Source organism: Mobula birostris, chromosome 7 (genome assembly GCF_030028105.1).
Source record: "Mobula birostris isolate sMobBir1 chromosome 7, sMobBir1.hap1, whole genome shotgun sequence".
NCBI lineage: Eukaryota > Metazoa > Chordata > Chondrichthyes > Myliobatiformes > Myliobatidae > Mobula > Mobula birostris.
This window is the reverse complement of record NC_092376.1, coordinates 181,397,531-181,541,709: the sequence shown is the minus strand read 5'-3', so window position 1 is coordinate 181,541,709 and position 144,179 is coordinate 181,397,531.

Genomic DNA, 144,179 nt, shown 5'->3' with positions numbered 1-144,179 from the left:
TCCTTTAGAATACTTCTTCCTCTTTAGGATGTGTATATCCTGTGCCTTCCAAACTGCTTCCAGAAGTTGAAGCCATTGCTGATCTGCCATCGTAACTGACAGTGTCTTTTTCCAATCAATTCTGACCAACTCTTCTCTCATGCCTCTGTAATTCCCTTAAATTCATTGTAATACTAATACCTCTAACTTCGGCTTTTATTTCTCAAATTTCAGGGTGAATTTGATCATATGATGATCACTTGCCCCTAAGGGTTCTTTTATCTTAAGCTCTCTAATCATTTCTGGTTCATTGCACAAAAACCAGTCCAGAGTAGCTGATCTCCTAGTAGTCTCAAGCATGAGCTGCTCTGAAAATCCATCTGGTAGGCATTCTAGAAATTTCCCCTCTTGGGATCCAGCACCAACCTAATTTTCCCAATCTACGTACATTTTTAAATCCCCCATGTCCATTGTAACATTGCTTTTTTGGCATGCATTTTCTATCTCCCATTGTAACTTGTACACCACATCCTTACAACCATTGTTGCTAGAATCTCAGGTGTTGACGAGAAGGCGTACAGGAGTGAGATATGCCAACTAGTGGAATGGTGCCACAGCAACAACCTGGCACTCAACGTCAGTAAGACGAAAGAGCTGATTGTGGGCTTCAGGAAGGGTAAGATGAAGGAACACGTACCAATCCTCATAGAGGGACCAGAAGTGGAGAGAATGAACAGTTTCAAGTTCCTGGGTGTCAAGATCTCTGAGGACCTAACCTGGTCCCAACATATCGATGCAGTTATAAAGAAGGCAAGACAATGGCTATACTTCATTAGGAGTTAGAGGAGATTTAGTATGTCAACAATTACACTGGAGAACTTCTATAGATCTATCGTGGAGGGCATTCTGACAGGCTGCATCACTGTCTGGTATGGGAGGTGGGGGGGGGGGGGGGGGGGAGGCAACTGCACTGGACCGAAAGAGGCTGCAGAGGATTGTAAATTTAGTCAGCTCCATCTTGGGTACTAGCCTACAAAGTACCCAGGACATCTTCAAGGAACAGTGTCTCAGGAAGGCAGCGTCCATTAATAAGGACTTACAGCACCAAGGTCATGCCCTTCTCCACTGTAACCATCAGGTAGGAGGTACAGACCCTTGGACACTACCTCATTTTTTAAAATATATAGTAGCTCTGTTTTTTTTGCACAATTTTTAATCTACTCAATATACGAATACTCTAATTGATTTATTTATTTATTAAATTCTATATTATGTATTATATTGAACTGCTGCTGCTGTTAACAAATTTCTCATCATATACTGGTGATAATAAACTGATTCTGATTCTGTTTAGTGGTCTGTATATAGATCCATCAGAGTTTTTTTAAGCATTGCAGTTTCTTAGCTCTGTCAACAACAATTCAACATCTTCCAACCCCATGTCATCTCTTTCTAATAATTTGATTTTATTTTTTTATTATCAAAGCAATTCCACCCCCTCTGCTTACCTGTCTGTCCTTCTGATAAAATGTGTATCCTTGGACACTAAGCCCCCGGCTATAATCTTCTTTCAGCCATGATTCAGTGATGCCTATATCATACATGCCAATCTATAACTGTGCTGAAAGTTCATCCACCCTATTCCATATACTGTGCACATTCAAATGTAACACCTTTGCTCCTGTTTTCACCCTTTGCAATCTCTTTCTGCCTTTTACATTGCAACTCATCCTGTTGACTGCAATTTTGCCCCTTCGTAGGCCTCTCCTTGCCTGCAGTCTCACTACACATTGCCTCTGTTTGTAAACCTTCTACCTCATCTTCAGCACTATCACTCCAGTCCCCATCCCCTGTTCTGTGTTGTTCAGCTGAGACTCATGGGCATGCAATGTTGGTGTCGAGATTTGTGGCAGCCCTTCCCCCGGCATACCCTTAGGTTGTGTTGGTTATTAATGAAACGACACATTTCACTGTGTGTTTCGATGCACGTGTAGCAAAGAAAAATGAATCTGAATTTGACTCATCATATGCCTATTCTTTAAAGTGTATCTTTTCCATCTAAAGGAAGTAAAAACTGCTCTCATTTAAAATGTTAACATGAGCTTACTGGTTCTTCCAATTCTTGGTTTCTCCGTCTAACTGATAATTTCAAATTTGCATGAACCTGTTAGTAACCTGTGTTATACAAAATTATGAGGGGTATAGATAGCGTTATGGGTGGTGGTGTGGAGATACGTCTCTACCAAAGGAGGTGTAAGGCACTCCATTCCTCCGCTAGCCTGCAGGTCACCCTTGGCCAAGGTGTAGCACCTGCTTAGCCCCTTGATCAGGGTCACATGAAGCCATGGGAGCCAGCAGTGGGTGGTCATATTAGCAGCTGGTAGATACCACAAATCCTGGTTATATGACCACTGATGCCAATCAGACAATCTCTGAAGAGTATTGATAATGGCTGGGGTCGCTCGTCTTTAAAGTCATTGTCCAGAAGAAAGGAATGGCAGACTCCTTCTGCAGACAAATTTGCCAAGATCAATAATGGTCATGGAAAGACCGTGAATACCTATGTTAAACGACACAGAATGAACAAACAAATTATTAAGCTGATTCTTCAGAGAAGCCATCAGTTTGCACCAGAAGAATGCACAAAGACAGGAATTTGAAAGTGCTGAGGAACTCAACAATTCAGGCAGTTTCTATGGATGGGAATAAACAGTTGATGTTTCAGGCTGTTTATATAAATGTTAATATAATAGTGTAAGCCTAAGGAAAGTTCAAGTTTAATTATCATTATTCAACCATACATGAATGTAGCCAAACAAAATAATGGTTCTCTGCGGCCAAGGTGGAAAACACATAATGATAGAACACAGCAAACTGTAAATTTCACAAAGCACAAACAACGCATATGGTTCTGATTCCTGATAAACATACAGTCAGAAAACAAAGAAATAATGTAGCCCAAGTCCCTGAGTGGCATGGCTGTAGATTGCCCTGGTCCAGCTCACTCTTCCACTGAGAGAACAATGCAGAGCTCTGATTGGTGAACTACTTCTTTATTCCATTCAGATTTTATAGTTCAAAATATTCAAAGATTGGCATCAATCCAAGATATCCATTAAAATTTTAATAACTCTTAAGTGTACTGAATAAGAACATTAGCCAAATTATATTAGGGGTAAGCAGTCATCAACGGGTGCATAAAATTGTAGCTTGGTTATTTTTATTATTTACTTTTCTGAATCTGTTTATTACTGGATATACAGTGCTAGTGTTATATAGAATCAGAGAGTCATACAGCAGGGGAACTAGCCAATGTAGATTCAAAGTTCAAAGTAAATTTATTATCAAAGTCCATATATATTGCCATATACAGCTCTGAAATTCATTTTCTTGTTGGCATTCACAGTAAATACAAAGAAACAAAAAAGAAACATTTAGAGCATGAGATGAAGAGTCCTTGAAAATTAGTCCATTAGGTTGTGAGACAGTTCAGTGATGGAGCGAATGAAATTGAGTGAAATTATCTCTACTGGTTCAAGAGCCTAATTGTTGAAGGGTAATAACTGTTCTGGAACCTGGTGGTTTGGGACTTGAAGCTCCTGGACATCATGTCACAATGTGTACTGGCAATATTGGAACCCAAGTGCAGAGAAAAGACAGACTCTGGTGCAGTGATGGTGCCAAGAGTTTATTCCTAATAATACCAAAAGAACATTGTCGGCTCAGCCAAGCGCCCCTTGAGAGGCGACATTCTTAAAACCAGGACCCTGTGATTAGCGCTAATTGGGCAGCTGCTAAAATAATGCAAGTAACATGGAATTCTTGAGCCTTTCAAAATAAAGGAGACCGCATTATGAAGACCCATTCGCTCGAGAAAAAACACGGGACACTCTAAACGATTAATGACTCACATTAAACAACAATAAAGCAATTCAGGTGCGTTAAAAACATCTGAGCCCAATGCACAGGCCTAAAGAGCTTATTACACCTTCTTCCTGGTGACAACAGTGAACTGAGAACCGGCCCTGCACTTGTGAGCCAATTCCATTTGTATGCATTTAGTCCATCAGAGGTAAACCTCTCCCCTCCACGTATGTGCGGAAATGTCTTTAAATTCCAACTGTACCTGCTTCTACAACTTTTGTTAGTAGACACGCACCTACTCGGTGTGGAAAACATGCCTCTCCGTCTGTTCTTGTTAAGACCATAAGACATAGGAGCAGAATTAGGCCATTCAACCCAACGAGTCTGCTCCACCACTCCATCACAGCTGATCCTAGATCTCACTCAATTCCATACACTTGTCTTCTTGCCATATCCTTTGACACCCCGACCAATAAGGAAACAATCCACTTCCAGCTTAAATATACCCATAGACTTGGCCTCCACTGCAGTCTGTGGCAGAGCATTCCACAAATTTGCTACTGCCTGGCTAAAAAAAATTCCTCCTTACCTCTGTTCTAAAAGATTATGCCTCAGTTTTGATGCTGTGCCTTCCAGTTCTGGATTTCCCCCACCATAGAAAACATTCTCTCCACATCCACCCTGTCTAGGCCTTTCAATATTCAACAGGTTTCTATGAGATTCACCTGTATTCTTCTAGATTCCAGTGATTACAGGCCCAGTGCCACCAAATGCTCCTCATATGTTAACCTCTTCATTCCCAGAATCATCCTTGTGAACCTCCTCTGGATTCTCTCCAATGACGATGCATCTTTTCTGAGATATGAGGCCCAAAACTGTTGACAATACTCCAAGTGTGGCCAGACTAATGTCTTATAAAGGCTCAGCATTATTTCCTTGCCTTTATATTCTATGCCCTTGAAATAAATGCCAACATTGTATTTGCCTTCTTTACCATAGACTCAACCTGTAAATTAACCTTTGCGCCTCTGATGTTTGAACCTTCTCCCCATTTAGATAATAGTCTGCACTATTGTCCCTTTTACCAAAATGCATTATCGTACATTTCCTAACACTGAATTCCATCTTCCACTTTTCTGTCCATTCTTCCAATTGTTTAAGTCCTGCTGCAATTGCATTGCTTCCTCAGCACTACCTAGCCCTCCACATACCTTCGTATTAGCTGCAAACTTCGCCACAAAGCCATTAATTCCATTACCCAAATCATTGACAAGCAATGTGAAAAGTAGCAGCGCCAAAGCTAGCAGGCCAATAATTTCCTTTGTTTTGCCTTCCTCCCTTCTTACAGAATGGAGTCTTTAAGATTTGCAATCTTCCAGTTCTCTGGGAGCATGCCAGAAACAAGTGATTGTGAAAGATCATGACCAATGCATCTGCTATCTCTTCAGCAAACTCTCTCAGGACTATGGGGTGCAGACCATCTGGTCCAGGTGACTTATCCACCTTAAGACCTTTGAGTTTGCCTAACACATTTTTCTTTGCAATAGGAATGGCACTCACAGACCTCTGGCAGTCTGCTAGTGTCTTCCACAGTGAAGATAGATGCAAAGTGCCCATTAAGTTCATCTGCCATTTCTTTGTCCCACATTACTATCTCACCAACATCATTCTCCATTGGCCCAACATCCACTCTCATATCACTTTTACTCTTTGTATAACTGAAAAATCATTTGGTATTCTGTTTTATATTATTGGCTAGTCTGTCCTTGTATTTCATCTTTTCCCTTCTTATAGCTTTCTTAGTTGCCTTTTGTTGGATTTTAACATCTTCCCAATCATCCAACTTCCCACTCACTTTTACTACATTATATGCAATTTCCTTGGCTTTTATGCAGTCCTTAACTTCCACAGTTGCCTACTCCTGCCATTTGAGAACTTCTTCATGTATATGATGTATCTATCCTGCACCTTGTGAGCTATTCCCAGAAACTTCAGCCACCTCTGCTCTGTCGTCATCGCCTCCAGTATTGTCCTTTATCCATCTGGGCAGGCTCCTCTCTCATGCCTCCGTAATTCCCTTCATTCCATTGCAATACTGATACATGTGACTTATGCTTCTCCCTCAAAATTGCATATGAATTCAATCATATTATGATCACTACCTCCTAAGAGTTCCTTTACATTAAGGTCCCTAATAAGATCTGGGTTATTACACAACACCTAATCTAAGAAATGCTTCCCTGAGCAGGCTTAAGCACAAGCAGCTCTAAAAAGCCATTTCGTAGGTATTCAACAAATTCCCCCTCTTGTGATCCAACACAAACCACACTAGCAGTATGCCTTATGTTATAGTGTGTGAAGGAAGAGAAGTGGGTGCAGGTACTATTACAAGAGAGAAGTTGCTCAAAAAGTTGAAAGACCTAAAGGTACATAAATCATCTGGACCAGAGGAACTGCACCCTAGAGTTCTGAAAGAGGTAGCATTAGAAATTGTGGTGGCATTAAAAATTATCCTTCAGAAATCATTGGACTCTGGCATGGTGGCAGAGGACTGGAAAATTGCAAATGTTACTCCACTCTTTAAGAAAGGAGGAAGGCAGCAGAAAGGAAATTATAGACCAGTTAGTCTGACTTCAGTGGTTGGGAAGATGTTGGAGACAATTGCTAAGGATGAGGTGATGGAGTACTTGGTGACGCAGGACGAGATAGTACAAAGTCAGCATGGCTTCCTTCAGGGAAAATCCTGCCTGGCAAACCCGTTGGAATACTTTGAGGAAATTACAAGTAGGATAGACAAAGGGGATGCAGTGGATGTTGAATATCTGGACTTTCAGAAGGCCTTTGACAAGGTGTCACACATGAGACTGCTTACCAAGTTAAGAGCCCATGGTATTACAGGAAAGTTACTAACATGGTTAGAGCATTGCTGATTGGTAGGAGGCAGTGAGTGGGAATAAAAGGATCCTTTTCTGGTTGGCTGCCAGTGACTAGTGGTATCCGCAGGGGTCGGTGTTGGGAACACTTCTTTTTATGCTGTATATCAATGATTTAGATGATGGAATAGATGGCTTTGTTGCCAGGTTTGCAGATGAGATGAAGATTGGTGGAGGTGTAGGTAGTGTTGAGGAAACAGGTAGGCTGCAGAAGGACTTAGACAGATCAGAAGAATGGACAAGAAAGTGGCAAATGGAATACAATGTTGGAAATGCATGGTCATGCTCTTTTGAGGTAGAAATAAATGTGCAGATTATTTTCTAAACGGAGAAAATCCAAGAATCTGAGATGCAGAGGGACTTGGGAGTCCTTGTGTAGAACACCCTAAAGGTTAACTTGCAGGTTGAGTTGGTGAGGAAGGCAAATACCATGAAATATTCATTTCAAGAGGTCTAAAATAGAAGAGCAGGAATGTGATGCTGAGGGTTTATAAGGCACTGGTGAGGCCTCACCTTGAGTATTGTGAACAGTTTTGGGCTCCTCATCTTAGAAAAGACGTGCTGGCATTGGAGAGGTTCCAGAGGAGGTTCACAAGGATAATTCCAGGAATGAAAGGGTTATCATATGAGGAACGTTTGATGGCTCTGTGTCTGTACTCGCTGGAATTCAGAAGGATGAGTGGTGATCTCATTGAAACCTTTCGATATTGAAATACCTAGACAGAATAGATGTGGAAAAGATGTTTCCCATGGTGGGAAAGTCTAGTTGAAGAGGGCACAGCCTCAGGATAGAGGAGCACCCTTTCAAAACAGAGATGCGGAGAAATTTCTTTAGCCAAAGGGTGCTGAACTTGTGGAATTAGTTGTCACATGCAGTTGTGGAGGCCAGGTCGTTGGGTGTATTTAAGGCAGAGATTGATAGGTTCTTCATTGGACATGGCATTAAAGGCTATAGGGAGAAGGCTAGAAACAGGGGTTGAGGAGGCGATAAAAAAAAAGAATCAGCCATTTTTGGATGGCAGAGCAGAATCGATGGGCCAGATGGCCGAATTCTGCTCTTATGTCTTATGGTCTTATATATATATATATTTCTTATTATAATTCATACGTTTTTATTTTTATATATTGCAGTGTACTGCTGCCACAAAACTACAAATTTCACAGCATATACCAGTGATTTTAAACCAGATTCTGATTCTTATTTGGAGGTGCATGTTAGCAAAACACCTAGAAATGAGGCAGGGCTCTCTAGCCTCAATGGGCTGAATGGCTTTTTATTGGCTATTTTGACATCCGAAAACTACTTCAAGGAGATAGAGCAAGCTTACCACAAATTTCAGATCAAAACACTTAGCAAGGGAGAAATGGTAGATCTTAAGCAGTGCAAAGATATACCGGTAAGTAGGATAATTGGTCTTTGGAAATTGTCCTGTGATTAGGCTGGTGTTAAACAGGTGGGTTGCTGGGCGGTGTGGCTCTTTCTGTTCAGCACTGCATCTCCAAATAAATAAATACATAAGAACTGTGGAAATGGATGACGCCACTTTGGAAACATAGAGATTACACTGGGATCAAGAGACAGCCCTCACCAGTGTGAGCTCCTATTCCCCTCCTGGGTATCAGATTTTCTGTTCTGTTTGACTGTTTAGAGATGGTCAGGGAAGCACAGTGAGTGCCCATACACATTTAATCTTATGTGAACTGCACGCTTGGGTTCAACCAAATTGTATGAATTAAATGGCTGTTTTTAACAGAATCAGCAAAGCTCATCATTAGTTAATGCAGATTCTCTTTGTGACTAACCAGTTATTGCTGCTGAGGGTCAGAGCAGACAGCAGAGGGGAAGTGAGGATAATTGGACCGTTCTTTCACAATGATGAGCTGTAGTCTCCTTAGAGCAGGGGTTCCCAACCTGGGGTGTACAGACCCTTTAGTTAATGGTAAGGCTCCATGGTGTGAAAATGGTTGGAAACCCTTGTCTTCAAGTCATGGAGCACTACAGATCTTTTAGCCCATCTAGTCCATGCCGAACTATTATTCTGTCTAGTACCATGGATCTACACCCGGACCATAGCTCCCCCCATAAACACATCCAACCAACCATCTACTATCCAAGTCTCGTTTAAATATTGAAATCAAACCTGCTTCCACCACTTCCATTCACTCCACAATCTCACCACCCTCCGAATAAATAAGCTTCCCTCAGTTCCTCCTTAAATGTTTCAACTTTCACCCTTAACCTATGACCTCTAGTTCTTGTCCGATTAAAACTCGGTGGAAAAAGCATTAACCCGATCTCGTTCCTTTGTTATGTGCATGCTATATGACATGAGTGTTGGCGCGTGGCCAAGTGGTTAAGGCGTTTGTCTAGTGATCTGAAGGTAGCTAGTTCGAGCCTTGGCTGAGGTAGCGTGTTGTGTCCTTGAGCAAGGCACTTAACCACACATTGCCCTGTGACGACACCGGTGCCAAGCCCTTCCCTTGGACAATATCAGTGGCGTGGAGAGGGGATACTTGCAGCATGGGCAACTGCCAGTCTTCCATACAACCTTGCCCAGGCCTGTGCCCTGGAAACCTTCCAAGGTGCAAATCCATGGTCTCATGAGACTAACGGATGCCTATATATGACATGAGCGATCACGGTCTTTCTATGACCATGGTTGTTCTTGACAAATTTTTCTACAGAAGTGGTTTGCCATTGCCTTCTCTAGGCAGTGTCTTTATAAGATGGGTGACCCCAGCCATTATCAATACTCTGCAGAGATTGTCTACTTGGTGTCAGTGATTGCATAACCAGGACTTGTGATAGTACCAGCTGCTCAAACAACCATCCACCACCTGCTCCATGGCTTCATGTAACCATGATTGGTGAGGCTAAGCAGGTGCTACACCTTGCCCAAGGATGACCTGCAGGCTACTGGAGGGGAGGAGCACCTTACCCCTCATTTAGTAGGGACATATCTCCACACTGTCACCCGTGACCCTCTCTATACCCCTCATAATTTTGTATATCTTTATCAAGTCACCCCTCATTCTCCCACACTCCAAGTAAAAAATGTACCTTACCTGATGACTCGGGCCTGCAAATCCTGTAAATATCCTTGTAAATTTTTTTGAGCACTCTTACTCCTTCTTTATCCAAGTTCAAGTTTATTGTCATCTGACTGTACACATATACAAGAAAGCAAAGCACATTCCTCCAGATCATGGTGTACCTGGTCTCCTGAAAATATTTTATAGGGAAAGGTAGGTGAACGGGGCCCACGGGATTGCTCTGAGAGCCACCATGGACTATGTGGGCTGAATGGCTTCTTTCTAAAGTGAGGTTTCCAACATGACATTAATAAGTTTTTATGAAAATCTTGGAATTTCCTGATGAAATTTTAGATTTATATTCCCAATTCATCTAACTAACTAAATATAAATTTCTAAATACTGTGGTGATGAGATTTATATTTATGCCTTTGGATCATTAGAACTGAAGTGATTATCCCAGAAAGAAGATCATTCTGTTCCTGTAGTTAGGCTGCCTTCTCGCTAACTCCCTGTAGAAGAAAACATGCTTTGAGCAAGGATAAAGAAATTAAGCAAGCCCAGCAAAAATGCTGGGAGAAGATTGCACAAAGGGAATAGACGGCATGGTAAAGTAGTGTTTCGTGTTTACAGCACCAGCGATCACCAATCACCATTCAGTTCCTACCACAGTCTGTAAGAAGCTTGTACATGTTCCCCATGACCACACGGGTTTCCTCTGGGCGTACCAGTTTCCTCCCACATTCCAACAGCGTATGGCTCAAGTTTAGTAAGCTGCGGGCATACTACGTTGGCGCCAGAGGCATGCCAACGCTTGCGGGGCTTCCCAGCACAACTCTCACTGATTTGATTTCATGCAAACAACACTACCTCACTATCTTTGCTCTCTTTTTGCACTATATATATAAATAGAAACATAGAAACATAGAAAATAGGTGCAGGAGTAGGCCATTCGGCCCTTCAAGCCTGCACCGCCATTCAGTACGATCATGGCTGATCATCCAACTCAGAACACCGCCCCAGCCTTCCCTCCATACCCCCTGACCCCCGTAGCCACAAGGGCCATATCTAACTCCCTCTTAAATATAGCCAATGAACTGGCCTCAACTGTTTCCTGTGGCAGAGAATTCCACAGATTCACCACCCCCTGCGTGAAGAAGTTTTTCCTAATCTCGGTCCTAGGAAAAACTTCTTCACGCAGAGGGTGGTGAATCTGTGAAATATATAAGTTATTATTCTAACTCTCATCCCTGCAATCAAAAATTTCCCCTAAGCTATTCTCATTTGCCTGTATTTGGCCCACACTCTCTAAATCCTCCCTATCCACGAATCGGTCTTTTAAATATTGTTTTTGTACTCACCTCCAACATTCATCTGGTGTTCTAGGAGCAGCTTCTTCCTCTCTGCCGTAAGATTTCTGAACTGACCATGAACCCATGCACGTTACCTCACTTTTACTCTTTTTTAGCACTACATGTTTATTTTCATATTTCTTATTGTAACTTGCCGACAGTGATGACAAAACTGGTTCTGATTCTGATGTTGTGTGCCTGTTAATCAGACTATTCTGTAGGAGGGTGTCAGCTTTACCAGAAGGATAAACAGCGGCCAACGTATCAGAAAAAAATTCTTTCTAATTACAGTGAGAGTGTAGCTATTTTTTCACTGCAATATCCTCACCAAAAATTATCAATAACCCACTGTCAGAAAAGCAGGAGAAAATACAGTGAGGAAATCTTTGACAGCCAGTAAATGACCTTCTCCTGTTTCATAATAAATTATGGGAAAATGTGATTCTGTATCAAGTGGTTGCTGGGCGGGTTGCTCACTGGGCTGGAAGGGCTTCTTCCTCGCTATAAAAAAACAATGTGTCTTTGGACTATGGGACAAACCAGAGCACCCAGAGGAAGCTCACATCATTCACTGGGAGAACAGACAAACCCTTTGCTGATGGCACTAGAACTGAACTCTGAATTCTGAAAACCCTGAACTGTAATAGAGTCACACTAGCTGCTCGGCTACCAATTTTGTATGCGTGTGTTACTCTGGATTTCCAGCATATTCAGAATTTCTTGTGTTTACATTTAACAAACCAGTCTTCTGAACTGCCCAAGCGTATCAACCAGCAGAAGAGATGAAACAGTGACTCAGGGAAAATGAGCCCAAGCAGATCATTAAACAGCAGTGGAATGATACAAGTCACAAAGGCTTCTCCGATGTCGTCCTGTTACTCATCAGAATCAGAATAAGAACCAGGCTTAACTACAGAAGAAGTTCTCAAATGGTAGGCATAGGTAGCCATGACTAACAAGGAAAGTTAAGGACTGCATAAAAGCCAAGGAAATGGCTTATAAGGTAGCAAAAGTGAGTGTGAATTTGTATGATTGGGAATCCAACAAAAGGCAACTAAACTGCAATAGGAAGGGAAAAGATGAAGTATGAGGGCAAACAAGCCCCCAATATAAAGCAGGACCTAATTTTTTTATTTCAGTTATATAAAGAATGAAAGGGAGGTGAGAGTTGATATTGGACCACTAGAAAATGATGCTGCTGAGGTAGTAATAGGAGACAACGAAATGGCAGATGAACTTAATGGCTACTTTGCATCGGTCTTCACTGTGGAAGACATTAGCAGTATGCCAGAAGTCTGTGAGTGTCAGGGATTCAGGAGTGAGCGTCATTGTTACGAGGGGTGATTGATAAGTTTGTGGCCTAAGGTAGAAGGAGTCAATTTTAGAAAACCTAGCACATTTATTTTTCAACATAGTCCCCTCCTACATGTACACACTCAGTCCAGCAGTCGTGGAGCATACGGATCCCTTCTTTGTAGAAGTGGTCCTCAGCTGGGGTGATTGATAAGTTCATAGCCTAAGGTAGAAGGAGATGAATTATATAGCTCTCGTTACATGCACGTGCAGTTCAACTCTTTGAGTGAAAAATGCGAAAAGCTTGAAGTTAATATCATCTCCTTCTACCTTAGGCCACAAACTTATCAATCATCCCTGCTGTGGACCACTTCTGGAGGTCCAAGACGCCGACTTCTACAAAGAAGGGATCCGTATGCTCCATGACCACTGAACTAAGTGTGTAAATGTAGGAAAAATAAATGTGCTAGGTTTTCTAAAATTGACTCCTTCTACCTTAGGGCATGAACTTATCAATCACCCCTTGTTTTATAAAGGTAAAAGTGCTAGGCAAACTCAAAGGTCTTAAGGGGAATAAGTCACCTGGACCAGATGGACTACACCCCAGAGTCCTAAGCGAGGTTGCTGAAGAGAAAACGGATGCATTGGTCATGATCTTCCAAGAATCACTTGATTCCGGCGTTGTTCTGGAGGACTGGAAGATTGCAAATGTCACTCTACACTTTAAGAATGGAGGAAGGCAAAAGAAAGCAAATTATTGGCCAGTTAGCCTAAGTAGTTGGGAAAGTGTTGGAGTTCATTATTAAGAATGAGGTTTTGAGATATTTGGAGAGTAATGATGAAATAAGCATGTTTTCTGTGAAGGGAAATCTTCCCTGACAAATCTGTTTGAGTTCTTTGAGGAAGTAACAAGCAGAGTGGACAAAGGAGAGGCAGTGGATGTCATTTACTTGGATTTTCAGAAGACATTTGATGAGGTGCCTCACATAAGGATAGTTAACAAGATAAAATCCTATGGTGTTACAGGAAAGCTACTGGCATGGACAGAGAAACGCCTGACAGGCAGGAGGCAGCAAATGGGAATAAAAGGGGCCTTTCTGGTTGGCTGCCAGTGACTGGTGGTGTTCATCAGAGGTCAGTATTGGGACCACTACTTTTCATATTGTTTGTCAATAATTTAGATAGTGGAATTGATGGCTTTATGGCAAAATTTGTGGATGATACGACTGCGACAAATTGGAAGAATAGACAAAAAAATTGCAGATGGAATACAGTGTTGGAAAATGTATGATAATATATTTTGGTAAAAGGATCAATGCTGCAGACCAGTGGGGAGAAAATTCAAACATCAGAGGTGCAAATGGTCGTAAGAGTCCTTGTGCAAGACCCTCAGAAGGTTAATTCATAGGTTGAGGCTGTGGCGAAAAAGGCGAATGTAATGTTTGCATTTATTTCAAGGGGAATAGAATATTAAAATAAGGAGATAACACTGAAGCTCTAAAAGACACTAGTCAGGCCGCACTTGAAGTATTGTCAACAGTATTGGGCCCCTTATCTCAGAAAGGATAAATTGCCATTGGAGACATTCCAGAGGATGATTCCAGGAATGAAGGAGTTAACATATTAGTAGAGTTTGGCAGTTTTGGACCTGTACTCACTGGAATTTAGAAGAATGTGGGGTAATCTCATTGAAACCTACAAAATGTTGAAAAGACTAGGTAGGGTAGATGAGGAGAGGATGGTTCCTATGGTGGGGGTATCCAGAACTAGAAGGCACAAACTCAAAATTGAGGGGTGACGTTTAGAATAGAAGTAAGGAGGATTTTTTTAGCCAGCAAGTAGTGAATCTGTCAAATGATCTGGCACAGACTGTGGTGGAGGCCAAGTCTATGGGTATAGTTAAGACAGAAATTGATAGTTTTCTGATCGGTCAGGGCATCATAGGACATGGCCAGAAGGCAGATTTATTGGATCTGGGATCAGCCATGATGGAATGGCAGAATAGACTCAATGGGCTGAATGGCCTAAATTTGTTCCTATATTCAATGGTCTTATCACCAGCATATGTTGCGGTAACAGTACAATGCAATACATAATAATAGAAAAAATGTGAATTATTGTATTTATATATTAAGTAGTTAAATTAAATAAATATTGCAAGTATAGAAATAAAAGATAGTGAGATGGCGTTCATAGATTCAATGTTCATTCAGAAATCGATGGGGGAGGGGAAGAAGCTGTTCCTGAGCCATTGAGTGTGAGCCTTCAGGCTTCTGTAACTCCTTCCCCATGGCTGTAACGAGGGCAAGGCATGGCATGACCTGAATGATAAGGGTTCCTTAATGATGGATGGCATTTTTTGAGGCATTTCTCCTTGAAGATGTCCTGGATACTATGGAGGCTAGTGTCCATGATGAAGATGACTACGTTTGCAACTCTCTGCAGTTTATTTCGATCCTGTGCAAAAGCACTTTCATACCAGATGGTGCTGCGGCTAGTTGGAATGTTCTTCATGGTACATCTGTTGGAAATTTGTGAGTGTCAGAATCAGAATCAGGTTTACTATCACTGGCATGCGTCATGAAATTTGTTAACTTAGCAGCAGCAGTTCAATGCAATACATAATATATAAAAAAGTAAAAAAATAAATAAATAAGTAAATCATTTATAGTATATGTATATTGAATAGATGAAAAATCATGCAAGAACAGAAATAATATATATTTAAAAGGTGAGGTAGTGTTCATGGGTTCAATGTCCTTTTCGGAATCTGATGGCAGAGAGGAAGAAGCTGTTCCTGAATCACTGAGTGTGTGCCTCCAGGTTTCTATACCTCTGCCGTAATGGTAACAGTGAGAAAAGGGCATGCTCTGGGTGCTGGGGGTCCCTAATAATGGATGCTGCCTTCCTGAGACACCAGACTTTCTGAGTCTTTCTATGTTCTTGATGACATACCAAATATCCTCAACCTCCTAATGACATTGCAACTGCTGCTGTGCCTTCTTTGTAGATGTATTGATATGCTGGGTTCAGGAGAGATCCTCAGAGATGATGTCACCCAGGAACTTGAAATTGCTCACTCTGTCCATTTCTGATTCCTTTATGAGGATTGGTGTGTATTCCCTCATCTTACCCTTTCTGAAGTCCACAATCAGTTCTTTGGTCTTACGAATGTTCATTACCTCAGCCTTCCAACTGTACCCACACTCTGGCATGTGTAAACATTCTTGGGTTTGATGCCAGCACTTGTTTGAGTGAAATGAAGCTGGCAGGCTACAAACCACAGGGGAAAAAGATAATACTGCAATAAAGCCAATTGTCAAATGAATCATACTGCTTTTAGTTTTCATGTTCTCACCTCCCGTGGCTGATGTTAAGCCAGTTAGTCCGACCTCTGTGTTTTGGAAGATGTTGGACTCGATTATTTGTTCTACACTTATTGCCTTAGTAAAGCAGCTGATGTAACCAAAGATTTCCCTATCCCCTGCCCAGATATTCTCTCTTACAGTCATAGAGTTATAGAGCACTACAGCACAGAAACACGCTGTACAGCCCATCTAGACTGTGGTGAACTGTCATTCTGCCCAGTCATACTGACCCACACCTGGACCATAGCCTTCTCTACCCTCCATTCCATGGACTTGCGCATAGTTCTCTTCATTGTTCCCCTCTCCCATCAGGCAGAAGATACAAAAGCCTGAAAGCACATACCACCAGGCTCTAGTTCAGCATCCACCCGACTGACTCTAAAATGGACGTTTTGTATAAGATGAACTCTTGCCTCACAATCTACCTTGATCTTGCACTTTATCCGAATTGCACTTTTTCAGTATCTTTTACACTTTATTCTGCAATGCTATTGTTTTACCTTTTTCTACCTCAGTGCATTGTGTAATGATCTGATCTGTACGAACAGACGACAGGACAAGCCTTTTACTATATCTCAGTATGTGTAACAATAACAAACTAATACCAATCCCAGTTAGCAGGGGATGATAACATCCCCTCACAGGCTGTTTCTGTTAGGCATCACTGAATTTAAACTGCACATACCGCTCTGCAGGTGTACAAATATTCTTGATGCAAGTCATTGTGAATAAAATAATGATCTGAGTGTGTGTGTGTGTGTGTGTGTGTGTGTGTGTGTGCAAGTACTGTATATCCATTTGCACATGTATATGTGAGTGTTTTTGTGTGCATATGTGTATCTGTGGCTATGCCTTTTTGCATGTATATATGTGTGTATGTCTCTGTGTATGCACATCTGCATCTGTGTGTGCATGTATGTGAGTGTGTGTGTGTGTGTGTTTGCATTTGTAAATCAGTGCTTTCCACTGGCAGCTACACATGTGCCACAGTGACTGAGGATCAGTATCCCTGCATCACTGCCTGTCTCTAGTTGCTTTAGTCTCCCCTGAGATCGGACTGAGACTTCACTCTGTCAAGTCTGTGAGAGAAATGGTGAACAACAGTTACCTGACATGAAAAGATCTCACACGCAGATGGCATGCACTCCACAATATGAAGTCTGACACCTGTGGTGTCAGGACATTCACGGACAGTTGCATCAGTGACAGAGAGAAAACTGCAACTGCTATCGCAGTCTGGGGACTCACATGATTCACCACTGACCTTGCCATCCTGAGTTTTGGGTGTCTGAAGACAGTCAATACATGCAGTGACCCAAGAGACTGCAGATGTTAGAATCTGGACAACAAGATTCCAGTAACTTTTCCGACTCTGTTCCCCTTTGCCTCTCCTCCTAATCAACATGGCCGCCATTCACTACATCCCTTTCCCCTCCTCCACACTAGCCATCATTCACACAGTCCTCCCCTCACTCACCCATCCCATCTACTCATCGCCCCACTTCCCTCTATTCCACACTCTACCTTCCACTCCTATCCGATTTCTTCACCTCCAGCCCTTTGCCACTTCCGCCTATCACCTCCCAGCCTCATGTGCCATTCCCACTCTACCCTCCCCTATTTTCCTATTGCACACCAGCCTTGCCCTCCTCATCTGGATCAACCTATCTCCTCCCAGCCTCTTATGGCAATTACACTCTACCCTCCCCCATTTGTCTATCACAAACCACCATTAACTCCCTCATCTGGATCTACCAATCCCCTCCCTGCCTCCTGCACCATTTCCAGATTCTCCTATCCCATTTTCCAATCAGCCACCAATGCCATCACTTAGATCCACCTACCACCTTTCACCTCTTTTTCCACCTCTGTATCCTGGCTATCTTCCCTTCATCTTTCAATCGAGATGAAGAGTCTCAACCTGAAACGTCGACTGTCCATTTCTCTCCATAGAATCTGCCTGACCTACTGAGTTCCTCCATTATCTTGTGTGTTAAAGCACTTTGGTGCTTCTTTTTTTAAATTTTCTAATCTTTTCCAACTATCTCATCTATTGATTATTGTACATTTTATTATTCAGCTTCACTTAGAGGAACATACGACATTGGAGCACAGTATAAGATAAATCCGTAAGACCATAAGATATAGGAGCAGAAGTAGGTCATCTGGCCCATCCAGTTTATTCCGCCATTCAATCATAGTCTGATCCAATTCCTCCAGTCATCCCTACTTCCAAGCCTTCTCCCCATACCCTTTGATGTTCTGGCTAATCAAGAACCTATCTATCTCTGCCTTAAATGCACCCAGTGACTTTGCCTCCACAGCCACTTGTGGCAACAAATTCCACAGATTTACCACCCTCTGACTAAAGTAATTTCTCCACATCTCTGTTCTAAATGGACGTCATTCAATCCTGAAATCATGCTATCTTGTCCTGGACTCCCCTATAATGGGAAATAACTTTGCCATATCTAATCTGTTTGGGCCTTTTAACATTTGGAATGTTTCTATGAGATGCCCCCCACCATCCTTCTGAACTTCAGGGAATACAGCCCACAAGCTGCCAGACATTCCTCATATGGTAACCCTTTCATTCCTGCAACCATTCTTGTGAATCTTCCCTGAACTCTCTCCAATGTCAGAATATCTTTTCTAAAACAAGGAGCCCAGAGCTGCACACAATATTCCAAGTGTGGTCTCACAAGTGCCTTATAGGGCCTCAACATCACATTCCAGCTTTTATATTCTATACCTCTAGTAATGAATGCCAATATTGCATTTGCCTTCTCCAACATCGACTCAACCTCGAGGTTAACCTTTAAGGTATCCTGCACAAGGACTCCCAAGTCCCCTTGCATTTCTGCATTTTGAATTCTGTCCCCACCTAAATAATAGTCGGCCCATTTATTTCTTCTGCCAAAGTGCATGACCATACACTTTCCAACATTGTACTTCATTTGCCACTTCCTTGCCCATTCCCCTAAACTATCCAAGTTTCTTTGCAGGCTCTCTGTTTCCTCAACACTACCCGCTCCACCACCTAGCTTCGTATTATTGACAAATTTAGCCACAAATCCATTAATCCCATAGTCCAAATCATTGACATACATCGTAAAAAGCAGCGGTCCCAACACCGACTGCTGTGGAACTCCACTGATAACCGGCAGCCAACCAGAAGAGGATCCCTTTATTCCCACTCTGTTTTCTGCCGAACAGCCAATGCTCCACCCATGCTATTAACTTCCCTGGAATTCCATGGGCTCTTATCTAGCTAAGCAGCCTTATGTGCTGCATCTTGTCAAAGGCCTTCTGAAACTCCAAATACACCACATCTGCTGCATCTCATTTGTCTACCCTGCTTGTAATTTCCACAAAAATTTACAGTATGTTAGTCAGGCAGGATTTTCTTTTCAGGAAACTATGCTGGCTTTGGCCTATCTTGTCAAGTGCGTCCAGGAATTCCATAATTTCATCCCTAACAATTGATTTCAACAACTTCCCAACCACTGATGTCAGGCTATCTGGTCAATAGTTTCCTTTCTGCTGCCTCCCGCCCTTCTTAAATAGTGGAGTAACTTTTGCAATTTTCCAGTCATCCAGAATCTATTGATTCTTGAAAGATCATTGTTAATCCCTCCGGAATCTCCCCAGCTACTTCTTTCAGAACTCGAGAGTACATTCCATCCGGTCCAGACGATTTATCCACCCTCAGACTATTAAGCTTCCTGAGCACGTTCTCAGTCGTAATTTTCACTGCACATACTTCACTTCCCTGACACTCTTGAATGTTCAGTATACTGCAGGTGTCTTCCACTATGAAGACTGATGCAAGATACATGATCAGTTCCTCTGCCATCTCTACATCTCTCATTACAATATCTCCAGTGCCTATTGGGCTTATATCTACCCTTGACTCTCTTTTATCCTTCATATACTTAAAAAAGCTTTTAGTATCTTCTTTGATATTAGTCGCCAGTTTCCTTTCATAATTCATCTTTTCCTTCTAAGTGACCTTCTTAGTTTCCTTCTGCAAGTTTTTAAAAGCTTCCCAATCCTCTACCTTCCCATTAGCTTGTATGCCCTCTCTAGCTTTTACTTTGGTTCTGACTTGTCTTGTCAGCCATAGTAGTGTCCTTCTTCCATTCAAAAATTTCTTCTTATTTGGAATATATCTATCTTGCACTTCCCTCATTTTTCATAGAAACTCCAGCCATTGCTGCTCTGCTGGTGTCTCTTTCCAGTCAACCTTGGCCAGTTCCCCTCTCATGCCATTGTAATTTCCTTTATTCCATTGAAATACCGACACATTGGAATTTAGTTTCTCCTTCTCAAGTTTCAAAGTGAACTCGATCATATTTTGATCACTGTTTCCTAAGGGTTCCTTAGCCTTAAGCTCCCTTATCACCTCTGGATCATTGCACAGCACCCAATCCAGCACAACTGATCCCCTAGTGGGCTCAATAACAAGCTGTTCTAAAAATCCATCCCTTAGACATTCTACAAATTCTCTCTCTTGAAGTCCAGTACTGACCTGGTTTTCCCAATCCACTTTCATGTTAAAATCCGCAACAATTATCATGACATTGCCATTCTGACTCGCCTTTTCTATCTCCTGCTGTAATTTGTAATCCACATCCTGGCTGCTGTTTGTAGGCCTTTATACATCTGCCATTCGGGTCCTTTTACCTTGCCATTTCTTAACTCAACACATAGAGACTCCACACCTTCCGATCCTATGTCACCCCTTTCTAATGATTTATTATCATTTCTTATACACAATGCTACACCACCTTCTCTGCCTACTAACCTATCTTTCCAATACACTGTATATCCTTGGATATTCAGCTCCCTATCGCAGTCATCTTTTAGCCAAGTTTCAGAGATGGCCACAACGTCATACTTGCCAATCTGTAGCTGAATTTCAAGATCATCCATTTTATTTCTTATGCTGCGTGCATTCAAATATAACACTTTCAGCCCAATATTTATGGCTTTCTATTTTAACTGCACCACATCTCTATTGACCTGTAAATCATCCCACCTGCTGTGATTATGCCTCATCTCCTGCCTGTCCTTCCTATCATCTCTGTTGCATGCTATCTTTGATTTATTTCTGCTTTTCCCTTCCTCAGCCCTATCACTCCAATCCCCATCCCCCTGCCAAATTAGTTTAAACCCTCCCTAAGAGCTCTATTAAACCTGCCTGCTTGTCAATGTAGTCGTAGCTAGGATATTAAACCCCTTTGTGTTCAGGTGTAACCCATCCTTTTTATACAGGTTGTACCTCGCCCAATGATCTAGTAACCCAAAGCCCTGCCCCCTACACCAGTCTCTCAGCCATACATTAATATGCCTGATCATGTTATTCTTGCAAACGTTAGCACGTGGCACAGGCAGCAGTTCTGAAGTTACTACCCTGGAGGTCCTGCTCTTCAGCTTCCTACCCAACTACCTGAATTTTCTCTTGAGGAACTCCTCCCTTTTTCTACCTATGTCATTGGTACCAAAGTGTACCAAGACTTCTAGCTGTTCAGAATACTCTGCACCCAGCAGGGACATCCCATCCCCTGGCACCTGGGAGACCACCCACTATGCAGGTATCTCTATCAGGCTGAGAGAACCTCCTGTCTGTTCCCCTCACTATGGAATCCCCTATGACTACTGTATTCCTCACCTTCTTCTCTCTCTTCTGCATCATGGAACCAGGCTCAGTGCCAGAGATCGGATCGCCATGGTCGCCTCTGCCAGGTCACACCCCTCAACAGCGTCCAAAATGAGATAATGATTACTGAGGGGGATGGCCACAGGGGTGCTCTCTACTATCTGAGCTCTTCCCTTCCCTTCCCTAACAGTCACCCACTTATCTAACTCCTGCAGCCTCAGGGTGACTAACTCCCTATAGCTCCTCCCTATCTCCAGCTTACTTTTCCTAATAAGCTGTAGGATCCCTAACATGGTCTCTCACGAGCTGATTTTCAGTGCACCTGGTGCAGATGTGGCCATCTGGGAGACTGGAAGATTCCCAGGATTCCCACATCTGACACCCAGTGCAAAGTTAAAACCTTCTATTCCTTAGAAAATGCCCACTCACCCAGCTTGTCCAAGTCACCCTGCATTCTCATAACATCCTCCTCACGTTTCACACTGCCACCCAGCTTTGTGTCATTTGCAAATTTGCTAATGTTACTTTTGATTTCCTCATCTAAATCATTAATGTATATTGTAAATAGCTGCGGTCCCAGCACCGAGTCTTGCAGTACCCCACTAGTCACTGCCTGCCATTCTGAAAAGGACCCATTAATCCCTACTCTTTGTTTCCTGTCTGCCAACTATGGCCCTTGTGGTGAGGGAGTTAGATATGGCCCTGTGGCTAAAGGGATCAAGGGGTATGGGGGGAAGGCTGGTACAGGGTTCAAAGTTGGATGATCAGCCATGATCATACTGAATGGCGATGCAGGCTTGAAGGGCCGAATGGTCTACTCCTGCACCTATTTTCTATGTTTCTATGTTTCTAACCAATTTCTATCCATGTCAGTACCCTACCCCCAGTACCATTTGCTCTAATTTTGCACACTAACCTCCTATGTGGGACCTTATCAAAGGCTTTCTGAAAGTCCAGGTACACTATATCCACTGGTTTTCCCATGTCCATTTTCATAGTTACATTCTCAAAAAATTCCAGAAGATTAGTCAAGCATGATTTCCCCTTCGTAAATCCATGCTGACTTGGACCTATCCTGCCACTGCTCTCCAAATATGCCGCTATTACATCTTTTATAATTGATTCCAGCACCTTCCCCACCGCTGATATCAGACTAACTGGTCTATAATTGCCTGTTTGCTCTCTTCCTCCTTTCTTAAAAAGTGAGATAACATTAGCTACCCTCCAATCCACAGGAACTGATCCTGAATCTATAGAAAATGATCACCAATGCATCCACGATTTCTAGAGCCACCTCCTTAAGTACCCTGGGATGCAGACCATCAGGCCCTGGGGGTTTATCAGCCTTCAGTCCCATCAGTTTACCCAACACCATTTTGTGCCTGATATGAATTTTCTTCAGTTCCTCTGTTACCCTAGATCCTCTGGCCAATATTACATCTGGGAGATTGTTTGTGTCTTCCCTAGTGAAGACAGATCCAAAGTACCTGTTCAACTCATCTGCCATTTCCTTGTTCCCCATCATAAATTCACCCGTGTCTGTCTTCAAGGGCCCAACTTTTTAATTGTAAAAAGTGTGACAAGAAGGACAGCTCACAAAGAGTCATCACACTTGAGATTTCCAAAAGCTCTGGCATTATGACAAGCGCTGCATAAGTTCTTTATTTATCTATATTTAGTTCCTTTCTACAGGTTTATTCCAACCTTTTCATCGACTTAGATATGTTTCTTCCATGCCAACTTTGTCATTCACACAATGGCAAATGCGTGTTTTGCCCCCTTGCGTGCCTCTCTCAAATTATTCCTATCATGTTTTGTGTAAAGTATAATTTAAGCTGTTGTGCAGCAATTGAGCAGACTGTTCTGCTCCTGTCTCAGGGAATGCAGGTTGACTACATCTGAATGTTGTGTTTCTTTGAAACACTCAGGTGAATTCCCTGGGATCGCAGAAGCACAAAGTAAAATTAACCTTTCACTGCATAGCACTGACAACAGAGCCGCTGAGCAGCAAAATGAATATAGATTACAGCTAAGAGAGCCAGAGGAATTACAGTTGCTAAGTTATCCTGGAGTTTTTGACATTACTGGAGGAATAAATGGAATAAGCTTATGGAGTGGCACACACAAAATGCTGGAGGAACTCAGCAGGTCACCCAGCGTCTATGGAGGGGAATAAACAGTCAATGTTTCAGGCTAAGACCCTTCATCAGGACTGAAAAGGAAGGCTTCAGGAGCTTGAGTATGAAGGTGGAGTTGAGGAAAGAGTACAAGCCTGTTATTTGCTATTCTTAAACACAAGAAATTCTGCAGGTGCTGAAATTCGAAGCAACACTCGCACAACATGCTGAAGGAACTCAGCAGGTCAGGTAGCATCCTCGGAGAGGAATGACAAGCCGACCATTTCAGGCCAAGGCCCTTCATCAAGATTTTGTGTGTGTGTTGCTTGTTATTCTGGCTTCTGCCCCCTTTCTTTCCACTCCTGGTTCAAGTTCATGCAGCAGCTACTCACCTTGCGCTGCGTCGGTAGCAGACGAAGATAATCCATGCTGCTTTCCAGGGAGTGAACACTAGAGTGCAGTATTTACGGGAGAGTGGGCCTGCAGGGGTTAGCACAGACTTCAGCACGCTCTGTTGCACCGCTTCTGGCACCCGGGTGGCTATAACAAGTGACGCCCCAGAATGATGTCCATGCAAGTCTACATAGCTCTTCTGCTGCTGGTCTCATTAATAGGTAGATACTTCAGTGATCCCAAAGGAAATTACAGTGTCAGTAGTACTACCAGTACACAGATATAAATATTAGAAGATAAGTAGAAAGAATAAAAAATAAGTTACCACGAACAGAGGGGGCATCACTTCCCCCGCTATAGGTTGACTCACTATAGAGCCTAATGGTCGGGGGTAAGAATGACCTCATATAGTGCTCTTTGGAGCAGCACAATCAATGTCCAGAATTTGACATAGGGTCCTTTGTTCTAACACAGCCTGCAGTGTCCAGTTTGACTCCTATAACAGAGCTAGCCTTTCTAATCAATATATTGAGCCTGTTGGCATCACCCATGTTGATGCCATTACCTCAGCATACCACTGCATAGAAGATTGTGCTGGTGACAACAGATTGTTAGAGCATGTGATGGAGAGCCCTGCATACCCCAAAGGACCTCAGTCTCTTCAAGAAGTAGAGCTGACTCTGGCCCTTCTTGTACACAGCCTCTGTGTTGGTGCTCCCCTAAAGTCTGTCACTCAGGTGCACCCACAGGTACTTGTAGGTCCTCACCACATCCAGGTCCTCACCATCAACAGTAACAGGGAACAATGTAGGTGTCGTCTTCCTAAAGTCCATCACCATCTCCTTTGTCTTACTAATGCTGAGCTGCAGATGATTCAGTTTGCACCGTTTGACAAAGTCTTCCACTAGAGCCCTGTATTAATCCTCCCATCCTCCCTTTATACACCCAACTATCGCTGAGTCACCAGAGAATTTCTGCAGAAGACATGACTCAGTGTTGGATCTAAAGTCCAAGGTATAGAGGGAGGGAGTCAATACAGTCCCCTGCTTATATCCATATCTGACACACAGCTCTGAAGCCACACAAACTGTGGTCTGCCAGTCAGGTAGTCCATTATCGAGAATGCAATGAAAGTGCCAATCTGCATTGAATGGAGCTTTTCCCCCAGCAATGAGGGCTGTATGGTATTGAAGGCACATGAGAAATCAAAAACCATGATCCTCACAGTGCCCTGCTTATCCAAATGGGAGTAGGCTTTGTTCAGCAGGTAGACGACAGCATCGTTGACTCCAATATGCTCCTGGTTGGAAAACTGCAGAGGATCGAGGGCTGACCTGACCAGAGGTGAGCCAGGACAAATCTCTCAGGTCTTCATGATGCGTAAGGTCAGGGCCACTGGACAGTAGTCATTCAAGACTTTTGGTTGGCCCTTCCTGGGTACTGGGACCTCACATGACGTTTTCACAGTCGGGACCCTTTCCAGGCTGAGACTGGGATTGAAAATGCACTCAAAACCTCCACACAGCTGCTCAGCAACCTCCTTCAGGACCTTGGGGTTCACACCATCCCGTCCCAATGTTTTACTGTTCTCACCTGCTCGGCAGTAAAAGTGAGTCCATGACTGGGGAGTTGATGGAAGGTGGGGGATGGGGGAGGTGAAGACTGAGACAATAGCAGTTGGTAGGTAGAGGTGTGTATGGTAGGAGAAGGAAAAGATACAGACAGAGGTAGCCTGTGTTGTTCATCCATGTGTTGAACTAGAGGGGGGAGGAGGGAAGAGGGGAGGCGTTGGTGCTGAGGGTGCATTGGATACCTCTGCATCTGGACAGGTGTGCTGAGGGGGTGTGAATAAGAGGGCAATTGTCAAACCCATTGAAGAATTAGCTTAGCTTATTAGCCCATTCAAAGGAGGGGAACTTTGGGGTTCTGGCATTTCTCCCAGTCATTCCTTTTTTTCTGATTCATGGATGTCTGCAAAGAGTAAGAATTTCAGGTTGCATGCTGTATACATTCTCTGAAATGAATGATTTGAATCAATCAGATAATCCAAGGATTAAAGAGAAAAAAAAATAGAAATAGTTAAAATGAGACAAGGAGGGTGATGAAGAAAGATAAACTGAAGTACAAAGCTTAAAGTTCAAAGTAAAATTTATTACCAAAGGTTTCAAAGGTACATTTAATGTCAGGGAAATCAATAAAATATACATCCTGAAATGCTTTTTCTTCACAACCATCCATGAAAAGTGAGGTGTGCCCCCAAAGAATGAATGACATTTAAATGTTAGAACCCCAAAGTCCCCCCCAAGTTCCCCTCCCTCCCGCAAGTAAACGGCAGCAATCAATGATTCCCCCTCCCCCCACCAGCAAAAAAAATCATCGGCACCCACCACCGAGCACTCAAGTGTGAAGCGAAGCAACAGAAAAGACATAGACTTGCAGTACCCCAAAGACTACTCATTCACCCGGTATACGACATACCTCAGGTTCTCTCTCTCCCTGATAAAGACATCTCCATTTCACAACGAGAGGGGAGACATAACAACCAACTTGCTAGTTTACGATGTTAAAAGTCCATCGTGTCGCTTCTTCTGAACTCTGTACCCAAAGATCTCAGATCTCTGGGGACACAGCCAAAGATCTTCCCACTCCCATGACACACCGATCTCCTGCTGGGACACTGACCTTCGACCCGTCCATCTACAGAGTCACAGATCTCGGACCTCTGAAGGTGAGCTAAGATCTTAGGCCGCGTCCTTGGCATGTCGAATAACGGCCTGTCGTAAAACCCTGAGATCGGGTCCCATTCCCGCAAAGAACTGAAGTCAGCATGTAACCCCAGGTCAGGGTCTTCAAAAGAACCCTGAAAGGGGAAAATAGAGATATTAAAGATGGAAATAGAGCTGTTTCTGAAGGTGCAAGCAAAGGAGTCGCTGTTCAGCGCTATCATGATGAAGCACCGCCCTCTTCTGAATGCCCTTCTGAATATCAGAGTACATACATGTCACCATACACAGCCCTGAGATTCTTTTTCTGCAAGCACTGTACTGTATACCTCTCCAGTTCCTGTCAATCCGTTTGCATGACTAAATTGTTAAAACATTGTTTATTATATCTTCTTCTACCACCTCCTCAGGCAGTTCATTTCAAGCACCTCCCACTCCCTGCCTTAAAGCTCCATAGTTGGCACAACCAACCCCACCACTGAGAACAACTTCAAGAAATGGTGCCTCAGGAAGGCTGCCTGCATGAGTAAGGACCCTCACCATCCAGGACAAAGTTCAAAAGTTCAAAGTACATTTATTATCAGAGCACAGAAATGTCACCACATACAACCCTGAGATTCCTTTTCTGCCGGCATACTCAGCAACTCTATAGAGCAGTAACTGTAGACAGGTTCTGTAAACTGTAAACATCAGGAACCATAATCTGTAAACAAACTGAGCAAATGCAGAGAATAAATTAAGAGCAATAGATAATGAGCAAGAAGTAACAAGATAAAAGAGTCCTTAAATGAGTGTAGTTATCACCTTTTGTTCAAGAGTCCGATGACTGAGGGGTGGTAACTGTTCTTGAACCTGGAGGTGCGAGTCCTGGGGCTCTTGTACCTTCTATCTGATGGTAGCAGCAAGAAAAGAGCATGGTCTGGGTGGTGAGGATCTTTGATGAGGGATACTGTTTTTCTACTGAAATGTTTCATGTAGATGTGCCTCAGTGGTTGGGACAGTTTTATCCATGATGTACTGGGCCAAATCCACTACCTTTTGTAGGATTTTCACTCAAAGGCTTTGGTGTTCCCATACCAGAATGTAATGCAGCCAGTCAGCACACTTTCCACCACACATCTACAGAAGTTTGCTCAGGTTTTTGATGACATGCTGAATCTCTGCAGGCTCCAAAGGAAGCAGAGGTGCTGTTGTGCCTTCTTTGCAATTATATTTGTATGATGGGTCGAAGACAGGTCATCTAAAATAGTGACACACATGAATTTAAAGTTACTGACCCTCTCCACCTCCAATCCTCTGATGATTACTGATTCATGGACCTCTGGGTTCCCTCTCCTGAAGTCTACTATCAATGCCTTGGTCTTATTGACATTGAGTGAGAGATTGTTGTTATTACACAACTCAGCCAAATTTTCAATCTGCCTCCTGTAGGCTGATTCATCACCACCTTTGATACAGCCCACAACAGCATCAGCAAACTTGTATATGGTGATGGAGATAAACTAGGAAATAAAACAATAAAAAGGGATAGAAATGAGAGAGATATAAAGATTGAATAGTGTTCCAATCTATTCCTACATTTGATCTAACAATTTTAAATCTATTTTTCTCCTCTATTCCAGGACAACAAGCTGCAATGCATTTTAGGAAGTCAAACTGGGTCAGGATGTCCATGGTGAACAGTAGGGGAGTGTTGCAGAGCAAGAGAACCTCAGACATTGTTCTCTGAAACTGGTGTCACAGGTAGACAGGGTGATGAACACACAGGCCTTCATTGTTACACTGTTACTTGTTGTATTTAGTATTTTCTCCATTGTTTTGAGGACCCTCATGGCTTCTTATCTTTGCTGTCCATTATTAAAGCTATCATTCAAGTTCAAGTTTAATTATCGTTCAACCAGACAGGAATATAGTCAAACAAAACAGCATTCCTCTGAGGCCAAGGTACAAAACATAATACCAACAACTACTCATAACACAAATAGGACATATGATTACGATTTCAGAACAACAGTCACAAAGAAAAGTAAATTCAAACTACACTACTCTGCTTTTGGGTCAAGCCTCCCCTACTTTTCCTGACAAGCATCTCTGAACATTGGAGAGGGATAGGAACAGACAAGTTAGGAAAGTGTTTAATTGGAGTAAGGGGAAATATGAGGCTATCAGGCAGGAACTTGGAAGCATACATTGGGAACAGATGTTCTCAGGGAACTGGATGGCAGAAATGTGGTAAATGTTCAGGGGATATTTGTGTGGAGTTCTGCATAGGTACGTTCCAATGAGACAGGGAAAGGAAGATCGGGTACAGGAACTGTGGTGTACAAACACTGTTGTAAATCTAGTCAAGAAGAAAAGAAAAGCTTATGAAAGGTTCAAAAAACTAGGTGATGATAGAGATCTAGAAGATTATAAGGCTATCAGGAAGGTGTCATGGTCCCATCTAGCAATCCCCCACCTTGCCACTTGCCTCAAGATTTGGGCCTCGATCACCTCATTTAGATTCCAATCATTCCCAAGTACCACTAACTACACGCACCTGCTTCCCATCAAACGGCAGGATAAAAACCCTGTGACCACAGCAAGAAGCCGCCAGTTCATTGGTTGACTCTCGTGAGAGCAAACCCTGTTTCCTATTCCTAAGAACTGTTAGTTCTAAGCTCTGCTTCATCTCCTGGATATTGACTCCCTGTTTGTGAAGGGGCTATGCCTAACGACTCTGCCTCAACATCTGTGTCCTGCACTTGGGTTCATCCCCAGCCACGTCCTTGCAACAGAAGGAGCTTAAGAATGAAATTAAGAGAACCAGAAGGAGCCATGAGAAGTCTTGGTGGGCAGGGCTAAGGAAAATCCCAAGGGAATCTACAAGTATGTGAAGAGCAAGAGGATAAGATGTGAAAGAATAGGACCAATCAAGTGTGACAGTGGGAAAGTGTGTATGGAAACAGAGGAGATAGCAGAGGTACTTAATGAATATTTTGCTTCAATATTCAATATGGAAAAGGTTTTTGGAAATTGTAAGGATGACTTACAGAGGACTGAAAAGCTTGAGCATATAGCAAATATGATGGAAAGCATCAAGTTGGATAAGTCACTAGGACCGGACGAGATGTACCACAGGCTACTGTGGGAGGAGAGGGAGGAGATTGCTGAGCCTCTGGTGATCATCTTTGCATCATCAATGGGGACAAGAGAGGTTCTGGAAGATTGCAAGGTTGTGGATGTTGTTCCCTTATTCAAGAAAGAAGTAGAGATAGTCCAGGAAACTATAGATCAGTGCGTCTTACTTCAGTGGTTGATTAGTTGATGGAAAAGTTCCTGAGAGGCAGGATTTATGAACATTTAGAGAGGCATAATATGATTAGGAATAGTCAGCATAGCTTTGTCAAAGGCAGGTTGTGCCTTTCTGAGCCTGACTGAATTTTTGAGGATGTGACTAAACACATAGATGAAGGTAGAGCAGTAGATGTAGTGTATATGGATTTCAACATGGCATTTGATAAGGTACCCCATGCAAAGCTTATTGAGAAAGTAAGGAGGCATGGGATCCAAAGGGACATTGCTTTGTGGATCCAGAACTGCCTTGCCCACAAAGGGCAAAGAGTGGTTGTAGACGGGTCACATTCTGCATGGAGGTCAGTCACCAGTGGAGTGCCTCAGGGATCTGTTCAAGGACTCCTTCTCTTCGTGATTTTGATAAGTGACCTAAATGAGGAAGATGAGGGATGAGTTAGTAAATTTGCTGATGACACAAAGGTTGGGGGTGTTGTGGATAGTGTGGAGCGCTGTCAGATGTTACAGCGGGACATCAATAGGATGCAAAATTGGGCTGAGAAGTGGCAGATGAAGTTTAACCCAGATTAGTGTGAGATGGTTCATTTTGGTAGGTCAAATATGATGGCAGAATATAACATTAATGGTAAGACAGTTGGCAGTGTGGAGGATCAGAGGGATCTTAGGGTCCGAGTCCATAGGACACTCAAAGCTGCTACGCAGGTTGACTCAATGGTTAAGAAGGTATCTGGTGCATTGGCCTTCATCAACCATAGGATTGAGTTTAGGAGCCAAGAGGTAATGTTGCAGATATATACAGTTGAAGTCACAAGTTTACATACACCTTAGCCAAATACATTTAAACTCAGTTTTTCACAATTCTTGACATTTAATCCTAGAAAACATTCCCTGTCTTAGATCAGTTAGGATCACTACTTTATTTTAAGAATGTGAAATGTCAGAATAATAGTAGAGAGAATGATTTATTTCAGCTTTTATTTCTTTTGTCACTTTCCCAGTACATCGGAAATTTACATACACTTTGTTAGTATTTGGTAGCATTGCCTTTAAGTTGTTTAACTTGAGTCAAACATTTTGGGTAGCCTTCCACAAGCTTCTCACAGTAAGTTGCTGGAATTTTGTTCCATTCCTCCAGACAGAACTGGTATAACTGAGTTAGGTTTGTAGGCCTCCTTGCTCACACATGCTTTTTCAGTTCTGTCCACAAATTTTCTATTGGATTGAGGTCAGAAAATTATGTCAAGTCTGGTTCATCCTTGGGAGCAATTTCCAAACGCCTGAAGGTACGATGTTCATCTGTACAAACAATAGTACGCAAGTATAAACACCATAGGACCACGCAGCCGTCATATCGCTCAGGAAGGAGACGCAATTTGTCTCCTAGAGATGAACGTACGTTAGCGCGAAAAGTGCAAATCAATCCCAGAAGAACACCATCCCAACCGTGAAGCATAGGGGTGGCAGCATATTGTTGTGGGGGTGCTTTGCTGCAGAAAGGACAGGTGCACTTCACAAAGTAGATGGCATCATGAAGAAGGAAAATTTTGTGGATATATTGAAGCAATATCTCAAGACAGGAAGTTAAAGCTCAGTCACAAATGGGTCTTCCAAATGGACAATGACCCCAAGCATACCTCCAAAGTTGTGGCAACATTGCTTAAGCACAACAAAGTCAAGGTATTAGAGTGGCCATCACAAAGCTCTGACCTCAATCCGATAGAAAATTTGTGCGCAGAACTGAAAAAGCATGTGCGAGCAAGGAGGCCTACAAACCTGACTCAGTTACACCCGTTCTGTCTGGAGGAATGGAACAAAATTCCAGCAACTTATTGTGAGAAGCTTGTGGAAGGCAAACCAAAAAGTTTGACCCAAGTTAAACAATTTAAAGTCAATGTTACCAAATACTAACAAGGTGTATGTAAACTTCTGACCCACTGGGAAAGTGAAAGAAATAAAAGCTGAAATAAATCATTCTCTCTACTATTATTCTGACATTTCACATTCTTAAAATAAAGTAGTGATCCTAACTGACCTAAGACAGGGAATATTTTCTAGGATTAAGTGTCAGGAATTGTGAAAAACTGAGTTTAAATGTATTTGGCTAAGGTGTTTGTAAACTTCTGATTTCAACTGTAGGACCCTAGTCAGATCCCACTTGGAGTACTGTGCTCAGTTCTGGTTACCTCACTACAAGAAGGATGTGGGAGCCATAGAAAGGGTGCAGAGGAGACTTACAAGGATGTTGTCTGGATTGGGGAGCATGCCTTATGAGAATTCGGCCTTTTCTCCTTGGAGCGACGGAGGAGGAGAGGTGACCTGATAGAGGTGTGCAAGGTAGTGAGAGGCATTGATTGTGCGGATAGTCAGAGGCTTTTTCCCAGGGCTGAAATGGCTAGCACGAGAGGGCACAGTTTTAAGATGCGTGGAAGTAGGTACAGAGGAGATGTTAGGGGTAAGATTTTTATTCAGAGAATGGTGAGTGCGTGGGATGAGCTGCCGGCGATGATGGTGGAGGTAGATATGATAAGGTCTTTTAAGAGAGTCCTGGATAAGTACATGGAGCTTAGGAAAATAGAGGGCTATGGGTAACCCTAGGTAATTTCTAAAGTAAGTACCTGTTCGGCACAGCATTGTGAGCCGAAGGGCCTGTATTGTTCTGTAGGTTTTCTATTCTATTTTATACGGTGACTTAGATGAGGTCACTCAATGATTCAGGAATACCTTTGTCCCCTTTGCTATCGGGGTTCTGGGTGAGCATTGAACCCATGAACTCTGTTTCACTGCTTTATTTTCTCTTTTTGCACTACCTACTTAATTTTTTTTTAAACATATATATACTTATTACTGTAATTTACATGTTTTTATTATGTATTGTGCTGTAGTGCTGCTGCATAACAACAAACCATGATAGATGCCAGTGATATTAAACACGATTCTGATTTGACAGGAAACAACGAAGTGACAAAGTGGCTCTTGGCAAAGTCAACTCTTCCAGGTAGCAGCAGGGCGTATGAAAACACAGTAGGACAGTGACAATGTCAGTGTGGGTATGACATGTGGAGTGTAAATATAAAGTGTCAGTCCATAGGTTGATAAAGAGTCCTGAGAAGCTGTGGAGAGGAGAGGCTGATGTGGATATACTGGGCGACATCCTGCAAGCAAGATCTATTCCTCTAGTTCAATATTCCAGTGCCCTGATATAAAGAGTCTCGCTATACGTACTTTCTATGACTCTTATAAACCTCTATAGGGTCACTTCTCAGTCACCTGTGGTGCAGTGAGAATAAACCAAGCCTGTCCAATCTCTCCTTATCACTACAGCCCTCCATTCCAGGAAACATCTGCACCCTCTCTGTTTCTGCCATAGCCTTCATGGGGTGCTCGGACCAGAATAGTATACAATAGCCGATTAGAACAACAACGGAAAATATAGAACGTTACAACAGAGTACAGACCATTTGCCTCATGATGCTGAGTGACTTAAGATCAGTCTACCCCTACCCTCCTCCATAGTTGTCCATTTTTCTATCATCCATGTGCCTATGTGATATTTTCTTAAATGTCCCAAATGATCTGCCTCTACCACCACCCATCACTCTGTAAAAAAAAACATACCTCTGACATCCTTTGCATACTTTCCTCCAATCACTTTAAGACTACCTTATATTAGTCATTTCCGCCTGGGGAAATGTATCTGGCTATCCACTCAATCTATGCCTCTATCATTTGATTTATCTCTATCAAGTCACTTCTCATCCTCCTTCACTCCAAAGAGAAAAGCACCAGCTTGCTCAACTCTCATGCTCTCTAATTCCAGTACAGTACAGTGTTGAGAATCCTGTCATTAACCCTGAACTCTATCTTCAAATCTGACCTTTCGAAATGAATCACTTCCCACTTTCTGAATTGATCTCCATCTGCCTGTAAATTTTTACCTAAAGCTTTTGTTTAGCCTTTTGACCTGACTTTGCCTCACTCACATCAATGGCTGAGCTCATTAAGACGTCACTTGGTTGAAATACCCTGTCATTAAACCTTCCAGATGGAAATGTAAAGTTGTACCTTGGAAAAATTGCACTGTTCCTGCAATCTGCGTTTTAACTCTTCACTGCACTTCAAATTAACGTTCAAGGGTCTCATGCACCAGGTCAGGTGCTAAGAGAAATGTGTTCAGTGTGTTCATTTCTCTGTCATTTTTTAATTGTTGCACAGCAGTTAGTTATTTGTAGGGGCACACCTGTATGCAACTTCATGGCCAAAACTCAGTGCACAGAGTCACAATAGAGTCATACAGAATGGAAATGGGCCCCTCAGCCTGACTGATCCATGCCAAGCCAGATATCCTTCAAAGTTAGTTCCATTTGTTCGTGTTTGGTCCTTAACCCTCCAAATCTTTCCTTCTACACTCAGCAGGCACTTCATTAGGTATCTCCTGTACCAAAAGGACTGCAGTTAATGCAGTCCTGGGTAGGTCTGTAGTCTTGTGTAGTTTTTGTGTTGTTTTATGTAGTTCAGTTTAGTTTTTGTATTGTTTCATGTAACACCATGGTCCTGAAAAATGTTGTCTCGTTTTTTATGGTGTACTGTACCAGCAGTTATGGTTGAAATGACGATAAAAAGTGACTTGTCTTGACTTGAAATAACGTGGCCATGGAGTGAATGTTCATGGTCTTCTGCTGCCGCAGCCCATCAACTTCAAGGTTTAATGTATTGTGCATTCAGAGATGCTCTTCTGCACACCACTGTTGTAGCATGTGGTTATTTGAGTTACTGTTGCCTTCCTGTCAACAAGAACCAGTCAGGCCAATCTCCTCTGACCTCTCTCATTAACAAAGCACTTTCTTCCACAGAACTGCCACTCACTGGATTTTTTGGGGGGTTTTTTGTACCATTCTAGAGACTGTTGTTGATGAAACTCCCATGCGAACAGCAGTTTCTGAGAGACTAACAGCACCCCATCTGGCACCAACAATCGCTCCACGATCAAAGTTACTCAGATCACATTTCCTCCTCATTCTGCTGTTTGGTCTGAACAACAACTGATCCTCTTGACCATGTCCACAGGCTTTTATGGATTGAGTTGCTGCTACATGATTGCCTGATTAGATATTTGCATTAATGAGTAGATGTACGGATGTACCTAATATAATGGCCACTGAGTGAACATCCTTATCCAATTGTCTTTTAAATGATGTTAATGTACCTGCTTAACGTACCTAATGTTAGAATGTACTTTGCTAATGTGCCATGTGTCAGAGAGACACAGAAGGAGGCATTCGGAACATTTAATTCCAGCTCGCTACAGAACAATCCATTTAGTGCCATTCCCATGTGTCCTGAGTATTTACCTTCCTTGTGTGAATCCAATTTCTTGCAGTAAAATCCAGGTCATTACCACTGACTGGATTTTGTTCCAAATCAAAAGTAAAGAAATTATTCCAGACCTCCCTCTGTACTGGTGCCCACATCTTAAACACAAACTTTAGTGTTCAATTTATTAGGTATACCTAAACACCAGCTCGTAATGCAAATATCTAATCAGCCAATTACGTGGCAGCAACTCAACGCATGAAACTATGCAGACATGGTCAAGAGCTTCAGCTGTTGTTCAGACCAAACATTAGAAAGGGGGCAGAATATGATTTAAGTGATTTTGACCGTAGGATGCTTGTTGGTGCTTTGAGTGTCTCAGAAATTGCAGATCTCCTGGGATTTTTACACACAACAGACTCAGAGTTTACAGAGAATGATGTGAAAAACAGAAAAAAAAAATCCGGTGAGCAACAGTTCTGTGGGCACAAATGCCTTGTTAATGAGAGACGTTAGAGGAGAATGGCCAGACTGCTTCAAACTGACAGGATGGTGACAGTAAAGACTGATTTATACTTCTATGTCAACGTGTCGCTGTTTAAGTACTGCGTCGCCGTAAACTCTATGCAAAGCTGAAACGTAACCCTACGCGAGAGCCTGCGTTGCTGCGACGCGCACCTCTCCCAAACTGTAACTACGTGTCGCAGCAACGCAGAACGCAACAGCTGTGATTGGTCCGCTTGGTAGCATCGCATTTCATCTTACGCTGCAATAGCTTCCCATTGGGTGACTGAAGGGCAGGGAAGGAACTCTGGCTGCAATGCTTTCCATAAAGCTTTACAGACCTCCGAAATTATGGAGGACGCATTTCGCTTTTACGAAAAAAGACGCTCGCATCTTGTTTACCCCGAGGAAGACTACCATGGCCATGAAGCCTTGCACGGGCAGGTGTGTGCGCATGCATGACATGTGCAAGTTGCAGACACACCAACGCACAAGTATAAATGTTCACAACACGCGTAAGTCACTTGCGTAGGTTACAGCATCCAGTTAACGCAGAAGTATAAATCAGGCTTAACTCAAATAACTATGCATTACAGTAGTGGTGTGCAGTGGAACATCTTTGAATGCACAACATGTTGAACCTTGACTTGCAAGCGCCATAGAAGTAGAAGACCACACTTTCTTCCACCCCTCTACATAATACAGAATATAGAACAGTGAAACACACGATGGACCATTCAGCTCATGATATTATGTCTACCTTTTAAACAACCCTAAGATCAATCCAGCCCTTACCTCCTGCACAGTCCATAACCTTCTATTTCCTTATATTTTTGTGCCTATCTAAGAGTCTTTTAAATGCCCCAATGCATCAGCCTCTACCACCACCACTGCCAGCATATTCCAGGCATCTACTACTCTTGGCGTAAAAAATCTACCCCTGATATCTCTCCTAAGCTTTCGTCCTTAAAGGAACGTCCTCTGGCATTAGCCATTGCCACCCTGGGTAAAGGTGCTGATCATCCATGTCTGTGTATGGTAAATATATCCTAATCACCAGACTAGCTAACGTTACACAGGCTTTACAACACTAGCTGCACATCACTCAGACAATGGTGCTTAACTGCCTCATAACAATCATACATCTTTCATCTTCTCACAGAGTTAAAGAGTTATAGTGTTGTACATCATGGTCCCAGATGAACACTGTTTTGTTCCACTGGATGTGTGCATGGTTGAATGATAATTAAACTGGAATTTGAAAAGGAATTTCAACAATTGACAATTGTACCCACTTCCACCACTTACTCCTCCAGTTCCAGTAGCAATCTCATCAATTGTGAATCATTTCTGCAACCTTTTCCAGCTTAATTATATACTTCTTGTTGTTGGACAATCAGAACTTCACAAAATTCTCCAAGGGGGTTCCTGTATTTCTAGTTCTCTCTGACCTACAACAGTGACCAGGACCACACCATTTACTGTGCAATCCCTGACCTGGCTTACTGACCAGGTTCACACCACCAGGTTTAGGAACAGTTACTAGTCCTCAACCATCAGGCTCTTGAACTAAAAGGGATAAATTCACTCAGCTTCACTTGCCCCATCATTGAATTGTTCCCACAAGCAATGGACTCACCTTCATCTCATTTTCTTGATATATATCATTTTATTCATTCATTCATTCATTCATTCATTTATTTATTCTTCCTTTTCTATTTACAGGTTACTGTCTTCTGAACTCTGGTTAATCCCCCTCGTTGGACAGTCTTTCACTAATTATGATATGGTTAATATTCTATAGATTTATTGAGTATGCACACAAGAAAATGAATCTCAGGGTTGTATATGGTGACATATATGGACTTTGACAACAAACTTATTTTGAACTTTGAACTTTGAGGTCATGCACGTTGGTAAGAGAGATCAGCATCACAGTCATTCTTTCCACCTCGATGACCAATCCATTTCATTTTTATTTCTCTAACCTGGAATTCATTTGCTCGAAAGCCACAAGAGCAAACAGTGGGTAACGCTCAGCAATATTGGCTCGTATTTATCCAGGGGAAACCCCGTCCGCCGCTCACCCTGTCTCCCGGTTACGTTGGTTGCTGTACAAATGCCACCTGATTCGCTTCAAACATCAATCATCAGCCAGCGCACAATGTACGTTTTACCAATTACACTTTATAGATATTACTAAGTCTATGAGATCAATAGAAGTTCAATATAAAAAAAGGAATGGGAAAGGTGTCAGACTTAGCAAAGTTCAATTTCTTCGTGCACACGTTGGAGCTCGGGGATCTCTTCGGGACCACTCGGACCCCTTCGACTTGCAGCTCGGGACCACCCGGAGTGATCGATCGGAGCTCTCCCCGTACGTCCGTCATCCTCCCGGTCTCTCCTCCAACTCTCCGCCAAAAGCCCCTGGTTCCCAGCCATATGAGACAGCATATCACCCCAAGAAAGAATAACATGGACACCCATTGGTTAATTTACCCTGTTATAACCCAAGCAAAGTGCTAGCTAGAGCCTTTCTCAGCATTTAACATAACAAAGAAGCCATTTTAATTTTCATACGCAGTAACATAAAATAAGAAACACCTTACAAGTGTATAACAAGGCAGTGTAGCAGTTAGTGTAATGCTTTACAATACCAGTGATCTGGATTCAATTCCTGTCTCTGTCTGTAAAGAGTTTGTATGTTCTCCCAGTGACTGTGTATGTTTGCCCTGTGTGCTCCCGTTTCGTCCCACATTCCAAAGTCGTTCGAGTTAGAATTATTAAGTTGTGGGTATGCTATCTTAGCACGGGAAACATGACAACACTTGGGGGCTGACTCGATCACATATCCAAACTGTGTTGGTGGTTGACACAAATTACACATTTCACAGTATGCTTCAATGTGTATGTAACAATAAAGAATCTTTAAGGATGAATTATTGAAAAGGGGAAAGAAGTCAGGCTCTGACTTGAGAGAGTAGATGAAGGGAGCAGGTAGGATAACCCAAAGCCCAGAGACTCATACAAAGGACCAAATGGCCTTTGTTTGACATTTCATGAAATAACAATGCAAGGCATTAATGACAAGGAGCACCACAGTAGCACAACTGGTTGGTCTGCTACCTCATTGGTCCAATGACCCAGCTCAGTCCTGATCTTGAATGCTCTTTTTGTAGAGTATGCATGATCTCCTTATGACTGCGGGGGTTTCCTCTGAATGACATATTTCCCCCCAAGATGTATGGGACTGATATCAGAATCAGATATATTGTCACTGTCTAATGCCCTTCCTCCTCTCCAATCTCCCCTGGTCGACTCTCCTCTATTAGATTCCTTCTTCTCCATCCCTTTACCTTTTGAACCAATCACTCCATCCCACACAGCTGACTCAACCTATCACCTTCCAACTTATACTCCTTCTTCTGATCCCACCTTCTTCTTCTTCTTCTTCTGGCAAATGTCAACCCATTGTCCATCTTATGGAGGGTCTCGGCCCAAAGCGTTGATTGTTTATTTGTTTCCATAGATGCCATCTGGCCTGCTGAGTTCCTCGAACACTTTGTGTGTGTTGCTTTGGATTTCCATTGTCTACAGACATTCTAACATGCCATTCCCCTTCTTTTCCAGTCCTAAAGAAGTGTCTCAGCCTGAAATGTTGACTGTTTATTCATTTCCATAGATTCTGCCTGACCTGCTGAGTTCCTCTAGCATTTTGCGTGTGTTGCTCTGGATTTCCAGTGTTTACGATGTGAGTTTTGTTGTTTTGTGGCAGCAGTACAGTGCAAAGACGTAGAATTATTATAAGTTATAGACTTTTAAAAAGTACAAAATAAAGAATAATGGGGGCAGTGTTTGTGGGTTCTTAGACTGTTCAGAAATCGTTGCTTAATTGGCCAATATAACTTGCCTTTAACATGCAAGTAAGTGGTAGATCCTACAGGGGTGGAGGTGGATCAGGGGAGAATAAAATGGATTAGAGTAGAATTACTATAACTACCTACTTCAAGGTCAGCATAGACATGGTTTGAAGAGTGCGTTTCTATGCTGCATGACTCTATAAAGATTCAAGATTCAACAATGAAGGGAAGTTGGCTTTGTTCTGATAGCAGATAATCAGATACACTTATCAGCACAATCCTGATTAAAATGGTAGTTGTGTTAGAAACTCATTCATGAAACATAGAACGCTACAGTACAATACAGGATCTTTGGCACATGATGTCATGCTGAAATCAATCTAACTCTCCCCTCTTACACAGCCCTCCATTTTTCAATCATCTATAGTACTGTCCAAAAGTCTTTGGTATATATGCTGTATATAGCACATGATGAGACCTAAGTGGTGGCAGGGAGCTTAGTAGTCTCACAGCCTCGGGATGGGGCCATTTCCCATCTTAACAGCCCATGTCCTAATGTTACGGTACCTCCTGTCTGATGGTAGAGGGTCAAAGAGGTTGTTAGATGGATGGGAGCAATCATGGACTATGCCAAGAGATTTCGTAAATATCACGGATGGGTGGAAGAAAGATGTCATTGATCCTGTCAGCAGTATGCACAATCCTTCGTCAGGTCAATAAGACCATAAGACATAGGAGCAGAAATAGGCCATTAGGCCCTTCATGGCTGATCCTTTTTATTCCCTCCTCAGCCCCACTTCATGGCCCTCTCCTCATATCCTTTGATGCAGTGTCCAATCAAGAACCTATCAAGCTATGTCTTAAAAACGCCCAACGAGCTGCCCTCCACAGCTGCCTATGGTAACAAATTCCACAAATTCACCACACTCTGGCCAAAGAAATTTCTCTGCATCTCTGTTTTAAATGGACACCCCTGTATCTGAAACTGTGCCCTCTTGTCCAAGACTCCCTCACCATGGGAAACATCCTTTCCACATCTACTCTGTCTAGGCTTTTCAACATTCAAAAGGTTCCAATGAGATCCCCCCTCATCCTTCTAAGTTCTGGCAAGTACAGACTCAGAGCCATCAAACGTTCCTCCTGTGGCAACACTTTCACTCCCAGAATCATCCCTGCAATCCTCCTCTGAAACTCCTCCAATGCCAGCGTGTCTTTTCGTAGATGAGAAGACCAAAACTGTTCACAATACTCAAGGTGAGGCCTCACCAGAGCCTTATAAAGCCTCAGTATCGCAACCCTACACTTGTATTCTAGACCACTTGAAATGAATGCTCACATTGCATTTGTCTTCCTCACCAGCAACTCACCTGCAAGTTATACTTTAGGATGTTCTGCACAAAGACTCCCAAGTCTCTTTGCATCTCAGATTTTTGGATTTTCCCCCCATTTAGAATATAGACTGCACATAAATTTCTACCACCAAAGTGCATGACCATGCATTTTCCAACATTGTATTTCATTTGCCACTCTCTTGCCCGTCCTCCTAATCTGTCTAACTCCTTCTGCAGCCTTTCCGTTTCAGCAACACTACGTGTCTGCCCACCCATCTTTGTATTATCTGCAAACATGCCAACAAAGCCAGCTATTTCATCATCTAAATCATTGATATATAGCATACAAGGAAGCAGTCCCAACAAAGACTCCTGAAGAGCACCACTAGTCACTGGCAGCTAATCAGAACTGGACCCTTTCATTCCCACTCACTGCCTCTTAACAATTAGCCAATGCTCTAACCATGCCAATAACTTTCCTGTGATACCATGGGCTGCTAACTTGATAAGCAGCCTCATGTGTGGCACCTTGTTGGAGGCCTTCTGAAAGTCCAGACATACAACATCGACTGCATCCCCTTTATCTATGCTACTTGTAATCTCCTCAAAGGATTCCAATAGGTTCATCAGGCAGGATTTTCCCTGAAGGAAATCATGCTCACTTCATCCTATCTTGTTCTATGTCACTAAGTAGGCCATAATCTCATCCTTAAGAATTGACTCCAATACCTTCCCAACCACTGAGGTCGGGTTAACTAATCTATAATGTCCTTTCTGCTGCTTTCCTCCTTTCTTAAGAGTGGAGTGACATTTGCAATTTTCCAGTCCTCAGGCACCAAACCAGAAACTAATGTTTTTGAAAGATCATTACTAATACCTCCACGATCTCTACCGTTACCCCTTTCAGAATCCTTAGGGCAGTTCATCTGGTCCGGATGACTTACATACTCTTAGGTCTTTCTGCTTTTTGGCACCTTCTCCTTGTAATAGCAGCTACACTTACTTCTCTTCCCTTACTTCCTTCAACATCTTACAGACTGCGTGTCTTTCACGGTGAATACTGATACAAAATACTCAGTACTCTCCTGTTATTGTTTCTCTGGTCTCATTTTCAAGCAGTCCTATATCCACTCTCATCTTTCTTTTATTTTTTACATACTTGAAAAGGCTTTTACTATCTGCTTTGATATTGTTTGTTAGTTTGTTTTCATAGTTTCCTTCCTAATAATTTCTTTATTTGCTCTCTATAAGTTTTTAAAAGTTTCCCAATCCTCTATCTTCCCACTAATCTTTGCTTTGTTGTGTGCCCTCTGCTTTGCTTTAACATTAGCTTGGACTTCCCTAGTCAGCCACTGTTGTGCTATATTGTCATTTGAGTATTTCTTTGTTTTTAGAATACATCTATCCTGCACCTTCTTCACTTTTCCCAAAAACTCACACCATTGCTGCTCTGCTGTCAACCCTGCCAGCATCCCCTTCCAATTTACTTCGACCAACTCCTCTCTCACACCTCTGTAATTTCCTTTACTCCCCTGAAATACTGATACATCAGACTTTAATTTCTCCTTCTCATATTTCAAGTTGAACTCCTTCATATTGTGATCACTGCCTCTTATGGGTTCTTTTACCTTAAGCTCCTGAATCACCTCCAGTACATTATGTAACACCCTATCCAGTACAGCAGATCCCTTAGTAAGCTCAAGGACAAACTCCTCTAAAAAGTCATCTCATAGGTATTCAACAAACTCACTCTCTTGAGATCTATTACCAACCTGGTTTTCCTAATCTACCTGAATGATAAAATCCCCTGCGACTACTATAACATTGCCCTTTTGACGTGCTTTTTTCTATTTCCTGTTGTTATCTGTGGTCCACATCCCAACTACTGTTGGACGGCCTGTATATAACTGCCAACAGGATCTTTTTACCCTTGCAGTTTCTTAACTCAACCCACAACCCACAAGGATTCAACATCTTCCAGTCCTATGTCACATCTTTCAACTGATATGATGCCATTCCTTACCAGCAGAACCCTGCCTACCTTCCTATTCCTCCAACACAACATGTAACCTTGGACATTTAGCTCCCAACTACAGCCATGATGCAGTGATGACCATAACATCATACCTGACAATCAGTAATAATGCAACAAGATTATCCACCTTATTTCTGAAGCTCTGTGCGTTGAGGTATAACACTTTGAGTACTTTATTTACTACCCTTTTTAATTCTTTATTCCTAATGCTCTTGCAGTTAGATGCCCTGCAATTCCTGTAACAGAGAGTGTCCATTCATATTATATCATATTAATCCCAAAGCTTAAAAAATAAGCCACTATAATGACCACTATGTGTTAACATATAGACATAGATATGCAGCAATTACAAGCCTCGTCACTTTAGTCCTGTTGTTTCCAAAGGGACAGCGAATTATTTCTATACAGGAATACAATCCATTGTTTCCTGGATATGCATTCACAGATTGATAGACGATGGCTAGTGCTTTTCTTTTCTGTGTCTTTACAGGTCAAGTGTTCTTATATTCAGCGTGGAATTATCTCCTCTATGCACTTGACAGTGCCAATTAACCCTCACCTCAGCAACCTCCCTTACAGAACAGGCATGTCATTTTTGCTTCACATGCATTGTATCACTGTGTCTTTTGCCCAGTAGGGTTCCTCCATTCAAGCTAGTTAGCACTATGCTGCAAGGTAGTTCTGAGCTGTCAATATCTGTCCGCAAGGAATAGCTGACTTTATTTGTCTTCTGAACTCAAAACAGCCACCTGAGAGCAACCATCCATCACTTTTTCGCCAGGGATGAGTCTTGATGCACTGTGACCTATTTGTGCAGCAGAGAATAAAAAAGATAGAGGAAAAGGAAGATGGTTTGAAGCAATATATCAGGGACCTGTGTCTAAAGCAGCTACGATGGAACCTTTGGCACCCTTTTGAAGAACAAGGGAATTCTTCTCAAGCTTACAGTTATACCTTGATCGGTGTCAACTGCTGATGGAGTGGCATCAAGATACAGCTAATGTAGCTGCTGTTGCCTACACAGATTCAGAGACACTTGGGGGAAAAAGAAAGGCTGTCCAAATCAAGGCCTAGCTGCCCTTTGCACCATTGGCAAATAAGGCAGCAATGAGGTCCTCCATCTCAGGCGGTGTCTAGGGCTTCCTTTATCGTGTCGGTAGCTTCTTCTCAGTTTTCACTACTGTCAGTCATACAAATCCCAAGTGAAGACTTAGGGATGCTGCTACAATCAGATGCAGCAGGGTTCTCTATTGTTGTTTCCATAACAGTTCTGTTTTACCAATTGTGGTTGTTATCCCTGAGGGGGGAGCATCGACTCAGACCATGAGAGGCCTGCGTCGGGCATTTTCATGCCTTACAAGGCGCAGATTGGAAGTCTGTGTGGGGCGCCACTCCTCGCACAGACTAGACCAATGTGTGATTAAGTGCCTTGCTCAAGGACACAAACACGCTGCCACAGCTGAGGCTCGAACTAGCGACCTGCAGATCACTAGACAAACACCTTAACCACTTGGCCACGTGCTGAACCCCAGACCTGGAGAATCGGTGGACCACTTTTAGTCTGACCTCTATCCTTTAAGCTGTTCGGCATGGGTGGCCCTACCAATAGCCAAAGCATAAAGCACTGACACTAGCCAACATAGCTCTCTGGCTCATTGAGGCATGCATGCCCCAAATCATGACAAGGTTGTGGTCCTCTTTGAGGCAAGTCAAGGCACTATTGCAAAAAAATAAACAGATTCACAGACAAGTCGGTGGTAGTGCAAGGGGTGGCCCAGAGATCTGGTCTCCCCTCCTATTCATGCCCAATGGTTACGTGATGTGATGTCATGTTTAAATTTAGAGAAGATTCGATGTTCAATCTTTGAATCTAATCAATACTTTCAAACATGGTGGGGACCTTTTCTGGATTATTTTCAGAACCTTTGATTTGCTGTTAATGCACAGATGATGACTAACAATCTTTTTTTCTTTTTTTTTCTACTAATCAGCTCCGGTCTTGGTAGTGGATTAGATTTTTTTAATGTTATAAAATTATTATTTTTCAATGTTATGAACTAATTGACTTGTACGAATATAGGGTAAGGAGTCTTTATATGCGATTTAGTTTAATGTATTGACATACTTATATTTTTTCCTGTACTCTGTATTCTTAGATTAGATTAGATTAGATTTTGAGGACACGCAGTCCTCTTTTATTGTCATTTAGTAATGCATGTATTAAGAAATGATACAATATTCCTCCGGTGTGATATCACAGAAACACAGGATAGACCAAGACTGAAAAACTAACAAAAACCACATAATTATAACATATAGTTACAACAGTGCAACAATACCATAACTTGATGAAGATCAGGCCATGGTCACAGTAAAAAAAGTTCAAAGTCCCTCGAAAGTCCCATGATCTCACGCAGACGGGAAAAGGAAGAAAACTCTCCCTGCCATGCCCGACCACAGTCCAACTCTGAGTCGTCCGAAAACTTCGAGCTCCGATCAGCCCTCTGACACCGAGTACTGAGCACCATCTCTGCCAAACGCTTCGACCTCAGCCTTGGTCGGGGATTTTGGGGCCTTCCCTCCAGCGATTCTCAATCGCACAGTAGCAGCGGCAGCGAACCAGGCATTTCAGAAATTTCTCCAGATGTTCCTCTGTGCTTCTCACACCTGTTTCCATCAAATCAGCATTGTGCACGGCCCCCTATTTAACAAATACGATATCATTTCACCAGAGAGCTGCCTGCGCTGCGTTGTGCTGCCATCTTCTCCTCCCACCTCATTCCCACTTTATATATATAAATTAATAAAAATATTGGAAATAACTGGTCTGCATGTGACTCCACGAAACTGAAGAGACTTGTGGGCACTGCTCAGCACATCACGGGAACCAGCCTCGCCTCCATGGACTCTGTCTATGTTTCCTAGTGCCTGAGTAAAGCAGCCAGCGTAATGAAAGGTCCCACCCACCCCAGACATTCCTCTTCACTCCCCTTCAGTTGGGCAGGAGATACAAGTCTGAAAGCATGTACCACCAGGCATTAGGACAGCTTCTGTCCCGCTGCTTCAAAACTATTAAGTAGTTTGCTATATAAGATGGAACACTGACCTTACAATCTAACTCATTGGAATCCAAATCATTGCTTACCTGTATTGTACTTTTTCTGTCGCTGTTACACGTTATTCTGCATTCTGTTGTTGTTTTACTTCATACTAGCTCAATGCACTGTGTAATGCTGCCTGGCCTGCTAAGTTCCTCCTGCATTTTGTATGCGCTGCTTGGATTTCCAGCATCTGCAGATATTCTTGTCTTAGTGACTTGATCTGTATGGACAGTATTCAAGACAAGTTTTTCACTGTATCTTGGTACATGTGACAATAAAAAAAGCAGTACTAGTACCAACACCAAATGGAGGTAGTAACACCAGCCCTGGTAGTTCTGTCTATCAGTCTATAGGTTGAGGAGCTTCAAGCATCAGGCTCCTGAACCAGTGTGGATAACTTCACTCACTTCAACCCTAAATCGGCTTCGCAGCCTCTGGACTCACTTTTTTTTAGATTATGAGGACACACAGTCCTCTTTTATTGTCATTTAGTAATGCATGCATTAAGAAATGATACAATGTTTTTCCAGAATGATTTCACAGAAACACATGACAAATCGACTTAAAAACTAACAAAAAACACATAGTTATAACGTATAGTTACAACAGTGCAAAGCAATACCGTAATTTGATAAGAACAGACCATGGGCACGGTAAAAGTCTCTAAGTCTCTTGAACGTCCCATCATCTCACGCAGATGGTAAACCTCCAGCGCCGCCAACTTGCCAATGCAGCATACTGGAAGCATGTCTGTTTGTCTATTTACTATTAGTTCATTTCCATGAATAAGCATGCGTATTATCCATTTGTGTGACAGGAATAACAAACTAATTGAATAGTTAAACTACTGTTGAACATGAGTGGAAATACTTAGCTTTACCCTCATAGCTACTAGTAGGAATATCAATCCCAGTAGCACGCACACAGTCTATAGATAAGTGGAATGCATCGCTGAATCACCCTATTAAATGTGTTAGGATAAATATGTACTGGCATCTAAATTGAAAATCATGTTGGCAACCATGATTTAGACAAAAAAAACACTTCTCAGTTTAATAGTGCAATAGAGTTTGATTCCAACTAATGGAATGGAAAATATGAGTAATATTGTCAGAAGTCATGGTTAAAAAAGGAGTTTCACTGTGTGATATGAATTTTCACACCTCTTTTTAATGGGGGTTTTCATCACAGCAAGTGTTAAATTAGAAATTTTTGATGCTTGGGGCTCATTTACCAGCCACTATGAATTCACTTTGTTTGGAAATTTCAACAGTTATAATCAAACATGACCTCATTCTTAGAGATCAAAATGAAAATTTATGCAATGAACCCCAAATTGTTGATGATGAAATGGTGAAGTTTAGACATTATGGTTCCTAACTCTTAGAAAGGTGGTTTGATTTGATTGATAATGCACAGGCAGACAAAAGACCTGTGAGCAGCATGGCAGTGCAGCGATCAGCACAATCGTTTCACAGCGCCAGCAATCCCTGATTGGGGTTCGATTCCTGCCGCCGTCTGTATGGATTTCCTCCCACATTCAAAAGGTTAGGGTTAGTAAGTTGTGAGCATGCTATGTTGTGTTGTGGGCTGTGTTGATTACAGGTGTCCATGGACTATGTTGATTATTTGCGTAAAGCAACCGACACAGTGTGGAAATATGCTGGAGGGTGCCCCTAAGTTTTGCCATGTTTCTGGTGCTAATCTAGCACGCCCACAATTTAACAATCTGAATTCATATGTTTTTGGAATATGGGATGAAACTGGAGCACCCGGAGGAAACCTATGTGGTCACTGGGAGAACGTACAAACTCCTCACAGACAACGGTGAGAATTGAACCTAGATCATTGGCATTGCCTAAACGTTACACTAACCACTACACTACTGAGTCACACACTGCCTTTGTGACTTTTACTGAAAATAAGTTCCAGATTAGAGAAATAAAAATGAAATGGATTGGTCAGTGAGATAGAACCATAGAACCATAGAAACTACAGCACAGAAGCAGGCCTTTTGGCCCTTCTTGGCTGTGCCGAACCATTTTCTGCCTAGTCCCACTGACCTACATACGGACCATATCCCTCCCTACACCTCCCAGCCATGTATCTGTCCAATTTAATCTTAAATGTTAAAAAAGAACCTGCATTTACCACCTCGTCTGGCAACTCATTCTTTACTCCCACCACTCTCTGTGTGAAGAAGCCCCCCCTAATGTTCCCTTTAAACTTTTCCCCCCTCACCCTTAACCCATGTCCTCTGGTTTTTTTCTCCCCTTGCCTCAGTGGAAAAAGCCTGCTTGCATTCACTCTATCTATACCCATCATAATTTTATATACCTCTATCAAATCTCCCCTCATTCTTCTACGCTCCAGGGAATAAAGTCCTAACCTATTCAACCTTTCTCTGTAACTGAGTTTCTCAAGTCCCGGCAACATCCTTGTAAACCTTCTCTGCACTCTTTCAACCTTGTTTATATCCTTCCTGTAATTTGGTGACCAAAACTGAACACAATACTCCAGATTCAGCCTCACCAATGCCTTATACAACCTCATCATAACATTCCAGCTCAATACTTTGATTAATAAAGGCCAATGTACCAAAAGCTCTCTTTACGACCCTATCTACCTGTGACGACACTTTTAGGGAATTTTGTATCTGTATTCCCAGATCCCACTGTTCCACTGCACTCCTCAGTGCCTTACCATTAACCCTGTATGTTCTACGTTGGTTTGTCCTTCCAACGTGCAATACCTCACACTTGTCAGTATTAAACTCCATCTGCCATTTTTCAACCCATTTTTCCAGTTGGTCCAAGTCCCTCTGCAGGCTCTGAAAACCTTCCTCACTGTCTACTACACCTCCAATCTTTGTATCATCAGCAAACTTGCTGATCCAATTTACCACATTATCATCCAGATCATTGATATAGATGACAAATAACAATGGACCCAGCACTGATCCCTGTGGCACACCACTAGTCACAGGCCTCCACTCAGAGAAGCAATTCTCTACCACCACTCTCTGGCTTCTTCCATCGAGCCAATGTCTAATCCAATTTACCTCCTCTCCATGTATACCTAGCGACTGAATTTTCCTAACTAACCTCCTATGCGGGACCTTGTCAAAGGCCTTACTGAAGTCCATGTAGACAATATCCACTGCCTTCCCTTCATCCACTTTCCTGGTAACCTCCTCGAAAAACTCCAACAGATTGGTCAAACATGACCTACCACGCACAAAGCCATGTTGACTCTCCCTAATAAGCCCCTGTCTATCCAAATGCTTGTAGATTCTGTCTCTTAGTACTCCCTCCAATAACTTACCTACTACTGACGTTAAACTCACCGGCCTATCATTTCCCGGATTACTTTTCGATCCTTTTTTAAACAACGGAACAACATGAGCCACTCTCCAATCCTCCGGCACTTCACCCGTAGACAGCGACATTTTAAATATTTCTGCCAGGGCCCCCGCAATTTCAACACTAGATGGAAAGAATGACTGTGAGATTGATTTGTCTACTGAAGTACATGAACACAAAGTTCAAAATTCAAAATAATTTGTTTTATCGAAGTACATATATACAGCTCTGGAGTTCTCCTTCTTGAGGATATATTCAATGAATCTACAGAATAATAACAACAAACTGTACAAGTAGAAAAAGACTCAATATGCAATAAATATCAAGAACATGAGATGAAGAATCCTTGAGAGTGAATACATTGACTGTGGGAAGATTTCAATGATGGTTTGTCACCCTGAACCCAAGTGCTATGAAATAATTCTATGCTGAACCTAAGAGGCCCTATATTGTACATCAAGAGTTGGATTAATTTTGCTCCAACACAAAGGAGCCAGGATAGAAAGGTAGAGAGAAATGAAAGCCAAGAGGCAGAGGTCAGATCAAAGTTTAAAGTTCAAAATTCAATGCAAAATTTTTGTCATTATATACAATCCCGAGATTCATTTTCTGCGGGTTGCTCAGCAAATCTAGAGAATAGTAGCTATCACAGTATCAATGAAAGATAAATTAGACTGCAGAAGACAAAAAACTGTGCAAATGCAAATATAAAAAAGTAATAAATAATGAGAACATGACATAACAAGATAATAAATACTTAAAGTGAGATCATTGGTTGTGGGAACATGTTAATAGATGGGCAAGTGAGTGTAGTTATCCCCTTGGTTCAGGAGCCTGATGGTTGTGAAGTAGTAATAATTCTTGCATCTGGTGGAGCGAGTCCTGACAATCAGTCATAATCTTATTAAATATCATGAGTTTCGAGAAGGCTTACTCCTGGTCGCACTTCTGGAATACTGGCATGCAAAGCAACAAGGAAACCAACAGAATGGTATTGCTTATTGGGGGGGTATTGAATATAAAGGGAGGGAGGATATGCTTCAGTTATATAGGACAGTGCCGGGACATGATGTGGTGTATTATGCACATAGTAGTCCACAGTTTATTGTTCCAAATTCCAGCATCTGCAGTTTCTTATATTTCCATTGGCCTTAAGGAATAATACAGCACATTACAGGCCTTTTGGCCTACAAATTTGTGCCGACCCTAGGGTTGTCAACTTTCTCACTCCCAAATAAGGGACAAAAGTAGCAGTCAAATATGAGACACTTCTGTTTACCCCGAGAAAGACCATGAAGCCTTACACGGGCACCTGTGTGCGCATGCGTGATGTGCACATGCGTGTACATGCCTATTTTTTTCTACAAATCGGTTTTGGCTTAATCTTCCCGATTCTGCTTTTACTATATGTTAGTGTTATTTTAGGTTTTATGTGTTATTTGGTAGGTTACTTTTTGGTTCTACGAACGCTCAAAACATTTTCCCGTATAAATTAATGGTAATTGCTTCTTCGCTTTACACCATTTCAGCTTATGAACAGTTTCATAGGAACGCTCTACCTTAGCGGGAGAAATACGGGACAAGGGCAGTCCCGTATGGGACAAACCAATTTAGTCCAATATACAGGATGTGCCGGCTAATATGGGACAGTTGGCACCCCAGCCGACCCTTTAACCTACTTGAGGATCAATCCCATATGACTATCAGATATAGGAAAAGAATTAGGCCATTTGGCCCATCGATGCTGCTCTGTCATTTCATCTTGGCTGATCCATTTCCCTTTCAGTCTTGATCCCCTGCCTTCTCCCTCTACCTCTTCATGCACTGACTAATCAAGAATCTATCAACCTCTGCCTTAAATATACCCAACGATTTGGTCTCCACAACCACCTGTGGCAACAAATTCCTCAGATTCATCACTCTGGCTATAGAATTTCCTCCTCATCTCCATTCTAAATGTACGCCCCTCTTTTCTGTGGCTGTGCTTCTGGCTGTAAAGACTTCATCATATGAAGCATCCTCTCCAGATCCACTTTATCGAGGCCTTTCAACATTTGATAGGTTTCAATAAGACCCTCCCCCCACTCATTCTTGTGAATTCCTTTGAGAACAGGCCCAGAGCCATCAAATTCCCCTCATGTGATAAACCATCAGATTTGTGAACCACCTTTGAATCCTTTCCAATGTCAGCATACTCTTTCTTAGATAAGGAGCCCAAAACTGATCACAATACTCCAAGTGAGGCTTCACCTGTGTCTGATAAAGCCTCAACATTACATCTCTTCTCTCTGTATAGCCCTCAATATTTCTTTCATCCTTGTGACTATCTAAGTGTCTCTTAATGGTTCCTAATGTATCTGCCTCTACTGCCACCTCTGGCAGTGCATCCCACACACTTCAGCCTACCTCCCTCCCACTGCCTGTGTAAAAACTTACTTAACTTACTTCTGACATACCCCTTTACTTTCTTTCAAATACCTTACAGTTATGACCTCTCACATTAGCCATTTCTGCCCCAGGAAAAAGTCTCTGGCTGTCTACTCTCATGAGAAATGATCTTTAATCCTGGTAAATCTCCTCTGCTCTCTCTCTAATCTAAGCATCCTCCCTCTAAACAGATGCCTTGAACTGAAAACAATGGAAAGAAAGGAACTGTTAATGTTTCAGGCTGAAATAGCCCGATTGGTCAGTGGGTCTTATTACAGGATTTCAAACCAAAATGCTGATATCACCTTTGCTCCCATAGATACTGCTCGACCCACTGAGTTTTTCTGACAGTTTGTATTGTATTTCTTTGTTCTACTGTGAATGCCTAGGAATAAACGATTGTCCAGATAGTACATGGGGACATTCACATACATTGATGATAAATTTATTTTGAATTTTGAGATGATTTGTTTATCCAATAAAAATCTTGTCATACACTGCTCCATTACCATGCTGTTCGATGGTCTTCGGTCTAACTTCCTTTTAGCATCATATATTGATTAGTTCTCAATTTTTTTTTTAAACAGTTTTAGGCACATATATAAAGCTAGGGTGCTTAGGACTTTTGCATAGTATTGTATTTGTCAACATGGAGTGGAGAGCGAGTTTGTAAATCTGGAGGGAGCAAAGGATGTTGGGAATGGCGAGGGTGGAGCGCCGTGGGGGGATGTGGAATGGGTGGCAGAGAAGGAGTGCCAGGGGTGGGAGGAGTGTCACAGGTACAGACACGCCCAGCCCTGAAACACCAGCCAAGGTCATTTGATTCCAAACAATTGGTTTATTGATCATTACAGAATATCCCTCAGATTCTTCCCACTCCCTTCCCTCTCCCCAAACACAATTCCCTACTCCCCGACCCCATCCCACCCTCATTCCACAATAGAGACTCATTGGAATCACTTACTTATGTCATAAAACTTGTTTTTTTTGGGGAGGGGGAACAACAATACAGTGCAATGCATCAAATTGCTGCAATCCTGTGCAAAAGTCTGAGGCACTCTGGCTATACATATGCACCTAAGACTTTTGAATAGTTTTGTACAATACTGTTCCTTATTACATCCGGGCAAAAATATCTCTGACAGTCCAGAAGTCCCATGTGAAAGCTTAGATTGTCAGCTTGGATTGTGGATTTCAACGTGTGGAATTGGCTTTGATCACTCTCCTCTCTGCCCTTTGCAACCCTCTCAGCAAAGCAAACCATCTGTTCTGAAATGCTCTCCCTGGCATCCTTCTTAACCTTTCACTTGGCATGCATTAACAAGGGCATGTAACAACGATAAGGGTCCACCTTAATCACATCTCCTGAAGGCTGCAGATCTCATGGGAGCAACGACAGTGTTGCATGTTTCAGACAAGCAACCCAAGTGTTGAATTCCATTCCTGAAAGAATGAACGGAGAGCTGACTGAAGAGTTGAAGGGGATGGCCAAGGTAGATGTTGCAGCTGAAGGGAGAGTCTGGACTTAGTGAGGTGTAATCCCAGGATAAAGCCAGTCTCTTAATATGGAGATGAGACAGAAACAGATTTATTATTACTGCCTTAGATACACAGAAACTGTTCTTTTGTGGCATCACTACCATATAAAAACATGAATTTAAAATAAATTACAAAAATAGTAAATAAATAACACACAGAAAATATATAATAAAGATTTATGAACTGTTTGGAGATCTGATGTTGGAAGGAAAGAAGCCATTCCTGAATCATTGTGCTTGGGTCTTCAGGCTCCTCTACCTCCCATCCAATATTAGTAATGAGAAGAGAACCGATGTTGGATGCGAGGGCCCTTAGTGATGGAAGCAGCCTTGCTGAGGCACCGCCTCTTGAGGTTGTTCTCAACAGTTGTGCAATTATGGAGCTTTTAGGTGAGAGTGTGAAAGTTTAAAGGGGATTTACAAGGCAGGTTTTTCTTTACATTGAGCTGCCTGGAACGTGGTGCCAGGGAAAAGTGAAAGCAGATATCATAGCAATGGTTCAGATGAATTAGTCTGGCACATGGATAGGCAGGGAATGGACAGTACTGTGCAAAACTCTCAGGCCCATATATACAGCTAGGGTGCCTAAGACTTTTGCATAGTACTGTAGTAACTTTCTGTATTGGACTGTACTGCTGCCACAAAAAGAAAACAAATTTCATGACACATGTGAGTGATGATAAACCCGATTCTCATATAGGACTTTTAGAAACATAGAATCTTAGAAAACATACAGCACAATACAGGCTCTTTGGCCCACAAAGCTGTGCCAAGCATGTCCCTACCTTAGAACTACCTAGGCTTTACCCATAGCCCTCTATTTTTCTAAGCTCCATGTAGCAATACAGGAGTCTGCTAAAAGACCCTATCGTTTCCACCTCCACCACCGCTGCCGGCAGCCCATTCTACTCACTCACCACACTCTGCATAAAAAACTTACCCCTGACATCTCTTCTGGACCTACTTCCAAGCACCTTAAAACTATGCCCTCTCATGCTAGCCATTTCAGCCCTGTGGAAAAGCCTCTGACTATCCACACGATCAATACCTCTCATTATTTTGTACACCTCTATCAGATCACCTCTCATCCTCCATCGCTCCAGGGAGAAAAGGCCGAGTTCACTCAACCTATTTTCATAAGGCATCCTCTCCAATCCAGGCAGCATCCTTGCAAATCTCCTCTGCACCCTTTCTATGGTTTCCACATCCTTCCTATAGTGAGGCGACCAGAACTAAGCACAATATTCCAAATGGGGTCTGACCAGGGTCCTACATAGCTACAACATTATCTCTCAGCTCTTAAACTCAGTCCCATGATTGATAAAGGCCAATGCACCGTATGCCTTCTTAACCACAGAGTCAACCTGTGTTGCAGCTTTGAGTGTCCTATGGACTTGGACCCCTAGATTCCTCTGATCCTCCACGATGCCAAGAGTCTTACCATTAATGCTATATTCTGCCATCATATTTGACCTACCAAAATGAACCATTTCACACTTATCTGGTTTGAACCTCATCTGCCACTTCTCAGCCCAGTTTTGCATCCTATCCATGTTCCGTTGTAACCTCTGCCAGCCCTCCACACTATCCACAACAGCCCCAACCTTTGTCTCATCCACAAATTTACTAACCATCCCTCCACTTCCTCATCCAGGTCATTTATTAAAATCACGAAGAGTAGGGGTCCCAGAACAGATCCCTGAGGCACACACTGACCTCCATGCAGAATATGGCCTGTCTACATTCACTCTTTGCCTTCCGTGGTCTGTTTTCTGTAAGTAGGGTGCCGTGCACAATTCTGATTTGATGGAGGCAGACGTGAAAGCACGGAGGAACATCTGGTGAAACCTCTGAAATGCTGTTTCGCTGCCACCACTACTGTGTGATCCGAAATCTCCGGAGGGGAAGGTCCTGAATCCTCGGCTTTGCCTGTTGCTTGGTGCCCGGGGCTGGGGTTGAAGCGCTTGGCAGAGATGGTGCTCGGTGTCAGAGGCACGAAGTTTTCGGACGGACTCAGAGTTGGACTGTGGTCAGGGTGCTTCCAGGATGCTGCTTTGGCAAGTCTGCGGCCCTGGAAGCTCACGGCAGGGAGAGTTTCTCCCTTCTACCGTCTGCCGTCTGCGTGAGATGCTGGGGCTATTGGGACTTTGAGACTTTTTTTTACTGTGCCCATGGTCTACTTTTATCAAATTACGGTATTGCTTTGCACTGTTATAATTATGTGGTTTTTGTTAGTGTTAGTCTTGGTCTGTCTTGTGTTTCTGTGATATCATACTGGAGGAACATTGTATCATGTTTTAATGCATGCATTTCTAAATGACAATAAACGAGGACTGAGTGTCCTCATAATCTAATCTAATCTACTCCCATGCCTCCTTACCTCCTTACTTTCTCAATAAACCTTGCATGGGCTACCTTATCAAATGCCTTGCTAAAATCCGTTTACATTACATCTACGGCTCTACCTTCATTAATGTGCTTAGTCACATCCTCAAGAAATTCAATCAAGCTCATAAGGCATGACCTGCCTTTAGCAAAGTCATGCTGACTATTCCTAATCATATTATGGACTGAGAGTGGGAAGAGGGCAGAGAGAGAGGAATCATGGTTGGGGAGAGGGGAAGGGAGCAGAAAGCACCAGAGAAACATTCTGTCATGATTAATGAACTAATTGTTTGGAACCTCATTCTTTATTTATGATCTAATCCACTTATTCGAGGTTCAAAGTTTCATTTTTTTTGTCAAAGTATGCATGTACAATACAACTGATATATGTCTTCTGCAGATAGCTATGAACTACAGACAGACCATGGGGTTTGTTCATAAAAGGACATCAGCTGCCCCCCTGCATTAAAAGAAATACAAAACTCAAATCCCAAAATCCCCACCCCCTTGCGCACAAAAAAAAGCAATAGCAACAACTCCTCCACCCCTCCCTCTTAGGAAAAACGGTGACTCAACAATCCCTGATCTCCAATTCGCCAAGAAGAACAGCAACAGTAGCGTCGAAATCCCCAAACCCCCTCCACACACAAAGTTTAACACATCACTCCCTGCTAATCAGCTACAAGAAAGCACCAAAAGAACTGAAGGAGACCAATATAAAGAACATTCTAATAATCACATGAATCTCAAAATATTAAACATCTTTCCCTCGGCATACGAGAAAAGCAGCCACACCAACTCCGTCCTTCCATGAAGAGTGACCGCCACGCCAGGTCCAAATGCCACCAACCCAGCTGCTGACCATTGTGTACCCGGTGACCTCTGTTGGGAACATCGCTAACCCCCTCACATTCACCTTGAAGCTTTATTCTTTCTTGCTGCTTCTAGATGGAGTCATTCGTGACTCCATGCCCCTGGTATCAGTAGAGCAAACATGATTAAGAAGCTCTGAGAGGGATACATGCCAAAGAAGTAAATGGGACTGCCATAGGCAGACATTTTGGTTGCCAAGGAGCATTGGGCCTAAGAACATTTCTTTATGGTGTCTAACTTTATGAATCATTAATACTTTTCCTTAAATAGAGGATAGAGATTGAGCAAGCTGGGACTTTTCTCTTTGGAGAGGAGGGAAAAAGGTGATTTGATAGAGGTATGCAAGGTTTTAGGAGGCACGGACAGCGTAACAAATCATTTACAGAAGAGATTGTGCAGAGCAACTCACCCAAAATTCCGGAGGAACTCCACAGGTCAGGCAGCATCTGTGGAAATAAATAACCAGTCGACATTTCAAGCCGAGACCCTGCAAGACTGAAAAGGAAGGGGAAAGCTGCCGGAATAAAAAGGTGGGGAGGGAGAAGAAGGATAGCTAGAAGGTGGTAGGTGAAGCCAGGTGGGTAGAAAAAGTAAAGGGCTGGAAAGGAAGGAATCTGATAGAGGAGAGTGGACCATACGAGAAAGCAGAGGAGGATGGAACCCACTGGGAAGTGACAGGCAGGTGAGCAGATGCAAAAGTTCAGTTTGCGGAATAGAGGGGAGGTGGAGGGATTTTCTTTTTTAAACCAACACCTTTTTCCCAGCACAGTAATGGCTAATATGAGAGGGCATAATTTTAAGGTGATTTGGGGAAAGTATAGGGGCACATCAGAGTGGCAAGTGCATGGAACACAGTGTTGGGGATAATTGGGGACATTTAAAAAAGTCTTAGGCACATGGATGAAAGAAAAGCAAAGGGCTTGTATACTCTGGAATTTAAAAGGCTGAGAGGGGATCTTATTGCTATAATTATTATAATTGCCCAGTCCAGTTATTTAGTTCTAAATGTTCAGTTCCATTCTCTGAATATTCATGTGCCTCTTCAACACCTCTATCATCTCTACTCTACCAACACTCCTAGTAAGGCGTTCCAGGCACTCTCCAATCTCTGTGGAAAAGAACTTGACGACCTGAACACCTCCTTTGAACTTCCTCCCTCTCTCCTTAAATGCATGTTCTCTAGTATTAGACATTTGGAGGGAAAACACTCAGAACATCTGATCTACCTATGCTACTCATAAGCTTATAAATTTTTATCTGGTCTACCGTCAGCCTCTGCACTCCAGAGAAAACTACCTTAGTTTGTCCATCCAAGCTCAAAGTCAAAGTATATTTCTTTTTAATGTAAATTTACCAACGGGATTAATTTTCGTGTAAGCATTTGCAGGAAAATAAAGAAATATAATAGAATTTATGGTATCACAAGGATGATTCTGGGAATGAAAGGTTTATCATACCAGGAACATTTGATAGCTCTGGACCTGTACTCGCTGGAATGTAGAAGGATGAGGGGGATATCATTGAAATCTTTCGAAGTTAAAAGACCTAAACATGGTAGATATGGAAAGGATGATTCCCATGGTGGGGGAGTCTAGCTCAAGAGGGCATAGACTCAGGATAGAGGGGCGTCCATTGAAAACAGAGATGAGGAGAAATTTCTTTAGTCAGAGAGTGGTGAATTTGTGGAATTTATTACCACAGGCAGCTGTGGAGGCCAGGTCGTTGGGTTTACTTTTTAGGCAGAGCTTGATAGGTTTGTGATTGTACACGGCATCAAAGGTTATGGGGAAAATGCTGGGGAGTGGGGCTGAGGAGGGGAAAAAAAAAGATCAGCCATGATTGAATGGCGGAGCTAACTCGATGGGGCAAATGGCCTAATTCTGCTCCTTTGTCCTATGGTCTTATGGTCTTATAGTTAGGATACTTTCCACTGTGTATCTGTAGAAGTTTGCCAAAGTTTTAAATGACATTCAGAATCTATGCAAACTTCTACGAAAGTAGAAGCACTGTTGTGTCTTTGTGACGGCACTTACTATGCCACTCCATAGAGCACACGCAGTCTAATCCAGGCATATATCCTAATAAGCCTCTTCTGCAGTCTCTGCACATCTTCCGCATTCTTCCTATAATGAGGACACAGAAATAAATGCATAGCTCTAGAATCAGATACCAGAGTTTTATAAAGCTGCAACATAACTTCATAACCCTTGGGCTCACTGCCTCGACTAACAAATGCAAGCAAGTTTTACCACCGTATAAACTTAGATAGCCTTTAGTACTACTTTAGTAAACATGTCATGTGAAAGGATTTGCAGTATGGAGATATTTCATGGGCAGGCTTTCCTTCAGTCTTCCTTCAGGACCCTAGATGATACACATATTCTTGACAATGAAAGTTTGAATCTACATTAAAAATAAATGATAGGGGACTTTGAATGATGTTGCAGCTAAGTGGAATGTAATCCACTTGGCCTTGGATCACCCGGACAATAGTAATACTTGCACTTATTGACAACAGATCAACGTTCAACACAATTGTACCCTCAGTTCTAATCAACAAGCTCCAAAACCTGGGCCTCTGAACCTCCTTCTGCAACTGGATCCTTGATTTCCTTAGAGAGAGCCTACTGTCTAGGCGGATCAGAAATAACATCTCTACTTTGCTGAAAATCAACACTTGCGTACCTCAGGAATGTGTGCTTAGCCAACTGCGTTACTCTCTCTACACCCACGATTGTGTGGCTGGGCACAGCTCAAGTGGCATCTATAAATTTGCCAAAACACAATTATTGTTGGCATGATTTCAGATGTTGACAAGAAGGCATACAGTAAAGAGACAGATCTGCTGGTTGAGTGGAGTCACAGCAATTACCTTGCATTCAATATCAGTAAGATCAAGGAATTGATTGCGGACTTTAGGAAGGTCACGTCGAGGGAACACACACCAGTCCTTATCAAGGGATCAGTAGAGGAAAGAGTGAACAGTTTCAATTTCCTGAGTGTTGACATCTTTGAGGATCTATCCTGGGCCCAATGTATTGATGCAATCACAAAGAAGGCATGACAGCAGCTATATTTCATTAGGAGTTTGAGAAGATTTGGTTGGTTACCAAAGACCTTTGCAAATTTCTACAGATGTACCATGGAGAGCATTCTAATGGGTTGTGTCACCATCTGATATGGAGGGGCCACCGCACAGATTCAGAAAAAGATGCAAGAAGTTGTAATCTCAGCCAACTCCATTATGGGCACTAGCCTCCCCAGCTTCCAGAACACTTTTAAAAGGCAATACCTCAAAAAGGTGGTATCCATCATTAATGACACCCACCATCCAGGTCATACCATCTTCTCATTGCTACCATCAGGAAGGTGGTACAGGAGCCTAAAGACACACACTCAATGTTTCAGGAACAGTTTCTTCCCCTCCACCATCAGATTTCTGAATGGACAATGAACCCACGAACACTGCTTCAGCATTTTCCCCTCTTTTTGCACGACTAATTTTTAATTTTTTTGAAATATACATCTTCTTGTAATTTATAGTTTTTATTATTAGGTACTGCTGCCACAGAACAACAAACTTCATGACGTTTGCCAATGATATTAAACCTGATTCTTATGTTGATTCAACGTTTCTGCTTTACAATGAATCCAAGGAAAAGTCCAAAGTTCAAAATAAAGTTCTGTTAGGACTCCAGTCTATTCCGGGGTTGGCCAGCAGGGACAGACATAGTTCCCTACGGGATATTTTTCATGACTGATTGAACGCTCTTGTTATTGATCATTGGGCGCACATGTTTCCAATTAACATCTGTATATTTAAACCCTGCTTGCTGTATCTCAAAGTGTGGTCCTGTAAGTAGCAGGAGCTGCTGGAATTTTTTCTTTGTTGAGTCTTTTCTGATGTCAGTTTGCTGCCTGCTATTTCTGGATTTGTGTTTGGATTACTGCATTTTTCAGATGGACTGGTTGCCTGTCTTGGCTGCAAGAAAGTAAAACTTGCTTTTTGAATCTGTCCATCAACTCCTGTCTGCATTGTGGTTTCTGCATTTGGGTCTACTACCTATCCCTGGTGACACATTTGTAGAGGACCGGACTTTCAACCCAGCTACGTAACTATGGCTCCTGATTGCGCCATTTGCCTTGCAAGTTCATTGTCAATGCATGTATATATCATCAAATACTACCCTAAGATTCTTTCCTTGCAGAAAGAAGTACAGTGGAATCAAGGAAGGACTACATACAAAAGCAGACAATCTGCAAATATTGAGCACATCTACACCAAGTATTGTTGCAAGAAATCAACGTTTATTATCAGGGGTCTCCACCACTCAGGACATGCTCCCTTCTTGCTGCTACCATCAGGAAGAAGGTACGGGAGCCTCAGAACTCAGACCATCAGGTTCAGGAACAGTTATTACCCCTCAACAATCAGGCTCTCAAACCAAAGGGGTAACTTCACTTGCCCCATCTTTAAAACATTCCCACAACCAATGCACTCACTTTCAAGGACTCTTCATCTCATGTTCTGGATATTAATTCTTCTTTTATATCTGCATGGCTTGTTGTCTTTTACACTCTGGTTGAATGCCCCAGTTGAATAGACTTTCATTGATTATGTTATGATTATTCAATAGATTTATTGAGTGCATCCAAAAAAATAAATCTTAGGGTTGTATATGGTGATGTACAAGTACTTTGACAATAAATTTACTTTGAACTCAGAAACAGATAATAATGATAAATAATACTAAGAATAAATAATTCTAAAAATGGAAGTACACAGCATAATGGCATTTCAGAACCTCTGGTGAATGTTTGAGAGTGGGAGAACCGGTTTGAGATCTTTCAGTTAAGAGAAGAAAAAGTTGAAGGATATGCTCGCAGACAGACGTACAATCTCTAATTGTCCAATTAACTCCCAGTGTATTGAGGTCACCTTCATGATTAAATCCTACAGTCTGGCGTTACTTGGTTGTCTGAAAATGCTTCACGCTTGACAAATGTGTGTTCATCAGTTTATGGGATGTGGCTACTGCTGGTACAGTGGTTAGTGCTAGTGCATCACAGCTCCTGAGGTTCAAGTTCCATCCTGATGGCTCCTTTTTCCTGCGCACAGCTTGCATATTACCCTACAACTGCATGATCCCCTTCTCCCCCAAATCCCCCACCCCCGGATATTCTGATTCCCTCCACCCACTCCCCCGCACATCCCAACGATGTGTTGGTAGGTAAGTTATGGCATGGTAGTGGTTAGCGTAATTCTTTTCAGTGCTAATGACTGGGTTTAATTCCAACTGCTGTCTGTAAGGAGTTTGTATGTTCTCCCCATGAGTATGTAGGTTTCCTCTAGATATTCCAGTTTCCACATTCCCAAGATGTGTGGCACATCCTCAGACGATTTTGCTTGTTTACGTAAACAATGTATTTCACAATACTGTACGTTTTGATACTTTGATGAACATGGGACAAATAAAACTAGTCATCTTTATCTTATTTCATAGACTATGTTGAATATCTCTCCGCTAAGCCTCACAAAACAGAATACCAACACTGAGTTTACCTTTATCAATCACTTCTATTCTTTATTACTTGCACCGGGAAAGTTCACCTGCACTCACACCACGGATGGTAGGGGACTTCCACGCATCATTCACAAAAATTTCCATTTATAAATAAAAAAGAGATCTATTTCTAGTGAGCTCAGTCCTTCTGATACAATTGTTTTAGTCTACCATCTGCAGTTGATTCATCTCTGCTACTTCCTTTCTCTTGCACAATGTTCAGTACATCGGGTGCTGGCAGTCACATATTCCATTAGTATGCACAGTTCCTGTAGTGATGAACATATATTGCAACATATTAGTTTAGCACTCTGGGATTGTCTACAACTCCATTTTGTCACATTAAATGGTTACAAAAACTACATATCTCCACAGGTACCTCATTATGATCTTGCTTCTTATTGTTTACCTGCATTCCCTGTAGCTGCATTGTTACAGTTTCCATTCCAGGCCAAACCCTTCGGCAGGATTGGAGAAAAAATGCTGAGGAGTAGACTTAAAAGTTGAGGGGAGGGGAGACAGAAACACCAGGTGGTGGGTGAAACTTGGAGGGAGAGGGATGAAGTAAAGAGCTGGGAAGTTGAGTGGTGAAAGAGACCAAAGACCATGGAAGACATGTTCCCAGAAAGGATACATGGCTGTAGTAGCTGGTCAAAGAGTTGGAGAACAGTAAGAGAGTGTTTCACTGAACTCCTGCTCTTTACTTCAACCCTCCCAGTCTAGGTTTCATCTATCACCTGGTGTTTCTCTTTCCCCTCCGCACACCTTTTAAGTCTACTGCTCAGCTTTTTTCCTCCGGCCCGAAACATCAGCTGTACTTTTCTCCATAGATGCTGCCTGGCCTACTGAGTTCCTCCAGCATTTTGTGTGTGTTGCTCGGATTTCCAACATCTGCAGATCTTCTCTAGTTTGTGATTTGATTACTACTCTGCGAAGTCTTTTCCAGGGGTGCCTACCCTGAAGAAGTTTAAATCTTCCATTCGACCAGAGTTCAGTGAAACTCTCTCTCACTGCTCTGCCGCTGTGACCCCTGCTGCTCTCCAACTCTTCGACCATGTGCTTACCCAGACCTACTACTACAGCCAGGTATCCTTTCTGGGTTATGTCTTCGATGGTCTTCGGTCTCTTTCACCAGTCAACTTCCCAGCTCTTTACTTCATCCTTCCCCCTCCAGGTTTCACCAAATACCTGGTGGTTATCTGGAAATGGTCGGATGAGGCTTATGAAGCACTCCAGGGTTGTTTTGAGGTGACAGACTGGCAGGCACTCTGTGAGCCACATGGAGAGGATATTGATGGGCTCACAGAATGCATCACTGATTACATTAACTTCTGTGTGGACTGTAATGTTCCGACAAGAACTGTCCTTTGTTATTCAAGTAACAAGCCATGGGTGACAAAGGACATTAAGGACATCCCGTATGCTAAAAAGAGGGCATTTAGAGATGGAAATAGGGAGGAGCTGAGGGCAATACAGAGGGACCTGAAAGCCAGGATCAGGGAGGCTAAAGACAGGTACAGGAGGAAGCTTGAGTGGAAACTCCAGCAGAACAATATGAGAGAGGTCTGGAGGGGGTTAAGGACCATCACTGAGTTTCGGCAAACTAGCAACAGAAGAGCTGAAGGCAGTATGGACAGGGCCAACGAACTTAACCTGTTCTTTAACAGATTTGACATTGTGACCCCAGCCCATCCTCCATATGAGCCATCTGTTGTCGGCCCCCAACCAACACATATTCCACTCTCCCCTCCTACCCCTCCTCACAGTCCCCCACACTGCTCTCATGACTATACACCTCCCCCACATGAAACCACCATGGTGGGCTTCACGGCTGAACGGGTGAGAAGACAGCTGAAACGTCTCAACCCAAGCAAGGCTGCAGGACCGGATGGTGTCAGTACCAAGGTACTCAAAGCCTGTGCCCCTCAGCTATGTGGAGTACTTTGCCATGTATTCAACCTGAGCCTGAGGCTCCGGAGGGTTCCTGTGCTGTGGAAGACATCCTGCCTCGTCCCTGTGCCAAAGACGCTGCGCCCCAGCGGCCTCAATGACTACAGACCGGTGGCATTGACCTCCCACATCATGAAGACCCTGGAGAGGCTTGTTCTGGAGCTGCTCCAGCCTATGGTCAGGCCACACCTAGATCCCCTCCAGTTCGCCTACCAGCCCCGACCAGGAGTTGAGGATGCCATTGTCTCCCTGCTGAACCATGTCTACGCCCACCTGGACAAGCCAGCGAGTACTGTGAGGGTTATGTTTTTTGACTTCTGCAGTGCGTTCAACACCATCCGCTCTGCTCTGGTGGGGGAGAAGCTGACAGCGATGCAGGTGGATGCTTTCCTGGTGTCATGGATTCTTGACTACCTGACTGGCAGACCACAGTACGTGTGCTTGCAACACTGTGTGTCCAACAGAGTGATCCACACTTGGGCTCCACAGGGAACTGTCTTGTCTCCCTTTCTCTTCACCATTTACACCTCGGACTTCAACTACTGCACAGAGTCTTGTCATCTTCAGAAGTTTTTGGATGACTCTGCCATAGTTGGATGCATCAGCAAGGGAGATGAGGCTGAGTACAGGGCTACGGTAGGAAACTTTGTCACGTGATGTGAGCAGAATTATCTGCAGCTTAATGTGAAAAAGACTAAGGAGCTGGTGGTAGACCTAAGGAGAGCTATGGTACCGCTGACCCCTGTTTCCATCCAGGGGGTCAGTGTGGACATGGTGGAGGATTACAAATACCTGGGGATACGAATTGACAATAAACTGGACTGGTCTAAGAAAACTGAGGCTGTCTACAAGAAGGGTCAGAGCCATCTCTATTTCCTGAGGAGACTAAGGTCCTTTAACATCTGCCGGACAATGCTGAGGATGCTCTACGAGTCTGTGGTGGCCAGTGCTATCATGTTTGCTGTTGTGTGCTGGGGCAGCAGGCTGAGGGTAGCAGACACCAACAGAATCAACAAACTCATTCATAAGGCCAGTGATGTTGTGGGGATGGAACTGGGTTCTCTGACGTTGGTGTCTGAAAAGAGGATGCTGTCTAAGTTGCATGCCATCTTGGTCAATGCCTCCTATCCACTACATAATGTACTGGGTGGGCACAGGAGTACATTCAGCCAGAGACTCATTCCTCCGAGATGCAGCACAGAGCGTCATAGGAAGTCATTCCTGCCTGTGGCCATCAAACTTTACAACTCCTCCCTTGGAGGGTCAGACACCCTGAGCCGATAGGCTGGTCCTGGACTTATTTCATAATTTACTGGCATAATTTACATATTACTATTTAACTATTTATGGTTTTATTACTATTTATTTATTTATGGTGCAACTGTAACGAAAACTATTTTCCCCTGGGATCAATAAAGTATGACTATGACTATGACTATGACTATGACTATGACTATGACTATTATCTCTCTCCTCCCCCCACCTTTCAATTCTATTCCCCAGATTTTTTTCCCAGTTCTGCCGAAGGGTTTCAGCCCGAAACGTCAACTGTATTCTTTTCCATAGATGCTGCCTAGCCTGCTGAGCTCCTCCAGCATTTTGCGTGTGTTGCTCGGATTTCCAGTGTCTGCAGATTTTCTCTCATTTGTTACAATTTTACCTTGTTCTACCTCAGTACTGTGTAATGATCTGATCTGTGTGAACAGCAGACAAGACAGGCTTTTCACTGTATCTTGCTACCTGTGACAATAGTAAACCAAAACCAATACCATTGCTTCTATAAATCATAAATTGGAACCCTCTGGACAACGTGAAAGGAGGTTATATTTTCCACTTTACTGCTCAGCTTGGGGAGGGATGAAAGACATGGTGAAGATGCCCTTCATTAAAATAGAAGGAAGAGTTGTATGAAGCAGTTGGAGACCAAGACTAGGTAAACAGAAAAAGCCTACTTCTCTGAGCAGTGAGCTCATCAACCAGGACACATAGACCCAAAGCAACAGGAAAAGGCAGTGTTTCATGCATTTCTTCACCCTGTCCCTGTGAGAACTGGAGGGTCTGGAACCCATTCCCTGATGGAGCAGTGGAGACAGAAACTGCCTGCACCTGTAAACAGTGCCTGGATGTGCTTCAACCGCTAAGGGGAGGTACCAAGAGCAAGGGAAAGGAATAAGCCAGTGTCCTCTTTCACATCGCCTGCCCAGTGGTGCGGCTATATTCCCAGACTCTAACTCCCCCTCTCCCCATTACGCTGTAATCATAACATCAATATCTTTCAGGGAGGCACACTAGCATACCAGTTAGCGCAATGCATCTTTTGCACCAACAGCCCGGATTCAATTCTTGCCGCTGTTTGTTAGGAGTTTGTACGTTCCCTCTGTGACCTCAGGTTTCCTCTCTCTGGTTTCCTCTCACATTCCAAGGATGTACAGGGTGTAGGTTAATAGTTCATAGTGGGTTAGTAGGTTAATTAGTCACAAGTGTGTAATTGGATGGTGGGGTCTCGTTGAGCCTGAAGGTCCTATTAACAGGCTGTATCCCCAAATAAAATAAACTTCTTAATGACGACAGGTTGTAGGGCAATCTGTGCACAATTCTGCTGCCTTGAACTTATTGTCATATTTATTGTGTATTTATTATTTCCTACATTGTTTGTTCTGTGAGCTTTGTGCACACAAGGAATTTCATTGCACCCTCATGCTTATGACAATAAACTAGTCTGATCTAATCTAATCTAATCTAATTCTACATGTCATATGTGGACTGAGTATAATACTAAAATAAAAACAAGAACAGACTGTTTATGGTTTTTATTAAGCTGCATAAATCCCTGATCATGTATGAATCAGAATTAGAATCAGGTTTATTATCACTGATATACAGTATGTTGTAAAATTTGTTTGCTAGATAAAGCAAGCATATAATAAACACTCAGGCAGTTAGATAGGCTGGATAGGTTTGACTTCTTTTCCCTGGAGTGAAGGAGACTGATGGATGTACAGTGGGGGCATAGATCGAGTAAAGAGTTCTCCCTTCTGGAGGAAGTATCTCACACTAGAGGGCAAGATGCAAGACTGCTTAATGTCACTTCCTGTACACAAGTGTAAAGGAAAATGATATAATTGCTACTCTGGATCTGATGCAGCACAAAAAAACACCAATAATGAAAAAAAGTAGTATAAATACATAAAATAGCCTGTAATGCATGGACCTATATCTTTTAGAGCAATAACTCCGCTTTGCACTATGTATGGCTGTTGTCTATGCGTGCTTATTGGTCGGTAGCATACCCTTCATACGTTATCTACGGAGGCGCATTGTGCTCTCTCTCTCTCTCTCTCTCTCTCTCTCTCTCACTACAATCTGAAAAAGCCAGTTAAGACCATCACTCACGTGTGCGCATTTATCTAATTGATATGAAGCTGCACAGATGCCACAAATTAGCGACGAGTACAAACCTGAATGTCAGAAAATCTCAGGAACTGCACTAAAAGTTACAGGACATGACAGCGAGAGGGAAAAGTTAAACAGTACTGAGAAGGCTGTCACAGATGCTAACAAAGTGATGTGTGAGTACAATTAGCAAATGTAAATTGAAAATAATCTGACGATGGCTTCAGTTGAGGAAGTTAACACATTTGATGGCGTAAGTGAAGCTGGGAGTCGTATATTGAGGGGGTGGAACTGTATTCTAATATAAACAATGTGGAGGAGCAAAAGAAAGCCTCCATATTCTTAGTTTATTGGGTCCTAGGACATACAGTCTCTTATGCAACTTAGTAACCCCTGAAAAGCCAGCAAGCAAGACATTTGATGAAATTTTTACAATTTTACAAAATCACCCTAAACTATTGGTAACAGCTGATAGATTTAGATTTCACAAAAGAAACCAGTCAAAGTATAAAAGCATCTCTGGATATCTTGCAGAACTGCACAAACTTTCCCAGTACTGTGACTTCAGAGCTGGACTTTCTGATGCATGAAGGGACAGACTTGTATGTGGCATGCCTAGTCAAAGCACTCAAAAGAAGCTACTGACCGAAAGACACCTAACCTTAGAATGGGCATTAATCACTGCATTATTTTTAGAAACTGCAGCAAAGGATGCAGCAGAACTACAGAAAAGGCGGCTAGAATGCGAAATGCACAAATTGTCCCTGAACGGTGCAAAAAGCCAAAAAATGTTATCTATGTGGCAAATCGTCCCATGATGCAAATGACTGCTGGCTCAAAGAAAAAGCTTGCATAAAGTTTCCACAGACAAAATCACGTACAGAAAGTGCACAAGGCAGACAAAAAGCACAACTGAGTGCAAAATTTCAAATGCAAAACTAAACAAATGCATAAAGTGACTGAATGTGAAACAGAATCAGACAACACAGAGTCTGACAATGGTGAACACAAAATAATCTGCAGATGCTGGGATCAAAGCAACACTCACAACATGCTGGAGGAACTCAGCAGTTCGGGCAGCATCCGTGGAAATGATGAGTCAACGTTTCAGGCCAGAACCCTTCTCCTTCCAACCCTTCCCCACCTTCTTTATAGGGCCTCTTCCCCTTCCCTCTTCAGTCCTGACAAAGGGTTCCGGACTGAAACGTCGACTCATCGTTTCCACGGATGCTGCCTGACCTGCTGAGTTCCTGACAACGGTGAACTGTCATGCCTAGAATTGCACAGTATTACTGAGGCAGATCACAAAATCATCTGGATCACATTAGATGAATCTGGTCTGAAACTGAAAATGGAGCTGGATATAAGGTCAGCTTTATCGTTAATTTCAGAGGCTGACTGCAACAGACTGTTTTCTAAGATACCATAAGAGAAGCCATCAGTGACGTTAAAGATCTACACATGTGAAAAGTGTCTCCCATGGGCAAGCTGAAGGTGAGTGTGGTGTATGGAGGCCAAACACAGCAGCTAGAAATTCATTTATTAAAACATGGAGGGCCGCACTTTCTTGGACATGAACAGTTGAGAAAAATCCAGCTGGTCTGGCACTTAATCAAAGCTCTCAGCATGGCATCAACAGGCAATGGCAGTCCAAATGGCAGCACTAACCAGAGTCTGTCACAGCTGCTTAATGCTAATGAGAAGGTGTTTTGAGGAACTGGTAAACTCAAAGGCATGAACGCTAGATTTGAACTGGATGAAGCAACACCACCAAGATTCAATTAAACGCATCCGGTAACTACGTCCTAAAGTGAATGCCGAACTGCGGAGCTTGGAGGTATCAGAAATTCTCTCCAAGGTTGAGTGAAGCAATTGGACCATGACCGTTGTCCTGGTGATCAAGAAAGGGAAGGCTGGAGCCATTCACGTAGGTGGGAATTTTAAGGTGAACATCCGTGCTGTATTCTGTGCAGTATCCCCTGCCACGAATAGAAGACATTTTTGCATCCTTGGCAGGCAGGGTGAGGCTTTCAAAGATTGACTTGTCACAAGCCTATTTGCAAATGGAGATCGAGGAGTCAAGCAGGAATTTCCTCACAATCGACACTCACAACACTTCCAGTATAATCATCTCATGTTTAGCGTAGCATCAGCTCCAGCAATTTGGCAAAGAGCCATGGACCAAGTGCTGCAAGGTATCCCAGGAGCATAACGTTACCCTGGTGACATCATCGTGACTGGCAAGAGTGATGAAGAGCACCTCCAGAAACTTGGTCAAGTGTTTACCAGGCTGCATGAGTGTGGTCTGCGTGCAAAGAGAGAGAAATGTGAGTTTTTCAAGAATGAAATCCCATATTGTGGACATGTCATTGACAAGCATGGCTTACATAAGTCACAAAGGAAGGTTGAAGCAGCGCTACAGGCACCCAAACCAGAAAATGTGTCATGACTTAGGTCATACTTGGGACTTGGTTTCTCCCAAACATTGCGACAGTTCTGCACCGATTGAACGCTCTGTTGCAGGCAGGAGCAAAGTGGGAATGGTCAGAAAGATGTGAAAGAGCATTCAAAGAAACAAAGAGACGAATAATATCAGAAGAACTGCTCACCCATTTTAGGACACGTCACTACCTATCAGAGTTATGGCATTGGAGCCATTTTGTCATAATTATAAAAGATGGACTTGAATGTCCAATTGCGTTTGCTTCAAGATCACTGACTAGCACAGAGAGCAACTATACACAGATTGACCGAGAGGCCCATAGTCTACTGTGGGAATAAGGGAGTTCCACCACTATCTCAATGGATAAAAGTCTTTGTTAGTGACTGATCACCAGCCCCTTGCGTCCATTTTCAGTCCCAGGAAGGGCATTCCAATGATAACCGCTACCCGGTTACAAAGTTGGGAATTGTTCTTAGGAACCTACTGCTATGACATAGAGTTCAAGAGTGCCAAAAAAAACAGCAATGCTGATGGCTTGTCACGTCTTCCACTGTTGGCAACTGAAGAAGAACAATCTCCATATTGTGACTGAGCAGAGGATTTCCACACTCCACTGGTGGACCAGGTGCCATAACAAACTCTGAAATACAAAGAGAAACAAGGAATGAACCAACATTATCAAAAGTCCATGACATCACCATGCAAGGTTGGCCAGCCGATAGTAAGCCTATGTTTCTAGAGCTCACAGTGAGGTGAGACCAACTCTCAGTATGTTAAAGAACGGTAATGTGTGGATCTCGTGTTGTGGTTCCCCTAAACTGCACAATAGAGTGTTGGAGAATCTGTATGAAGGACACCTAGGCAAGATCATGATGAAGAGTCTCGCCCAAAGCCTCATGTGGTGTCCAGGAATAGATAAACTGATTGAAAACTTGGCCAAAAGTTGTTCGGGATGCCAAAAAGTTCAAGATGCATCCCCACTGGCACCGTTACACACCTAGCAAACCTGATGTCACTCCGCAGGTCCAGAGGTGCTACGAGAATGATATCGTTGACAAGACACCTGCCAAACCTGATGCCACTCCGCATTTCCTTCCTGCCTTACTTGCCAATTTACTGACTCACTCATTCATGAGGAGGCATACAGGAGTGAGATCGATTGACTGGTTGAGTGATCTCACAACAACAAACTCAAATTTAATGTCAACAAGACCAAGGAAATGAATGAGGACTTCAAGAAGTGGAAACCATGGGAACACACACAAGTCCTGTTTGAAGGGTCAGTAGTGAAAAGGATGGAGCAGCTTCAAGTTCTTGGGCATCAACATCCTGGGCCCAACATATTGATGCAATCATGAAGAAGGCACGCCAGAGGGTATACTTCTTCAAGAGTTTGCGATTTGGTAGGTTACCAAAGATTTTGGAAATTTCTAAAGATGTATACTGGAAACATTCTGATTGGCTGCATCACCGCCTGTAATGGAGGCTTCATTGTGAAGGATCAAAAGAGGCTGCAGAGGGTTGTAGACGTACCCAGCTCCATCACTGGCATCAAGAACACCTTCAAGACATGGTGTCTCAGGAAGGCAGTGTCCATTATCAAGGACCCTTATGATCTAGAACATTCCCTCTTCTCATTACTATCATCAGGGAAGAGGTACAGGAGCCTGAAGACCCACACTCAGTATTTTAGGAGTACTTCCTTCTTCTCCACTATCAGATTTCTGAACAGTCCATGAACCAATGAATGCTACTTTGTTATTCCTCTTTGGCAATATTTATTTTATAATTTACAATAATTTTATGTCATTCACTTACAGCTACAATAATGCCTCTAGTTTTAGGCTTTGCCTGTGGTTCCCTGTTACTACATTAGCAAAATCCACCTCATTATTTCTTTGTTATCAGCCCTCACTATCATTTCCCCTGTAACAATAGACATAAAAGCAGAGGGTGTAAATGCCAAGAAAAATATGTTTTACAGCAGCAGCACATTGCAGTGCATATTTATGTTCAATGCTGATATACTTATTAAATCACTTCAACTGCTTATCTGACGTAAAAGCAGATCTAACATGAAAGAGGATAATTTTGAAGTGATGTTTGACTCGATCCATTTGGATAGGAAAGTGATTTGATGAGACTGAGGTAATGAGGGGAGAGGGTGGAAGGTGTAATGTTAGATATATAATGGGTGGTTTGCGTAGAAACAAGTCTGCATTGAAATACTATTCATCATGATAAGAAAAAAATTTGCTTGCAGAAGATATTGTCTGCACTCACGAGATAAAAATACTAGACTCAAACTAGAACCAGACAGATATGAATGATTCTCACAGGCATCCAGGGATACAGCAAGGATTAAGAGCCAGTTAAAAGACGTCCCCTTTTTGCAAGGAGGAAGAACGATGATGCTGAAACTGCTGAAACATAACAGATTTTTTATAATCTATAATTTAATCTGGCCTTATATCTAAGAGAAACAGGAAATAATGAAAATGTGAGCTAGCTAAATGCAGCCAAAAAGCATTCATTGACTGATGACATAGAGTCACACAGTCACAGATCACTACAGCACAGAACCAGGCTCTTCAACCTATCTAGCCCATGCTAACTGGCCTTCTGCCTAGTCCCATCTACCTGCACCCAGATAATAACCTGTTATGTATTTAATATTTCAGTAATATTTGAGTAATACTGTAGGTATATTGTTTGATTAAGCATTCTTTGTTTGTTTACATAAGTCATTATGGGTTATATGTAAAAGTACATGAATGATATACAACATAAGTGGTGCTCTTTGCTAAAGCAAAAATGAAACTAGACACATTATCCCCAGCTCCATGTTTTTCTTTTGATTAGTTTTATGTTTGAGGTTACCAAACATAACAATGGCAACAACTAAGTTTTAACATGAACCCAGATGAGTATCTGCCACTAAAAGTGCAGTATATCTTTTCTTCATAAAGGGGGGAGAGAGAGAAATATTCAAGTTTTTTTAAAAAGTGCAGCATGTTTTTTTCCCCCTTTGGAAGCATGGCAAGACATTCAAGTAAAAAAAAGGCACAAAGTGGATAAAATTCACACATTCATAAACAATGAGTACTGGGTGATAATAATAATAAATTACAAAAAAATAACAGAAAGGGCTGGCTACATCAGAAAGATAGACACATTCAATTACATAAGAGATAACTGGGTGATGTATACTGAGCGAATTGAGCAGTATTTTAAAGCAAATGGAATAGCTGATGAGAAACAAATGCCAGTTTTGCTGAGTGTAATTGGTGGCAGAGCATACAGTTTGCTTCGAAGTTTAACTGCTCCAATCAAACCAGCCAAAATGAGATTTACTGATATAGTGAACAAAATCCAAGAGCATTTAGAACTGGAACCAGTGCTGATTGCAGAATGCTTTAGGTTTCATCAGTGGAATCAAAAGGCAGGTGAGTCTATTTCAGCTTACTTGGCTGAATTGAAGAAATTGCCGGAGCATTGTCAGTTCAGTGATGAGCTTAATGATGCACTGAGAGATTGTTTACTTTGTGGAATCTTACAAGAGAGGATTCAGTAAGTGTAGTCATGTCACATAATGATGTAAGAGAACGCCCCATAGTCTAGCATCATGAAAAAAAAATGCACAGCTTGACAGAAAAGCCTTGAGTCTGGTTTGGGACACACCAGTATTTGTATGGAGAGAGTTTATGGATCATCAGCGTGTGGTCAAAATGAAATCATTGAATTGAATGCTGTCCAGAGATAGATCAGCAGGTTAAGCAGCTTGCCATGCACCTTTCGGGCTGCTAGCACATCTAGAAGATGTCAAGAGCAGAGCCTCTCCAGCCCTATAAATGACCTGTATTGCACTTGCAGGGGATTCATGTGGATTTTGTCAGACCATTCATGAGCACAAATTCCTTGCTAGCAGTGGATGCAACAAAATGTGGCCAGAAGTGTTCGCAACAGTCTTCACTACAGGTTGTTACACTGTTGATGTGTTGAGAAAACTCGTCTCGACTGGTGTGTCAGAACACTAAGTCAGTGACAACGGACCACAATTCGTGTGGAACAGTTTCTAACTCAGCCCCTAGAGTTCTGGCAACATCTTCATCACATTTTACACAGACACAGAACACAAACTTTAACAAGTGAACCGGATATAACAAAATTGATAACATGCTGCCAGGACTTAAGATCTTGAAAATGAATGAATATTACATCTGCACTATACCACCCAGCTACAAATGGCTTGGCAGAAAGATTTGTTGAGAGCTTAAAGACTGCACTGTGACCAATGTCAGCAGGACACACTACACTGATACTGAATCAGAAGCTCACCATTTTTCTTCTTGCATATTGTAATGCAGCACACTCCACATACCAACAACTCACTAGCTATGCTATTCCTGGTTCTCCCCTTGTGACCACACTTGGATCGTCTCAAATCCAATCTCTAAAGGAGTTTGCAGGGCAAACAGCAGAGACAAATTGAGGGCTCCTCAAAGGAAGAGGTTCAATGTTTCACTCCTGGACAAGTAGCCCTAGTGAGGGACTACAGTGGTGATCAAAAATGAGCAATAGGAAAGATTAAGGACAAACTGGACCACTCTCCGACAGAGTGGAGATTGTGTCTGATGTCATCTGGAGACAACACATCAATCAGTTGAGGTGAGCAGAGTCAATTGTTCGAGAAGAAAAGCTTCCAGAGTCTTCAGAATAATTTCCTGCAGTTCTAGAGTCAACTCTGACAAGTACGACAGCAGAGGACCCAGAACCTAAGATTGTTTCAGAGGCATAAGCCTCACCTGCCAGACAGAGTGACCCCCGCTTTGTCAAGAAAGATGATATCCTATAAGAGCAGGAAATCCTCCATGGGCTTTCTTTAGGGCTGAATGGGGCAATTTAAAATTTACTATGCTGTGGATGTCTATACTAAGTTGGAGTTTATAGCTAAGCAGGGTGGAGTGTTGTGTATTTAATATTTCAGTAATTGTAAAAAATTGTAAAAAAAAATTAAGCATCCTTTGTTTGTTTATATAATTAATTACAGATTATATGTAAAAGTCCATGAATGTCATGTCATTATGCCACTTCCTTATAAGTGGCATGCCTCGTTAAAACAAAACTGAAACTAGACACGTCGTCTCTGGCTTTGTGGTTTTCTTTCGATTAGTTTACATTTTGGAGTTACAAAGCATATGATAACCCTCTATACCTCCCTCATCCATGTATCTATCTAAACTTCTCTTTAATCTTCAAAAGGAAACGTCTGAAGAAGGCAGCATGAACCTCACCACCCTGGACATGGCCCTTCTCCTTACTGCCATCAAAGAGGAGCCCGAAGATGAAAACTCAATATTTTAGTAGCAATTCACCATCAGATTTCTAAATAGACATTGATCACTTGAACGCTTTCTTTATACACTATTCATTTTTATTAATATATTCTTATTGCAACTTATAGCAATTTTATGTAATGCACTGCACTGCTGCCAAAAACAACAAATTTCACAGCATATGTCATTGATAATAAACCTATTTCTGAATTTGAAATGTTACAATTCATTCTCGATCTACCACATCCGCTGGCAGCTCGTTTCACACCCGCACGACCCTCTGAGTGAAAATGCTCTCTCTCAGATCCCTCTGAATTATTTCACCTTTCAGCCTAAGTTCATGATCTCTGGTTCTAGTCTTAGCCAACTTGAGAGGAGAAAGTCTGCATGTATTCACCCGACCAATACCTCTCAAAATTTTGTATATCTCTGTAAGATCTTCCCTCGTTCCCCTTCACTCCAAGGATTAAAGTCCTAACCTATTCAGCCTCTCCTATAACTCAGGTTCTTAAATCTCAGAAACAACTTCATAAAATTTCTCTGACCTCTTTCAAGCTTATTTTTTCCTGTAGGTAGATGGCCAGAACTACTCCAAATATGACCTCGCCAATGTCTCATGCAACTTTTGTACTTAATGCCCTGATTTATGAAGGCGAATGGGCAAAGTTATAGAAGGAGCACTACTACTGATTTGGTCAAGTAGCTTAGAATCATAAAGTCATACAGCACTACATTTAGACCGTACCAAACTATTACTCTGTCTAGTTCCATTAACAAGCCCCCAGACCATAGCCCTCTATATCCCTCCCATCCATGTACTTATCCAAGTTTCTCTTCGATGTTGAAATTGAACCCACATCCACCACTTCTGCTGATAGCTCATTCTACACTTGCACCACCTTCTGAGTGAAGAAGTTCCCCTTCATGTTTCCCTTCAACATTTCACCTTTCATACCTAACCCATAGTTTCTAGTTGTAGTCCCATCCAACCTCAGTGGAAAAAGCCTGCTTGCATTTACCCTGTCTATATTCCTCAAATCTCCCTTCGATATTCTGTGCTCCAGGGAGAAAATTCTAACTTTTTCAACCTTTCCCTATAACTCGAGTCCTTAAGTCCCGGCAACATCATTACCAATTTTGTTATATGTTGTTCATTTGTTAAAGTTTGTGTTTTATTTCTGTAAGTAAAATGTGATGAAGATGTTGCCGGGACTTAAGGACTCAAGTTATAGGGAAAGGTTGAACTCTGGGGGCTGAGTTAGGAAGAGAATATGAACAGACTGCGACTACCTTCGTTGGAGCGCAGGAGAATGAGGGATTGGATGGGATGAGGGATTGGATCCAACAATGAGAGTGGGACAGTTCCACTGTCTCGATCTTGGAAGACTGGGTCCAGTGGTATGAGTAGTCATCACAACTGTGGTCTCTCTTGTTTGCAGTTAATGACAATGACTTCTTTCTCATGCCCTTCACTCTCTACAAAGCTTTGTGAACTGCCTATCTGGTCATTGAATCTCACTGTTGATCTCATCCACCCAATCCCCTGGAGCTAACTTCACATGTCCCTGTCTCACCGGGATCAGATAGGCCCACCAGCTACCTTCATCTGGTATAGCCTGCCTGTCGAAGCGGTAGTTGCTGTCACGTGCAAATAGCTACTGGAGCCTCAGGTGAGGACTGAGTGTCTGGTGGGGACCAGAGGTGATTGAGCTCCCCTTGAATAGACAAAACATGCCTCTTCACCAGAGGTCCCTAGACACCCCATACACCCCATGGGGGGTGATAGAGGTGTATAAGATCATCAAGGGCACAGATAGAATGAATGTAGAGTGTTTTTGTTTCCCAGAGCAGGTAAATCAAAAACGATAGCACAAGTTTAATTTGAGAGGGGAGAGATTTAAAGGGATCTCTTTCATTCAGATGGTGGACAGTATATGGAATAAACAACCAAAAGATGTTGTTGAGGCAGATACATTAACAACAGTTAAAGGTCACACGGACAGGAACATAAAGAGTCAAGTCTTAGTGGGATCTCAGCCAAAAATAGACAAATGGAACTGATAGAGGTGGGAATCATCATTGGCATAGAAAAGTTGAGTTGAAGGGCTTGTTTGGAGAGAAAGAAAGATAGAAATAAAGAATAGCTTTATATGTCATGTGTACATCAAAACATGCAGTGAAATCCATCATTTGCATCAAAACAAGTCAACTGGGAAGCCCAAAAGGTCTCGGCCCGAAACGTTGACTGTACCTCTTCCTAGAGATGCTGCCTGGCCTGCTGCATTCACCAGCAACTTTGATGTGTGTTGCTTGAATTTCCAGCATCTGCAGAATTCCTCGTGTTTGAGCCCACAAGATTCGCCATGCTTCCAGTGCTGAACAGCATAGCCACATCTCACTAACCCTTCCTGTGTGTCTTTGAACTGTGGAAGGAAACGAGAGCAGCTGGAGGAAACTGAGATGATCTGTGGAGAGCATATAACCTTCTAACAGACAAGAGCAAGAACTGGATCCTCATCTAATGGCCAGTGCTGTAAAGCATTGTGAACCATCATGTTACCACACCTCCCTGCTGTATGACTCAATGACACTGTAACTCTCTGTCCTTCGGTCTTATAGGGGCTTCTGAAATAAACTGTTGGAAACACTTGGCAGGTCAGGCAATATCCATGGGGAGAGAATTACAGTTAAAACAGAGTCAGCAGCAGCACCGTGTCTTCCAGATAGTCCACAAGGCTGTTTCTTTCATTTGTTTTAGACCATAAGACCATAAGACAAAGGAGCAGAAGTCGGCCATTCGGCCCTTCAAGTCTCAGGGTTTTACATTTTCTTTTTTCTTTTAAATGTGGTTCTGGTACTGTCAGAGTCTGTGATCTACAGTTTGCAGGTGTGTTTCAGGCTGATTGGGCAACCTGACACTTTGGTGTCTCAGAGAAGGTTCCAGAAGGTGAATGGGTAAATGGCCTCAAGGTCAAGAAGCTTAGGGGCCAAGAAGCATGAGCTTCTCTCTCTCTCTCTCCCCGCCCCCACGATGTTGTTGGAGGATTGTACTGAAATTCTGGGTCTGCAGTTTATAGATTGGACATTAGTTCAATAGGGTCTTTTGATATTGTGTTTTCCATCATTCTTTCTTGTTGCCATTTGCACTATTTTTTCATGCGTGCTGGTGACTGATGTTTTTCTCTGAACAGCTTTCATTGTGTTTCTTTTTTTCCTGGCTGTCTGGAGAAGATGAATCTCAGAGATGTAAACTTTGATAATAAATGTACGTTGAACTTTGAACTTTAAAGCCTTGAGTGGATGTATCAGGTTGCAGACCTATCAGGAGAAATGGGAAAGGTTTCATTATTTTACTTTCCTGCTTTTCAACCTGAAGTGTTAACTATTTCTCTAATTACCTATGTTAAAGGAAAAGAATAATGATTATAGCTATTCCATGCGAAATGCATATAAAATTATTCAAGGCTATATAATTATCCTTTCAAGAGATGTCAAACAAAAAAAACTAATCTGTGAAGCTCAAGTTGATATTTGACAGGAATTAAATAGATTGAATCACTGAAGAGGTATTTTTCCTTGATAAATGTTGTTGACTTTGTAAGTACCATATAATTTGGCTGTTACTGCCATTAGTTAAAATGGATTCAGACTTCAAGAAAAATGGAGGGCTATGCAAGAGGGAAGTATGACCAAAGCAAATGCAATGTTAGCATTCCTTTTGAAAGACTAGAATATAAAAGCAAGCAAGGAATGCTGAGATTTTATAAGGCATTTGTCAGACTGTATTTGGCGAGTGGTGAGCAGTTTTGAGCCCCTTATCTAAGAAAAGATATGTTGGCAATGGAGGACGTCCAGAAAAGGTTCACGAAAATGATCCCGGGAATAAAAGGATTAATGTATGAGATGCATTTGATAGCTCTGGGCCTGTACTTACTGGAGTTTAGAAGAATGAGGGAGGATCTCATTGAAACCTCCAGAATATTGAAAGACCAAGATAGAGTAGGTGTGGAGAGGATGTTTCCCATAGTGGCCGAGTCTAGTACTAGAGGGCACAGGTTTAGAACAAAACGACATCCCTTTAGAACAAAGATGACTGAGGGCCGAGGGTTGTGAATCTGTGGAGTTCATTGGCACAGATGACTGTGAAGGCCAAGTCATTGGGTATATGTGGAGTGGAGAATGATATATAGTTTTATGGTAAAAGGCCAGCCCAGCGTCACGGGCCAAAACCTGTACTGTGCTGTACTGTTCTACATTCCAAGTTGTCCAACATTAAGATTTAGTCCATTCACTGTACAGCCAGCTCTCTTGTATAGATGGTCACTATTACGTTACAGAAACATAGAAAAACCTACTGCACAATACAGGCCTTTTAGCCCATAATGCTCTGCCGAACATGTACTTACTTTAGAAATTACTTAGGATCACCCATAGCCCTCTATTTTTCTAAGCTCTATGTACCTATCCAGGAGCCTCTTAAAAGACCCTATTGTATCCGCCTCCACCACCGCCCATTCCACGCACTCACCACTCTCTTACCCTGACATCTCTGCTGTACCTGCTTTTAAGCACCTTAAAACTGTGTCCTCTCATGTTAGCTATTTGAGCCCTGAGAAAAAGCCTCTGACTATCCACACGATTAATGCCTCTCATCATCTTATATACCTCTATCAGGTCACCTCTCATCCTCCGTCGCTCCAAGGAGAAAAAGCCGAGTTCATTCAACCTATTCTCTTAGGGCATGCTCCCCAATCCAGGCAACATCCTTGTAAACCTTCTCTGCACCCTTTTGATAGTTTCCACATCCTTCCTGTAGTGAGGTGACCAGAAATGAACACAGTACTCCAAGTGGACCAGGGTCCTATATAGCTGTAACATTACCTCTCAGTTCTTAATCTCAATCCCACGCTTGACGAAGGCCAATGCACCATATGCCTTCCTAACCACAGAGTCAACCTGCACAGCAGCTTTGAGTGTCCTATGGACTCAGACCCAAAGATCCCTCTGATCCTTTAGACTGCCAAGAGTCTTACTATTAATATTATAATCTGCCATCATATTTGACCTACCAAAATGAACCACCTCAATATTATCTGGGTTGAACTCCATCTGCCATTTCTCAGCTGAGTTTTGCATTCAAATGGCGTCCCGCTGTAACCGCTGACTGGCCTCCACACGATCCACAACACCCCAACCATATCATTAGTACGATTGAGTATTCGAATCAATTATAAATAAATGTACTTCAAGTACTGCACTTAAGAAAATATGAATAAAAACTGTCCTCATACAACACACACACACACACACACACACACACACACACACACACACACAATGCTGGAAGATCTGGGCAGATCAGTCAGTATCTATGATGGGGAATAAAGAGTTTGCATTTCAGACCAAAACCTTTCCTTAGGTCTTCTGATGCATTTGCTTCCATATTCAATTGTAGAAGATTTGACCACGTGAATTCAAGAGGAACAGTAACAGTGATCTGCAGAACCTACAAGAAACACCAAACAAAGTGCTAGAGGAACTCAACAGATCAGGCAGCATCCACAGAGGAGAATATACAGTTGTTGTTTCAGGCTGAGGTCCTTCACCAGCATTGGAAAAGAAGATGGAGGAACCTAATGACAAAATTCCCAGCCTGCTCAACCATCTTTACCTGTTGTCCATTCCCCATTCTGGTTACCCTCTTACCCCTTTTCTTCTCCTCACCTGCACATCACCTCCTTCTGGTGCCCAACCTCCTTCCCTTTCTCCCATTGTCCACTCCTCTATCATATCAGATTCCTTTTACTTCAGCCCTTTTCCTTTTCCATCAAGCTCCCCCCTCATCTGGCTTCACCTATCACTTTCTAGCTTGTACTCCTTCCCCTCCTCCCCACCTTCTTATGCTGATTTTTTCCCCTTCTTTTCCAGTCCTGATGAAGCATCTGGGCCCAAAACATAGACCCTTCATTCTTCAACCAACACACATCAAAGTTGCTGGTGAACGCAGCAGGCCAAGCAGCATCTGTAGGAAGAGGTGCAGTCGACGTTTCAGGCCGAGACCCTTCGTCAGGACTAACTGAAGGAAGAGTGGGTAAGGGATTTGAAAGTTGGAGGGGGAGGGGGAGATCCAAAATGATAGGAGAAGACAGGAGGGGGAGGGATAGAGCCAAGAGCTGGACAGGTGATAGGCAAAAGGGGATACGAGAGGATCATGGGACAGGAAGTCCGGGAAGAAAGACAAGGAGTGGGGGGGGGGACCCAGAGGATGGGCAAGAGGTATATTCAGAGGGACAGGGGGAGAAAAAGGAGAGTGAGAGAAAGAATGTGTGCATAAAAATAAGTAACAGATGGGGTACGAGGGGGAGGTGGGGCCTAGCGGAAGTTAGAGAAGTCGATGTTTATGCCATCAGGTTGGAGGCTACCCAAACGGAATATGTGTTGTTCCTCCAACCTGAGTGTGGCTTCATCTTTACAGTAGAGGAGGCAGTGGATAGACATGTCAGAATGGGAATGGGATGTGGAATTAAAATGTGTGGCCACTGGGAGATCCTGCTTTCTCTGGCGGACAGAGCGTAGATGTTCAGCAAAGCGGTCTCCCAGTCTGCGTTAGGTCTCGCCAATATATAAAAGGCCACATCGGGAGCACCGGACGCAGTATATCACCCCAGTCGACTCACAGGTGAAGTGTTGCCTCACCTGGAAGGACTGTTTGGGCCCTGAATGGTGGTAAGGGAGGAAGTGTAAGGGCATGTGTAGCACTTGTTCCGCTTACACGGATAAGTGCCGGGGGGAGATCAGTAGGGAGGGATGGGAGGGACGAATGGACAAGGGAGTTGTGTAGGGAGCGATCCCTGCGGAATGCAGAGAGAGGCGGGGAGGGAAAGATGTGCTTAGTGGTGGGATCCCGTTGGAGGTGGCGGAAGTTACGGAGAATAATATGTTGGACCCGGAGGCTGGTGGGGTGGTAGGTGAGGACCAGGGGAACCCTATTCCTAGTGGGGTGGTGGGAGGATGGAGTGAGAGCAGATGTACGTGAAATGGGGGAGATGCGTTTAAGAGCAGAGTTGATAGTGGAGGAAGGGAAGCCCCTTTCTTTAAAAAAGGAAGACATCTCCCTTGTCCTAGAATGAAAAGCCTCATCCTGAGAGCAGATGCGGCGGAGACGGAGGAATTGCCAGAAGGGGATGGCGTTTTTGCAAGAGACAGGGTGAGAAGAGGAATAGTCCAGATAGCTGTGAGAGTCAGTAGGCTTATAGTAGACATCAGTGGATAAGCTGTTTCCAGAGACAGAGACAGCAAGATTTAGAAAGGGGAGGGAGGTGTCGGAAATGGAGCAGGTAAACTTGAGGGCAGGGTGAAAGTTGGAGGCAAAGTTAATAAAGTCAACGAGTTCTGCATGCGTGCAGGAAGCAGCGCCAATGCAGTCGTCGATGTAGCGAAGGAAAAGTGGGGGACAGATACCAGAATAGGCACAGAACATAGATTGTTCCACAAAGCCAACAAAAAGGCAGGCATAGCTAGGACCCATACGGGTGCCCATAGCTAAACCTTTAGTTTGGAGGAAGTGGGATGAGCCAAAGGAGAAATTATTAAGAGTAAGGACTAATTCCGCTAGACGGAGCAGAGTGGTGGTAGAGGGGAACTGATTAGGTCTGGAATCCAAACAGAAGCGTAGAGCTTTGAGACCTTCCTGATGGGGGACGGAAGTATATAAGGACTGGACATCCATGGTGAAAATAAAGCGGTGGGGGCCAGGGAACTTAAAATCATCGAAAAGTTTAAGAGTGTGAGAAGTGTCACGAACATAGGTCGGAAGGGATTGAACAAGGGGGGATAAAACAGTGTCGAGGTATGCAGAAATGAGTTCGGTGGGGCAGGAGCAAGCTGAGACAATAGGTCGGCCAGGACAGGCAGGTTTGTGGATCTTGGGTAGGAGGTAGAAACGGGAAGTGCGGGGTGTGGGAACTATAAGATTGGTAGCAGTGGATGGGAGATCCCCTGAGCGGATAAAGTCAGTGATGGTGTGGGAGACAATGGCCTGGTGCTACTTAGTGGGGTCACGATCGAGGGGTAAATAAGAGGAGGTATCCGCGAGTTGTCGCTGTGCCTCGGCAAGGTAGAGGTCAGTACGCCAGACTACAATAGCACCCCCCTTATCGGCGGGTTTAATAATAAGGTTAGGATTAGTGCGGAGGGAGTGGAGAGCAGAGCGTTCCGAAGGAGTGAGGTTGGAATGGGGACAAGGTGCGGTGAAGTCGAGACGGTTGATGGCCCGTCGGCAGTTAGCAATAAAGAAATCCAGAGCAGGCAGAAGACCAAAGCGGGGTGTCCATGAAGAAGAGGAGGGTTGAAGACGGGAGAAGGGGTCATCGTTGGGGTTGGAAGAGTCCTTGCCGAAGAAGTAGGCTCGGAGACGGAGACGGCGGAAGAAAAGTTCTGCATCGTGGCGAACACAGAACTCGCTGAGGTGTGGGCGAAGGGGGACAAAGGTGAGGCCCTTACTGAGAACAGAGCGTTCTGCCTCCGACAGTTGAAGGTCGGAGGGGATGGTAAAGACCCGGCACGGATGAGAGCTGGGATCAGAGGGGGGAGGGGGGAGGCTGGGGGTGTCAATGGAGAGGGGAGGGTTGGGGTGAGAGGAAGATGGAGCCTCTGAGGACCCAGGAGTTGACGGTGGGATCTGAGGAAGACGGGGCTGCGGAGTGGTGGTGGGGGAAGGGGAGACGGGAGTCACAACAGCAGCACATTAAGACCCGGCCTGGAGTTCAAGGCTGGCGTCGCAGTTGGTGGTTGCGCAATTGCTGTGAAGGTGTCCATGGTCGTTGCTGGAGTCCGGTTTTGAATATGCCCTGAGGTGTTGGAGCCGCCGAGATCAGTGGCAGGGGCCGCAATCTGAAGTTCATGTCTGCTAGCGTCGGGGTTGGCAGGCTCTGGAGTCCGTAGATGTAGCATCTTGCGATCTTTGCCTAACATGACAAAGTCAAAAAAACGGCGATTGCAGGCGTGAATCCGACGGAGGATGAAATAACGGGTAGGACCATTACAGACGGCGAAGAAAGTGTCCCGAAGGTGTGGAAGGGTCTGGGATAGGGACACCAAGTACCTCCTCATGGCAGAGAGAGTCGCCTTCAGAGCTTGACGGGAGAAGCGGCGAGAGGCAGAGTCAATAAAATGTGAGTACCTGGGATCCTCAGAAGGTCCAAATTGAGAGGCTTGGAAACGAAACCTAAAGCCAACTGGAGTAAGTTGGCGACGGAGGCACGTTCCAAGAAAGGATATATGGCTGTGATAGCGAGTCTGAGTCAAAGTGTGGTCGAAAAGTTGAAGAGCCGAAAAAATTACAGATGGGGAGCAGTGAGAGATGGTTTCACTGAACTCCCGTCGAAGAGAGGATCTAAACTTCTTTGGTGTAGGCATCACCGGAAGAGGCTTCGCAGTAGTGAATTTCTTCGCCGGTGTGTATGGGGTGTCAGGGAGGGGTAGCACCTCTGGTGGGGGAATATGTCGCGTCCTTTTCAGGGTGGTTAGTCCACCTTTGGTCCCCACCTGGCACTCAGCTCTCATCTGTGGCTCCCCGTAGCTGTTTGTATGCGACAGCGGCCACACCCCGGGGAACGGCTTCGACAAGCCGGCTAAACCAGGTGAGGGTAGCCGACGGGTCTCAAAACCTTGGTGTGATAGGGAGTTGTCTATCCCAGCATGTGAAGACAGACTCCGGCGGATTGAGTGGACGAGACCAATGGAAGGTCCAACGGTCAAGAAGGCGGTTTCTGCAAACATCGTGGAACGTGTAGAGCAGGACAAGACACAGAAGACGTCCTGGTCATCCACTGCGCCTAGTCCCATCTCCAGCCGTCTAGACTCTGTCTTGCCACTGGATCCAGATGGGAATTGGGAAGAGAGAGTGAGGCTGACGCTGTGCAACTCTCCCTCACTTAAATCCAAATCATGCGCCAGTCTCAACACCATCATAATGGTGTCGAGGTCCTCATCGACGTCAACGATGAACGAACAACCAACCATCATTCTTCGCCATAGATACTGCCTGACATGCTGAGTTCCTCCATCATTTTGTGTGTGTGTTGTTCTGGATTTCAAGCATCCGCAAATATCTTGTGTCCCACCAAGAATATCTCAGCTCAGATCTAATGAATCTCCAGAATGAGCACCCAAATTTCATCTTGCAAGTCTATCTAGGTATAAATATTTGAGCAAAATGAATTTGGTGATGCTTGGCTGTTCACACTGACTGAAGACTCTTGCTGGGAAGGGGGAGCTGGGCACTCAGAGGAATGTTCTGCATGTCTGGTAACACACAAGTATTCAATGAAATAGACTTTTGCCTCTGGTGCAAAGGGCCTGCCATGTGATTTGCATGCAGAGTTTTGCAGAATCATAGAATCTTTGAATTGTTCTGGTACATAGGGGGCTATTGCCTTAAGAAGGAACCACAGATCATCAAAGATCTGCAGCATCCAGAACATGCCATCTTCTCAGAGCTACCGTCAGGCAGGAGATACGGCAGCCTGAAGTCCCACACACCAGGTTCAAAAATAGCTTCTTGCTTTCAACCACTCTGATCATACACTGAGCAGCAAAATACTAATCACTATGGTTGGTAACTATGTGACCACTTTGATCACTTTGCACTTATATGGGCAGGTTTTTGTTCTAATTGTGTTTGCTTGTAAAACTTGTATATCATTTATACATAGCTTATGTTTCTTTGTGAATGCTACTTATTGTGACCTTGCTGTCAGCTTGAACAGGTCTGACCATTCTGCTCTGACCTCTCTCATTAACAAGGCATTCACCCACAGAAATGCCACTCACTAGATGATTTTTGTTGTTCTTCGCATTATTCTCTGTAAAGTCTAGAGATTGCTGTCCTCGAAAATCCCAGGAGATCTGCAGTTTCTGAGATACTCAACCTGCCCCGTCTGGCTCCAGCAATCATTTCTAGTAAAGTGGCTACTTCCTTGTAACTTAAATCTTGGAGTCCAGCAATCCTTTTGATAAATGAATAATACACCCACACCAAGAATAATATGTCCATCAAGTCAAGACATATCAGGTACAATTATAAACTTACTGTTAGCAGCAAAACTGGCGTGCACATTCGGACAAAGCAAATAACATGCATTATACATAAATTATTTATTTTATTTTTATCTAAAGTGTTATGTACCCCGTAACTGGGTTGTCAAACCAGCAGAAATGGAACACTGGTTGGAGTTTGTGATTACTAGGAGCTAATAAAGTTTTATTCAAGAAATAAGTAATACAGTACACTAACCGCAAGGATATAAATGTAACAGGTTAGCAATGATAGTATACACATATACACAGAAATAGGGTAATAGGAATCAACCAAGCTTTATCGCAATCTAGGGGTAAAATGATCAGTCTTAAGGTGAAACAGAGTTCAGTCCAGTCTAGTGTAGTTTGAAGTAATCGCTGTTGTTGTACCGTTGGAGAGAGAGAGAGAGAGAGAGAATGAGAGATACAGTTGAGGTATCAGGCAAACCTTTCGGTGCCTTCTGATCATGCTGTGGTCACCGACTGTGACCCCTCCATTCCGGATGCGATCGTTCTTCCGTGGTAAACCCGGCACCCAGGCAAGGGCAGACACACAACAGGTCCCCACCGGTGGTACCTTTACACCCTGTGAGCCTCTGGCCCATTCCCGCGAATCGGTCCTCCAAACTCCCACCAACTTGTGGGGCACAATGCTCTTTTCAGGGTCTCGTGGCGTGTGTCCTGTGCCTTAGCAAACCAGCTATTTTTATCCCCCTGATAGGGTATCACCTGTCCATCAAACTTCACACTTCCTATTGTCTCAGCAGGATTGTTAATAAACAGTTCAGGTTCAAAGCAAACTGTCTGTGGCAGACGCCAACATACTGAATTATGTGTCTCTCTCTTCTCTGTTATTAGCATTTTGAAGAGCTCTCCATTGTCTCTCGTTATCTTTCTCATTAACATCATCCGTTCTACAGCTCTGCTTGGCTTCACACATGACAAGAGACACAGCACAGGTTCTTCAGGCCCAATTGGGCCCTTTTGGCCCAACAAGCCAGTGTTGCCCAATTATACCATTGTGACAAATGAATCTACTAACCCATAAATCTTTGGAATGTGGAAGGAAATCAAAGCACATGGAGGAAAACCCATGCATCACAAGGAGAACATGCAAATCCTTTGCAGGCAGCAGCAGATTTGAAACCGGATTCGCTGGCAATGTTATAGCATTACATTGGCCGCTAGGCTATTATGTCATCCAACACAGCAGAAGGCATGAAGAAAAAGACTAGTTCAGAACATGACATTAGAGCAAAATACATAGAAAAAGATAAGTTACTCATACTGCAAGAGGTGGTGCGTAGTACTCCGTGCTTGAGCAACACCCAAACACACTGGCGGAACTCAGCAGGTCAGGCAGCGTCTGTAGAGGTAAATGAATAGTCATCATTTCAGGCCCAGGACCTTCAATGGGACTCACTCGCGATTTCCAGCATCTGCAGAATCTCTTGTGCAAGTTGGTTCAAGAACTTGATGTTTGTAGGAATGTAGCTGTTCCTGAATCAGGTGATGTGGGACTTCAGGGTTTAATCAATTAATTTATTTACTTATTGCGATGAAGCGTGGGATAGGCCTTCCTGGCCCTTTGAACCACACTGTCCAACAACCCCCAATTTAATCCTAGTCTACTCATGGGCCAATTTACAATGACCAATTAAACTACCAACTGGTATGTCTTTGGACTGTGTGAGAAAACTGGAGTACCCAGAAGAAACCTACACAGTTATGGGAAATCTACGCAGGCAGTGGTGGGAATTGAACCCAGGTCACTGCTACTGTAAAGCATGTGCTAACCATTACACATAATGGTAGCGATAGGAAGAGCATAGCCCAGATGGCTGAGATTCTTGATGATGGATCATGATTAAAGATTTGCTTGTCACTTGCACATTGAAACATACAGTGAAATGCCATTGTGTGAATAACAAACACAGTCCCAAGCTGTCTGGGAGTAGCCCAGGCTGTCCAGCACCAACATAACGTGCCCACAATGCTTGACAGAACAACACAAAACAACAAAAAAAGAAACAATATCCAACAAAACAAACAACTGCAAAACAAGCCCCATTTGTTCAGTGATGGGGCAAGTGAAGTCAAGTAAAGTTATTCCCTTCAGTTCAAGAGCCTGATGGTTGAGAGGTAATAACTGTTCCTGAACCTGGTGGTGTGAGTCCTGAGGTTCATGTACCTTTTTCCTGATGGCAGCAGTGAGAAGAGAGCATGTCCTGTGTGGTGGGGGTCCCTGATGATGGATGCTGCCTCACCCAGTGATTTGACATACCACAGGCTCTCTCTCTCTCTCCCTAATAAGGGAAGAAGAGATGTCCCCATTTCACAGTGAGAGGGGAGATATAACAGACAACTCACTGATTTATGTTAAAAGTCTGTTGTGTCGCTTGTTCTGAGCTCTGTGCCCAGAGAGTCAGGTCTGTCTCTGGACACGCAGCCCACGCTAGCTAACCCGCTGCTCCCTATGTTCTGTGTTGTCTCATGATGCCTCAGTCAGGGGCTCTGGCCTATAACCAGCCAGTCTCCAGAGTCATGAAAATCTGGCACCTTGAAGGCACGCTAGTCTCCCAGGCCGCGTTCTCGGGATATCAAAAAGCAGCCAGTCCTGAGGCCCTGAGAGTGGATCCCATTAATGCAAAGAACTGAGGTCGGAGTGTAACTCCAGGTCAAGGTCTTCAAAAGAACCTTGAAAAGGAAAAAGAAAGAGATAACAAAGATGGAAATAGAGCTGATTCCGGAGATGCAAGCGAAGGAGTCGCCGTTTAGCGCCATGATAACTTCACTCTGCCTCTCCTAGGAAGGGATACAGGGAGAAGGCAGGAGATTAGGGCTGAGAGGAAAATTGGATCATGGCAGAGCAGACTTGATGGGCCAAACGGCCAAATTCTGGTCCTATTATGGTCTTTTCATGAAGATGTGCACAGTAGTTGGGAGGGCTTTACCTGCGATGGATTGGGCACGTCCACTATTTGTTGTAGGATTTTCTGTCCAAGAACGTTGGTGTTCCTATGTTGTGATGTGATACGTTTTGATGAACATGCAATGAACAAACTTGAGTCTTGAAAAGTCTTAACTTGTAACTTTGCCTCAGTACCATGTGAAGAACAAAACTCTTAGAAGGTGTCCCTCATTGTTCAAACATTTTAATTCTGAAGGAGTGTGAAGTGTTGGAATTCTGGCACATTTGAAAAATTTTGAGAGTCTCAGCTGTATTCTTCACATTCAGAAATAAATAAGAATCAGTACAGGCCAATGATTGCCTTGATGAGCACCATGGCATACAAAATATTGTGCCTTATTTTAGAATGTTATTAGGATGTGGTGATGACATTCTCAAAATGGAAAATGTCATTTAACGATACCATCAAAATAACATTAAGTGTTCAGTTCCACCTCACTCGCTTCAGCAGAAAAGAAACAAAATGAAGAAATCTTTTTGAAGAATATTGCCTTGAGATCAACATAAAAAAAATTTACAGAGCTGTTGATGATTGTGTTTCCTGCAGTCAAAATCATCTGTGATAACGCAAGAAGCAAGGTACATGCCCATTGCACGGCTGGATTTTGTTGCTATGGAAGTACACGGTGAAATAAGACCATAACACCAATGAGAAAAATTAGAACATTCAGCCCATTAGGTCTTCCCCATCGTTCCAACATGGCTGATTTATTATTCGCCTCAATCCCGTTCTCCTGCTTTCTCCCCATGGGGAAGCACGGTAGCATAGTGGTTAGCACAATGTTTTACAGACCAGTGACCGGGGTTCAATTCCCGCGCCTGCCCGTAAGGAGTTTGTACGTTCTCCCTGTGACTGCATGGGTTTCCTCCCACAGTCCAAAGACATGCTGGTTGGTAGGTTAATTGGTCATTGTAAATTGTTTAGTGATGAGGTTAGGGGTTAAATCCGGGGTTGCTGCCCGATGCAGCTTGATCGGCCGGGAAGGCAAATTCCAGGTACCCATCACTGGTTAAGTAAACAACTTGCTCTACACCTCTCCTTTCAACTTTCCTGTTGCACCTTCGATGCATGCACTCTAGTACTTGATACTTCTGTATAGGACAAAGACTTTGACTGTCTTCCCTTTCTGCACCCCTCATCATATTATAAACCTCCATCTCCTCTTGTTACGTTATCGGTTAAGGGACGTCACAATCGTGTAGCAGCTGGCACAATGCTCCAGCAGCTCAGGCGTCAGAGTTCAGAGCTCACTTCCACCACTATCTGTGAAGGGCTTGTACCTCCTCCCTGTGAACATGCATGCTTTCTCTGGGTGCTCTGGTTTCCTCCCACAGTCCAAAGAGGTACCAGATAGTAGGTTAATTGGCCATAGTGAATTTCCTTGTGACCAGGCTGGTGTTAAATGTGTGGGTTGCTGGGCAATGTGTTTCACTGGGCCGGAAGAGCTTGTTCTGTGCTATACTGTATCTCTAAATGAAATAGAAATCATTGCTTGCGTGAGCTTGGTGAATACAAATGGGCCTCTAAGTTACCTACTCTACAACAGGCTCTACGCTTTAAATGAAGCTCCTTCTCTATACTGCCTTAAGGTTGCTAAAGGGCAGTTTATAAATGCAAGTCTTCTTCCTCAGTGTCACATTTAACAGCAGTAAGAAACATAGCAGAATGCATTGCGATTGTGTACACAGCATGTGCTTGAGCTGGGAGCATCTTCAAGTAAAATAAATACATTCTCCTGCAGAGACAAAGATTAATGTGAAGCTTATAGTTATAATTCTCCAGTAGTCAATATACTATTGGATGTTTGAACTGCTATGGAATGACTATAGAAGATAATTTTTTTCAAGGTTGTGCCAAGCTGAGGTCTATACTGAGGTCACAGCTCAGACTCAGATTTTTTTAGGTATTTTTATGGTTGTAGGGTGTGTTTGGGGTGCAGAGATTGGACTTAGGGGTTAGGTGAGGAGTAGAAGTGTGGGGGAATTAGGGAACAGGCCAAAGCCTAAACCTCTGCTCAGCATTCTAAGGCCAGTGACATGGATTTGGTTGGTTCTCAGGCCAGAAGATCAGCGAGAATGGGAGGGCCCTAGTTTTGCGAGTCAGCAAGATCGAAGTTTGAGGCCTCATGTTCGGGCTCCCATCATCAGCAAGTCCACAGCTCAAGGCTTGGAGTTTGGGCCCTAATTCATCGTTATCAGTGAGAACGGTGTTGATACTTTGGTCATGTCAAATAAAAGAGGCCATTTATTTGACATAACCACAGAAAAAAAAGAGGGCATTGAGAGGTGTAACATTTTGAATAGATTCGATTAGATTAGATTCAACTTTATTGTCATTGTGCCGAGTACAGATACAAAGCCAATGAAATGCAGTTAGCACCTGACCAGAAATACAAAGAATAGTGTTATTTACAAAATAACTGCAAATAAGAAGTAAGTGCTACAGCACACAAATATAAAAGTACTGAGACAGAACAATGTGGGTGCAATACTGCTTAGAGTTCTGATGTGAGGTTCAGCAGGGTCACAGCCTCAGGGAAGAAGCTCTTCCTGTGCCTGCTGGTGCGGGAGCGGAGGCTCCTGTAGTGCCTACCGGATGGGAGGAGAGTAAAAAGTCCGTGGTCAGGGTGAGATGCATCCTTGATAATGCTTTTCATCCTGCCCAGGCAGCATTTATGGTAGGTGTTCTCAATGGTAGGCAATTGGGTGCTGATAATCCACTGGGCAGTTTTCACCACATGCTGGAGTGCTTTGCGGTCCGATACGGGACAATTGCCATACCACACTGAGATGCAGTTGGTGGGTATGCTCTCAATGGTACAGCGGTAAAAGTCCCTCAGTATCCTGGGACAGAGGTGAGCTTTCTTGATGCTCCGCAGGAAATAAAGGCGCTGTTGTGCCTTTTTGATCAGGATGGAGGAGTTCAAGGACTAGGTGAGATCCTCGGAAATATGGACACCAGGGAATTTGAAGCTTGATACACGCTCCACTGCAGCTCCGCTGATGTAGATGGGGACGTGAATGTGGCTCCTAGCATGCCTGAAGTCCACAATGATCTCCTTGGTCTTCTGGGTGTTAAGGGCCAGGTTGTTGTCGGCACACCACGCGGCCACGTGCTGGACCTCATCCCTGTAGGCTGTCTCATCATCCCCTCTGATCAGGCCAACCACCGTGGTGTCATCTGCAAACTTGATTATGGAGTTAGGACCACGTACAGGAACGCAGTCATAGGTGAAAAGGGAGTACAGAAGAGGGCTCAGCACACAGCCTTGAGGCATGCCGGTGTACAGGGTGAGAGTGGAGGAGGAGAGGTTGTCTAACTTAACTGATTGGGGTCTGTTAGTCAGAAAGTCCAAGGTCCAATTGCAGAGGGATATGCTGATACCAAGCTGGCGAAGTTTGGTGATCAGATTGGAGGGGATCACAGTACTGAATGCTGAACTATAGTCAATGAACAGCATTCTGACGTAAGAGTTGGGGCTGTCCAGGTGGGTCAGGGCAGAGTGAAGTGCTGTGGAGATGGTGTCCTCTGTTGACCTGTTGGTGCAATAGGCAAATTGATGGGGGTTCAGGGTAGTGGGCAGACAGGATTTCAGATGTGATAGAACCAGTCTCTCTCAAAGCACTTTGCAATGATGGGGGTGAGAGCAACTGGGCAGAAGTCATTCAGGCTTCATATTATTAGATTAGTATACGTTTGTTATATATATTACATGTGCATCTAAATGAACAGTGATATACATTTTTTGCATCAACAACCAACACAGTCCAAAGATAGGCTAGGGGCAGCCCACAAGTGTCACCAAACACTCGGTGCCAACATAACATGGTCACAATTCGCTGACCCTAATCCGTACATCTTTGGAATGTGTGAGGAAAGCGGAGCACTCAGAGGAAACCCAGGCAGTCATCGGGAGAACGTACAACTCTTTACAAACAGGATTTAATCTCATCACTGGCTCTGTAAAGTGTTGCACTAACTGCTGCACGAGACGATTTTTTACACGGAGCGTGATACAATGGGCAGCTTGGAACATACTGCAGGGAAGGTAGTACATGCAATCTTTACAGAACACTTGGACAGATGCAGGAAGGGAAAAGGGAGACAGGATTGGGTAGGTTGGCACCATGCTCATCACAGACATGATGGGCTGAAGGGTTTAATTCTGTGCTGTTCTCTTCTTTATTTCTATGACAAGCACATCCTGTGAACAAACAGGGGAAAATAACTGTTCACTAACAACAGGCTTATCCTTGATGAGTGGCTGTAGGAAACAGTTTACATCTGGAGCCACAGCAACTGTGATACCTACAGACGGCTGCTGTTGGGAGCCATGAAAATTATACACTTGTGAGCAATCAAACTGAAAATCACTCTCAATACAAAGTTTCACAACAATACATGTTCTTAGGGTTGTTCCAAATGGACATTCATGTTGTGCAGCATGCTGGGGTCAATGGACCCTTTGCTTAATAGTATTGTTCCACAATATAAAAAAAGTTGGGAACCCCTGATCTAGTGCATCAAATGAGGATGACAATTCATAAGAGCATAAGAAATAGGAGCAGGAGTAGGCCACCTGGCCCATCAAGCCTGCTCCACCATTCAAGAAGATCATGGCTGATCTGGCCATCTCCACTTACCTGCCTTTTTCCCATAACCCTTAATTCCCCTAATATGCAAAAATCTATCCAGTCTTGTCTTAAATATATTTACTGAGGTAGCCTTTCCTGCTTTATTGGGCATGACCCTCAACACAGGTGCCCTTCAAGGCTGTGTCCTAAGCCCCCTCCTTTACTCTCTGTATACCCATGACTGTGTCGTCACTCACAGTTCCAATCTGCTAATTAAATTTGCTGATGATACTATATTATTGGCCCAATCTCAAATCATAACGAGGCAGCCTACAGAGAAGAAGTCATCACTCTGACACAGTGGTGTCAAAACAACCTCTCCCTCAATGTCGCAAAACAGAAGAGCTGGTTGTGGACTACAGGAGGAGTGGAGACAGTCTAACCTCTATTGACATCAATCGATCCAGGATTGAGCTGGTGAACAGCTTTAAGCTCCTCAACATACACATCACCAAGGATCTCACATGGTCTGTACATACTGGCTGTGTGGTGAAAAAGGCAAACAGCACTTCTTTCACCTCAGACTGTCATGGTCTGAATTGGGTTCCCTTTAAATTCACTTTGTGTTATGATCTGGACCGTTGACTCCCTATTTCCCTTTGGTTCCCGGTTTTCCTGTGTCCCTCGGGCTTGGTGATTAGAGGCAATTTACTCTCAGCTGAACCGGCAGTTTATAGTCTCCGGCTTTCAGCCATTCGGCGTGAGAGCGTATCAAGTCCTGGCTCTGGGGGTTTCAAGTACCAAGTCCTGGCTCCGGGGTCCGTGTTCCGAGTCCTAGCCCAGACCCTTAGTCCCAGCCTAGTCCAGGGCCTGAATCCTTGTCCATTACGCTATTCCCACTTCTGATTTGCTCTCCTTGTAACAAGCAATAAACTCAATTTAATTAACCTCACAAGACGTGTTTGTGTCTTGCATTAGGGTCCACCCTTGCTCTCCACCTTGTGACACAGACAGTTGAAGAAGATTGGTATGGGCCCCCGAATCTTAAGAACTTCCTACAGGGGCACAATTGAGAGCATCCTGACTGGCTGCATCACTGCCTGGTATGGGAACTGTACTTCCCTCAATCACAGGACTCTGCAGAGAGTGGTGCGGACAGCCCAGAGCATCTGTAGACGTGAACTTCCCAGTATTCAGGACATTTAAAAAGACAGGTGTGTAAAAAAGGCCTGAAGGATCATTGGAGACCTGAGTCACACTACCCACAAACTGTTACAGCTGCAACCATTTGGGAAACAGTACCGCAGCATAAAAGCCAGGACCAATAGGCTCTGGGACAGCTTCTTCCACCAGGCCATCAGACTGATAAATTCATGCTGATACAATTGTATTTCTATGTTTTATTGACTGTCCTGTTGTGCATACTATTTATTATAAATGACCAGAAATTGTACATTGCACATTTATAGGGAGACATATCATAAAAGTTTTTATGCCTCAGGTATATAAAGGATGTAAGTAATAAAGTCAATTCAATTCAATTCAATTCTACAGTTTCACCACTCTCTGGGAAAAGCAGTTCCTCCTCATCTCCATCCTAAATCTACTCCCCCGAATTTTGAGGCTATGTCCCCTAATTCTAGTCTCACCTACCAGTGGAAACAATTTTTCTGCCTCTAACTTATCTATTCCTTTCATAACTTGATATGTTTCTATAAGATCTCCTGTCATTCTTCTGAATTCCAGTGACCCAGGTGACTCGATCTCTCCTCATAGTCTAACCCCCTCATCTCTGGAATCAACCTACGCCGCCTCCGAAGCCGTAAATCCTTCTTTAAGTAAGGAGACCAGAACTGGACGTAGTACTGCAGGTGCGGCCTCACCAGAACCCTGCACAGTTGCAGCACAACCTCCCTGCTCTTGAATTCAATCTCTCTAGCAATGAGGGCCAACATTCTATTTGCCTGCTTGATAGCCTGCTGCAACTGCAAACTAACCTTTTGTGATTCATGCACAAGCACTTTCAAGTCCTTCTGCACAGCAGCATGCTGCAAATTTTTACCCTTTAAATAATAATCTGCTGTTTCATTTTTCCTTTCAAAGTGGATGACCTCGCATTTACCAACATTGTACTTCATCTGCCAGACTCTCGCCCACTCATTTAACCTATCTGTATCTCTCTGCAGGCTCTCTGTATCTTCTGCACAATTTGCCTTTCGGCTCAAATTAGTATCATCAGCAAACTTAGATACGCTACATTCAGTCCCCTCTTCCAGATCGTTAATGTATACCGTGAACAGTTGTGGGCCCTGCGCTGACACCTGCAGCACAATGCTCACCACTGATTGCCAACCAGAGTAAGGCCTTTGTATCCCAACTCTGCTTTCAGTAGTTAACCAATCCTCTATCCATGCTAATACAACACTTCCAAATCTATGCATCCTCATCTTATGGATAAGTCTTTTATGTGACACCGTGTGGAATGCCTTCTAGAAATCCAAGTAACTAATGTTCATCTGTTCCCCTCTATCCACTGTGCTCACTATATCCTCAAAGAACTCCAATAAGTTTGTCAAACAGGACCTGCCTTTGCTGAATCCATGCTGTGTCTGCCTGATGGATCCATTTCTTTCCAGATGCCTTGCTATTACTTCTTTAATGGTAGCTTTAAGCACTTTCCCAACTACAGATGTTAAACTATCTAGCCTATAGTTACCTGCCTTTTGCCTACATCCCTTTTTGAACAGTGGTATGACATTCACTGTCTTCTAATCCACCAGAACCTGCCCAGAATCCAGAGGATTTTGGTAAATCATCATCAAAGACTCTACTATAACTTCTGCCATTTCTTTCAGTTCTCTGCTGCTTTGCATCAGGACCAGGGGACTTATCAATCTTCAGGCCCACAAGTTTGCTCAGCACTACTCTTTAGAGATAGCTATTGTATTGAGGTCCTCACCTCCCCTTGCACCCAGAACATCTCTCTTTGGAATGGTAGATACCTCCTCCACTGTGAAGACCAACACAAAATAGTCATTCAGAGCCCAGGCCATTTCCTCATTACCCAGTATCAATTCCCGCTTCTCGTCCTCCAATGGACCTACATTTATTTTAGCCCCCATTTTCTGCTTTATATAATTATAAAAACTTTTACTATTTTTTATACTTTGTGCCAGTTTTTTTCCATAATCTAGCTTCTCTTTCCTTATTGCTCGCTTTGTGGTACTTTGTTGCTTTTTAATGTTTTCCCAATCTTCCAGGTTCCGACTACTCTTGGTGATTTTGGATGCACAAGCTTCTAGTTTGATGCCTTCTTTTATTTCTTTAGTTCTCCAAGGCAGGTTCTTCCCACCCTTACTGTCCTTGCTTTTAGCTGGAATATACTTTTGTTGAGCACCATGAAAAATCTCTTTGAAAGTTTTCCACTGTTCCTCATTGTGCTTTTAAAATCTTGTAATCTTTTACTCTTTGTCGCTGACCTTTCTTCACTCCACTCTTATTTTTCTCTTTTTCACTTTAGTTTTCCAACCTGTTGAACCCACTCCATTACTATTTAGTTTAAGGTCCTATCCACGGCCCTAGTTATGTGATTCCCTAGGATCCAAGTCCCATCATAGTTCAGGTGGAGCCCATCCCATTGGTACAGCTCCCTCCTTCCCCAATACTGGTGCTAGTTTCCCATGAATTCAAACCCACTTCTCCCACACCAATCCTTGAGCCACACCTTTAACTCTCTAATCTTCTTGATCCTATGCCAACTTGCATGATGTGGCTCAGATAGTAATCCCGAGATTACTACCTTTTTGGTTCTACTCTTTCATTTAGTCCCAAGCTGCACAAGTTCCCTCAGCAGAACGTCTTTCCTCGTTCTACCTATGTCAATGGTACCCGCCCACTGCAAATTCTTCTGCAGGTCAGAAAAGGTGTCCCAAACCTGGGCACCAGGCAGGCAACACAGCCTTCAGGATGCTCTATCCTCACGATGGAGAACTCTGTCTATTCCCCTGTCTATACTATCCCCAATTACAACTACATTTCTCTTCTTTCCCCCCTCTTGAATTGCTCCCTGAACTATGGTGCTGCAGTTAGGTTGCTCATCTTTCCTACAGCCCCCACTGTCAGCCACACAGGGAGCAAGTGTCTCAGATCTGTTGAACAAGCTCAAGGGCTGAGGCTCCTCCAGCACTGTCTCTTGGATCCCACTACCAGCCTCTCTCGCAGTCACACTCACATATGTCTGACCACAGACCAAATTTGAGGCAGCTAAATTCCTAGCAACTCCTTTACGTATTAAAACTGAGGACAGAGTTCCTTGAATTTTAGCTTTAATGACCAAGGCACTTGGATTGTACATGAGGTGGGCAAAATTATTGAAGAGGTACAGGATTTATTTGGACTTCATTCCTTGCAATGTAAGAGAATGAGAGGAGATTTGATTGAGGTATACAAAATTATGAGGGGTATAGATAAGGTAAAAGCAAACAGGCTTTTTTACACTGAGATTGGGTGAGACAAAAACTAGAGGCCATAGGTTAAGGGTGAAAGGTTAACCTCTTTTAGGGGAATATGGGAAAGAGCTTCTTCACTCAGATGGTGGTGTGAGCACGGGACAAGATGGCAGCAGAAGTTGTTGCAGGTTTGATTTCAATACTTAGAAGTGGTTTGGACAAATATGTGGATGGAAGAAGTATGGAGGGCTAAATTTCAGGTACGAGTCCATGGGATTGGGCAGCACAACAGATCAGCATGGACTAGATGGGCCATATGGCCTGTTTCTGTGTTGTAGTGCTCTATGACTCTATGACACTATGATTGGTCATTGCTATTGGAATAATTAATCTCCATCTAAGAAGTGGTTTGGCTGGACAATTTGAACCCCTGGTCTGAATATAAGCTTATATTTATTGTATGTGCTCTGTTCTGCAGAATAGCCTCTGAGGCTCATAATGTGCAACTAAAGTATAATGTGCACTTAGGCAGTAAGTAATGAACCTGTATGGGTGGTGAAAGCAGATTCAGACATTGAAAAAGAACTTGGGTATATGTGTAATGGAAAAGGAGGGAAACTGATGGGCTGCAGCAAAAGGCCAAGAGTTCAGCACTAATTAGAGAGCTCTTGCAAAGAGCTGGCACATGCCTGATGTGCTACATGGCCTAATGTCTTAATATGACAGGTGATCTTTAAGAAATTAGTTTTAAAGTGCTTAATTGTATATCAGTATGAATTAAAATACCATGTACATGGCATCCCCTGAGGTTAGGGAGTGGGGAGGGGAGACCTGTCTAAAAAATATATGAAACACGGTTTGGCAGCTTAGCCAACCATCAAAGCTGTCAAAGCATATGAATGTTGCTGATATTTGCAGTAATATACAAATACTATTAAAATGTTCAGAACTAAATAAATTTTTAAGAAAATGCAGAAGCTAAAACACATTCAATATTGTTCAACTAATTAAAAATAACTTTAAATCGGTCATTTTTGGCTCACAATGGGGTTCCTCTTTGGAAATCAATCACAAAGACTCCCTGAGATCAAAATCAAATTTATTGGCATATGTATAAGTACACATATAGTACACATGCCTGTGGGTGCAATGAAATACTTACAAACATACTTGCAAGACCATCTCAGGTATTTAGCATCAGATAAGCAGCAATCACATGAATTAACTACACTGAACATCAAATGTTTTCAAAAGTGCTGCTTCCTCAGAATTTGTTTTGTGTGGTTTTGATAGACTGCTTGAAGCAGAACACAAATATAATTTCAGACAACATGTATCACATAGGAATTTGAGGAAACAAGAAATCAACATTTTTTTAATATAGTGAATTTAATCACATAACAATGCTGATGCTTTGCAGAAGTTCAACTAAGCTAAAAATGTTTTGTTGTTGATTTTCATTTGTACTCAGTGTATGAGGCTTCTTGCTTAAGTGGTCAACAATAATCAGCCAGTATTGATGGATTCCAATTGTTCTGATACCCTTTCTCCATGACCGCAATGTCCTAGTAAAATCATCACTGACAGAGCTATGATTTGGAGGGAAGAAATCTAAATGGGAATGCAGAAAATAAATCCTTAGTGATATGTTGCACTTCATGGTTTTGTATGCTTAAAGCATGTGGTCAACCGGCTGTATGTAGTTTGGTGCTCTGTAGTTGACACAAAAATTTTCAACATTTTTGAATGCCTTCCATACAATTTTCTCCAGATCCCACTAGAATTTCTTTGAATTGCCTGTCGTTGATAACTTTAATGATTTGTGGATCAACAAAAATGTCTTCCTTAATCTTGGCATCAGATATTCTGACTTGAATTATGAATTAAAATCATGAGGCGATTTCAAAACCTGGTGTGTGATAGGGAAACTTCATGGTGATCTTCAGGATCAAAATCCATATGATACACCCAAAAGTATTCAGGAAGCAAATTCGTTATTGTCCAGTGCTATTAACCATTATAATTCACCACAGGCTGGTGAGAATTGGTCTGATGGATTCCTCGGTAAAAGTGCGGGAAATCTCTGCAACTTTGTTTGCAAACATTGTGATGGTAGCGTAGTGGTTAGTGTAATCCTTTTCAGCACCAGCGATCGGGGTTCAATTTTGACATGTGTGGAGTTCCTCTGGGGCCTCCAGTTTCCTCCCACATCCAAAGACGTATGGGTATGTTGTGGCATCAGTTGTGACAATACTTGTGAACTGCCCCCAGCACATTTTCGGATTGTGTGGGTCATTGACACTTTTACAACATACTTCACTGTATGTTTTGATGCTTCTTGGTACTTCTAACAAATAAAGCTTATCTTTAATCTTTAACACTGAATGTAAGGAGGAGTCAAATGCCAGAGCAGTTACAAAAATTCTGCTAGCAGCTCACACCAAGATCAGCTAGATGACACCTATGTAGCTCTCTGGCCACCCTCAGGGTCGCTCAGCTCGCTGTCGTCTAGGGAAGCAGCCCTCAGCCCCGCCAAACTGGGCAATTAGTTTGTGTGGATGCTGTGTGATGTACCCCACCCCGCCCAAATAACAGACAATACACCAGATACGATTAAATGATTTACAGTTTATAGATATGACTGAAACTATATAATTAATAGAGAATAAAATATAAAAGGAAAATAAAAGGCGCCACACTTATCAAAGTTCAATCTCTTCGTGCACAAACAGTTGGAGCTCAGGACCCTTCTTCTTCACCCTGCGACCCCTCGGACCACCTCGACCGGCCGCCTGGGACCAACAACAGTGGTTGACCAGACGCTCCACACGAGTCCGTCTCCATCTCCTCGTCGAACGCCCTCCTCGGGTTCCGACCCCATTAACGGACATCACAGCACCTGGTCCATCCTCTGTCTCTCTCTCTCCCGCCTTCCACCCCAAAACCCCACGCATACAGTATCTTCAAATACACCAAAAACGTAACAACTTTCCCAGTTGGTTCATAACATCTTCTTATCAGTAGCGTGATTCAACAAACTGCTAGCGGGAAGATTTTCTCAGCATTTAACATAACAAAGAAGCATTCCCAAGTATAACATAACAAAGAAGCCATTTTAATTAGCCTATGCAGTAACATAAGAGACGAAACCCCCTCACACTTAGATATGCGGAAAAGTTAGAAATAAGTGGCAGCTTATTTCATATTGATCCTCTCTGCTTACAGAAAGAACCATCAACAATTTAATTCAATGGCTATTTTCATCAAAAAACATTTGGAGGTCATCATTCCCACAAACCTCCTTTATTTCATCTGCCGGATTTATATTTGTCCGTAAATTTCAGATAGTACAGAAACAAACCGTTCAGCCCAACTCATTCATGCTATCCAAGATGCTAATCACTTTTATCTGTACTTGGCCTAAATCTTCCTATCCATGTATCTGTCTATCTCCAAAATGTCATTTTACCTGCCTCTACCACCTCCTCTGGCAGCTCGTTCCATATATCCACTACCATCTTCATAAAAACATGCTCTTCAGATCTTGGTAGTGCAGCAGTTAACACAATACTATTACAGTTCAGCGTGTTGGAGCACGGAATTCAACTTTGTCACTGTCGGTAAGGAGCTTGTCCGTTGTCCCCATGAGAGAATGGTTTTCCTCCCTCGGTCCAAGGACTAGTCAGTTAGTTGGTTAGCTCAAAGTTTGAAGTACATTTATTATCAAAGTATGTATGCAGTGTACAACTCTGAGATCCGTCTTCCCCAGACAGTTCTGTTGGGAAGCCCGATTTCATTCTTGTTCCCCAACAAACAAGAACCATGGAACCAACCCATTCGAAGAAAAACATCAAACACCCCTCCCCCCATGTGTAAGAAAAGTCATGCAAACGGCAACAAAATAAAGCGAAAAGCGTAGAATATCAAGCACAAGATGCATATTTCGATCCAGATCAGTTTGGTCATTGTAAATGGACCTGTGATCATTTTTATTTATTTATTGATATTCAGTGTGGAATGGGCTTTTCCAGCCCCTTGAGCCACGCCACCCAGGAATCCTCGATTTAATCCTTGCCTCATCACAGGACAATTTACAATGACCAATTAATCTACTAACCGGTACATCTTTGTGAGAATCCCACACGGTCACGGGGATCACATACAAACTTCTTACAGGCAGCAGCAGGAATTGAGCCCGGGTCACTGGTCCTGTAAAACATTCTGTTAACCATTACGCTTATTAGGGTTAAATAGGTGGGTTGCTGGACTGAGTAGGTTGGTTGGGCCAGAAGGACCTGCTCTAAATAAAGTAAAATAAAATCTTCTTTAAGTGTTTCCTCTCTCACATAAGAATCTAGGCATGCCACCTTCTCTTTCAGTACTTTTGCATGTGGCCCAAGAGCGCGAGCCTGAAGCAGGTCAGTAGTTTACAGACTTTAATGCGAACAGAGTGGGGGAAAGAAAAACAATAAACGCCGGGCTAAACAGGACCGCTGACTATTATTCTCAAATGGAAAATGAAGCTAACACTGTGACTGAAAGGAATAACTAAATATAAAACGAATGCCTCTAGTCTTCAGAGCCAGTTGACTCAACACTCCAATTTCTCAGGCAAAACCGAATGCAAGCAAGGAGCGAAATGTTGGTGTGCTTTGCTCAAGTCCTGACAAGCGCTAAACAAAAAGAATGGAGTTAAATATCGTCAGAATGAAATAATACTTAGCTGACACATGCATATTCACTAGGGCAATTGCTATATCTGCTGCACTGCCAAATCCATGGTTGTGACATTCTCACAGCTGCCATGAGGCAGGAGATATGAAAGCCTGAAGTCACACCCCACTTGGTTCAGAGAGTGGTTGGTGTGTGGAATGCACTGCCTGAGTCAGTGGTGGAGGCAGATACACTAGTGAAATTTAAGAGACTACTGGACAGGTATATGGAGGAATTTAAAGTGGGGGGTTATATGGGAGGCAGGGTTTGAGGGTCAGCATTACAATGTGGGCTGAAGGGCCTGTACTGTGCTGTACTATTCTATGTCTATGTTCTATGTTCCAGAACAACTACTTCCTTTCAACCATTGCTTCTTGAACCAACCAGCACAACCCTAACGACTAGAGTCTAGAAACACTGTGACCACTTCGTATTAAAACAGTTTTACTCTAATTGTGTTCTTTCTTGTAAAAAAAAGTGCTGAGTTTTAAGTTGTTTTCTTTTAAGATTAGCTTTAATTGTCACATGTACATTGAGACATGCAGTGCGCTTGCACCAAATCAAATCAGTAAGGAATTTGCTGAGCAGCTCACAGTGTTGCCGTGCTTCGGCTTCCAACATCGCATGCCCACAGCTCATCAAACCGCACTTGTACGTCCTTGGAATGTGGGAGGAAATCCACCCAGTCACGGAGAGAACATGCACACTCCTTACAGACAGCAACAGGAATTGTAACCCAGTATTACAGTTGGCACTATAAAGCACAATGCTAACTGCTAGATAGATAGATAGATAGATATACTTTATTAATCCCGAGGGAAATTGGGTTTCGTTACAGCCGCACCAACCAAGAATAGAGCATAAATATAGCAATACAAAAACCACAAGCAATTAAACAACAAAATGCAAACTATGCCAGATGGAAATAAGTCCAGGACCAATCTATTGGCTCAGGGTGTCTGACCCTCCACGGGAGGAGCTGCAAGTTCGATGGCCACAGGCAGGAACAACCTCCCGTGACGCCCAGTGTTGTATCTCGGTGGAATATGGCCGAAGTCCGACAGCAAAAAGTTCAAAAGTTCTACAAACACGTTCTTCGATCGTAATATGACCAGGATTGCACCATCTTTTGTTAACCAGAACAGTAAGCACCCAACTCCTTTACACTTACTGCTGTCAGTGCACTTCTGGTCAGCGCGAATGATCTGGAAGCCGTCCATGGAGAAGTTTTGATCGGGTATGTCCTCTTGCAGCCCCGTTCCAGTGAAACACATAACACTGTACTCCCAAAATGTTCTCTGACGCCTGGCTAGCGTCGTGAACTCGTCCATTTTATTACCCACTGAACTCCTCTTCTCCATAAGTCTCTGTTGTCTCGACCCGGTCCTCTTTCCTCGACTTTGTGATCACCCTCTGCATCCTCTGTGTTTTCCTCCAGATTTCAGCAGGGATGTCCGCCGGTCTGCTTGCTAAATCGGCCGGCATAAGCTCAATCAGCTGGTCCCTGGAATACACAATGCTACCATGCTTCTGTCCCACTAATGAGACGTGTCAGAATGTAACTATTTCCAGCGCTAAAAACCCAAATAAAACTCTCTCGACCAGCATGTTAGAGAGGATGCAGCTTTGACGTGTTACCGTGCAAAAAAAATACAAAACATAATGTAAGTTAAAAAGTAAGAAGAAAAAAATAAGAATACTGGTCTGGAACAGCTGTAACAGGTTGCATGAACGACTGGCGCATATACACTACCATACCAGCCTAAAAAAAGATATTTTCTTTGTGAATGCTGATTTTATGAAGCAAGTTGCCCGTGATGCTGACACAAGGGAGTTTTTCATTGCACCTGTAGACCATAAGATGTAGGAGCCGAATTAGGGATTTGGCGCATTGAGTCTGCTCTGCCATTTCATCATGGCTGTATCATTTCCCTTTCAGCTCCAGTCTCTTTCCTTCTCCCCCAACCCATTATGTATATGTGTATATGACAATAAACTCAACATACCCTTCAGACTTGCTACTTAAAACTGTCAAATTATTTTTCTGAGAGACCAGCTTCACAAACATACTGAGGCACCACTGTGGCGTAGCATTCGCGCAACAGCTCGGGGGCGTCGGAGTTCAGAGTTCAATTTTGTCACCGTTTGTACTTACTACCTTTGACAAATGGGTTTCCTCTGAGCGCTTCAGTTTCCTCCAACAGTCCAGAGACGGACGAGTTAGTAGGTTAATTGGTCATTGTAAATTGTGGCTTTCTGGGCCAGAAGGGCCTATTCCCCATTTTATCTCTAATAAATGTCAACAAAATGTCTACATTTGACTCTACACTCGAAACAGAAATATCGATAGATTTTTTAATGACTTAATATACATTCAGCAAGATAGATTAGTGCACGGCACAATTATTTTTTAATGGCAAATTCATCCAGTGAATAAGTACTCATGTAAGTAATGAGAAACCCAATCTTATCTGGCTCATGCAGTTTGATGCTTCAATGAAACCTTTGAACACTCATTTATTTGCCACTAATGGGAAGCACAGAAGGGTCATTCTTTCTGCGTGTTTCAATTGAAAAGATCATTACCATTGTCAAACCCGACAAACTCAATGCACAAAATGCAAAATCTATTTTCCAATTCTCACAGTGTATGGGTGAAAGGTACCGAGACTTCAGTAACACAGGGAAACATTGAAAGCTGCAATTGTTCTTCTTTGAGCAGAAACTGAACAGAAGTGAGCGAGATGATGAAGAATTTGCAAAGAGTGAGGTAGGGTCGATAAGAAAATGATGCAGATGGAAATTAACTGGCAAAAGCTCATGACCAGAAGTTCTTTCATGAGGCAACTTTTTTACCAAGTCTGAGGTGTTAGCGGGAACAGATTCAGCTGCAATGTGCATAAAAGGATTGGTGTAAAATGAAAATATGTTTACATTTTATGAAGAGCACGGGAGACAACAAGGACATGAAGGAGAACGTATTCGTACCTGTTGTGAAGAGGGAGGGAGATGAACTGGACATGGTTTAATACAGAGGGGCCAGAGGCACAGCTGATTAAATGGCCCCTATCATTGTTATTACACTGGATGATTTTTATGACCATACTGTGTCCACTGTGCTAATTTCCAAGAGTACAACTGAAAAGGGGCTAGGCTTGTAAGTCAAAAGCAACTTGATGTACCTTGCAATTGCTCAGATTATAAACGAACAAATTTCAAGTTGCTTGGAATGATGGTATCAACCACCAGAACTATTTTTCTCATAATGACCAAGACATTCACCCTCTCACTGTTCTCCAGCCTGACTTTCTGACTACTCTTCTGCTCCTTAATGACATTCCCTACTCTCTCAATGTGTCTCTAAAACCTGCATTCTTCTTACAGAACTTGTCTTTTAAACTCTGGGTAAAGAGCTATAATTTTGAGACTGTGCACAACTCTGTCACCAGTTCTTAAGGCATCAGTCCTACTTACCTGGTGCTTGTCACATCTATGTCCCTGCTTTCTGATTATGCAACATCTTGAAATCATGGGGAAGTCAGAGGCCTAATGCCTGAGAGCCCACAAGTCCGCTGGAGAAAGGGGGCCTGAAAGCAGCCTGTCCTGGTGTTGGGGGTGTCATAAGGGCACGGCTGGGAACGGACCCAAGTGCAAGACACAGACGCTGAAGTACTAGGGACAGGACTAGGATACAGGGCGATGGCAAGGACATGGACAGGAAAACCAGGAACCTGGAACAGGACTGGACAAAAGAGCTAGGAGCCCAGGCTTGGACTCCGAGCCAGAGACTGGACAAGGACCCAGTACCTGGGTCTTGCCTCTGGCTTGGACCCCAGAACTAGGCAAGGACGAGGCTTGGCAGGCAGGCAGGATGAGGCAGAAATCTACAGGCTTGAAGCTAGAAGCTAGAGGCTGGAGGCTTGGCTTGGCTAGAGGATAGACGCTAGAGGCTAGAGACTAGAGACTTGGCTTGGCAAGAGGCTGGAGTCTTCAGGCTCGAGGCTAGGCAAGAGATGAGGTGAGGCTTGGCAGGAGGCTGGAGACTTGAGACTAGAGGCGAGGCTGGAGGCTGGAGACTTGAGGCGAGGCTGGAGGCTGGAGACTTGAGGCGAGGCTGGAGGCTGGAGACTTGAGGCGAGGCGAGGCTTGGCAGGCTCCTCCTGGGCAAGGCGTGGATCACCACCTGACAGAGGCAAGGGACAGGAAGGGACAGAACCAACCTTAGGTAACGGCAAGACAGCCTGGCTTACCTGGGCGAAGGCAAGGGACAGAAAAGGAGCTAGATACAGGGTGGCTCCAGAACCAGACGGCAAGACAAGGCAAGGCTACTGGCAAAGCAAGGCAAGACAAGAACTTCAGGTGAGGCGAGAGTTACCGGCAAGATAAGGCAAGGCTTCAGGTGAGGAAACAGAAGGCAGGGGAAGGGGTACAAGGAGTAAGGACAATAACAATCCAGCGGCCACGCCCTGGTCTCTGGAGGTATTTATGCAGCCAGCCCCAACTAGCATCAGCTGACTCAATTAAAACTCAACAAGACAGAAACAGGGTAGATAGGAAAACCTGGAGCAAGGGTCGATGGACCGGACAGTGAACTGGAATATGGATTTCACGGACCGGGCTATGACGGTACCCGCACCCCCACCCCCACCCCCACGGGAGCCTCCGGGCGACCAAACAGGGTATCCAGACTATGGACGACCCGGGCGGTTGGGAGGGTATGTAGCAGAAAGGAACCCCGGGTGGCAAGAGGAAAACAACAGTGTCTGTGTCACTGGGTCCATGGTTAGCTGAACTGTTCTGTCATACGGGCGGTGGCTGGGAATGGACCCAAGTGCAAGACACAGACACTGAAGTAATAGGGACAGGACTAGGATACAGGACAATGGCAAGGACATGGACAGGAAAACCAGGAACCTGGAACAGGACTGGACAAAAGAGCTAGGAGCCCGGGTTTGGACTCCGAGCCAGAGACTGGACAAGGACCCAGTACTTGGGTCTTTCCTCTGGCTCGGACCCCAGAACTAGGCAAGGATGAGGCTTGGCAGGCAGGCGGGACGAGGCAGAAATTTACAGGCTTGAAGCTTGAGGCTAGAGGCTAGAGACTTGGCTTGGCTTGGCAAGAGGCTAGAGACTTGGCTTGGCAAGAGGCTAGAGGCTAGAGGCTAGGCAAGAGACGAGGCGAGGCTTGGCAGGAGGCTGGAGACTTGAGACTAGAGGCGAGGCTGGAGGCTGGAGGCAGGAGACTAGAGGCGAGGCTGGAGGCAGGAGACTAGAGGCGAGGCTGGAGGCTGGAGGCAGGAGACTAGAGGCGAGGCTGGAGGCTGGAGGCAGGAGACTAGAGGCGAGGCTGGAGGCTGGAGGCAGGAGACTAGAGGCGAGGCTGGAGGCTGGAGACTAGAGGCGAGGCTGGAGGCTGGAGACTAGAGGCGAGGCTGGAGGCTGGAGACTAGAGGCGAGGCTGGAGGCAGGAGACTTGAGGCGAGGCTCGGCAGGCTCCTCCTGGGCAGGGCGTAGATCACCACCCGACAGAGGCAAGGGACAGGAAGGGACAGAACCAACCCCAGGTAACGGCAAGACAGCCTGGCTTACCTGGGCGAAGGCAAGGGACAGGAAGGGAGCTCGGTACAGGGTGGCTCCAGGACCAGACAGCAAGACAAGACAAGGCAAGGCTACTGGCAAAGCAAGGTAAGATGAGAACTTCAGGTGAAGCGAGAGTTACCGGCAAGAAAAGGCAAGGCTTCAGGCGAGGAAACAGAAGGCAGGGAAGGGATACAAGGAGTAAGGACAAGAACAATCCAGCAGCCACGCCCTGGTCTCTGGAGGTATTTATGCAGCCAGCCGCAACTAGCATCAGCTGACTCAATTAAAGCTCAACAAGACAGAAACAGGGTAGATAGGAAAACCTGGAGCAAGGGTCGATGGACCGGACAGTGAACCGGAATATGGACTTTATGGACCGGACTATGACAGGGGGACCGTCTGTGTGTGAGTGGAATGGAGGAAAGGGGCCCTATTTGCTGTTGTTGCTTTATTACTGTTTTTCTGTTGTTGTTGTTGTTGTTATGGTTGCTTGTGTTGTTGTGCTGAACATTGTGATCATGGCATGCTCCTACCAGTATGTGTGATGACACTTATGAACTGCCCCAGCACATCCTTAGGTAATGTGCTTCATTGTATGTTTCAATGTCTGTGAATAGAATCTTAATCTGAATCTGCCTGTTAAAATTTTAATCCCTTAATTCAAATTCCTCCAGGCTCTTCCCACTCATTATTTCTGTAATCTCCCAGAGAACCTTAGCATGCCAGCATACTTGTTCATCTCTGACCCTGTACCCTTCTGTATCCTGGATCTTAACAACTTGCCATGCTTTTGGTTCAAAGTTTAAGGCATTCTATCTCCATGTTGGAGGCTAGATTTTTCAAAATATTTAAAGAGAAGGTTGGGAAATTGAAAGCTTTGGGTGAAAGACACAGGAAAAGAGTAAGGCAATAGAATCGTAGAGACGTGCAGTACAGAAACCAACCCTTCGGCATGAGTCGTCCATGCTGACTAAAATTTCCATCTGAGTTAGATCCATCTGCCCGCATTTCAACCGTATCAATCTCAACCTTTCCTATCCATGTACCCACCCAAGTGTTGCTTAAATGTTGTTAATTGACATCTCTCAATCACTTCCTTTGGCAGCTCATTGCATATACGGACCATTCTCTGGGTGAAAATTTTACCCCTTAGGTACCTATTAAATCATTCCCTTCTCACCCTCTCATGCTTGATTCTCCAATCCTGAGTAAAAACTGTGCACAATCATCCTATCTGTTGTTATGTACCCCTAGGGGTCATATTTTCTATGGACTATACCTTTAAAAAGAGAAAGAGAGTTGTACAACACAAACACCTTGTTATTAAGAAAGAGAGGCGAAGACTGCTTTGAGATGGTGTTATGGTTTCTCTGCAGCATGTTTACACTTTTGCAAGTACACTGCCAGCTTCTGTGTTCCTACAGAGAGAGAAGGGAGGAACTATTTGATGGACAGCTGGTGTTCAGCATGGTGAGATAAATAGAAGGTCAGCTGATAGACACACAGACACATGGTTTTGGGCACTGGACGAGCTTTGTTGTGCCCACAGAAAGGTGAGTTTCCCGAGGATAGATCAGGAGAATCAATCAGTGGCTCTCACAGTGTGGAAAAGTTGTGACCGGTGGGAAGTTATTAGTGTGTCCAACCCTTGCCTGGGTTGATAACTCCAGCACAGAAGACGGTCTCCTTTTTGTGGTCACATTCTGTGACTTTAAAGGAAGAGAAGAGGGGGGAGGAAGGTTTGAAACAGAAGAAACCTAGTGACAAAGAGGTCACTGTTTGGACTCTCTCTCTCTAAGTAGCCCATAAGGGTGAGTTTGAGTTCCATTGGAATACGAAGGTGTGACTGTCACATAGATAACCCATAAGAGTGGGTTCTCTGGTGAGGGGAGTACCTTTGTGAATCCCACTTGTGTGTTACCCTTGTCTGGGTGTGGTTGTTCACTGAAGAAAGTCACCCCTGTGGCAAATCACTGTTGGAGTTATTTCGTATGTGGTGGAACAGATAAGTAGCTATCACGTTGTGTGTTTGGGTTTGGTTCCTGTGAAGAGGGTCCCCTTAGTGACAAGCTACTGTTGGTCATAATCCATAGGTGAATTCTGTTTGAGTATCCTGTGGCCACCACTTTGGAATGAACCATAGCTGAATTTGGGTGTGGTACCACTTGTGTTGAAAGGATAACCATTGAAGATCATTGTCAGTGATATTTCGTGTGTAGAGTGGAACAACTTCGGAGATAAAACCTACTATTGTTATTTTGTATTGCTGTCATGGAATCTGTGGAATATCGAAGTAATTGCCTTCTCTTGACATTTACCCTGGATTACAAATATCTCTCACTCATCACCTATTCCGTGAATGAACTGAACTTTCATACTTTACCATCTCAAGACTCTAAGCCTTGTTTCCCCGAAACTCAATAGCTTGGGAGTTATATTTGTACATATATATATACACGTAATACTGCTAACTTGTTTGATTTATCCAGTTATATATGATTGTATTATGTAGTTACTAATAAAAATAGCTTATGTTAACACCAATACCAGATCCCAGCTGTTTTCCATTTCTGCTGGTTCTTTAAATCCGTCACGGGGTATGTGACACTATTCTCTTCGTAAGATAAGGGGTGCACAAAAGCGTAGCACTTATGATGATGCTTTGACAGCCTGGGGTGCTAGAGTATTGGGTTCAATTCCACCATCCTCTGTCAGAAAGTTTGTCTATTCATCCCATGAGATGTGGATTTCCTCCAGTTGCTCCGGTTTAAGACCATAAAACCATAAGATATAGGTGCAGAAGTAGGCCACTTGGCCTATCGAGTCTGCTCCACCTTTCAATCATGGGCTGATCCAATTCTTCCAGTCATCCCCACTCTCCTGCCTTCTCCCCATACTCTTTGATGCCCTGGCTAATCAAGAACCTATCTATCTCTGCCTTAAATAAACCCAATGACTTGGCCTCCACAGCTGCTCATGGCAACAAATTCCACAGACTTACCACCCTCTGATTAAAGCAATTTCTCCATGTTTCTGTTCTAAATGGACATCCTTTAATCCTGAAGTCGTGCCCACGTCCTAGATTCCCCTACCATGGGAAATAACTTTGCCATATCTAATCTGTTCAAGCCTTTCAAGAATTTTCTATGAGATCCCTCCTCATTCTCCTAAACTCCAGGGAATGCAGCCCAGGAGCTGCCAGATGTTCCTCATATGGTAAACCTTTCATTCCTGTAATCATTCTCCCAAGTCCCTTTGCATCTCTGCATTTTAAATTCTCTCCCCATCTAAGTAATAGTCTGCCCGTTTATTTCTTCCACCAAAGTGCATGACCATACACTTTCCAACGTTGTATTTCACTAGTCACTTCTTTGCCCATTCTTCTAAAGTATCTAAGTCTCTCTGCAGGCTCTCTGTTTCCCGAACACTACCCGTTCCTCCATCTATCTTTGTATCATTGGCAAACTTAGACACAAACCCACTAATCCCATAGTCCAAATCATTGACATACATCGTAAAAAGCAGCAGTCCTAACACCAACCCTTGTGGAACTCCACTGGTAACCAGCAACCAGCCAGGATAGGATCCCTTTATTCCCACCCACTGTTTTCTGCCAACCAGCCAATGTTCTGCCCATGCTAGTAACTTCCCTATAATTCCAGGGGCTCTTATCTTGCTAAGCAGCCTCATGTGCGGCACCTTGTCAAAGCCTTCTGAAAATCCAAGTACACCACGTCTACTGCATCTCCTTTGTCTACCCCACTTGTAATTTCCACAAAAAATTGCAGTAGTTTAGTCAGGCAAGATTTTCCTTTCAGGAAACCATGCTGACTTTGGCCTATCTTGTCATATGCCTCCAGGTACTCCATAGTCTCATCTGTAACAATCGATTCCAACAACTTCCCAACCACTGATGTCAGGCTAACAGGTCTACAGTTTCCTTTCTGATGCCTCCCACCCTTCTTAAATAGCAGAGTTATATTCGCAATTTTCCAGTCATCGGGTACAATACCAGAATCCATCGATTCTTGAAAGATCATTGTTAATGCCTCCACAGTCTCTCCAGCTACTTCCTTCAGAACCCAAGGGTGCATTCCAACAGGTCCAGGAGATTTATCCACCCTCAGACCACTGAGCTTCCTGAGCACCTTCTCAGTCATAATTTACACTGTACATACTTCACTTCCCTAACACTCTTGAATTCTGGTATACAGCAGGTGTCTTCCACTGTGAAGACTGATGCAAAATACACATTCAGTTCCTCTGCCATTGCTGCATTTTTGATTACTATATCTCCAGCATCATTTTCTATTGGTCCTATATCTACCTCGAATCTCTTTTATCCTTTATATACGTAAAAGAGCTTTTAGTATCTTTGATATTAATAGCCAGCTTCCTTTCATAATTCATCTTTTCCTTCCTAATAACCTTTTTAGTTTCCTTCTGCAAGTTTTTAAAAGCTTCCCAATCCTCTATCTTCCCACTAGCTTTGGCTTCCTTGTATGCCCTCTCTTTTGCTTTTACTTCGGCTCTGACTTCACTTGTCAGCCACGGTAGTGTCCATCTTCCATTCGAAAATTTCTTCTCATTTTAGAATATATCTGTCTTGCACTTCCCTCATTTTTCACAGAAACTTCTGCCATTGCTGCTCTGGTGTCCCTTTCCAGTCAACCTTGGCCAGTTCCCCTCTCATGCCATTGTAATTTCCTTTATTCCACTGAAATACCGACACATTGGAATTTAGTTTCTCCTTCTCTAATTTCAAATTTTTTCTCCCACAGTCCAGAGACATATTGGTTAGTAGATTAATTGGTCATTGTAAATTGTCCTGTGGTTAGGCTATGTGAAATTAATGGGTTGCTAGGTCCCATTCTGTCCTGTATCTCTAAATAATAAAAAAATAATAATTTTATGCACCTCTATAAGATGACCCCTCATTCTTCTTCTTTCCAATTAAAAAAAAGTCCCAACTACTCAACCTCTGTAGGTAAATCATCACGTTGACCAGTGTGATAATCCTAATCCTGTTCCTATCTTCTTTCGTTCCTAAACATCCCAGCCTCTTCATCCCCCTCTTATTCTGGATGCACGAAAGGGTAAAGGAGGTGTGAGTCACTCCTTCCATTTACTAGCAAGGTGTAGCATTTTCTTAGCAACCTCCCCCCCCCCCCAACAGATCAGGGTCATGTGAAGACATGGGAGCAGGTGGTGGATGGTCGTTTGAGCAGCAAGTCCTGGGTACGTGACTACTAACCCCAGGCAGACAATCTCTAAAGAGAATTGATAATGGCTGGGATCATAAGGACACTGCCCAGAAGAAAGAAACAGCAAGCCACTTACGTAGAAAAATTTGCCAAGAACATTCATGACCATGAGAAACATAATACTAATGATGATGAATGTTACTTTATATATTTACTCTGGAATGTGTCTTAGAATGTGTGGGAGTTAAATTGAACTTCACTAACATGTCTTATGCTCTTATAGTCTAACACGAGAATTAATCAGTGACTTTAGTGAAGGGGAGGCACCCCATGAATTACAAATTGCCCCAAGTAATAGTCCAATTTGAACCAATCTGCTGTTAGTTTCACGATAACGACATTGCACACATAAACTCACCATGAGTTTGATGGAGTTGTTGCATTTGTTGATTAATTGTCCATTAAATTTGCCACCGTCTTTTAAACTTAATTGTTAGTTAAATAAGTTCACCTTCAATAACCCTGTTCATTAAAAACTCAACAATAGTGAGAAAATTAGAGGAATTAGAACAGGTAAGAAAAGTAGTCATTCGGGAACATCTAGGTAAGAATGATCTTAATGCATTCGGGTTTAAGATGAAGTTTTACAAGATCATACCTGAGCCACAGGTGTTGGTAATAATATGAGTAAAAATTGATGGGGATATAGGACCAAAACTAAGAAATATAAGTTGGAATAATACCTAGTATTAAATTGTTAAGGAATATAAAAATGAAGAGTGAAGTTTCTAAAATGGAGCAACAGAGGGAAATAGTCCAGGCAGCTGCTAACTCACTGAAAAGCAAGAACATGCTCACTAATGTTGATAAATGCTGAATAATAAATACATAAGGAGAGTGAAAAGAGCTACAACAATAATGTTGTTACCAAGTACAGAAATGTGGCTCCTGGATAACATCCCATACATCTTAAATCCACAGGCTACACTCTGTCTACAATTGGCGACTTTGGCTATATACTTTTATTGTGACTGTTCATGTTACTGCTATTATAATTATATGTGCTACGTGTGAGTGGGACTATAGGTATTGTGATGTACACCTTGGCCTCAGAGCAACACTGTTTCATTTGACTGCGTTCATGTATGTGTTTGAATGACAATTAAACTTGTACTTGAATTGTACTCTGTCAATCCAGTTGAAGCTGAGTGTGGGGAGGGCACTTCCATGGTGCCTACAAAGAGAAATTATAGGTTTTGGTTTACTTTCAAATTCAAGTAATTGTCATTTGACCATACATGAAAACCCATGAACACAGCCAAATGAAATAGTGTTACTCCAGGACCAAGGTGCACATCACAATACCAACAGTCACACGCAGCACAAGGCACACATCTCACATATAAGATAGCAAGCACATATAACACACCAGTAAAATGTTTTCCAAGCTCCTGAGTCCATGAACGTTACAGCATTCTGCAGTCAAACACAATATGGCTTGTCTTCTGCCAAGCAAACTCCCACATGGAAGGAACGCCACACCACCTGCGGTAGAGAGCACCGACTCTGACGCTTCTCGCCTAGGCGGCTGTAAACTGGCAACACCACGGCTTGAGGCCTAGTCCTTGCTATGGTGGAAGGCACTCCTATTGAAGCTGTCCAACGGAGGAAACAGTGGAGGCAGTGTGGCTCAGTGAGCACCCACAGCTCCCCAGCTACTGCTATGGGTGAAACAAGGAGTTCATCCTCAGAAGATGGTGACCTGAGGAATCCACTACCACAGAAGGCTTTGGAAACCAAGCACTAAATATATATTTTTGAAGGAGATAAAATAACTTCCTCTTCAAGAGGACCACAATGTTGACATGGGCTGGAAGCTTGAATGCCTCAATGACCCAAAGAGCAATGTTGGCCAGAGTCATGCTTTGGCTCATGGTAGGGTCACCCATGCCAAACAGGTCAAAGGGTAGAGGCCAGTCAAATAGTGGTCTATCAGGCATCTAGGTGTGGGGGTTCAGATCAGGAGTGACAACCCTGATTAGTAAAATGGAATTGTTATGGAACAGCAATGAAGAATCCTTCTACATCTAGGTGTGATGGTATTCCTGAGTCTCCACCCGGCATTTTCATGACTAACAGTAATAAAATCTGAGAGGAAGCTACTGAGATGTTGAAGGAAGCCCTGAACACCACCAGAGATGGAGAACCTGCATTTATGCCCTAAAAGATAGTGGCGTAATGGGCAGTAAGTCAGAAAGTAAAAAGCCATTTCCAGTTGCAAAAGACACCATGGGCTAGAGAGGACAGTGAAAAGATGGTACTGAGACAGATGATCTGGTGTGATCACATTGAATGGCAGAGCCGCCCTGAAGGGCTGAATAGGCTATAGTTATACAGCATGGAAACAGGCCCTTCAGCACAGCTCATCCGTGTTGACCAAGGCACAGGCAATGCACTGAGTGACAGATGGAAGCAAAAAAAAGAGGCAGATGGAACCATGTGGAGGAGAAGAGAAGGGAAAATATTTCAGCATCTACGCTCTCATATACTCCCTCTCTCCCCTCATTTTAAGGACCCTACAACTCATGTTCTTCATTTAATGATTATTTATTATTATTATTATTATTTTCTTTTTATTTATTTGCACTATTTGTTTTTTTTGCACATTGGTTGTTTCCATATTTGTCATGTTGATTCTATTGTGATTTTTGTATTTACCTATGAATGCCCACAAAAAAGTAAATCTCAGGGCTGTATTTGGTGACATAAATGTACTTTCATAATAAATTTACTTTAAGGGTTGAATGTTGTACTTTATACAAGCTATCTGCCCACTCCACTCACTCCTGATGCAGGGTTTAAACCCAACACATACAGGCAGTTTCAGACAGAGCCAGCTCTATCATAGACACACACTTCCTGCCACTGAGAACATCTTCAAGAGGCAATGACATAATGACGCCATCCGCCATTCAGGATTTCAACTCCCAGCACATGCCATCTTCTCATTACTACCATCAAGAAGAAGCTGCAGGAGCCTGAAGAGACAGACTTAACATTATAGGAACAGCTTCTTCCCCTTGCCCATCGGATCTCTGAATGGACAATCAACCTATGAACTCTTTTTTTTCACCACTTATTTATTTTTGGTATATTCTTATTATAATTGATAGTATATTTTATGCATTCCACTGTGCTGCTGCCACAAAGCAAAAAAATTCACGGACAAGATGACAAGGTTAATAAACCTGGTTCTGATTCTGATTCCAAGACAGTGGGGACAAAGTTAAATAAGAAATAACAGAATAGTAAAAATTTTGGATTAGGGAGCATCTGTTCTCAGATGGTTGACTCCCCTGCTGATGTCAGCTTGTAATGAAGCTTGTTCTGAAGGTAATCACTGGTCTCCATGTGAGTTCTTTCCATCGACACACACTCTCAGTCCTGTTGCTATGTTTCGACACATAACATCAACCATCTCTTTACCTCCACAGATGCTGCTCGGGTAGCTGAGTTCTTCCATCTGTTTGGTTTTCGCTCTGCTTCCGGTTATTTATTGATTTTATTTAGAGATACAGCCCTTCCAGCCCAACAAATCACACCACCCAGAAACCCACTGATGTAACCCTAGCCTAATCACAGAACAATTTACAATGACCAACCAACTTACTAACTGGTACGTCTTTGGACTGTGGGAGGAAACCGGAGCACCTGAAAGAAACACACATGGTCATGGGGAGAACGTACAAACTTCTTACAGACAGCGCTGGGACTGAATGCTGGAATCAAGAATGTCCTGAGCTGTAATAGCATTGCAATAACCCTGTCACCCCTACTATTTTGTACAATCGATGAACCCAATAACTCTTTGATCTGTTGCAGTATCTCAATCCGAAACGTCGTCCATCTCTTTGCCTGCACAGATGCTGCTTAACAAGCTGAGTTCTTGGTATCGCTATCATTTTGCACAATCAACCAACCCCACAAATATTTGTGCGTCTGTCCTATTTATCTCTGCAATATGACCAAGAAGGACAAGGAAAAACAGTCCCTCCATTCAAGCAACACACATCAAAGTTGCTGGTGAACACAGCAGGCCACGCAGCATCTCTAGGAGGAGGTACAGTCGACATTTCGGGCTGAGACCCTTCGTCAGGACTAACTGAAGGAAGAGCTAGTAAGAGATTTGAAAGTGGGAGGGGGAGGGGGAGATCCAAAATGCTAGGAGAAGACAGGAGGGGGAGGGATGGAGCCAAGAGCTGGACAGGTGATAGGCAAAGGGGATATGAGAGGATCATGGGACAGCCCCTCCATTCATTTAGCTGGTCTGAGTAATTTCATTTCAAATCAATGGTGGAGGAAGGCTTGATAAATTCATTGGCTCTCCAAATGTTAAACCAACCACTGATAAGGCTGCACCATTGACTTCTGGAATTCTAAAGATAGTTTTATTTAAATAAAGATAGTTTTTTTAAAATTACTTAACAGCTGGGAGAAATTGAAAGATCTTTTTTTCTTCTCAGAGGACTTTTTGAACAATGAATGCTTTATTGTGGCATAAACGGCAGCTTCATTTAAGAGGAGCTCAGAGAAAAATAGGACTAAACTGTGCCGGTCCAGTCATTGGAGATACAAGCAACTTAAGCTGAAGGGCTTCCTGAATTATCAGTGATTCTCAGCAACAGCATATCAGCCTTTGTATTGTTATAATGGGTGCTAATCAATCCATACTTCCTCACAAAGAGGAAGCCATTTTGCTGAATGCATCTCTGGCAGCGCAGAGACAAAAAAAAGAGATGCTTTCGGGTAGCACACTCTCCGAGCTGATTCAAAGTTCAAAGCAAATCTATTATCAAACTACCTATGCGTTATCATATATCAACCTGAGATTTGTTTTTGGGGCAGCCTGCAGATAATGAACTGAGCTGAACTGAATATGCCTGGACTCTTTCAATTTTGTTTTTTATATCTTGTTTTTTATATTCTGTGTTTTTCCTCTTTTTTGCTGTCGTTTGCACTTTTTTTTAAGCACATGTAGAAGGGATGGTGGTTTCTTTCTGTTCGTTGAATGGGTTCCATAGTTTTCTTTGTTTTGTGGCTGTCTGCAAGGAAGAAAAATCTCAGGTTTATATACTTCATTGAAAGACAGGACGAGCCCACACATGCAAGGACCATTCATCCGCCATAGAGCTGATGAATTTTACCACTGCTGGGCTCAATGACCAGAGTCTGTGATCCACAGCAGGGAAAGGAAGACACAAGCTGCTCAGTCTCCATTCCTGCTGAGTCAGAAGTGTTAGTCATAAGATTATCGCATGTTCTGTATTTCAGTGACGGGGCCGTGTTGAACACAGAACATAGAACATGGAACAATGCAGCACGGTATGATGTTGTGCCAACCGGTTAACCTCCTCCAGAATCAAGTGTTCTCTCCTACACAGTTAGTAGCCCTCCATTTTTCTTCCAGCCATGTGCCTATCAACGAGTCTCATAAATGTCCTTCATGTACCTGCCTTTAGCACCAATCCCATCAGTGTTTTACAAATAATGACCTTTCTCTGTGTAAAACCCAACCCTGATATTTTCTATAAATCTTACTCCACTCGCCTTCAAAAAAATGTCCTCAGCTATTACCACCTTGGGAAGGAAGGCACTAACTGTCCACTATACACGTCTACCAAGTTACCTCTCATCCCCCTTCACTCCAAAAAGATCTTAACCTATCATCATAGAACATACTCCCTAATCCAGACAGCATCCTGGTAAGTCTCTAAAACTTCCACATCCTTTCTGTAATGTGGCAACCAGAACTGACCACAATATTCCAAGTGTGCTCTGACCCAGGTGCTTGAACATTTGAATTAAATATTCATTTCAGGTTAGTTCTATGGGTTACTTTGCCAATGTAACCGGTAGGTGGGCGATAGAATGGATGGGAAGGCATCGGAAATAGGGGTGTTAAATGCAAGAGGACAAAGAATTAAACCAACAGGATGGAATTTTAAAGGGAATTTAAGGGTTTAAGTGAAGAATGATTGCTATCTGGAACCTGCTGCCAGGCAAGAGAGTGGAATTACGTATAATCACTATATTTAAGAGACATTTTAACAGACATTGAAATAGGGAAGGCATAGAAGGATATAACTTATGCTCTCAGTATTTTTTTTATTTGCAGTTTGTTTTCTTTAAACTTTCTCCCTCTCACCTTAAATGGATGACATTTCTACCCTGGGAAAACATTCTGACTGTCCACCCTATCTATTGTCTTTCATAATTAAAAAGAGATCCTATCTATTCTCCGTTAGCTTCTGAGATTCCAAGAAAGCAATCCAATGTTGTCCAAACTCTCCTTATAGTAAAAATCCCTCCAATCCAGGCAGCATCCCGGTCAACCTCTTCTGCAACCTCTCCAATTCCCCACATTCTTTCTATAATGGGACATCCAAAACTGCACACAATAAGGGTCTCAATGCAAAAGTCAACTTTGTGGATGCTGCCTGCCCTACTTTTTACCTCCAGAAACTCATTTTATTCCCTACATTCCAGCATCTGCCATCTCTTTGTGTGTCTTATTTCTAAATCTGAGGCATTTCGGAAAAAGACCATTCTGACTATTTTAAGGAAGGTTGTTAACATAACTTGGCTTATATAAATGTATAAGCTAGGATGTCTAAGACTTTGCACGTTACTGTACATGTCAATGTGGAACGGAGAATGAGCTTGCAAATCAGGTGTAAGCAAAGGCTGTTGGGAATGGTGAGGGAACTGGAGTGCTGTGGGACAGGTGGCAGAGAAGGAGTGCCAGGGGTGGGGAATGGCGTGGGTACAGACACACCCAGCCATGAGACACCCGGTAAGGTCATTTGATTCCAAACAGTTGGTTTATTGTTCAGTCCACAATAGAGACCCATATCAGAATTAGGTTTATCATCACTCACATAGGTCATAAGAACATAAGAAATAGGAGCAGGAGTCGGCCATCTGGCCCGCCGAGCCTACTCCACCATTCAATAAGATCATGGCTGATCTGGCCATGGACTCATCTCCACCTACCTGCCTTCTCCCCATAACCCTTAATTCCCTTATTTGTCATGAAATTTATTTTTTTTTGTGGCAGCAGTACGGTGCAATATACTAGATTTCTACATTATTGTTCAAAAGTCTTAGGCACTCTAGCTATATATATATGTGAGTGTGTGTGTGTGTGTGTCTATGTCCTCCAAGTTCAGCTGAGGTTAACAACCCTGACTGGTAAAACAAAATTGTTATGGAAATGGTAATGAAGAATCCTTTTCCGTCTGAGTGCAACGGTATTCCTGAGTCTCCACTCAGGACTTGCATGACTGACAGTGGTGAAAACTGAGAGGAAGCTACTGACACGATGAACACCGCCCCAGAGGCAGGGCCTTCATTACTGCCCTAAACACTAGCGGCATAATGGGCAGTAGAGATAGAGAGTAAGTATGCATATGTTACGTAACTCCAGACAGTCTTGGAGGTCAGGATCAACCCACAGGTCACCAGAGCCGTGAGGTATCAGCTCTACTTGTTGAACCACTGTGCCACCCCAGATAGAACATTATATTTGCAAATCATATAATTGTAACTCAGTCTGAGCAGCACACTTAGCCTGTAGCAAGTAGAGACAGTGTCTGTTACATCTTGAGAGCTGCAGTGTTACTGTAGAATAGGGCAATTTTCATTGATCTGCTGTGCTGGCTCATTACAACGGAGTACAGAAGTCACTGGATTCAGACTGTCTGCTTATGAAAGTTGTAAACAGGCAATTTAGGCAGGAAAATAGTATCGCAGGGAGATCGAAGCTTGTTGCTGATCTCCTGTGTTCACATATCAACTAATTAGGCAAAGAGGGAGAGAAAAAAAACTGGCCTCAAATCGGAGGCTGGAATAAATTGGAAAGTCTGCTGGCAACAGCATAAGCTTTAAGCCAATTAGCAGAAAATTGGCCATGTTTTAAAGGCCTTATCGAGAGTATAACCACAATGCATGTAAGAAGACAGGGAAAAGGGAACTCAAAGATCAGTGATCTGACATTAGCAAGCACAGCCTGTCTCCTGGCTACATAGTACAATGAAGAAATTCTCCGATCCTGTTTAGCTTGAGTTTTTTCATCTTCAATCTATGAGCTATATTTTTGTCTCTCTTCTATATTCGCAGATAATGCAGGAAATGCTGAGCAGGCCCAGCAGAGTTTGTAGAGAAAGGGAGAAAGTTTCTGGTCCGTGATCTCTCAGCATCATCTTTGAATTTTATTCCAGATCTTTAGCAGCTGCAGGCTATTTTCTGCTGCTCAATAATAGAACATAGAACATCATAAACATAAACAGTCTGAGTGAAGGGTCTCTGCCCAAAGTGTCAATTGTTTATCCATTTCTATAGATGCCTAAACTGTTGAGTTCCTCCAACATTTTGTGTGTGTTGTATAGAACATCACAACATAGTACAGTGCCAAAATTTTAACCTGCCCTATAATCAATTATCTCTTACATAGCCCCCAGAAATGGTAAGATGAGGGAACACACACCTATCTCATGGAGGGATCAGAAGTGGAAAGAGTGAGCAATTTCAAATTCCTGGGTGTCAGTAGGATCTAACCTGGAGCTAACATATCGAGCTAACATATTGATGTAACTACAAACAAGGCATGACAGAAGTTTCAGAAGAAGGTATGTTTCCAAAATCACTCAAAATCTTCTACAGCATTCTCTAACTGGCTGCATCACCGTTGGCTAATGGGGCAGGGAGAGGGGTTACTGCACAGGATTGAAGTAAGCTGCAGAGAGCTGCAAACTCAGTCAGCTCCATCACGAGCACTAGCCTCCGTAGTATCCAGGGCATCTTCAAAGAGCGATGCCTCAAAAAGGTGGCATCCTTCATGAAGGACTCTGTCACAAGGCCATGCCTTGTTCTCACTGTCACCATCAGGAATGAGGTACAGAAGCCTAAAGGCACAAACTCAACGATTCCAGAGCAGCTTCTTCCCCTCTGCCATCCGATTTTGGAATGAACGTTATACCCATAAGCATTACCTCACTACTTTTTTTGTTTCTAATTTTGCACTACTTATTTAATTTAACTATTTAGTACATTTATATATACAAACAGTTTTTTTCTCTCTATTATCGTGTCATGTTGCTGCCACAAAGTCAACAAATTTCATGACATATGTCTGATTCTGATGATCAGTTTTGCTTTCATCCATGTGCCTAAGAGTTTCTTAAATGTACCTGTCTCTACCAACAACCCCGGCAAAACAGTCCACACACCCACCACTCTTTGTGTAAAAAAAGAATTCTTTCAATAGTTTAAAATAATGATTAAAATAATTTGCAATATACTATATGATATCAAGAGGAGCATAGATAGGGTGAATACACACACAAGAAAATCTGCAGAAGCTGCAAATCCAGAGCACACACACAAAATGCTGGTGTTGCTCGGGAGGAAAGACAGCATCTATGAAAATGAATAAACAGTTGACGATTTGGGTTGAGATCTTTCATCAGGGCTGGAAGGGAAGGGGGGTGATGCCAGAATAAACAGGTGAGGAGTGGGGAAGGAAGACTAGCTAGAAGGTGATCCTTTCTTGAACACACACTGCTCTCTTCTCCCAGGGTTGAGAAATCAAGAGGGGATAGGGGGAGGGATTCAATAGGAACCTGAGGGGCAACATTTTCACAAAGAGGATGATCAGTACATGGAATGAGCTGCCAGGGGAAGTGGCTGAGCCAGTTACCCTTAACAACATTTATTTTTATTTTATTTTTATTTATTTAGGGATACAACATGCAACAGGCCCCTCCAGCCCAATGACCTGCTCTGTCCAGCAACCCGCCAATTTAATCCTAGCCTATTGCCAGGACAATTTACAATGACAAATTAACCTACTAACCGATAGGTTCTTGGACTGTGGGAGGAAACTGAAGCACCTGGAGGAAACCCACATGGTTACAGGGAAAACAGGCAAACTCTTTGCAAATAGCTATGAAAGGTTAAGAGCAGGGGTTCCTGGCCTTTTTTTTGCCATGGGCCAATAACATTAAGCAAGAGTTAGTGGTTGAGACAGGTACATTGACAACATTTAAAAGGCACTTGGACTGGTACATGTATAGGAAAGGTTTAAAGCAGGGGTTTCCAATCTGGGGTCCAAGGACCCCTCGGTTAACGGTAAGGCTCCATGGCATAAAAAAGGTTGGGAAACCCTAGTTTACAGGGATATGGATCAAAGGTAAGGAAGGAGCTTAGGAAGATTAATGGCACCTAACAGCAACTCCTTTGCTTGCATCTTCAGAAACAGCTCTTCTTCCATCTTTAATATTACTATTTTACCCTTTCAGGGTTCTTTTGAAGACCCTGACCTGGATTTACACGCTGACTATGGTTCTTTGCAGGAATGGGACCTGTTCTTGGGGTTTCACTAATGGCCGTTGTTTGGCACCAAGGGCTTGGCCTAGGAGCTTCGCTCACCTTTGGAGGACAGAGATTTCTTGGCTCTGGAGACGGGGGACGGGGGGGGGAAGGGTGTCAGAAGTCAGTGCCTCTGCAGGAGATCGGTGTGTCATTGAAGACGGAAGATCTCTGGCTGTGTGCCCACAGACCCAAGATCTTTGGGCAGAGAGCTCGGACAAAAGCGACGCAATGGACTTTTAACATCATAAACTAGTGAGTTGTTTGTTAATGTCTCCCATCTCGCTGTGAAATGGAGACATCTGTTTCTCCCTTATTAGGGAGAGAGAGAGCCTATGCTATGTCAAATACCAGGTGAACAAGTATCCTTTGGGGTACTGCGAGTCTGTGTCTTTGCTGTTGCTTTGCTCATGCTTGAGTGCTCGGTGGCACGCGCTGATGCTTTTTTTTGCCGGGGGGAGGGAGGATTGTTGCTTGCTGTCGCTTACGTACGGGAGGGAGGGGAGCGAGGGGGTACTTTGTGGTTGTAACATTTAACTGTCATTCATTCTTTGGGGGCACTCCTCTGTTTTTATAGTTGGTTGCAAAGTAGAAATATTTCAGGATATATTGTATACATTTCTCTGACATTAAATGCACCTTTGAAACCTTTGAAGTGAGACTAGCTTAGATTGGAATTTTGGATGGCATGGACCTCTTGGGTTGGTTCCAAGTTCTATGTCTCAGTAACTCTATGACTTTCAAACATTCTCTCCTATGGAATGTGGGGGGGGGGGGGGGGGTGGATTAGGAACCTCCTAAATCCAGAGGACTGGTTTTCACCCAACCCACCAACTGTCCATTTTCCTTCCACAGAAGCTGAATGACCTGTTGAGCTCCTCTGGCAGATTCTGTTATTGCTCTAAATTTCAGCATCTGCAGTCTCCTGTGTCCATGGTTCTTCAGTCCTGTTTTTGTTTCCATTTAGCAAGCTCACAGCAAGCCCAATTCCCGAGTTAACAAATGATCTGGCCAATTTAAAATAAACTGTTGGTCCAGAGATTCAGACACCTCTGGTGCTGTCTGGAGGAACTTCAATGTTCTCCCTTTGTGTCTCCCTTGATTCCTCTGGTTTTCCTCCCACATGCTGGCAGCCTGATTGAATCGCAATCAAAATCAGGTTTATTATCACTGACGTGTGTCTTCAAGTGTGGTGTTTTGTGGCTGCTGTACAACACAAAGCATAAAAAATACCACAAATTACAATAAAAACTAAAATACTTAAATAGTGCAGGAAGTGAGGTAGTATTGATGAGTTTATAGACCGTTCAGAAATCTAACGGTGAAGTCAAAGAAGCTAAAATGTAGTGTGTACCTTCAGACTCCTGTACTTCCTTCCTGATGATAGTGATAAGCCAACAGGCAACACTGAAACATTTCCACAACCTATAGGCTCACTTTTAACACTCTGTAACACATATTCTCAATATTTATTGCTTATTTATTTAGTATTATATTATTGTTATTTTTTTATGCTTTTGCACAGGATGACCTGGGACTCAGGAGGGCTGGTGTTTACAGGATTCCTTGTGAATGAGGAGCAGCATGTATCAGCCAGAGGGGACGCACGGTGGAAACCCACACCAAGGAGTACAGGCAGTGTATCTGTTTGGGTTACCCAGAAAAATCGGCGGTAGCAGAATATTGCACTTGCAAGGCCATAGGTGAGACTTCGAAGGCACAAAAACTACTTTTGGGACTGCCTGGTGAGGGAAGCCATTGAAATAAAACTAGAGGAAAAGAATTTTAACCAAGATGAAGGTCTCACTCTTTAAAATAGCAAGTCCATTGTAAACAAGGTGGGACAGCAGAAACTTAATTGGAATCAAGAGGGACAGACTATGGGGTTATAAGTACCACCAGACTAGACATCAACCCTGATGAAGATGGCAGAGTTTGTCATCGAAACCTCGGTTCAACTTGATACCTGTACCCGACTTGGAAGCCAGAAAATAATTTATTCGCCATATACCCTGGGAAAGCACTAGATTCTTTCCTTAACTTCTATTGTTATATTTATTACTATACATTACTCTTCATTGCAGTAAGACTCTTTACCCAATTCTGTCTATATTTTCTCGCTGTATCAGTACAGCAGCCTGCAGCAAAAACACCAACCACCCCATATATTCTCTCTGCTACCCCCTCCCATCGGACAGAAGGTACAAAAGCCTGAAAGCACATACCACCAGGATCAAGGATAGCTTCTGCTCTACTGTTACAACACTGTTAAGTGGTGCCCCAACACAAGAGATGCTGGAAATCCAAACTAACACACACAAAATGCACAAGGATTTTGTGTGATCAGGCAGCATATATGGAGGGAAATAAACAGTCAATGTTTTGGGCCAAGACCCTTCATTCCCCGGGTATGTTAAGATAGATTCTTGACACACAACCTACCTCGTTATAACATTGTCTACCTGCAGTGCACCTTATTCTGCATTCTGTTATTGTTTTATGTTGTTCTGATCAATGCACTGTGCAATAATTTGATCAATACAAACAATTTTTTTCTCTGTATCTTGGTATGTTAGAATAATAAACTAATTGCAATACCAATACTAAATTGAAAGTGTTACTTTGCCAGATTGAACTTGGATCAGATGTGTAATGACACTGAGGGAAAGGTCAAACAGGCAGTGAAGTGACTTATTAATGGTCTGACTTTGAAGTATTTAGTGAAGCAGGCATAAAGAAAACAGGTGGCAGAGTAGTGTAACCCTCCAAGAGGACCACAACCTGGCCGTGGTTTGGAGGTTTGTGTTCCTGTATGACTCAGAGAGCTATGATGGCCAGAGTCAGCGTTTTATGCTTTGGCTCCTGGTAGGGTCACCCAAGTCAAACGGGTGAAAGGGTAGAGACCAGACCAAGGGTGGTCCACTAGTCCTCCAAGTTTGAGGTTCATCTCAGGGCTAACAATCCTGACTGGTCAAACAAAATCTGTAACAGAAAGAGCAATGAAGAATTTTTCTACATCTGAATGTGGCGGTATTCCTGAATATCTACCTGGGACTTGCTTGGCTGAGAGTAGTGAAAACCAAGAGGAAGCTGCAGACGTGATGAAGGAAGCCCTGAACACAGCCAGATTTGGAGGATCTTCACGGCTGCCCTAAATGCCAGCAGTGTAACAGGCAGAAAGTAGAGTAATGTAACAGGTAATGTAATATTATTACAGTGTCAGTGACCTGGGCTCAGTTCCACTGCTGTCTGTACGGTGTTTGAACACTTTCTCTATGACCAAGTGGGTGCTCTGATTTCTTCCCTCATTCCAAAACTGAGCAGGCTAGTCGGTCAAATGGGTGTAATTGGACATTCTGGGCATGTTGGACCAGAAGGGCCTGTTACTCTGTTTTATCTCGAAATATAAAACATATACACCAAAGCCCAAAAGCATTGGTTGTAAATGTATGCCTGACACTAATGAGGAGAAGTATTTTTGGCTAGAGAGGAAGGCTGAGGTAACAGCGCAGTGGTCTGTAAGATATAAAGAATAAACCTGAGGGAGAAAGGTAAAAGTAGTGATGCTGATGGCTTTAGATTAGGAAGGGTTGGAGGTGTCTTCCATCAAGAATAAACACTTGATAGATCAGTTGGACTGCATTGTGAAGTGTGTTTCATGCAATGTTAAAGATGGTTCACGCTTCTTAAACAGCCTGCTCAAGGCTCGCTGTTTGATTTCTGCAGCTGCCAGCTTAAAAATGAGACTAACAAGTAAGACATAATAAAATTCCTCAACACGGAACATCCTTACTTAATTCCAAAGGAATTTTAATTGGGATTGAGAATGTCATTGTGTCAACCTTGTGCTAAGGTTACAGAGAAAGTTGACTGAATGAGGCCATTGATTATGTGACATCTCCACAGTCCTGGTACATCTTGAATAACTCAGACACTCATGTTCCCTTACCACAAGGTAATAGAAGGCAGTGAGCAGCCAGCAACTCACCCCTTTCAGTGTTTTGACAGCTCTTACCAGATCACCAAGACTTCCTTCCAGCTGATTTTGTTAATATTCACAACCCCGTTAAAACTGTCGAGTTGTCCACTTCAGCCAAAGAGGCAGCAATTTATTCTAACTTTCCTACAGCTTCAGCTAGTTGGATGTTCCCGTCATCTACACTGAGATGTTTGATACTTCGAGGGAGACGAGTGCAACAGCATTATGATCCAGTAAAGAGAAAGGGTAGAAAATGAGACAGCGACAAGAGCTGAAGTCGCATGCTAACAGCTGTGGAATTAAATTTCAACTACATAATTAACCGGTGTAAGTTCCTCTCTAAGTCAGACACTGTAAAATATTTAGAAACAACATACTCCCCTCCACCATCAGATTTCTGAATGGACAATGAACCTCAATATTTTATTTTTGCTCTCTCTTTTGCACTGATTATTTAATTTAATTTTGCAAATTTATTTCTTATTACAAACATGAGAAAGTCTGCAGATGCTGGAAATCCAAAGCAACAGACACAAAATGCTGGTGGAACTCAGCAGAACTGAGTCCTGAACAAGGGTCTCAGCCCGAAATGTCAACTGTTTATTCTTTTCCATAGATGTTGCCTGACCTGTTGAGTTCCTCCAGAATTTTGCTTGTGTTGCTTTATATTTCCTATTGTAACATATAGTTTTTTATTATTGTGTATTGCAACATACTGCTGCTGTACAACAACAAATGTCAGGACGTAAGCAGTGATATTAAACCAGATTCTGATATCCCTGTTGGAATAAAGAACAGTGGAAAACAGGAATAGACCCTTGCAGGTGGGTCACTTTATCCACTCACTTGACACATCTCAGAAAACAGAGTCCATGACAAAAAGAGAAAAGGCAGAAACATCAGATCATTCCCCAGGTTACAACAGATTCTGGTTTCTATGAATTGTAATCCAAGCAGCATACTTTGGTAGTGCTTTGAGGCCCAAGCTGTGAGATCAAAGTTCTAAGTTCAGAGTGAATTTATTATCAAAGTATTTATATGTCACCATATATTACCCTGAGATTCATTTTCTTGCAGGCATTTTCAGAAGAACAAAGAAATACAATGCAATCAGTGAAAAACTACACACACACTAAGACCAACAACGTACTAATGTGCAAAAGAAGACAAATTGTGCTAATGCAATCATAAACAGACATTGCAACCTGCATACTGAAAAACAATAAATTTCACAACATATGCCAGTGATATTAAACCAGATTTTGATTCCGATATCCCTGTTGGAATATAGAACAGTACAAAACAGGAATAGACCCTTGAAGATGGGTCACTGACAGATTGACCTGACTATTCCTGGAATTTTACCCACCTAAATCAAAGGAGTGCAAGTAAAATGCACACAAACAAAGACTGATAAACAACTAATGTGCAAGAGAAGACAAATTATGCAAATATAATCATAAGCACATTTTACGTATTTGTACATTTAAATATATAAGTACGCATATTACCCTGCTGTTCTATAAATGCCTGCAAGAAAATGAGTCTCAGGGGTGGTATATGGTGGCATATTTGTACTTTTGACCATCCAATTTCAGAGTCAGAGTCCTACAAATTATATTATGACTAATCAATTATTACAGATAGGACAATCCATAATAACCATCTGGATATAGTAATACAGGATAAATGAGCAAGAACAAATTACTTAATAGATACAGCCATTCAAAACACATAACATACAGAAATCAATAGGTGAAAAGCACCAGCAATATGCTGAGCTAAAAAAGGAAATCGAAAGGTTATGAAGCATGAACAGGGTATCACATTAGTAATATCTACAACTGGTATCATCCCAAAGTTAGTAGACAGTAGCATTAAACATTTGGCCTACTCAGCAATATCCAATAAATCTCCAGAAATCCACATCGAGCACGTCTTCAAGCGATGGTTCCTGAATAAGACTGCATCCATCACTAAAGACCCTCACTATCTGGACCATAACTTCTTCTCATTGTAGAGGATCAAAAAAAGCTGCAGAAAGTTGTGAACTCAGCCAGCTCCAACATGGGCAGTGGCCTCCCCAGCATCGAGGAAACTTTCAAAAGGGATGCCTCAAAAAGGTGGCCTCCATCAATAAGGACCCCCATCACCCAAGGGATGCTCTCCTCTCATTGCTACCATCAAGGTGCAGACACAGGAGCCTGATGACCCACACTTAATATTTTAGGGACAGCTCCTTCCCCTCTGCCTTCAGACTTTTGAACAGTTGATGAACCCAGGAAGCCTATCCAGGAAGTATTCATCTTTTTTACTATGTACTTATTTTTCAGATTCAGAATCAGGTCAATATCACCAGCATATTTGTTGTTTTGCAACAGCAGTATATTGCAATATTGTTATGAACTGTAACATTTTAGGAACAAACTAGCAGCAATAGAGTTCACACTGGAGTCTGGTTTTGACGTTAAAACCACTATCTTTATTAGTATCTATTTATAATATAGCAATTTAACCAAGATAAACAAAAGTTAACAGTGTTATGTGTATGTGTGTGTAAATATAACTCCCAAACTATTGAGCTCAGGAGATCAAGGTTTAGATTCTTGAGATGGTAAAGTATGAAAGTTCAGTTCATCCACAGAATAAATGGTAAGGAGAGGGATATTTGTAATCCAGGGTAAATGTAGAGAGAAGGCAATTACGTCAAATTCCACAGGTTCCACGATGGTAATTAATAAATATCAGTTGTCAAAGATCCTCCGTCGAGCCATTCCAAATCCACATACAAATTACCACCAGAGTGATCTGTCACAGGGGTGTCGTCTTCACGGGTTAGCACATAACGTACCCAGGCAAGGGTTAATTTGAGTGGTCCCACAGGACATTCCTTAATCCACTCCTCTGGATTATATGAAGTGACAGCCACACATGCGATGTGCACTGGATCGATGATCAACCCACCTTTGTGGGTATAGCAGAGTTCCAAATCCCTAGCTTCGACAAGCTGGAGCCTCTCCCCTTTTCCATGTTCGCTCCTCTCTCTCTCTCTTCTGACTTCTGACTGTCTGTGTCCTAGTTTTAAAGGTAAACAAGCTGTGAACAGTGAACAACATCATAGTCCTGCCTCACTGAAGCGCTCTTTTAAAGTGACAGTCCACGGTAAACGAAACCTATGGGTTCGTAACAAATATATAGTAATAAAAAGTATAGATTAAAATAAGTCTTTAGAAAAAAATAAATTAAATATGTAGTGATGAAAGTGATGGAACAATATGGAAGAAGCGTTCATGGATTCATTGTCCTTTCAGAAATCTGCTGGCAGAGGGGAAGAAGCTGTTCCTGAACTGTTGAGTGTGTGTCTTCAAGCTCCCGTACCTCCTCTCTGATGGCAGCAATGAGAGGAGAGCAATGAGAGGTGAGGGGAATCCTTAATGATGGATGTAGCCTTTTAGGGGCATCACCTTTTGAAAGTTTCCTTGATGCTGGGGAGACTACTGCCCATGTTGGATCTGGATGTGTTAGCAACTTTCTGCAGCTTTTTCCAATTCTCTGCAGTTGCATGTCCACACCAGATGGTGATGCATTCAGTTAGAATTCTCTCAATGGTACATTGGTTGAAATTTGTGAGTGTCTTTGATGACATACCAAGTCTCTTCAAACCCCTAATGAAATATAGCCACATTCATGATTTTTTGCAACTTAATTCTTATAAATCCTCGTAACTGTTATGCCACAAAAAAACAATTTTGATGGCATATGTTAGTAAACCTAATTATGTAGGTAGTGACTCTGCAAATCATTCAGCCAGTCCATGGTTGGTGTTCCCAGACCAGAGGAGGACAAGTCATGAGCTCCAAATGAATACACTGGAAGTACAAAATGAATTGCTGCTTCACCTGGAGAATTTCTTTAGGTCCCGGTGTGGTGGGAAGGTTAGAGGTAAAAGGCAAATGGAGATGATATGGAAAACAGTGAGAAAATAATGCTGTTGCTATGAGATACAAAACAAAGATGCAAAGTTACTGGAAACCTAAAATTAAAAAGAATGTTGTAAATCTAGTTCAGGCACGGCAGCTTCTGCAGAGGGGAAATGTGCTTTACATCAAACTCTCAAGATTTAAGATTGTTCAATGTCATTTCCAGCACACAAGTGCAAAGGAGAACAAAGTAATTGTTACTTTGGACCCGATGCAGCACAAAAAAGAACACAATAAGACAAGGAACACGATAATAGAAAAAATAACACAATAAATAAAAATATATAAGATAACTTATATTTGTACATAGGTGGCAGGGTGGTGAAAAGTGTCTACCAAAGGAAGTAGTGGGTGCTTCATCCCTCCACTAGGTCACCCTTGGGCAAGATGCAGCTCCTTAGCCCACCGATCAGGGTCATGTGAAGCCACGGGAACAGGTGATGGATGGTCGTATGAGCAACTGGTGCAGATCACAATCCTAGCTGTGTAACTACTGACACCAGGCAGATAATCTTTCAAGAGTATTGATAAAGGCTGAGGTCACCCATCTTGTAAAGACACTGCTTAGAAAAAGGCAGTTCAAACTACTTTTGCAGAAAAATTTGCCAAGACCAATCAGGGTCATGGAAAGACCATGCTCGCCCATGTCATATAGCATGGCACATAACGGACAAACGATATACATAGATTAATTTTATGTCCATAGAGCAACTCTAGGCACAGGAGGGTCTGTGCATAAGATGATTGACAGAGAATAATAAAGTCGTGGTGGTTGGGCATGTGAGGGGGCGGTTAGTGGGTGGAGGTTTTGATTAGCCTTGCTTGGGTAAGAACTGTAACTGTTTTTGAGTCTGGTGGTCCTGACATGGATGTTACATACCCTCCTCATTGATGGGAAGAAAGAAACACTTTCTTATTCAAAGTCAAAGTAAGTTTATTATGGAAGTATATATATATCACCATATACTTGTAATTTATTTTCTTACAGGCATTTAGGGGAAAATAAAGAAATACTACAGAATTTATGAAAATTGACAAATAAGCAAAGACAGACAATTGAAGTGCAAAAGATGACAAATAATGCAAATAAGAAAAATAAATAATACTGAAAAAAAGAGCTGTAGAGCCTTTGAAAGTGAGTCCATTGGTTGTAGAATCAGGTCAGAGCTATGGTGAGTGAAGTTATCCATGCTGGCTCAGGATCCTCATGGTAAAAGGGTAATGACTATTCCTGAGCCTGGTGGTGTGGGACCTAAGTATCCTGTACCTCCTGCCTGATGATAGCAGTAAGAAAAGAACATGGCCTGGATGGTGGTGGTCCTTGAAAATGGATGCTGCTGTCCTGCGGAATGTCCTTCTTGTAAATGTTATCAGTGGTTCAACTACACTTAGAGTATTGTGTGCAGTTCTGGTTGCTCAGGATGTCCTGCAGAGCTGGACAAAGAACCACAATTGTTGCTTCTCTAATAAGCTCAAATAACATTACCGGTATAACAAAGGGAGGTTGGTGAACAATAATGAATGGATCTGTCTTTGTTTGTGTGGTGTGCACACAAAATGTGCCAAATGCAGCATCTCAGCAGCTAAAAAAACAGTTCCATGGTTTGTTTCCTCTTTACAACAATTACTACAACATGAACTACAACAATTGTTCATCCCAGTTCGGCAAAAGAATAAATCAAGGAAAGTAGTGCACCTGTGGCTGACAAGGGAAATTAGGGATAGTATCAATTCCAAAGAAGAAGCCAGAATTAGCCAGAAAAAGTGGTTCACCTGAAGACTGGGAGAAATTCAGAGTTCAGCAGAGGAGGACAAAGGGCTTAATTAGGAAGGGGAAAAAAGATTATGAGAGAAAACTGGCAGGGAACATAAAAACTGACTATAAAAGCTTTTATAGATATGTGAAAAGAAAAAGATTGGTTAAGACAAATGTAGGTCCCCTACAGACAGAAACAGGTGAATTGATTATGGGGAGCAAGGACATGGCAGACCAATTGAATAATTACTTTGGTTCTGTCTTCACTAAGGAGGACATAAATAATCTACCGGAAATAGTAGGGGACAGAGGGTCCAGTGGGATGGAGGAACTGAGGGAAATACAGGTTAGTAGGGAAGTGGTGTTAGGTAAATTGAAGGGATTAAAGGCAGATAAATCCCCAGGACCAGATGGTCTGCATTCCAGAGTGCTTAAGTAGGTAGCCCAAGAAATAGTGGATGCATTAGTGATAATTTTTCAAAACTCTTTAGATTCTGGACTAGTTCCTGAGGATTGGAGGGTGGCTAATGTAATCCCACTTTTTAAAAAAGGAGGGGGAGAGAAACCAGGGAATTATAGACCGGTTAGGCTAACATCGGTGGTGGGGAAACTGCTAGAGTCAGTTATCAAAGATGTGATAACAACACATTTGGAAAGCGGTGAAATCATCTGACAAAGTCAGCATGGATTTGTGAAAGGAAAATCATGTCTGACGAGTCTCATAGAATTTTTTGAGGATGTAACTAGTAGAGTGGATAGGGGAGAACCAGTGGATGTGGTATATTTGGATTTTCAAAAGGCTTTTGACAAGGTCCCACACAGGAGATTAGTGTGCAAACTTAAAGCACACGGTATTGGGGGTAAGGTATTGATGTGGATAGAGAATTGGTTGGCAGACAGGAAGCAAAGAGTGGGAGTAAACGGGACCTTTTCAGAATGGCAGGCAGTGACTAGTGAGGTACCGCAAGGCTCTGTGCTGGGACCCCAGTTGTTTACAATATATATTAATGACTTGGATGAGGGAATTAAATGCAGCATCTCCAAGTTTGCAGATGACATGAAGCTGGGCGGCAGTATTGGCTGTGAGGAGGATGCTAAGAGGATGCAGGGTGACTTGGATAGGTTAGGTGAGTGGGAAAATTCATGGCAGATACAATTTAATGTGGATAAATGTGAAGTTATCCACTTTGGTGGCAAAAACAGGAAAACAGATTAAACAGATCCCCGTAGCCACAAGGGCCATATCTAACTCCCTCTTAAATATAGCCAATGAACTGGCCTCAACTGTTTCCTGTGGCAGAGAATTCCAGGGATCAGGGGGTATGGAGGGAAGGCTGGTGCAGGGTTCTGAGTTGAATGATCAGCCATGATCATACTGAATGGTGGTGCAGGCTCGAAGGGCCGAATGGCCTACTCCTGCACCTATTTTCTGTTTCTATGTTTATTTTTCATTCTAAACAACTATAACCCCTCACCCACCGGCACGGACTCATGGAAATTCATCCTCTGATAATATCAGAATAAGAATCAGAATCAGGTTTGTTATCACTGGCATGTGACACGAAATTTGTTAACTTAATAGCAACAGTTCAATGCAATATATAATAGATAAAAAAAATAAATGAAATAAAATATTAATAATAAATAAGTAAATCAATTACAGTATATGTATATTGAATAGATTTTTAAAATGTGCAAAAGCAGAACTGCTGTATATTTTAAAAAATGAGGTAGCATCCAAGGGTTTAATATCCATTTAGGAATCAGATGGCAGAAAGGAAGAAGCTGTTCCTGAATTGCTGAGTGTGTGCCTTTAGGCTTGTGTACCTCCTACCTGGTGCTAACAGTGAGAAAAGGGCATGCCCTGCGTGCTGGAGGTCCTTAATAATGGACGCTGCCTTTCTGAGACAGCACTCATTGAAGAAGTCCTGGGTACTTTGTAAGATAATCCCGAGATGGACCTTCTGCAGCTTCTTTTGGCCCTGTACAGTAGCCCCCCCCCCCCCATACCAGACAGTGATGCAGCCTATCAGAATGCTCTCCACGATACATCTATAGAAGTTTTTGAGTGTACTTGTTGACATGCCAAATCACTTCATTCTCCTAATATAGTATAGTCACTGTCGTGTCTTCTTTATGACTACATCAGTATATTGGGACCAGGTTAGGTCCTCAGAGATCTTGACGCCCAGGAACTTAAAACTGCTCACTCTCTCCACTTCCGATCCCTCTAAGAGGATTGGTATGTGTTCTTTCCTGTTACCCTTCTGGAAGACCACAATCTTTCATCTGACTGATGTTGAGTGTCAGGTGGCTGCTGCGACACCACTCCACTAGATGGTATATCTCACTCCTGTACGCCCTCTCATCACCATCTGTGATTCTACCAATAACAGTTGTATCATCAGCAAATTTATAGATGCTATTTGAGGTATGCCTAGCCACACTGTCATGTGTATATAGAGAGTAAAGCAGTGGGCTAAGTACACACTCCTGAGGTGCACCAGTGTTGATCTCCAGCGAGGAGGATATGTTATCACCTATCCACACAGATTGTGGTCTTCCGGTTAGGAAGTCAAGGATCCAACTACAGAGGGGGGCACAGAGGCCTAGGTTCTGCAACTTCTCAATCAGGATTGTGGGAATGATGGTATTAAATGCTGAGCTATAGTCGATGAACAGCATCTTGACATAGGTGTTTAGTTGTTCAGGTGGTCTAAAGCCATGTGGAGAGCCATTGAGATTGCGTCTGCCATTGACCTATTGAGGCGAAAGGCAGATTGTAATGGGTCCAGGTCCTTGCTGAGGCAAGAGTTCAGTCTAGCCATGACCAACCTCTCAAAGTATTTAATCACTGTCGATGTAAGAGCTTCCGGGTGATAGTTGTTAAGGCAGCTCATATTATTCTTCTCAGGCACTGATATAAGAACAAAGAACTAAGAACAAAGAATAGTACAGCACAGTACAGGCCCTTCGGCCCACAATGTTGTGCCGACCCTCAAACCCTGCCTCCCATATAAGCCCTTACCTTAAATTCCTCCATATACCTGTCTAGTAGTCTCTTAAATTTCACTAGTGCATCTGCCTCCACACTGACTCAGGCAATGCATTCCACGCACCAACCACTCTCTGAGTAAAAAACCTTCCTCTAGTATCCCCCTTGAATTTCCCAAAAGCCATGGCCTCTTGTATTGAACAGTGGTGCCCTGGGGAAGAGGCGCTGGCTATCCACTCTATCTATTCCTCTTAATATCTTGTATACCTCTATCATGTCTCCTCTCATCCTCCTTCTCTCCAAAGAGTAAAGCCCTAGCTCTCTTAAGCTCTGATCATAATGCATACTCTCTAAACCAGGCAGCATCCTGCTAAATCTCCTCTGTACCCTTTCTAATGCTTCCACATCCTTCCTATAGTGAGGCGACCAGAACTGGACAGAGTACTCCAAGTGTGGCCTAACCAGAGTTTTATAGAGCTGCATCATTACCTCAGAACCCTTAAACTCTATCCCTCAACTTATGAAAGCTAACACCCCATAAGCTTTCTTAACTACCCTATCAACCTGTGAAGCAACTTTCAAGGATCTGTGGACATGTACCTCCAAATCCCTCTGCTCCTCCACACTACCAAGTATCCTGCCATTTACTTTGTACTCTGCCTTGGAGTTTGTCCTTTCAAAGTGTATCACCTCACACTTCTCCGGGTTGAACTCCATCTGCCACTTCTCAGCCCACTTCTGCATTCTATCAATGTCTCTCTGCAATATTCGACAATCCTGTACACTATCCACAACACCACCAACCTTTGTGTCGTCTGCAAACTTGCCAACCCACCCTTCTACCCCTACATCCAGGTAGTTAATAAAAATCACGATAAGTGGAGGTCTCAGAACTGATCTTTGTGGGACACCACTAGTCACAACCTTCCAGTCTGAATGTACTCCCTCCACCATGACTCTCTGCTTTCTGCAGGCAAGCCAATTCTGAATCCACCTGGCCAAACTTCCCTAGATCCCATGCCTTCTGACCTTCTGAATAAATCTACTGTGTAGAAGCTTGTCAAATGCCTTACTAAAATCCATGTAGATCACACCCACTGCACTACCCTCATCTATATGCCTGGTCACCTCCTCAAAGAACTCTATTAAACTTGTTAGACACAATCTGCCCTTCACAAAGCCATGCTGACTGTCCCTGTTCAGACTATGATTCTCTAAATGCCCATAGATCCTATCTCTAAGAATCTTTTCCAACAGCTTTCCCACCACAGGCGTAAGGCTCACTGGTCTATAATTACCCAGACTATCCCCACTAACTTTTTGGAACAAGGGGACAACATTCGCCTCCCTCCAATCCTCTGGTACCATCCCCGTGGACAATGAGGACATAAAGATCCTAGCCAGGGGCTCCGCAATCTCTTCCCTCACCTCACAGAGCAGCCTGGGGAATATTCTGTCAGGCCCTGGGGACTTATCCATCCTAATGTATTTTAACAACTCCAACACCTCCACTCCGTTAATATCAACATGCTCCAGAACATCAACCTCACTCATATCGTCCTCACCGTCATCAAGTTCCCTCTCATTGGTGAATACCGAAGAGAAGTATTCATTGAGGATCTTGCTCACTTCCACAGCCTCCAGGCACATCTTTTCACCTTTATCTCTAATCGTTCCCACCTTCACTCTTGTCATCCTTTTGTTCTTCACATAATTGAAGAATGCCTTGGGGTTTTCCTTTACCCTACTCGCCAAGGCCTTCTCATGCCCCCTTCTTGCTCTCCTCAGCCCCTTCTTAAGCTCCTTTCTTGCTACCCTATATTCCTCAATAGACCCATCTGATCCTTGCTTCCTAAACCTAATGTATGCTGCCTTCTTCCACCTGACTAGATTTTCCACCTCGCTTGTCACCCACATTTCCTTCACCCTACCGTTCTTTATCTTCCTCACCAGGACAAATTTATCCCTAACATCCTGCAAGAGATCCCTAAACATCAACCACATGTCCATTGTACATTTCCCTGCAAAATCATCATCCCAATTCACACTCGCAAGTTCTAGCCATATAGCCTCATAATTTGCCCTTCCCCAATTAAAAACTTTCCTGTCCTCTCTGATTCTATCCTTTTCCATGATAATGCTAAAGGCCAGGGAGCGGTGGTCACTGTCCCCCAGAAGCTCACCCTCTGAGAGATCTGTGACCTGACCTTGTTGCCTTTTTGAAGCAAGTGGGAACTTCTGCCCATGGCAGAGAGAGGTTGAAAATGTCCTTGAATACTCCCGCTGGTTGGTTGGCACAGGTTTTCAGAGCCTTACCGGGTACTCCATCGGGACCTTCCGCCTTGCAAGGGTTCGCTCTCTTTAAAGACAGCCTAACATAGGCCTCTGAGACAGAGATCACAGGGTCATCAGGTGCAGCAGGGATCTTCACAACTGTAGTTATGTTCTCCCTTTCAAAGCGGACATAAAATGTTTTGAGTTCATCTGGTAATGAAGCATCGCTGCCATTCAGGCTATTGGGTTTCACTTTGTAGGAAGTAATGTCTTGCAAACCCTGCCAGAGTTGCCGTACATCTGATGTTACCTCCAACCTCATTCAAAACTGTCTCTTCGTCCTTAAAATAGCCCTCCCCACAAATCATACCTTGTTTTCTGGTACAGGCCAGGGTCGCCAACCTTGAATATCACAGACCTAGCCTTCAGCAGACGACATACCTCCTGGTTCATCTACTGTCATAACCATGGATTTGGCAGCGCAGTAGATATGGCAATTACACTTGTGAATGTGCACATCAGCTAATTATTATTTCATTGTGATAGTACTTAACTCCACTCATTCCGTCAAAGTATTTGTTGAGACTTGGACACAGCAATGCTTCGCTGCCTGCTAGCATCTCGTCTTGCCTGAGAAATCGGACTGTCGAGTCAACTGACTCTGAAGGCTAGCAGTATTCGTTTTATTCTTAGTTGTTCTTTTCAGTCACAGTGTCGGCTTTGTTTTCCATTGAGAGTTTTAGTTAACAACCCTGTTCGGCCTAGTGTTCATCATTTTCTTTTCCCTTTAACACTGTTCGCATTAAAGTCTGTGAGCTATCGACCTGCTTCAGTGTCTCTCACTCCTCACTTGGGCCATGTCCGCACCAGGTGACAGCAAGTCTCGACCACACAGATGGACCCAGCAGAGAGAGACAGCAGGTGACCTTGGCCATAAGATTCATTGGTCACAGTGATTCGTGGAGGCAACAAAGTTCCGTTGGAAATCCTATGTATAAACTTCTGTTTCTGTCTCCATCATGACAGAAGGATCTTGCCAATTAATGGACCCAGCGAAGTTTGAAAAATGACATTTTGACATTGGTGGCTTAAGGAGAGGTTGCCTTTATTCTCAGTGCATGTCCTGACTCTTGCAATGTAGAGTCTCAAGGAGATCAGTGATTTCTTTTGTGAGAATGATGTAATGGTCTTTTGGAGGTCACCTGATGTAATTTTCCCGCCGATGTGAGGTCACGTGATGACATATGCATCACGGGTATATAAGGGAAGACCCCCTGATGACGCAGCTGGTTTTTAGTTTTTAAATTTCCAGCTAGAATGTACTGTGTCTCCGTTTCTGTTGCATACTTGTTTTTATGACACAGTTTCATTTTTAAAATAGGTGTACGTTCTGTTGCAAGGTACAATATTACTGGACTGGAAATTTTTGGCTAGGTGTGCTGATGTACCTTATTCCAGCAGTAGCAGAAGAGAGAGTGAAGACTTTATCAAAGTACAGGACCCAAAGGATTGAGAGGAGTCGGTATCGTTCGGCAATTTAACAAAGGATCGACCCTATTGAGTCTTCGTTGAAAGAGTAGTGACCTGCATCGAAGATAACTCTTGCCAAAAGAGAAAAGAGTTCATGCAAGATTCGCTCTCTAAAAGAAATTAAGGTCAGTTGTTTTATACTGTTTATTTACTGCATCGTGAATCCTTTGGACAGAACCAGCAGGAAAGTCACGTCCATGAGGAAATCCTTCTCCAGAGAAGTCTCTCCCAAATCTGTTGGACTTTCGAATTTACCATTTTAAGAACTATATCTGACTTTACCGCTTTAAGAACTGTTTCCGCAGTTAACACTTTAAGAACTAGTGCCGAGTGACAATTTGTTGAACGGCTGCATAACTGTTAACTTCCGGTTAAGGTTTTCATTTGTTTTTTTTAATTGTTTATCTGTGTTTAATAAATGTTTGGCTGTTTTTATATAACCTGTCTCGGTTGATATTCATTGTTGCCGGTTACGTAACAACAGACTGAGCTTCTCTAGTCCACATCGAGTTTCTTCGGTATCTATTCCAAGCTTTTCAAGCCACAACTATGCAGCTTCCCAGCTTTGTGGTCCCGTGACTCAGGTCTACGTAACAAATGAGTGCTGAAACAAGCTTATCAATTGATTCAACAAATCATCATTCAAGTCAATAGTGTAAATTCTGGAAGAGCCCCACTCCAAAAGCTGATCCCTGGCTGGAGTGTGCAAACACACAAGTAACCCTATGAAGAATATTTTTAACCTCTTGATGAAAGTCATGGTACAGACTGGGAAAATTGAACTTTCATGTAGCAGATTAAACAGATCTAAAGAGAACCAGCTAGCTTGGCAATTTAAAAAACCTGACTATGCTGTCTTGATCTGTAAAATTGAGAGTATATCCTAATTGCCTCTTGAAAAAAATTGTGAAAGATAAAACACAATCAGCAAGATTTGAAAAGGTTCCTTCTCTAGGTTTCAAGTTTCACGTTTTCAACGTTTCCCAAGGAATTTTCTCTATGTTCCCAAGTTTTTTATTTTTCTGATTGTTTCTAAGGCTTTTTCAATGTGTTTAAGGTTTCTCAATGTCCTCCCCATCTCGAGGACTCACCCAAGGTTTCTTGATCTCAGTCTGTTGGGCTTCCCAGGTCTCTGTCTCTCAGGATCCCCGAGTTTCCCTGCCTCTCGAGTTCCCCATGTCTCCTTCTCAAGTTCCTGAGGTCTCTCGAGTCATTCCTGGATCTCGAGTTTTCAGGACTTCCAGGGGCTCAGGTGCCAGCTATATGGAGGAGGGTCCTGTAGTGACTTCTTCAGGCCTGTGCAGGGCATCAGAGAGCATTAGGCACTGAGGTTTTTAGAGCACCTGAATTGGTTAATTGTTGCTTAACAACAGTTAGTAATGGTTTAAGAGTTCCTCGTGTTTTTCTCAACGACTCGCTCTTTGTAATGCAGTTTCCTGGTGCTTTCTGTTTAGGTTTATTAAGTTTATTTTGATAGGCTTAGGGATTCAGTTGTAGTTTTATTGCTGAAGCAGATGCTCAGTTAGCTCCAATCAGAGGGTCCTCATTTTGAGAATGATCTGTCTCATGGCATCGCTTGGTCGTGCTACCTCTATATAAGCTCTTGTTTCTGTCTCTACATAGAAGTCTTTGGCTCCGATATTGGCAGAGCACACCATGGCACTTATCTACCAGCATCACTGAAGGACATCTTGGACAAGTACTAATCCTCCATAATCTCTACTGCTACCTTTTTCAGAACTCTAGGGTGCAGTTCTTCTGGTCCAGGTGAATTATGTATCCTTAGGTCTTTCAGCTTTTTGAGCACCTTCTCCTTTGTAATAGTAACTGCACTCATTTCTCTTCCCTCACCAATTTCAACATCTGGCACACTGATAGTGCTTTCCACAGTGAAGACTGACACAAAATATTCATTTAGTTCATCTGCCATCTCCCTATCCCTCATTATTATTTCTCTGTCCTTATTTTCTAGTGGTTCTATTTCTTCTCTCATCTCTCTTTTATTTTTTTACATACTTGAAAAAGCTTTTACTATCCACTTTGATAGTGTTTGCTAGCTTGCTTTCACATTTCATCTTTTCCCTCCTATTTATTCTTTTAGTTGCCCTCTGTAGGAACTTAAAAGCTTCCCAATCCTCTGTCTCCCAGCTAATTTTTGCTTTCTTGTGTGCCCTCTGCTTTGCTTTAACATTAGCTTGGACCTTCCTAGTCAGCCACTGTTGTACTATATTGCCATTTCAGCATTTCTTTGTTTTTGGATTACATCTATCCTGCACCTTCTTCACTTTTCTCAAAAACTCACACTATTGCTGCTCTGTTATCAACCCTGCCAGCAGCCCCTTCTGATTTACCTTGACCAACTCCTCTCTCATACCTCTGTAATTTCCTTTACTCCCCTCAAATACTGATACATCAGACTTTACTTTCTCCTTCTCATATTTCAAGTAGAATTCCATCATATTGTGATCACTGCCTCCTATGGGTTCTTTTACCTTAAGCTCCCGAATCACCTCCAGTTCATTACATAACACCCTATCCAGTACAGCTGATCCCCTAGTAAGCTCAAATACAAACTCCTCTAAAATACCATCTCCTAAGCGCTCAACAAACTCACTCTCTTGAGATCTGCTACCAATTTAATTTTCCCAAACTACCTGCATGTTAAAATCTCCTGTGACTATCATAACATTGTCCTTTTGACGTGCCTTTTCTATTTCTTGTTGTAATCTGTGGTCCACATCCCAGCTACTGTTGGGAGGCCTGTATATAACTACCATCAGGATTTTTTTACCCTTAGCTTTGACTTCCCCTGTCAGCCACGGTTGTACTATTTTGCCGCGAGTATTTCTTTTTTTTGGAAAACATTTTTCCTGCACCTTCCTCATTTTTCCCAGAAATTCATGCTATTGCTGCTCTGCTGTCATCCCTGCCAGCATCTCCCTCCACTTGATTTAGCCAACTCTTCTCTCATAACACTGTCATTTCCTTTACTACACTGAAATACTGCTACGTCAGAGTTTGCTTACTCCCTGTCAAATTTCAAGTTGAACTCAATCATATTGCGATCACTGTCTCCTAAGGTTTCCTTTACTTTAAGCTCCCTACTTGCCTCCAGTTCATTACATAACACCCAATCCAGTATAACTGATCCCCTAGGAGGTCAACAACATACTGCTCTAAAAAGCCATCTCGTAGACATTCAACAAACTCAGTCACTTGAGAGCCATTACCAACCTAATCCTCT